The sequence below is a fragment of the Poromitra crassiceps genome (genome assembly GCF_964638095.1).
Source record: "Poromitra crassiceps genome assembly, chromosome: 14".
Classification (NCBI taxonomy): domain Eukaryota; kingdom Metazoa; phylum Chordata; class Actinopteri; order Beryciformes; family Melamphaidae; genus Poromitra; species Poromitra crassiceps.
Window position 1 is genome coordinate 34,175,119 of NC_139633.1, and position 144,179 is coordinate 34,319,297.

General features: G+C 43.5%; 1 protein-coding gene and 1 pseudogene across 2 annotated transcripts in view; both read left to right on the forward strand.

Moving 5' to 3' along the window:
* Positions 1-33,896: 33,896 nt before the first annotated feature.
* LOC310789162 (nephrocystin-1-like) lies at positions 33,897-97,120 on the forward strand (annotated as a pseudogene). The gene is made up of 18 exons: positions 33,897-33,970; positions 34,160-34,220; positions 36,082-36,215; positions 37,321-37,507; positions 43,678-43,779; positions 52,672-52,793; positions 58,927-58,975; positions 59,087-59,174; positions 71,879-71,973; positions 73,082-73,210; positions 74,447-74,521; positions 75,361-75,471; positions 75,618-75,700; positions 77,712-77,788; positions 83,135-83,234; positions 95,366-95,546; positions 96,324-96,368; positions 96,844-97,120. The product of its transcript is annotated as a nephrocystin-1-like (transcript).
* A 43,247-nt stretch (positions 97,121-140,367) lies between these two features.
* LOC310788760 (NACHT, LRR and PYD domains-containing protein 3-like) overlaps positions 140,368-144,179 on the forward strand; it is a 193,137-nt gene continuing 189,325 nt past the window's right edge. The window contains exon 1 of the mRNA XM_083650328.1: positions 140,368-140,475. Within this exon, the coding sequence (XP_083506454.1) occupies positions 140,469-140,475 (7 nt within the window). The 5' untranslated portion in view covers positions 140,368-140,468. The remainder of the gene's footprint in view (positions 140,476-144,179) is intronic.

Below are 144,179 nucleotides of genomic sequence, written 5' to 3' on the forward strand. Positions count from 1 at the left end.
CCCAACTGACTTCTGATATATCTCCTCACATGGAAGACATGTTCCACTGTGGGCCTCCCCCCAGACAAAGCTTGAGAAAAGGTGCCCCCCCCCCCAGACAAAGCTTGGGAAAAGGTGCCCCCCCCCCCCCCCCCCCTCGCTCAGTTCCTGGATGTCTATGAGATCATGATGATATTATTTGATCCCATAGACACACAACAATTGAGCCAATATGGCCTCATATCATATTGCTGTTTGACATATTTCAGACTACAGCAAATAGCAAATAGCATAAAACAGGTGTGTCTGTCTGAAGGCATTTATTTGTTTCTGACTCTGGGAAAATGGGATAAAACACAAAAATTCCCCAAATTCTGTTTTGGTCTTCTGCTCTGTTTTGCTGTATTGGTGTGGACAGCTGGAGCTTTTTGTCATAACCTCAACCTGTGCATGGCAGTTGCTGTTTCATTTGTATTGAGCATGTGTCAGGAAACTAGGGCTGCACGATATTGGAAAAAACTGACATTGCGATATTTCCCGCCCCTGCGATATATATTGCGATATGAAAAAATAGAGATTTTCACCAGATTACCAGAATAGCTCCTTTTTAAAGAAAATAATACTTCTAGAATGATTGGGGTGAATTTGTAGAAGAGTCGATCTGATTTTGGAGGGGAAATTAGGTATTTTAATGTTTCTCAACCACTGGGCTGTTTGCCTACTGGTAGGCCTCAGAGCGCCATCTATCAGGGTTCATACACATTTTGACCAATGGATTTCCATGACTTACATACATGAAAAAGTGAGTGTGTTATGACATTCTACTTTAAAATGTCACTAGCCTACATTTCACTTAGTGTGTACTGCAGCTTTTAAAGCCAGGGAAAGACAACATGTATGCTGTATCACCATATTACCATATCCAACATCTATGACCATATATAGTCTCATATCACAATATTGATATACAATTGATATATTGCCCACCCCTATTATTGAGTGCCAGAATCTACCTCCCCATGATGCTATTTGCAGAAAAACATTAGATTTCATTGATTATAATCACTGCTTTCAACTTCTTTTGTTCTTCTAACGTTTCAATAAATCAACAATGAAACACCCCTGCCACTTTACACACTTGGTCTGACCCCCCGGAAACCCCCTCCAGAAACTACCAAGTGGTGCACTCCGCATCTCTGGAGTTCCGGTTTTGGAGCGCACCGCAGTACAGAGAGACGACGATTGACAGGCAGCATCACTGGTGACAAACAATTCATTTGTGAAAAGTAATAAATATACATTTAATTGCCCAGATATGTCTCTTGTCTTTTTATTTTGACTGAAATGTTTTGTGTAAATGAGTCACTATGTATGATTAACTCTACTGTAACTGCTGTCATCTGAATGATGCATCATCAGAGCCTGAGGGGGAGAGAGAGCTGCGGTGATACACGGACAACTTCTCAGTAATAATCACTTTAGCCTTCGTGTCATTATATTATGTTGCTGTCTTAGGGCTGTCCCAAACGATTATTTTCTTATCGATTCGACTAACGATTATTTTTTCGATTAGTCGATTAATCTAGCGATTATTTTCTATTTAATTTTTTTATTATATAACAATAAATTTACCCAAAACAAATAAATAAACAAAAACTTCTCAATTTCAGTATTTTATTTAACCATCTCATTCTCGTTTGGGGAAAAACTCTTCCACACTGCTTTGCTTCCTGAAAAGAGAGAGAGATAAATAATAATATAATACTGTAGGGAGGGACATATTTACAATTAGTCTAAGTCTAATTTCCATGTCTGTTATTATGATATGATCATATGAATTATTATTATTATTAATATGAATCTTATTATTATATAATAGATAGTGCCTGCCTATTTGTCAGTTGCCTGCTCTCATCACGAAAATACTGGACCACCTGACACATAGATTAAATTGATCATCATCATGATTCATCACTGTATGTATGAACCCTTTCCCTAAACTGAGGAGGATCAGTATTTTTATAGAACATGGATTTATTTAATCACTGGAGTAATGTGCATTGTGCAGCTAACTCAGCCAAATGTATGTTTGCATCAGTGTGGGGGTAAGGAAATAAATAATACAAACGATTTACAGACTAACAGTCACAGACTGTAACAATGGTCTGTAACGTTAGTTTTGATCTCATCTTACATGGCCGTGAACCCAAACAGAAGAATGTAAAAAGCCGAATAGCACTGTTAAATGATGCACGCAGTAAATTAACGTGAGCAGCAACAGACTAAGAATGGTCTGTAACGTTAGTTTAATCAATTTTCTACATGTTAGCCGTGAAAGCAAACGGAAATATGTACGTTAACGTTAAACGGCCAAATAACACCGTTAAATGGTGTAATGTTATGTTCGCTGCGGTGCAGAAATGACTACTTTTTCCGGCCATCGCTGCCATCTTTTTTGTTTTGTGACGTTTCGACGCACGTAGCGTGCGTCGACGTAATTACGTAGTCGACGTCATCGATTACGTTGACTCGCTGGGACAGCCCTATGCTGTCTTGCTTGTTGGTGTTTCAAGAGTAAATATCTCCACTCCACAGACATGTTGAGTTACAGCAGCCAGCCTGCTGTAAGCTAGTGCGCTGCAACCTGTGGACACGTCCGCCTCCACAATCACATCGTTTACAGACGGGCTACTGTCAGCAACGCAACATAAGCACAAATAATTCAATTGAGCTCTCTGTGCATGTTTGTTGTGTTGAAGCTAAGCACTAAATGAGTGAGTACAGTAGTGGGGCGTCTCTCTCCTTTGAGAGAGACTGCATTTCACTCAGTAGGCTCCTCCCCTAAAGTGAGAGTTTATCAAGCAACATGACGAGTTCATTTGCTTTTAACATCACACGTCCTGCGATGTGACTGTTGCACATGCGCACATCGCCATGACGATGTGTAAACGATATATCGTGCAGCCCTACAGGAAACTACGAGCCTAACTGTCTGATGTGTTTTCTAAAAAAAAAATGTTTATTTTCCAAAAGTCATCAAAGTTATTAAAGTTTGTGAAGATCATCCTGCTGAACCCAAATTGACGTTCCATAAACTTTTGATAACCACAGACCTTGTTTTATCCATATAAGTGAAATCCCCATTCTAAAAGCCCATTCACTTTTCCCCTGATGAACAGGGCCGGATTAACAGTGTGATGCCCCCTGCCCCCCCCCCCCCCCCCCCCCATAGAGACACTGCATGAAATAGGCCACGCCCATCACGGGGGAAAACTCTCCATTCACTTCCACACACCAGTGTCCTTTTCCTTGAATTAAACATAGCTAAAAGCTGTTGTGTGGTGGGGCTGCGCACACAACAAATGTAAAGAATCGCCTATTAAAGTTGTTTTGTACTCCTGAGCAAAGCAAGGAAGCCATTGAGAATTGGCGAGAAGAAAAATGTGGATCTAGCTGTCAAGGAAGTAAGTTGGAGTGTTCATCTTCCGTATATAAGATCTTTGTGTGTAACACGTGACATAGGAGAACGCCAGGATTGGGGGAGGAGTTTCAAGAAGCAGAAAGTCAGCAGACAAACGTGATCAGCTCACGTCTTGTTCGCAGTTCAAATGAATGAAGTAAACGCACACAACGTCTCATTCTTTGACACTAGCCAGTTCCTCCTAGATATCTGCAAAACTATCTGTATCTGACGAGAGTTCCCTTGTTCGCCCGGTTAGCCACGGTTTGTTTTGCTAGAAGTTGGCACGATAGTTGGTCCTTTGTGTTCTCCCCCGTGTTGGGTGTGATTTCTGAATGATGACGCGTTCCACAGTGTCTCTATACCGACACATAAACAGTGCAAATGACTATGACAATAAATAGCAGAGATGTTGTTTAAAGTAGAGCCTCATAAGGTTGTCAAAAGTATCGATAGTATCGATAAAATCAATACTAAAATTTTTAAACGGATGCAATACTCATTTGCAGCAGGTATCGATAATATCGATACGTATCAATACTAAAATTTTGAAATGGATACAATACTCATTTGCAACAGTATGGTTACCAGCAGTGCTTTCTCTTAATGACAAATCAAACATACTACTGATTCCCCCCCTATCATTGGTGGGTATCTGTTGCTTCAACAAGCTCAAAGTGTTCTGATAGGATGATGACTAGAGCAGGGGTAATCTGCAGTGTGTTCTGATAGGATGATGACTAGAGCAGGGGTAATCTGCAGTGTGTTCTGATAGGATGATGACTAGAGCAGGGGTAATCTGCAGTGTGTTCTGATAGGATGATGACTAGAGCAGGGGTAATCTGCAGTGTGTTCTGATAGGATGATGACTAGAGCAGGGGTAATCTGCAGTGTGTTCTGATAGGATGATGACTAGAGCAGGGGTAATCTGCAGTGTGTTCTGATAGGATGATGACTAGAGCAGGGGTAATCTGCAGTGTAAGTGCAACATTTTTTATGAGTTTTATCAGGCCTTGATTATGGAGAAGCGTACATCTGTCTGTCCATCTGTCTTTGTTTATTTTATATGATGTGTTGTCATCCCTCCCCCCCCCCCCCCCTCCGTGGTATCGAAAATGGCATTGAGTATCGATATTCACCTGGGTATCGGTATCGAAGTAGAAATTCTAGTATTGTGACATCTCTAGAGCCTCAACACACATCCCACACATTGAAGACACAATGTAGACGACCTCTAAAACACCTTGACACTATAGACATGAGCCACATTCCATATGGTTACACAGAAACAGATACTGTCTCAAATCTGAATGCAAGTCACATCCCAGACACATTTAAACACATCATGTTCAATAATATCACTATTTGAAAGAAGCATGGCAGGGGGAACTTTGTATTGATCTATCTGACATGATATGGGAAAAGAGTTTGTCTGTGGTACAACTATGCTCAGTTAAGAGTAGACACCAGCTCATTCAATTTAAAGTCGTTCATCGCCTTCACTATTCTAAGCATAAGTTGCACAAGTTCTTCCCCTCTGTCTCACCACTGTGTGACAGGTGTCAGGTGTCAGAGGGCACTCTGTCTCATGCCTTCTGGTTCTGCCCTTCACTGACGGGATTCTGGGCCAAAATATTTGACTGGTACTCTAAAGGCCTACATAAATAACCCTTCAGCCGGAGGCAGAACTCACCATCTTCAGCTGCTTGGAGAACTCTCTGGGCTTCCCCACAGCTGTGCAACAGTCTCTGACACTGGGGACAACTGTTGCCAAAAAACGTATCCTGAAAGAGTGGAAGTCCCCCTCTCCGCCTCCTTTCCAACTGTGGTTGATGGACATGATCTCGGTCATAAGGATGGAGAGGCTCAGATCCCTGAGAAACAACTCACTTTATACGTTTCTAACTATTTGGGACCCGTTTCTGGCCTACCTGGACGAGGTTGGAGGTGGTGGGTAACTTACCCAGGTGAGTGGGACCGTTTCTGGCCTACCTGGACGAGGTTGGAGGTGGTGGGTAACTTGCCCAGGTGAGTGGGACCCGTTTCTGGCCTACCTGGACGAGGTTGGAGGTGGTGGGTAACTTGCCCAGGTGAGTGGGACCGTTTCTGGCCTACCTGGACGAGGTTGGAGCCTGAGGTGGTGGGTAACTTGCCCAGGTGAGTGGGACCGTTTCTGGCCTACCTGGACGAGGTTGGAGGTGGTGGGTAACTTGCCCAGGTGAGTGTGACCCCACACACAACATTCCTTACAGGCACATAAGCACCCTATATGGACGCTGTCACCACATTATTGTCGATATGTTTTTTTTTTTTTTTTCTTTCCTTTCCTTTCCTGTGTCTGAGCTTGTTCGTTTGTTTTGTTTGTATTTTGTAAAAATTGAAATTGAAAAAATAAAATACTAACAAAAATAATAATAATATCACTATTTCCATCAGAAATGTGCCAAAGGCCTCTATGAGGACTGAATGCCAAACCAGGGACTTGGACTTGAGACTTATACTTAGGTCACACACACAGTGACTTGAGACTTGACTTGTTCTCAAAGACTTGAGACTTGTTAACAAGTTTTTTTTTTTTTTTTTGGTGTATTAAAAGTATGAAGGACAAGCTGCTGAATGTCATTCCCTCCTCCCTCATTATCATGCGTAACCTTAAACATCTAGTGCGCACAGCCTAGACACCGCACTGTCAGAGACAGAGGAACAAAAGTGGGCCCAGCAGATTAATAGGCCAGAGGGCAACAAGTTGAGCACCTATTGTCAATTCAAGAATGTTATTGAAAGCGAGCCATATGTACAAAAGATCCTATAGACAGTACAGAAGCGCTTTAGCCAAATTTAGATGTGGAGTAGCTCCTTTAGCCATAGAAACTGGTAGATATACAAATACCCCAGCTGATAGTCGTTTCTGTACTCTTTGTAACAATGGTTCTATTGAATCAGAAGTCCATGCACTTATTCATTGTGAACTTTATGTGGACATTCGTTCAGAACTGTTTAGCTCTCAAACTACATTGAACATTTTAATGATCTAGATCAGTGATCCTCACTATTTCTTTGATGAGAGCCGCACTGGCAGGACAAAGTCAATAGGAGAGCCACTTTTACCGCAAAACACCAAAAGCCACCCCAACCAAGCACATCTGCCTATACCATTTTTTTGTGTTTTATTGTTTTATACACACACACACACACACACACACACACACACACACACACACACACACACCAGTTTCCCCTAGAAAATCTTTCAGGCCTGGAGGGATTTCGAAACGTACCCCGACAGCAACGGTGGCGGCCCTTGCTGGTGACGCTAAACTTTTAGCTAACCTGTTCACATCTATGTTCGCAATGGCATCCCAAGTATCATCATACTATTATGGGATGCGATGCGAACAGTTGTATTATGGGATGTGCGTTTCCCAGGCAACGACACACGTTGACACGTTTTGGAACAGCGCTGCACGCTGGCACAATACTCCTAATATAAAAGCAAAATGCTTATTGTTTTGAATGATTTGGCATCTTCTATTACTGCCAACACCAGTGTTGTTGTATTGTAATAATATGCCATAAAGGTTTATTGAAATTTTGGGGAGAGCAGGGGGGGGGGGGAATCAAAAAAAAAAAAAAATTGCAATTTCTTAGAGCCGCCAACTAAAGCTTCGAGAGCCGCCAGCGTCCCGCGAGCCGCGCAATGAGGAACTAGGATCTAGATCAGGGATGTCAGAGATATGGCCCACGGGCCGGATCAGGCCCGCGGGCCGGATCACCGCGAGATGTTTTGGAATATAATTTTATTTTTTTTATTTTTTTGTAATTATTATTATTATTATTATTAAATTCGCACCCCATTATCATGAACTACGTGTGGCTAATAAGCAAGCTAAGAGTTCATTCATAAGTTAATTAACCTGCACTACAAGGAAGTATGTCAGTAGGTCATCAGGTGTAAACAAAGCCGCCATAGTTATAACCTGCATTCTTTCAAATGTAGTTAATGGACAACAGATATTCATTGTGTGTATGAATAGGAAAGATGCTTTCTATGGCACATATGATGTGCTATTTGTTGCACTTATTTCTTACTTTTTTGTATTTACATTTTTTGTTGTGTCAGCCTGTGTGGTACATAGGAGTGCAACTTATTTCTTACTTGAAAATCTTGTCAATATGTTGCATCTTGCACTTTGTTGCAGTTCTCTGCTTTATGCACTTTGTTATTGATGGGTATCTGTGACGCAGGCGTTCTTGAATGATTCCAAATAATAAATCCACGTGTAGCCTAAATATCCATGTGTTGAGTCGAATTGATTTTAGTTAAAAAAGAAAATCCGGCCCCCAAGAGGTCTCAGTTGAACAAATCCGGCCCTCTACCTAATATGAGTCTGACACCCCTGATCTAGATCAAGGTTTCTCAACTGGTGGGTCGCGACCCAAAGGTGGGTCGCGGGGCCGTTTTGATTGGGTCGCGGACATTGGCCAAAAAAAAAAAAAAAAAAAAAAAAATCATATTTCATTTGAGTTAAATTCAGATTATTGAAACTGGATTAGCCTGACCAGTTTTACTTGTTTAACAAGCTGAAGCATATGCTCTGCCTGTAATTCAAGAGAAGTCTGCCTTTTCATTTCATATTTAATTTTAGTTCAATTCAGATGATTAAAACTGGATTACTTTACTTTACTTTACTTTATTTCATTTGGCAGACGCCTTTCTCCAAAGCGACGTACATACAGAAAATAACAACCATAAAATCATGTAACATACATAGTGGAAACAGAGATAAGGGAAAAAGATAAATACAATAAAAGCCAACAAACAAATAAACAGACAGTTGAAGGTACGTGGGCAGCATGTTAAGGGTGATGGAAAGGGAAGGTTAGGGGGAGGTGAAATGGAGGGAAAAGAGATGGGTTTTTAACCGATTGCGGAAGATGGGGAGAGATTCGGATGTCCTGACTAGGGGGGGGAGCTCGTTCCACCATTTGGGGGCGAGACAGGAAAAGAGGCGAGATTGAGAGCGGCCCCTAAGCCCGCGAAGCAAGGGGGGGGCGAGACGGCTTGCGCTAGTGGAGGGGCGGAGGGAGCGGTGGGAGGGTTGGAACGTGACCAAGGTTTGAAGGTATTGGGGGGCAGTTGAGTGGACAGCTCTGAATGTGAGGACAAGGGTTTTGAATTTGATGCGTGACAGGATGGGGAGCCAGTGGAGGTCACGGAGGAGGGGGGTGACGTGAGAGAATTTGGGTTGGTTGAAAACAAGGCGGGCAGCAGAATTCTGGATGAGTTGAAGGGGTTGGATTGCAGAGGAGGGGAGACCGGCTAGGAGAACATTACAATAATCAAGTCTAGATAAAACCATGGCCTGGACTAAAATTTGGGTTGCTTCGGAGGTTAAAAAAGGGCGGATCTTTCTAATGTTAAAGAGGGAGAATCTACAGGAACGTGCCAGTGCTGTAATGTGGGCAGAGAAAGATAGTTGACTGTCGATGGTGATTCCGAGATTTTTGGCAGATTGGGAGGGGAGGACGGTGGTGTTGTCGATGGATAGGGACAGATCGGATAGGGGGGAGTCGTTGCAGGGGAAGAAGAGGAGTTCGGTTTTGTCGGGGTTGAGTTTGAGATGGTGAGACGACATCCAGTTGCTAATATCTTTGAGGCAGGCAGAGATACGGGAAGAGATATTAGAGTCGGAGGGGGGGAAGGAGAGATAGAGTTGTGTGTCGTCAGCGTAGGAGTGATAGGAGAACCCGTGAGAGGAAATGACGTGACCCAGAGATCTCATGTAGAGAAGGAAGAGGAAAGGACCTAAGACAGAACCCTGGGGAACACCCGTGGTGAGAGTGCAGGGGTCCGAAAGAGTTCCTCTCCAGAGGACCTGAAAAGAGCGAGTAGATAGGTAGGAGGAAAACCATGAAAGTGCAGAGCCGGTGATACCAAGGTCGGATAGGGTGGAAAGTAGAATTTGGTGGTTGATGGTGTCAAAAGCAGCAGACAGATCGAGAAGTATGAGAACGGAGGAGAGTGATGAAGCTTTGGCGGAGTGAAGGGCGGAGGTGACAGAAAGAAGAGCTGTTTCAGTGGAATGTGCAGGTTTGAAACCAGATTGAAGGGGGTCAGAGAGGTTGTGAAGGGAGAGATAGGAGGATAATTGACCAGATACTGTGCGTTCGAGTGATTTGGAGATGAAGGAAAGGAGGGAGATGGGGCGGTAGTTGTTGATGGCGGAGGGGTCGAGGGACGGTTTCTTGAGGAGTGGTTTGATTATGGCTGTTTTTAGGGCAGAGGGGAAAATACCAGAGGAGAGGGAGGAGTTGATGAGGGAGGTGAGATAGGGAGCAATGTCAGGGGAGATGGACTGAAGGAGGGGTGAGGGGATGGGATCGAGGGGGCAGGAGGTGGCACGGGCTGAGAGAATGATTTTGAGGAGATCATCTGAGGAGAGGGGAGAGAAGAATGACATGGAGGCAGGAGGTTGTGAAGAAGAGGAGGTGAGAGAAGGGGTGAGGAGGGATGGTGAGGGAAATGATGAGCTAATGGCAGCGACCTTATTGATGAAGAAGGAGGAGAAATCGTTGGCAGAAAGGGAAGAGGGAGGGGGCGGAGGAGGCGGATTGAGGAGGGACGTGAATGTCTGGAAGAGTTTGCGGGGATTAGAAGCAGAGGATTGAATAGTGGAAATGTAGAAGGAGGATTTGGCAGAAGAAATGGAGGAGGTGAAGTTGGAGAGGGAGAGGTGATAAGCGGCGAGGTCATTGGGGTTGTGAGATTTTTTCCATGTTCTTTCTGAGGTGCGGAGTCGGGAGCGGTTGGTGCGGAGAGGTTCGGTGAGCCAGGGTGCAGGGGGAGAGGGGCGGGCAGGTTTGGTAGAGAGTGGGCAGAGGGAGTCAAGGGCAGAGGAGAGAGAGGAGATGAGGGTGAGTGAGGCTTCATCAGGGGATAGGAGAGAGAATTGATCGGCGGGGGGGAGGAGGGAGAGGGTGGCGGAGGATAGGGATGAGGGTGAGAGAGATTTGAGGTTGCGCCGGGAGGAAATGGGGAGAGAAGGGGGAGGGTGAGAGGTGGGAGGGGAGATTGGGAGGGAGAAGGAAATGAAGAAGTGATCGGAAACATGGAGAGGGGTGACTGAGAGGTTGGAGATGCAGCAGGAACGGGTGAAGATGAGGTCAAGGAGGTTACCGGCTTTATGGGTGGGAGGGGAGGAAGATAGTGACAGATCTAAAGATGAAAAGAAGTTGAGAAAGGGGGTAGAGAGAAGAGTTAAGTGTGGGATGTTAAAATCTCCCATGAGGGTCAGTGGGGTGTCTTCAGGAAAGAGGGAGAGGAGGGTGTGTAGATCTTCAAGGAATGTGCAGAGGGGTCCAGGTGGGCGGTAGATGATGATTATGATAAGTTTGATGGGAAGGATAATAGTGACGGAGTGGGATTCGAAGGAGGAAATAGAAAGGTGGGAAAGAGGTGAGACAGAATAAGACCAGGTGGAGGAGATAAGAATTAGCATGGCCCCAGTTTAATAAAAAGTTATGACCAGTTTAACTAAAAAGCATATAGCCTGCCTGTGATTCAAGAAAAGTCTGCCTTTTTATTTCATATTAGTTAAATTCAGACTATTGAAACTGGATTAGCATGACCAGGTTAACTTGTTTTATTATTATTATTATTATTATTATTATTATTATTATTATTATTATTATTATTATTATTATTATTATTATTATTATTATTATTATTATTATTATTATTAACTTGTTTAAAAACATATAGGCCTGTAATCATTGATAGTACATAGAATGGATGAAGCCAGCGTGACGTCACCCATTGGGTTTTGATAGCAGAAAATGAGGCTTGAATCTCCCGCTTCCTGCTCATCGTTGATTGGTTGAATGGATTAACTTTACACGGAAGTACGGGGAGAGAGGGCTGTTAAACACTAGTAGAAGAAGAAGAAGGAGGAGGGGGCGGCTGCCCCTAGCGGCTGCCGGGGGAGTTTCCGAATTTGTCTCACAGGCTTGAACGACTGCCATCTTGTTGTTCGCTTCTGTTTGCTAGCTTGCTCGCTGGCTGGCTGGTTGCAGTGGTGAAATGGTCCAGGACAACAAATATAATAACTTTTAGTCCGAAGGTATGGGCGAGTAGGAGTCCAGCCAGCCGACCACCGTCTTGTCCGGGGCCTGGCCAAGAGACCATGGTGTGGTGTGATCCTGGTGCATTGTGCCTGGTGTGAGTCTCCAGCCTGCTAGCTGCTGCTAAGCCTCCACAAGGTAAACTGCTATTATACTTATCTCTGGGCAAACTCTAAAATTGATAACTGAGGTGGATTTGGTCGCGCACTTGGTGCTCTGCTATGTTGGACTCGTTGGACTGTTTGAGTGATGCTCATGTTTGTAAGCTAACGCTAGCTCGATTAGCATCGTGTGCTAACGTGTGAGCACCGTTATAGCCTACTTTAACTGAAATTTGGTGGCGTTATGTTATAGTAATTAAATATAACACGGTGTCGTTTGTTTCTTCAAGGGATGGCCGTCGGAGTACCATGGTGGAGCAGGAACAGCACAACAGAACAGAGGCACATTGTCCCTTGGTCAAATTATTTGTGAAAATGAATGCTACGTTTTGATTCCCATGTGCATATTACTGTGAGAATATTGCTGATCATCAGTTGTTCAACCTAAGATATTGCAATAACATAAGCTAAATGCTGACAGATTTGAGACTTTTGATAGATTTACTTTGAGCCATTTGGTATGTATCTGCCAGTGTGTTTTTGTCAATAAACATTGCCAACAAAGAACCTTGTTGTGTAGGCTATGTGCTAAGTAAATCATGTACCCGAATGTACCCCAAATCTCATAGAACGAGCCCATTATAGTTGTCTGGTCAGAGCAGGCAGGTTGTTAATAAGATGTGATATAAAGATATTTGATGTCGAGTGAACCAGCTTCGACCAAATGACAGGAAGAAGAATGAAGATGGAGAACCAACCGACTGCTTCAAATCAACAAATGATTTATATTTATTGAAATATGGTTATCTGTAACAATTCGACATAAACAAAGGCTACACCATGCAACATATATTTTGATATCATTCAAACTTAAAGAATGGTTAATTTTCCACCATGGTAGGCTGTACTGCTGTGAAATGGTTACCTATATTTGTATCAAGTGTTGCTTGGTAGATTATCTATATATGCCTAATTTACCAGTAGACATATTCGTGCAAGACCTTAGGCTATGTTGAGTTATATCGATCTGATAAAGTATGTTTTAAAATAAGGATAACAAATTGCTGAGCTTGGCGGATGCCTCAAGACAAGTATGTATCATTTTTAAATGTCCAATACCATACAGAAAAGCAAATTGAACAAACGACCAACAGCATTCAAGTCTGCAAAAACTTGTGATGTTATGTCCCGTTAATAGGGTGACCAGATGTCCCGCATTGTGCGGGACTGCACAGCATTTTCAAGATTTTTCAAGCGTCCCGCAAATTGAGACGTTGTCCCGCATTTTGATCGTCTGGCTCCAGTTTTCAAATGCGCGTTTCTAAAGTGGCTTATGAAGGCTGTATGTGGTCTGTGGAGAAAGCAGGGAGGGAAAGCTGTCATGACGGGGCGGGCTATGTCTGATGTCACATGTCAATCAAACTGGAGCGGGTACACGAGGTCCTGGGATCAAATCAAATGCAGGCAACCGGTTAGGGTACGCCCACACACCACCACAACAAAAGAACAGCGAGTCGATTTGACGCTGCGCGCGGAATATGAAAGATGGAAAGAGAAAGGGAAGAAACGGCGACTAGTACAGCGAAGAAAAGGAGATGCAGCTTCAATAAGGACTGGACCACTATTTATCCATGGGTGAAACCTGTTCAAGGCGATTGTCAGAGAGTGTTTTGCGACGTTTGCCGGAGTGATTTTTCAGTTGGTCACGGAGGTGAATACGATGTCAAACGACACAAGCAATGCGAGACGCACAAAAAACGTGTTGCTCAAAAGGAGGCTTCCCAGGCAATGGATACGTTCCTACTGAAACCCAAACAGGATTCCAACACAGATAAGGTAACGGCAGCTGAAATAACTACCGTTTACCACACTGTGCAACACTGCCAGTCATACAGGTCAGAAGACTGTGGCAGTAAGCTAACAGCTGTCATTTTTCCAGACTCTGACATTGCAAAAAAAATGTCATGTGGACGTACAAAATCAGCGTCCATAGTTACAGATGTGCTTGCACCTGCCTCTGTGGAGAGTTGTTTGGGAGAATTAAAAACACCATTGGTACAACTTCCAAGTGACAAAAAAGCCCACACACCATTTTTTTCTGTGGCTTCAGATGCTTCTAATCACGGCACTACGAAACTCTTCCCACTGTCTCTGAGATATTGGACACCAGAGTTGGGTTTGAAAAGCAAGATCCTTGACTTTTATGAGGATAGCGATGAGTCATCTGCCACCATTCACCGCCAGATTACAAGCAAGTTAGAAGAAAATGGCCTACAACTGGACATGATTTCATCATACACTGCTGATAATTAGGGATGCACCGATCGATCGGCACGTGACCGGAAATGGCCGATTTTCACGTGATCGGCCTCGATCGGTGATCTGTTCCGGTCACTCTAAATAGCCGATTCTGTGAGCCGATTTTCACATGACGTGCGCGCACCCCAAAGCACCGAGACAGGCACCCAGCCACCACACCACACATGCCAGCATACCTTCCTCGTTGTGGATTTTTTTCACCGTCAGTGAAGTAGACAAAGCTCGCAGTTTGTCACACATGCAAGTCGAAAATAAGCCGTGGAGACAGAGATGCGGCCGAGTCCCGCTCGGCTGGAGTCCAGTCAGAGCGGCTCGCTTCACCTCACTGGCCCCTCTCTCTCTGCTCTCTCTCCCCGGGAAGCGGTGCTCCAGCAACCCGCCACCGCGCACAGCCGGCTTGGCGAGGTGAACGCGAGCATTGTGTCCAGTATGATAACCATTCCCCGACCTGCTTTTCCATTCCACATCAGCGCTGCTGCCTCAGCCTGTCAAGTCATGTTGTAACGTGACGTGGATACAGGAGAGACTATTTGTTTCGTAATGCAAATAGAACGACATGAGAACGACGGACATAATAATAAAAATGCATCGGACTCACAAGTGTGCAACGTTTTCTGTGCGTGACGATATTTTTTCGGATGGCAGATAAAAATACGCATACCAAACTTCGGACTGTGTGTGTAAACTCCGCCTGATATTCAGACTGAAGATCGTTACTGTAACTCATAAACTCATTTCCCCTCTACTCAAGAGGACTGGTCTGGAGCCAGTCTATAAACTCCTTGTCCATGGATCATTTTGATGTTCTGTTGCACCTGTTTTCTTTTGGAAAAGTAAATGCATGATAGCTGTGGGATATAGGCTATTGGATTTAATTTAATTTTTGTATTCATTGTATTTGCACAAAAAAGCTCTGTCCAGTAGCCTAACCTGGAACACTTTTATTTTGAGTGTTTGAGTGAGAAGGTCCTACTTCATGCAAATGATAAGAATTGTTTATTTGTTTATTTGGATCCCCATTAGATGTAAGAATTGTTCTATGAATCTTAATTTTTAAACAAAGTTACAAAAACGTTTGTGTAAGCTGTCAATTGTTGTTTTTAGAAAAAAAAATCGGAATCGGCAAAAATCGGTATCGGCAAGTCAGACTATTCAAAAATCGGAAATCGGAATCGGCCAAGAAAATGGCAATCGGTGCATCCCTACTGATAATGCAAGTGTAAACTATGGAAAAAATAATTCTGTTTTCCAGAAGCTAAAGGCAGACAACAATGGCATCATTAAGGCAAATTGCATGGCACACATTATTCACAACTGTGCAAAACATGCTGGAGACAGGTTGAACATTGACATTGAGTCTGTAGTGAACAAAATATTTAGTCACTTTTCAGTGTCTGCAAAACGTACAGAAGAATTGAAAGCAGTGTTTGCCTTTGTGGAAGAAGATTATCAGGCTGTACGGAGACATGTACCCACAAGATGGTTGAGTCTGTGGCCTGCTGTCAAGAGGCTACATGAAAGCTGGACAGCTATCAAGAGCTACTTCTTGTCACTGGGAGAGGACCAGTGCCCAAAGGTTCTATGGCAGCTTTTTAAAAATGATCAGCATGGTGATGGGCAACCCCTTGAGCTACAGGTCTACTTGGCCTTCCTCAATAATGTGCTGAAGATCTTCCATGAGGATGTGCTGCGGTTGGAGGGAGATGATGGGACCGTCTGTGAGCTATATGACATCATGTTCAGTCTCAAAACAAAGCTCCAACAGCGACAGGTGGATTCCTTCTTTGGAATGGAGACCAGTGCTATCCTCCAACAGTTTCCAGACCAAAAGGCAGCAACAATCAAACAAGATCTTTCCACCTTCTACAAGGCTGCACTCAACTACCTTGAAAAGTGGTATGATTTCACAGACAACAACTACCATAAGAATGTTAGAAGCTTGGCACTGAAGAACAGGTTCACATTCTCCCAGCTCAATGATGCAGTGGAGGTCCTACAGATAAGGGGGAAACTGGACATGGATGAACTGTATGATGAGTACTGTGTGACTCTGCCACGCCAGCAGGAAATTGTGGAAAAAAGAGCTCCTGTTGCTGAGAAATGGTCAATCTTGCTTAAAGGCACAAAGACACCAAACCTGACTGCTGTCGCATCCTTTCTCTTCAGCATCCCCATCACTAATGCTTCTGTAGAGAGAGTGTTTTCCCTCATGACTGCAGCGTGGACCGATCAGAGGAACCGTTGTTCTGTGGAGCTGATCAAGAGTGAAATTCAAGTCAAGACCAACTTTGAGTACAGTTGTAAGGAATTCTACACCTATGCAATCAAGCAGAAGGCCTTATTGGAAGCTGCACGCTCAAGCAAAAAGTATAAAGTCAAGAAGAACATCTAAGGTAAGATAAACGCATCGTTTAAAAAATATCACATATCATATTGTGGTCACTGGGCCAGTGTGGTGCTAGATAATACAGTGGTGCAATTCTTGTGTTTGACTGCTAGGTGCTTTCCATGCTGCTGGAAGTGCAATGCCTGTGTGGGCCTACCTGCTGCAGTTGTTGCTGTGATGGACAACATTTAAAAGACTTGTGATGGACAACACTTAAACATTTTCAGCCAGGTGCTTGTGCATAGCCTGTGTTGCTCTGATGGAGAAAACTGAAAAGATTGATTATTTTATTTATTAAGTTTTTGTCCCCTCCTGACCAGTTTTGATTTGTATTTCTGGTTTTATTTGATCTATTATTTTATTTTTTGCCTAATTTTAAGAGAATTTGCAGTTGGATTTGGTTTAGGAGGATGCATGCCTGCTGCTTTGGTTAAGTTTAGTTTTCTTTATTAAGATATAAAATTTGCACTAGTGCACTGTCACTTGACTTGCTTGTGTACATTTAGACTTGAGACTACTAGAAATGTGTGCCTCAAGACATGAGACTGACACTGACTTGGGGCTGCACCAAGTTGACTTGGCCACACTACTGTGAAACCTCCAGACCTCATTGTGAGCTCCTCATTGGATTTAATTCATGTTTTCACAATCAAATCCTACCCTCTGTACTACCACTAGATGGCATTGTCCATTCAGGAAATACTGATTTTCAATTCTGTTGTAGTAGTTAGTCTATCTATGCGATTCTGAGCTGTGCTGTGCTCTTATTGTAGCCAATGTTTTGTTCACATGTTTAGCCTGACACATGTAGCCTACATATTGTACTTGAATATGGTTCAGTATTGTTGAACTAGAAAAGTTGGAATAACTTTAATGTTATGGTGTTTGGAGGCACATAATGCCATTTGTTGTTGCTGTCTGTTTGAGAAAGTACAGGCAGGACAAACCCTTTTGAAAGCACTTTAAGTAATACTTGAAAGAACAGTTCTAAGCCTTGACTGTTCTGTTTTATTGTAGGCTACACAGTTTAGTCAGGTCAGGTGTGTAGAAGCACTGTGAAACTTAAGCTTCATGCTTACTGTGTTTATGGAATGTAAAGTTGCATTTAAATAAAATACATTTGTTAAGTTGTTATTTGCATAGTCTATATTATGTGCTACTGAATCAACCTGAGGGCAAAGTATAGAGATGTTATGAGCTAAGGGCAGAACAGAAACGTTTATTTTTTTTAAGTTAGAGACATTTATATCAACATTTTAGACTACATTGATGCATTGGTAACGCGTCCCACATTGTCCCACACAAACATACTCTTTGTCCCACATTTGGCTAGTTGGGATCTGGTCACCCTACCCGTTAACATATAACCTTATGACGCTTACTGTATAACATGGACAGACCATTTAACGTTAGGCTACTTTACATACCGTTAGATAACGTTAAATGGTCCGCCATGTTATGAGCGTCACGTTACATGTATGCCATCTATACAGTTACGTGTGTCTACTAACATTATTAAAATATCATAAAGTAGCGCTATTTTCTGATAATTTGCTAAAGTATGACTTGCTATCTGCTAGCCATACTAGCCTTGTTTTGCTAGGTTTTCTTATTCGTGTACTTTCCGCAGACTAGATGCCTTTGCGGCACATTGCTGCCTCTAACGGGCGGAGGTATTACTGTTTCCCAATATCCGAAGTATATCGCCTATTTTCCTCGAAATGGGGCTATAATTAAAAAAACTGGAGCCTTGAGAGCATGAAAAATACTTGAAATTGTTTTTTCAGACCATAAACTCATTTGTAAAGTGTTTATTTAAGACAGAGACCGAGAGAGAAGTTGGCTCGTTTCACATAGAGTTGAATGGACGTTCAGGGATGATGTTACACAAGCTGCGCCCCCCACTGGCCATTTGAGAGTATGGCAACTTCCGCATAGGACTCAAAAAGAGACTGCCTGTAATGGCCACTGCCTGTAATTCAAGTCTGCCTTATTTAAATTGGTTTTTAGCCATAGTTGCACTTCTGTTGCACTTTTTTGTTCATTTGAGGTTTATAACAGTGCATGAAGGCATTGTGTATTAAATTAATGTGCTATTTTTTGTCTAATAAATTTGAGTGGTTTAAAAAAAAATCTGAAATTTGGGTCGCGACTTCATGACAAGGAAAATAGTGGGTCCTGAGGCTACACCAGTTGAGAACCACTGATCTAGATGATATAAACAAGTTGTGTGTAATTGTAGCTGGTAAACAAAGCTGTGCCAAAGCTGCCATCTCATCCTGAACAGGAGACAGTCTTTTCTGTGTGTTTAAAACATGTGCTTTCTCTTTTTGTTATCCTTCTGTGTATGATGATGACTGTGTGTGTGTGTGTGTGTGTGTGTGTGTGTGTGTGTGTGTGTGTGTGTGTGTGTGTGTGTGTGTGTGGCTGTGTGTGTGTGTGTGTGTGTGTGTGTGTGTGTGTGTGTGTGTGTGTGTAGCTGTGTGTGTGTGTGTGTGTGTGTGTGTGTGTGTGTGTGTGTGTGTGTGTGTGTGTGTGTGTGTGTGTGTGTGTGTGTGCATACTCACACACACACACACACACAGCTAGCACCTTCCAATAGTGGCAGTTCTGCAGTGCTTTTATTGATTTGATTGATTATATGATTTTATTCATTTTATTTTCTTATATTTTTATTCTCTTATTAGTTTTTACTACTTTATTGAGTTGCTGTACTTGCCAGCGCTTTTCCCCTTTGGTTATTATTTGACCTAAATGGGGCAACATTGATTGATTGAATCCTCCTTATAGTGTAGATCAGCCATCCTCAAAGTCCGGACTCCGGTCCACACCCGGACCCAGACACCGTCCTGTCCGGACCCAGACACCGTCCTATCTGGACCGAGCCCTCTAACCTACAAATCATTGAATATTTACATTTTCACAGAGCGTTTCTATTTTAACCGGCACAGGCTTTTCTAGCCTTTACGCTACTGGGTCATCTGCCAGGAAGCTCACAGACCCATGCATGTGCTGTAAATCATCACACGTGATTACATTACATTACATTACGTTACATTACATTACATTACATTACATTACATTACATTACGTCATTTAGCAGACGCTTTTATCCAAAGCGACTTACTATAACACATTTTTGTCAGCAATAGAGCAATCAACTACTGTATGTAACACAGTCTATGACAACTACAACATCAACTACAACTAAATGGGGTAACATTGATTGATTGAATCCTCCTTATAGTGTATATCAGCCATCCTCAAAGTCCGGACTCCGGACGTGATGCTACTCAACCAATCAACAAGTGAATTGATTCTGCCTGTTGCTTGCCTAGGCTGTGCTGCTGCTGCTGCTGTGAGAGAGTGACACACGGACGGAGGAGAGGCGAGACTCAGAGAAATGCCAGAGATAGAAGTAATTTCACATGGCGTGCTCAAAAGAAACGAGTAGACCACGAAAACAAAGCTTTAGTTTGAATCCAGAGCAGACTCATGTTCATTCATTGTTCTCACGAGCAGTTCAAAACCACTATGTCTCATGTGAAGTGTGATGCGATCCTGACCAGCTGTCTATGGAAGCACCACACATGAGCAAACACACACACAAATCCAGACTGAGGGCACACACACATTCACTGCCCAACAGCATGTGAACGATCGATAGATAGAAAGACAGACAGGCAGGCAGACAGACAGACAGACAGACAGACAGATAGGCAGACAGACAGACAGACAGGCAGACAGACAGACAGACAGACAGACAGACAGGCAGACAGACAGACAGACAGACAGACAGGCAGGCAGACAGACAGACAGACAGACAGACACAGACAGACAGACAGACAGACAGACAGACAGACAGACAGACAGACAGACAGACAGAGAGACAGAGAGACAGACAGGCAGACAGACAGACAGACAGACAGACAGACAGACAGACACAGACAGACAGACAGACAGGCAGACAGACAGACAGACAGACAGACAGACAGGCAGACAGGCAGACAGACAGACAGACAGGCAGGCAGACAGACAGACAGACAGACAGACAGACAGACAGACAGACAGACACAGACAGACAGACAGACAGACAGACAGACAGACAGACAGACAGACAGACAGACAGACAGAGAGACAGAGAGACAGACAGGCAGACAGACAGACAGACAGACAGACAGGCAGACAGGCAGACAGACAGACAGACAGGCAGGCAGACAGACAGACAGACAGACAGGCAGACAGGCAGACAGACAGACAGACAGACAGACAGACAGACAGACAGACAGGCAGACAGACAGACAGACAGGCAGGCAGACAGACAGACAGACAGGCAGACAGACAGACAGACAGGCAGACAGACAGACAGACAGACAGACAGACAGGCAGACAGGCAGACAGACAGACAGACAGGCAGGCAGACAGACAGACAGACAGACAGACAGACAGACACAGACAGACAGACAGACAGACAGACAGAGAGACAGACAGACAGACAGACAGACAGACAGACAGGCAGACAGACAGACAGGCAGACAGGCAGACAGACAGACAGACAGGCAGGCAGACAGACAGACAGACAGACAGACAGACAGACACAGACAGACAGACAGACAGACAGACAGACAGACAGACAGACAGACAGACAGACAGAGAGACAGAGAGACAGACAGGCAGACAGACAGACAGACAGACAGGGTGGGAGCTCACTTCTATGGGCCTGTATCCACCTAGCGTCTTTTCATCAGCTCCGGCATCTATTTTCAATTGTTTCCAATGGGGGGAGAGTGTATGTGAGCGCACACGGACGTCTAGAGAAAGTGCGCTGCGTCCAGCGTCTTATTTTCACAGCGCTCTGGTGTTTTTGTGCGCCCGACTCCCAGCGCTCCCAGCGCTTCCAGCTGAAATTATTTTAACTTTTCAGAAAGACGCTGGTGTTGGGTGCTCCTTTTCTGGCAACTATAAATATGAAAAAACTATCGCAACAGAGACAGAAAGGCTCAATTGTGGGAGCAGATTGGCTAGACACTTAATATTTCTGGTGAGTGTTGAGCTAAATCACTGTATGTGTGTTGTTTGCTAATGTTAGCTGTCAGCTATCAAGCTACTACCGCACTGAGCTGACGTTAGTTTCAGACTGCTTCCTTGTTATATTGTGCGCCGAGATCAGCGTTCCCCAGCGCACTCCCAGCGTTTAACGTCGGAAAAAGACGCTAGGTGGACACAGGCCCTTAGTTCAATGGCACTGAATCATAACACAAGCTACGTTACGATGTTCTGGACCTTCGCTTGAGGATATTTTCTCTATGTGGACCTCTTTGAATTTTAATTGAGTGCCCCTGGTGTATGTTATGTACACTACAGTGTTATGTACACTACAGTGTACTGGTGTATGTTATGTACACTACTACAGCATTAACTGGAACTACTGTATGCCAGCGGCTGGGAACGATTTTGTGGGTTTCACCATTTTACTGGTTACTATTTTATTTTCCTAATTCAGGAATGTTGAGTTATACAATTGTGCAATAGAGCTTGTGCAATCATGCCGAACAGGTTGTCTCTTCTGTGGAATTGTGCAATGTGGAATGTCCCTGTCTGTCTCTGTTATTGACGTTGTTTGTAACGCCGGGTTGTGGCTATGTGCACTTTAATGCCCAAGACAATAAAGTATATCTCATCTCATCTCATCTCATATTTAGAGGAATATCTCATTTTAAATTAACATTAGGATTATACTGTTGTGTACAAAGCCCCACCTTCCCCCATCACCCTGGGTGACTCCCCAGTCAACACTGTGGAGTCCTTCCACTTCCTGGGGACCATCATCAGCCAGGACCTAAAATGGGAGCTGAACATCAGAGCTCTCACCAAGAAGGCACAGCAGAGGATGTACTTTGTGCAGCAGCTGAAGAAATTAAAAGTGCCAAAGGCCACGATGGTGCACTTCTACACCTCCATCGTTATGTCCATCCTCACCTCCTCCATCACTGTCTGGTATGCTGCTGCCACTCTCAAAGACACTAACAGACTTCAGCGCTGTGCTGAGAAGATAATCGGATGCAACCTGCCATCCCTCCAGGACCTGCATGCAGCCAGGACACTGAAGCGGTCTCGCAAGATCATGGCTGACCCCTCCCACCCTGGCCACAAACTCTTTAAGACACTCCCCCACGGCAAGAGACTGAGGTCTGCCAAGACCAGAACCACCCGCCACAAGACCAGCTTCTTCCCAACCGCCATCAGCCCCACCAACAAGGCCCGGAAACCCCTTACACCAAGGACCTCACTAACAACCCTCCCCCCCCCACACACACACACACACACATACACACACACACACACACACACACACACACACACACACACACACACACACACACACACACACACACACACACACACACACACACACACACACACACACACACTCACTACCTCCTCCTAAACTCAACTGAACCCCCCCCCCCATAAAACTGGAACTCATATCTAATTTAATGCCTGTTTAACTGGGACTGTAAATTCATGTAAATTCCCTGCACATTGAATGCCTATTTAACTTAGCCTGTAAATGTAGGGCTCTATCGTTGCAGCGGCGCAGTTTCTAGGCCGAGCGCCAGCCGCAGCGCAAAGCAGTGGGCGTGGAAAGGCGCACTTGATATCTTGGTATCGGCGCTAAACTCAGCCTCAACCATTATAACCACGCCTTTTAAGCGTAAAATTATGCATTGTCCGCTCATTGGAGAATTGCAGGGAAGAGACACACGCTTGCCTTTTAAGCTCCAATTCCTGGACAAATCCGGTAAAACCAGACAAAGCCAAGGGCTCCGCCGCCCCCCCCTCCCTTCATCCGGTCTGTCTATCTCCATATATAGGCTATTATTCCATATTATTATGCTTCTCAAACCAATCTAACTGCAGTTAAAATACTGCAAGCATGTAAATACGCTACACTATAGCAAGACCAAAGTGAAAATAATTTCTAAATGCATCTGATAGAAAAAAATATTGCCTATGGCTGGATGTCATGAGATTAGATGAAAGTTTGGCCAGAATGATATCGTTTTATCTCTCCTCCCCCACTGCACGATGCAACATCCTCTGAATGACACCTATCACTTTTACTGGATCTGATAACTTAATTCTATTTAATTTACAGGATTTTATTATTGAGTAATAGTATTTTATTTGGCCTATATATGCGTCCCCCCCACCCCCTGCCCACAGGCTCTGACAAATATGTTCATTCTCAATAAAATCTTCAGTAATCAATCAGAGGGGCTTTAAAAGCCAGATTGGCAGCAGCTGGCGCAGTGTGATCAATATGGCAGACCAAAACCGATCCACTAAATTCACAGCTGAGGAGAAGATGGTGCTGGCGAATCAGGTGATATATCTGTCCACCATTCATTTTGAATAGCTACAAAACAACTCTTTACTTAAGTTGTTTATTCATCTATCCATTCAGGTTCAAATGTACCATCGCGCACTGTTTGGGGAGGAGAATTACCCCGCCGACGCCCCGCGCCCAGTCCTGGACGGCCTGAGTGAGCCGCCCCAGGTGGCCGTCTATGCGCTGCGCTTGTTCAGCACCTCGGACAGCTCCGCTGCCACAGACGGGGGAAACATTTGGAAATAATTATAACTTTCTATGCTTTGCACACAGAAAAAATAAATACAACAGACAATTCTGTAATGAATAGCTGTAATGAAGAGTGGGGTTTGAAGAAGCGCTACACAACAGTTTATCCAGTTTCTCTCTCTCTTTCTTTCTCTCTCCCTTTCTCTCACATTAAACGATATACATGCCTATAATGTCAATTATCTGAATGAAATAATAATACATATTAATTAGGAATATTAGTAATATTAGTAGCCTAGCTAATTTCGGGGGGGGGGGGGGGGTAATAAAACGTAGAGCTATATTACACATAAATGGGGATTATTATGATAGCCTAAACTAAATTTATGAAACTGCATTACAGCTTCACCCAAAGCCTGAGAAGGGTTGCAATCTTATATTCTATTGTATTCTAAAGTATTTTTTTCTATATATTGTATTCTCCATTCACTTTCCTGTCCCCGGTGCACAGAATCCTGCTTTAGGCCTGCTTTTCAAAAGCGCAAAGCGCTAAAAGTAGGCCAGGTCGGAAGATGGCTGGAAGATAGTAGTACGCCGGTATTTAGCGCCGACACGCCCACTTCGGCGCATTCAGGGACTCCGCCACGCCCATTCGGCGTAAAGCGCATTTGGCAGCCTAAAGCCTATTGCTATTTTCCTGAAACAGGCGCAAGGCACGTTTTTTTGCGGTTAAGGCCCGTAATAGCGCCGATGGCCTGTGGGAGAATAGGGCCCGTAATGTACATTCAATGTAAACTCTATTTAACTCCGACTGTAAATTCATGTAAATCCACTGCCTATTTAATGTCTATTTAACTCAGTCTGTAAATCTCATGTAAATTCAACGTAAATTCATATTTATCATCCACAGAACACTTCACCACTCATGTACATATTGTATATATTTACTCCATTTGATTGCACTTGCAACTTTGTGATTGTCTTTAGTTATCTTCCTACTTCTTATCTCTGTATATTGATGTGACCACTACGCTGCATACAGACACTAAGACAAATTCCTCGTATGTAACTTGCATACTGTGGCAATAAAAGTGATTCTGATTCTGATAGTATTTTCTCCTTTTCTCATTCACTTTCATGTCACCACCTTCTCTCCCTTTAGGTCATGTTACACTACAACAGACAGCAACACAGGCAGAAACACTGAGCTTATTATTATATTTTATTATCTTATTATTATAAACCAAACATCAAAAATAACATCTCCACCCTCTTTGCTTTGCTCATAACCCTTAAATATCGCAGTATAAAACATATAAAACACATTGTAATATGTTTTTATTGAGACTGCAATTCCAATACAAAACAGCAGAGGGTGCTGCCCTGCCAGCTGTCGTACTGAATGCAGCATGCAACAACACAGACCAACACAAGCCTGCAAACTGCGCGACCACTTCAAAGAATGACAGCAGCCTGCAGCCAGCATCACATTTCTGCTCAGAAATAATGATAAATAACCATGCCAAGAAATTATTATAAATAAATATCAGCCTTACCTTTAGAAGATCTTCTTTCTTGACTTTGTGCTTGCGAAATTGTTAATTAAATCCTCAAAGTCTATTCCCATGACTAGTTGGGAGTCAGTAGCCATCAGGGAGAGCGCAGACAGTCGTTTCTGATTCATAGTCATCCTGAGTTCATTCTTCACTCTTTTGAGTTGATAAGATCTCTCCCCCGGCTGCTCCTGCTGCTTGTCTAGCCTTCCATGATCCCCTTCGCCTGCCAGACCCGCCTTGTTGCCCTCCTCCTCGGCCTCGCTCACGCTGTTGCCCCGCCGGTCGCTCTCCTCCTCCAGGTGCGTCTGCCGGGGGCCGCGATGCAACTTCCCCCCGCTTGCTGCTGCCTCCTCCTCGCTGTTAGCTCCAGTCTCACTCCCCGAGTCCGACTCCGACAAGTGCCTGGCCTGTCGGCTGCTGCCCTCGGCCTCTCGTGTCTGGTGGTTCCCGCTTGCTGCTGTAGTGTGACCTCCGGTGTCGGTGTCGCTCTCGTTCCCGCCAGTGTGCCAGCAGGAATTTCTGACTTCCGGTCAGGACTTTTCAGGATAAAAGCTGTCATTAAAAATCGATAAAATACACAAATTGAAGTGATGTCACACAGATTGAATAAATACCCATGCAAACTGCACTCTAAATCAAATATATGTAACATTCACTCTTGTTGATATTTGGGGGAAAAAAACACATTTTACAGCCTACGGCCACACAGAGTCCAAACAGAAAAATGAGCCCATTTTGAAATATTGTTCAGAAATTCAAATTTTAATGCGTTGGGGAAAATTAACTGCAATCATGTACATCAGTAGTCCCTCTATCATGCCTAACTAGTGTAAACCAAATAGGTGTAGAATTAACTCTTGTTGATATTTGAAAAAAAAAACATTTGACAGCCTACGGCCATACAGAGTCCGACCAGTAAAATGAGACCATTTTGAAATATTGTTCAAAAATTAAAATGTTGATGTGTTGGGGAACTCTCAGTGCAGCCATGTACACCAGTAGTCCCTCTATCATGCGAGGGATACTACTGCCTCGCGCCTACCGCCCCTCCGTGATGGAACAGATGCATGATGGCCCTGTGGGTGGCCACTTCGGGGTGGAGAGACCCTGGCACACCTTAAAACCAGGTACTTTTGGTACAACATGAAGGACGATGTCAACTTGTGGTGCCACACCTGCACCAGTTGTGCGGCAAAAGCTTGCCCTAAGCAAACCCCCCAAGCTGCTATGGGCACTGTGTGAGTCTGCGCTCCTATGGAGAGGATCACAGTCCACCTGATGGGACCCTTAAACAAGACAGAGAGACACAACCGCTTCGTACTAGTGGTCAGGCCCGATTTTAGCCTGCTACATTAGGGTGGGCTGGTAGGGGACAACTTTGGCAGTAGGTTGCCAGAGGTTGTGGGTTCGGGGATGGGGATTAAGTTGCATTATAGTCAAATTTATAAAGAATGAGTTGAAGCAGGGTGTAGAAGCCATTTCCAGAGTTAAGTGTAATTGGGGACACCAAATTGTTCCAGTAGGTGTCACCATTATGTTTTGGGTCACCAAACTGTAAGCAGGAACTTTCATTCAGGTGACAGGCCAATGTTTACAAGACTATAATTATCAAAACTATTCGCAAACTAACTATGTAGGCTACAAACTAACTATTTACAAAACTATTGCTATATTTCCAAGACTTTTAGTCTCATTCAAACTCAAAATGAAAAGTGACAAAGAAAATAACTTTGAAAGCAGATTGACTTACCCTAAAAATAAATAAAAATCCTTCATCCAGTTTAAAATAATCAACTTCATAGCATTTATTTTCATTGGATGAGCTTATTTCTCAAATCAAATTAAAGACTAATCCAGTGAGACAACAAACTATACTTGCCATTTAGCCTTCAAAACTATTATATTTACCCTGCCCAATTAAAAAACATAGCTCTTTGGTGTGATGATAAGTATGTGGCAAGATGGAAAGAGATTGAGACTGAATGCAGGGGGATCCCAATACAAGCAATGAGTGGAGATCATAAGCTCACATTATCTCATCAGAATTATCTGAGTCCCTTTACATTGTTTACTCTGTGTACTTGGTTTGATGTCATAAAAGACAGATTGTAAGCCAAACTGCATGACTTCCAGATTCAAATCCTGGGCTGATAGAGGTATTACTGCCTATTGTAATATATTGGAGGGAGATACATTAGAGAGCTTTCAAACACTAAGTAAAAAATATGACTTGGAGAAGGACAATTTTTTTGGATACTTGCAGGCACGACACTATTTATTGAAAGAAATTAAGATTGGGGAAATAACTCGGGAACCCAGTGGTCTAATACAATTAATGGTAATGGCATACAAAAGTAATTCTAAATCAATAGTCTCAAAATTGTACCAGGGCATTCTAATGGGAAGGGGGAAATACTACAAATGATATAAAAAAAAGATGGGAAAAAGAACTAAACGATACAATAACTGAACGTGAATGGGAGAATATGTGTGAAACAGTCTTTTCTACTTCCTGCTCCTTGCAGTGGCGTGAATTTAGTTGGAAGAACCTTATAAGGTTTTTTATTACACCTAAAATGAAACCATATATGTCACCAGTAAACCCTACATGCTGGAGAAACTGTGGGTCTGATGAGGCAAACCATTTCCACATCTTCTGGGGTTGCCCAAAGTTAAAGCCGTTTTGGGAGAGTGTCTGGGAAACCATTAACCAAATTCTTGGCTGGCAAGTCACACTAACATGTAAATCACTGTATATGGGTGATATACCAGAACATATATCAGGAAATTATAAATACCTTCTTAAAATTGTAACTGTGGCTGCAAAGAAAGCGATCACTCGTAGATGGTTGCAGGCCGCTTCTCCCACAGTAGAAAATTGGCTTGAAATCATTAGAGAAATTCATGAAATGGAGAGACTGACCTTTCTGTATCAGTATTACCTGTTATATACAAGGCTGCTATCAGTATTACCTGTTATATACAAGGCTGCTATCAGTATTACCTGTTATATACAAGGCTGTATCAGTATTACCTGTTATATACAAGGCTGCTATCAGTATTACCTGTTATATACAAGGCTGCTATCAGTATTACCTGTTATATACAAGGCTGGTATCTGTATTACCTGTTATATACAAGGCTGCTATCAGTATTACCTGTTATATACAAGGCTGTATCAGTATTACCTTGTTATATACAAGGCTGTATCAGTATTACCTGTTATATACAAGGCTGCTATCAGTATTACCTGTTATATACAAGGCTGCTATCAGTATTACCTGTTATATACAAGGCTGTATCAGTATTACCTGTTATATACAAGGCTGCTATCAGTATTACCTGTTATATACAAGGCTGCTATCAGTATTACCTGTTATATACAAGGCTGGTATCTGTATTACCTGTTATATACAAGGCTGCTATCAGTATTACCTGTTATATACAAGGCTGTATCAGTATTACCTTGTTATATACAAGGCTGTATCAGTATTACCTGTTATATACAAGGCTGCTATCAGTATTACCTGTTATATACAAGGCTGTATCAGTATTACCTTGTTATATACAAGGCTGTATCAGTATTACCTGTTATATACAAGGCTGCTATCAGTATTACCTGTTATATACAAGGCTGTATCAGTATTACCTGTTATATACAAGGCTGTATCAGTATTACCTAGGGGTGTCACAATATATCGTCCCACGAAATTTCGCGATAGTAAAACGTCACGATATGTATCGTTGAGATGAAATCTCATATCGCAAAAAAAAAAAATATATATTTTTTTTTTTTTTTTTTTTTTTCAAAAAATAGACTAAGAAACGTCTTTGTTTGTTGAAATTCAATGTGTGGAAAGTAGTTCAGTTGAACAAGTCTCTGAAGAGAAACATGAGAAGTTATACAGGAGAGAAACCATTCAATTGAGTTTCTGGCAAAACTGTTTACTTGACAGGAAAAACTGAAGATGCATAAAAAATAGATTAAGAAAAGTCTTGTTGTTTGAGTTTGAAGAAAAACTGAAGATGCATAATGAGAATTTATACTGCTGAGAAACCTTTTAGTTCAAAGTAAATCTAAGTGACGGTGTAACTCATTCTATTTCAAGATAAGCCTTATCTCCAATCTCATGTTTTTTCTAGTTGTTATTGTAATAACAATTTCCCACAACAGCATGTTTTGTATTTGTGCATTTCAAATAAAATACTACTTTTCCAGTCATATATTGTCATTATTCAAGTTTAAAGAAATATTGTTAAAATCGTATCGTATCGTATCGTTATCGTGAACCCAGTATCGTGATACGTATCGTATCGTGAACTGAGTGTATCGTGACACCCCTAGTATTACCTGTTATATACAAGGCTGTATCAGTATTACCTGTTATATACAAGGCTGTATCAGTATTACCTGTTATATACAAGGCTGTATCAGTATTACCTGTTATATACAAGGCTGGTATCAGTATTACCTGTTATATACAAGGCTGGTATCAGTATTACCTGTTATATACAAGGCTGTATCAGTATTACCTGTTATATACAAGGCTGTATCAGTATTACCTGTTATATACAAGGCTGGTATCTGTATTACCTGTTATATACAAGGCTGTATCAGTATTACCTGTTATATACAAGGCTGTATCAGTATTACCTGTTATATGCAAGGCTGTATCAGTATTACCTGTTATATACAAGGCTGTATCAGTATTACCTGTTATATACAAGGCTGTATCAGTATTACCTGTTATATACAAGGCTGTATCAGTATTACCTTGTTATATACAAGGCTGTATCAGTATTACCTGTTATATACAAGGCTGTATCAGTATTACCTGTTATATACAAGGCTGTATCAGTATTACCTTGTTATATACAAGGCTGTATCAGTATTACCTGTTATATACAAGGCTGCTATCAGTATTACCTGTTATATACAAGGCTGTATGAGTATTATCTGTTATATACAAGGCTCTATCAGTATTACCTGTTATATACAAGGCTGTATCAGTATTACCTTGTTATATACAAGGCTGTATCAGTATTACCTGTTATATACAAGGCTGTATGAGTAGTACCTGTTATATACAAGGCTGTATCAGTATTACCTTGTTATATACAAGGCTGTATGAGTAGTACCTGTTATATACAAGGCTGTATCAGTATTACCTGTTATATACAAGGCTGTATGAGTAGTACCTGTTATATACAAGGCTGTATCAGTATTACCTGTTATATACAAGGCTGTATGAGTAGTACCTGTTATATACAAGGCTGTATCAGTATTACCTGTTATATACAAGGCTGTATGAGTATTACCTGTTATATACAAGGCTCTATCAGTATTACCTGTTATATACACGCACACACACCCACACCCACACACACACACACACACACACACACACACACACACACACACAGTCTATATATATATATATATATATATATATATGTATATATATATATATATATATATATGTATATATAGAGGACCTCTTCCATCCATCCATCCATCTATCTATCTATCTATCTATCTATCTATCTATCTATCTATCTATCTATCTATCTATCTATCTATCTATCATCTATCTATCTATCTATCTATCTATCTATCTATCTATCTATCTATCTATCTATCATCTATCTATCTATCTATCTATCTATCTATCTATCTATCTATCTATCTATCTATCTATCTATCTATCTATCTATCTATGACAGAAAGGCGTAATCCAACGACGTTGCCACTTGGGTGGACATAACCTCGCGTCACCAGGCTCTTCTCGGGGAGAAAAGGGTGGACTTGCAACCATGCAACTAAATTACCATAAAGTGTGAAGCTGTTACAATACAGTAGGTGGCGGTAATGCAACAATTACGAATGCCAACCGCCATAAAATACCAGGAGGAGCAAAGAGCATGGAAGGAAAGAGAGGAAACTCCGGCCATTTTTGGAAACAGAATGCGCCTCGCAGTGGTCAGCTGCGGTAGCGCGGGCCCCTATAATCAGCCTCTCTAAACAGTAACTCAACGGGAGAACACTCTAAATTTCGTGGATTCACATCTTTTCTGGGCGTACTGTAAATCTTGATTGAAGTGGTGTAGTGCAGGGATGTAAAACAACAACCATATTGTGGAAACTAAGCAAAATTTTTCGTTTTTTTCTTTTAGTTTTTTCAAGATAAATAGTAAATGCAAAGGACCCGAGGTTAAAACCACAGCAACACACTTCTGACGGAGTGGACGACAGCCGCATTAGCTATTTATCTTGAAAAAACTAAACAAAGAAAACGAAACATTTTGCTTAGTTTCCACAATATGGTTGTTGTTTTACATCCCTGCACTACACCACTTCAGTCAAGATTTGCAGTACGCCCAGAAAAGATGTGAATCCACGAAATTTAGAGTGTTCTCCCGTTGAGTTACTGTTTAGAGAGGCTGATTATAGGGGCCCGCGCTACCGCAGCTGACCACTGCGAGCCTGTGCGAGGTTCTTTTGGCGCTGTCACGCTTCCAAAAATAAAAAATGGCGGAGGCTGCTGGGCGCTGATGTTGCAATGGGGCAATATGGAGCTTTCAGTTCTTTCCATAAAAGTTCTTTGGGAGGAGGAGAAGAAGGAGAAGAAGAAGAAGAAGAAGAAGAAGAAGAAGAAGAAGAAGAAGAAGAAGAAGAAGAAGAAGAAGAAGAAGAAGAAGAAGAAGAAGAAGAAGACGGTTGCCCAGCGACCAATGGCAGGACGTCTGCATGTTTGCTAACGCTAGCTAGTGCTGTCAGATGGAGTAGCAGCATCTGCAGAGCTGCACATGTGGGCTGTAACGAAAAGGACCTTTGCAACTTGTCCTGAGAGACACGGACGACATCAAACGACAGGTTTGAATGTAGCCTCAACGCGAGACTCATCAGAATGACTGATGAGTGTCTCGTTGAGGCTAGGTTGAATGTAGCCTGGTATCCAGCTCCATATGAATCACAGTTGTCAGCAGCACCTACTCTTCATTCAGCACTTTCATTGGGGCTGGTTACCAGGCTAGGCTGAATGCAGTCGCTTGAGTCTTGATCTACGAGCTGTGCTGTGTGTGAGTTCCTTTGTACCACGCTTCTGTATTTCACTGTGATGTTCTGTCGACACCAGGAAATGAAAGGTACCATGTAACGTTACAGGCGGCTGAACTGAAACAAAGTTTGTGTAGTAGATCCTGTCATCACGCGTACCAGATAGGAGAGGTACTATGCATACAAGTATCCAGATAGAACAGCAAGTCAAGTCAGAGCAATTCAACAGCCCAGTATCATTCAATTCAATATAAGAAAGAAAACTCAATTTCTTAGACTTTTAAAAGTAAAAAAAAAAAAAAAAGGATCAAAACACAAGTGCTATGTATATAAGAAGAATTTAAATTCAATCGTCTGCGGGAACAAATCAAATCACTTTGAATCAAAGTCATTTACACAACCAAGATATTTTCTCAAGACTAGAATCATCAAAGTCGAGTCCCGAGTCACCAGAAACCTAGCCCCAGAAGTGACCCTACTACTGTACTCTGTATATTATATTTAATATACTCGTGCACATAGCGTTCCAATAGGCAATAAAGGGGAAAGGCTGACGCTCTCCTGTCTCAGACGTCCGATTGCAGATCCAAAGATATGATAGTCCTCCTACGGAAGCCAGTAATTTAGCCCACCTGGGCAGACTTTTCCAGCCCATAATTGTTACTACTTGGCCAATAAGTATGTAACATACAACATAAAATTAACTGTAATATCTTCATTTAATGTAGAATGCAAAGGACATGTAACTGCCTTGTTACACTCGCATTCCAGGAATATTGTTATTTACTGCGGCTCTTACTGTGGCTGGTTGGATGCTCCAAGCCAGCAAGCAGCACTCTGCCTTGGCTTGGAAACGGCTATCCGCCCGGAGGCACCCTCCCGGGCCTCTGCTCCGAGGCTCGCGCAGTGAGCCAGCCAGCGTCTACGCACTCCACAGCGCTGTATTTACATCATATTGTGTTTGTACACAGACTTATTGAAACGTGACCGGTAGCTTTCAGATTTGTCCGGTAAAATACATAATTTTGCGGTGCGGAGCGGTGCCGGCTTGTTCTGCCCCAAATCGAGTGGGATCCATAATGTGGATCCCACTCGATTTGGGGGCAGAACAAGCCCTACGCAGCATTTAAGCACCAGGATGGGCCAACGTCATCTCCAGTCCCTCCCACTTTCCAATGGTCAAATCAAACTCCTCCACAGGCTATGTCCCGCCTCTCTAGCCTGTTTCAGTGGGAATACGTCACACAGACCCTCTCAGACCCATTTCAGCTTGTCTTTAAACTGTGTGTACTAGTCATTTGACCCGAATGGCCACCTCTGCTCTGGGCTGTTTCTCTAACCCAGGTTGACAGTCTGCTGCAGGATGTGCAGAAGAGTCGGTGTGGAGCCACTGAAGAGGCGTTTCACAGGTAAACAGACAGACAGGCAGACAGACAGACAGACAGACAGACAGGCAGACAGACAGACAGACAGACAGACAGGCAGACAGACAGACAGACAGACAGGCAGACAGACAGACAGACAGGCAGACAGACAATGTGTCCACTTAACAAACAGAACATGTGATGTCCATGACAATGTGTCCACTTAACAAACAGGTGTCGAGAATTGCAGACCTCGGCTCAGAAGATGATGGGAACACTGAAGAAGCTGACCAAGGTTAGTGCCATACTGTCATACTTTTAGATTACACTTAAAGGACGTCACCGGAGAAAAAAACGCTGATTTATTTGCACATGATCTCACACATATCTGAAAACTGAATTAAAATCAACTCTCAATAACTGTCAAACTAAATGAATTAAAATCAACTCTCAATAACTGTCAAACTAAATGAATTCAAATCAAGTCTCAATAACTGTCAAACTAAATGAATGCAAATCAACTCTCAATAACTGTCAAACTAAATGAACGCCTGCAAATTGTTTACAGTTTTGGGATATGTGTGAGATCATGTGCAAAACAAATCAGTGTTGTTCTCCTTTTTTCTAAGATTATTTTGGGGGGTATTTTGTCTTGATCAGATAGGACAGTAGGCAGACAGGAAAGGTGGGGAGAGAGAGAGGATGACATGTGGCAAACGACCACGGGTTGGATTTGAACCCGGGTCGGACACGTGAAGAACAGCCTTTGTGGTGCGCGTTCTACCAGGTGAGCCACCAGGACGCCCAGAAGTTCTCCTTGAAGCCTAAATAAGCTGTAAAGAGTTCAGCAGTAGAATGAGCCTCAAGTTCTGCATCACAAAAATGACAAACAACTAATATGACCTGTTTTCTTTGGTCTTTTCCAGACAGTTTGATGTAACCCTACTATATTCTGTTGTGTCTGATCAAAGCTGACTCTTAACACATTCAGTGCCAGCGACGCCATATGGCGTCATTAGAAATTTACCGTAGAGTGCCAGCGACGCCAAATGGCGTCAATAACTCGAAATTGTTTTTTTGACGGGGGGGTGTCCATCTCAGCTTCTTACATCCCCTCTTACAATATGAGAGCTATTGAATGTGTCTAACCTATTTTACAGAACCCTTAGGTGGCAACAGCGCACTCCAGATGAGAGAACGTGGAGTGAAACACACAGAAGAAGTCATTGGGGAAAAGGAAATCGCATCGCATCCGTCCGTATGCAGCTGCTTCATTGAAGCATAACGTTTAGCTGTGCCCCTGCAGCAGCCAATCTGCTATCACAATTGAGCACCTCCGTGTCGCTGCAACAGCCCATTCGCATGATCAGCCGTGGATTTGTTATTATTCTCAACTTGAAGCATGGGAGCTGGTACACGCGGCTGTAAAAAAGCTGGATCTAGCGGACTTTTTCAGTGCTGAGCACAGGCAGAGAAAACAGCAGAGCAGAGCAGAGCAGAGAGACACTCCTCCCACAACGGGGGGGGGGGGGGAGGAGGAGGGGGGGAGGTGGGGCACGCAGAGCAGCACACAGCACTGACCCAGACAGACCCAGACAGCAGGACAGGGTTGGCAAACGCAAGCCAGAATATCCGATGCCCACCAGCAGCAAATAAAGATCAGCAAGAAGCTGCAACCAGCAGCGCACGCAGGGGCCAGCGCTGCTGGTTACAGCTAAAAATATTATTCTTCCAAACAAAATTCCCTGGACTTCACTGTTTTATTGAAGGAAATTATTTTTGAGGTGTGACTACATCAGAAAATTAGCTTCAGAGTCAGTGATGTGTTTGAAATGTTTAATTTCACAAAAGGGCCATTATCTCAGCTTATAGAAAAAAACTGCTCTTTTTTGTTAAATCAAGCTATCTTCTCCGGCTGATAACTAAAGAACGGAAAATGGGATCAATAAACTTTTTTTTGCAGGTGATAGAAGAGAGTCTCATCGTTATTTGTGCGTGTTCAGTGTTTACATAGTAATTATTAAAGAAATTATATGACTGTTTTAAAATGCATTGCGGCCTATGTGGCACAGTACAGCACCTTTTGCCCAAGGGCCGTGGCACTCAAAGTGTTAACCTAAACTGAAACAATAACCTGCTGTCTGTGTTGCCGTCAGGCCGATGAGCCGGCTCCGGTGGGGAACTACGAGCAGAGGAAGCAGGAGGAGGAGAGACGACTGCAGGGCCTCATGGAGCATCTCCACAGCCTCTCTCTGGAGCTTTCACCTCCAGGACCCAGCGCTGCTGCACGGTAGGGGTGGGCCATATGGCCCTGAAATAATATCACCGTATTTCAGGGTATTTCTGCCATAACCATATTCTTGACGATATGACAAAATATGTTATTATTAGTTTCAAGAACATGCAACAAAATAAGTGTGTTGTATTCAGCTTATGTTCAGACGCGGGAGTGGGCCAAATTATTCCGGGTTGTTTTAACACTTCCGGTGGTCACGGCGCCAAATATAAAAGAACGTCTAATAAGAGAGTTGTTTTTGTAGCGGACAGTGCAGGGGGTAAAACAAAGAACGTAGCCTACTACTTTGAGCTCGGTACACAGCAAGCAAGCAGAGTATCCACTGTTAGCCAGGTCAGATAACGTTATCGTCGAAAATGACGAGCACTTTCTTGTAAAACATACCTGGACTCCAACAAAGAAAGCTTCAGATGGTTTTCTCTCCTCCGAGCGCAGCTCGAGCCACTTACGTCTATAAGACCTGCAGACGTTAACGTAATTCCCTGGAATGCGAGAATTAACGAGCCAGTTACATGGCATTGCATTCTTAGACATTGCCGTTTGCTTTTATTTGGTATGTTACATACAATTGGCTAAATTATTAGTTAATTCAGAGTTAGATGATATTGGAGCAGCCAGCCTTTTTCTTTTTTCTTTTTGCCGGAAGTCGTCACACGACCACACAACCGGGTCAAATGGGCGTGGCTACATAAGGTGAATATGTCAGCAGAAACGTAACGTAACAGTTTGCCTTCAAATATGCTTTAAGTATTACCATGGTTTGTTGAAGGAGGAGTTTCACCGGCAGGACGTAGCGCGTGGGAGGATTACGTTATCCTCCTCCTGGAATAGGCTCCCCGAACCGACCAGTGGAGGCACTAGTGCAGCGACCAGGACTCATATCCTGAATCCGGCTTCCCACTCGCAGACACGGCCAATTGTGCCTGTATGTACGCCCGACCAAACTGGAGGTAACACAGGGGCTCGAACCTGCGACCCTTGTGTTGCTATACGAGGAATCTACCGGTGTACTAGCCGGACGCTCGTCTGGTTAATTAACATTGCAAAGTCGTGTTAGACGGTGTGGCTCTTTTTCCACATGCTTTGTTTTGATCCACAGTCACACCTCCAAGGAAGACAGCGAGGAAGATGACGACGATGACGAAGATGACAGTGACGATGATGACAATGACGTCAATGATGAAGATGAGAAGAGAGCAGTGAAGCCGCCTTCTCAGTCTGACCCTCGTATCTACACAGCACTCAGCGACTTCAGAGGAGAACAGGAAGGAGATCTTTCTGTTCAGGTGAGTTACTTCCTGATAAATAAATGATCACATTCATACAAACAATATTAGGATTTAGTCTTCAATGACATGAACTCATCGGTAACATCTAATAATCATCTACAGAGTATTTGTCACATTTCAACAGCTTATTAGTTGTAGTTGACATTCAACAATTCAACTGTTCAACAGATTTAGAGTTCTCACCGGGCTTGAAAATTCAAACCCCACCCGACCCGACCCGAGTAAGTTGAAGCCCGAGCCCGTCGTGCTGAGTCGGGTCCCGTTGGGCTGAAACTCTAAGCAGATTATCTATAGAGTCTATGTGACAATTTATGTACATACATGTTACACGAGGTGCAGGTGTGTGGAACACGTTATGAACATACATGTTACACTAGGTGCAGGTGTGTGGAACAGGTTATGAACATACATGTTACACTAGGTGCAGGTGTGTGGAACAGGTTATGAACATACATGTTACACTAGGTGCAGGTGTGTGGAACAGGTTATGAACATACATGTTACACTAGGTGCAGGTGTGTGGAACAGGTTATGTACATACATGTTACACTAGGTGCAGGTGTGTGGAACAGGTTATGAACATACATGTTACACTAGGTGCAGGTGTGTGGAACAGGTTATGAACATACATGTTACACTAGGTGCAGGTGTGTGGAACAGGTTATGAACATACATGTTACACTAGGTTCAGGTGTGTGGAACAGGTTATGAACATACATGTTACACTAGGTGCAGGTGTGTGGAACAGGTTATGAACATACATGTTATACTAGGTGCAGGTGTGTGGAACAGGTTATGAACATACATGTTACACTAGGTTCAGGTGTGTGAAACAGGTTATGAACATACATGTTACACTAGGTGCAGGTGTGTGGAACAGGTTATGAACATACATGTTACACTAGGTGCAGGTGTGTGGAACAGGTTATGAACATACATGTTACACTAGGTGCAGGTGTGTGGAACAGGTTATGAACATACATGTTACACTAGGTTCAGGTGTGTGAAACAGGTTATGAACATACATGTTACACTAGGTGCAGGTGTGTGGAACAGGTTATGAACATACATGTTACACTAGGTGCAGGTGTGTGGAACAGGTTATGAACATACATGTTACACTGGGTGCAGGTGTGTGGAACAGGTTATGAACATACATGTTACACTAGGTGCAGGTGTGTGGAACAGGTTATGAACATACATGTTACACTAGGTGCAGGTGTGTGGAACAGGTTATGAACATACATGTTACACTAGGTGCAGGTGTGTGGAACAGGTTATGAACATACATGTTACACTAGGTGCAGGTGTGTGGAACAGGTTATGAACATACATGTTACACTAGGTGCAGGTGTGTGGAACAGGTTATGAACATACATGTTACACTAGGTTCAGGTGTGTGGAACAGGTTATGAACATACATGTTACACTAGGTGCAGGTGTGTGGTACAGGTTATGAACATACATGTTACACTAGGTGCAGGTGTGTGGAACAGGTTATGAACATACATGTTACACTAGGTGCAGGTGTGTGGAACAGGTTATGAACATACATGTTACACTAGGTTCAGGTGTGTGGAACAGGTTATGAACATACATGTTACACTAGGTGCAGGTGTGTGGAACAGGTTATGAACATACATGTTACACTAGGTGCAGGTGTGTGGTACAGGTTATGAACATACATGTTACACTAGGTGCAGGTGTGTGGAACAGGTTATGAACATACATGTTACACTAGGTGCAGGTGTGTGGAACAGGTTATGAACATACATGTTACACTAGGTGCAGGTGTGTGGAACAGGTTATGAACATACATGTTACACTAGGTGCAGGTGTCTGGAACAGGTTATGAACATACATGTTACACTAGGTGCAGGTGTGTGGAACAGGTTATGAACATACATGTTACACTAGGTGCAGGTGTGTGGAACAGGTTATGAACATACATGTTACACTAGGTGCAGGTGTGTGGAACAGGTTATGAACATACATGTTACACTAGGTGCAGGTGTGTGGTACAGGTTATGAACATACATGTTACACGAGGTGCAGGTGTGTGGAACAGGTTATGAACATACATGTTACACTAGGTGCAGGTGTGTGGAACAGGTTATGAACATACATGTTACACTAGGTGCAGGTGTGTGGAACAGGTTATGAACATACATGTTACACTAGGTGCAGGTGTGTGGAACAGGTTATGAACATACATGTTACACGAGGTTCAGGTGTGTGGAACAGGTTATGAACATACATGTTACACTAGGTGCAGGTGTGTGGAACAGGTTATGAACATACATGTTACACTAGGTGCAGGTGTGTGGAACAGGTTATGAACATACATGTTACACTAGGTGCAGGTGTGTGGAACAGGTTATGAACATACATGTTACACTAGGTGCAGGTGTGTGGAACAGGTTATGAACATACATGTTACACTAGGTGCAGGTGTGTGGAACAGGTTATGAACATACATGTTACACTAGGTGCAGGTGTGTGGAACAGGTTATGAACATACATGTTACACTAGGTGCAGGTGTGTGGAACAGGTTATGAACATACATGTTACACTAGGTGCAGGTGTGTGGAACAGGTTATGAACATACATGTTACACTAGGTGCAGGTGTGTGGAACAGGTTATGAACATACATGTTACACTAGGTGCAGGTGTGTGGAACAGGAAGAAACAGAATCTGTTTGTTAAATGTAAACTAATAAGCTTTTCATACAAAACCTACAGACAAAGACAAACAGCTGAATTGTTGAATCTCAACTAGGGCTGCACAATTAATTGTATTTTCATCGTCATCGCAATATGAACATGCGCAATAAACACATCGCAAAGACTGCCTGAAACGCAATGAATAACAAAAGTAGTTTTATTTACATGTGTCATGCATTCCCACTCAGCATCGGATCATTTTGTCTTGTGTTGTAAATCCAGCGTACACCTTTCCCTTGCAACAGTGCGCTCCGCCCCTCTGCCAAAGCCCAAACACGCTGTGTGTAGTTTCAGCTAGAGTCAGTGTGTATTTCATTTCTTTATTCAGTGGGCATAGGCTATGTTTGGGGTCTACGTTAGCATTATTAAAGCAGAAAGACATAGGAACTGTATAGCTAAAGTCGTATCGTCATCGCTATATTGAACAATGTTATCGCACATCGCAGATTTTCCTCATATCGTGCAGGCCCAATCTCAACTAATAAACTGTTACTATACTCTGTAGACTCTGTGTAGGTGGACTATCCAAATAAAGTGTTACCATCTCGCTAATATTTTAATACTAAGGCCCCTTTCACTATTTCTATAAAATGGCTTCTTATAACCAGGTCTAACAATTGTTTTTCCATCTTCTCGAATAATCATGAAAAAGAGGTTTTCTGTAAAAAATAAATAAAAGAGACAAAAAGGCACTCTTCAATGTGTTTGCATGACTGCAAAATAAAAAATAAAAAATGCTTATTTGTTAAGCGGAACTCATGGTCGGGTGTCAAGCTGTCACGCTGCAGCTGCCGAACCTGCCGGCGTGCAGCTCCCCGAAAAAGTAATATAATATAATATAATATAATATAATATAATGTAATGTAATGTAATGTAATGTAATATAATGTGATATAATATGATTATAATATAATATAATATAATATAATATAATAAAATATAATATAATATAATATAATGTAATATGATATAATATGATATAATATAATATAATATAATATAATATAATATAATATAATATAATATGATATAATATATTATAAAACGGCTCTCTCAAATCAAGCAATCTGATTGGTTCACAGCCATTGTATAATTCCAGTAACCGAGTTCAATAACCCATGGCCATGGGTTATTGGTTGCCATGGCAACTCTCTTACTAAGAGAGTAATAAAAGGCTTACCTCAAATGACAACGTAGGAAAAAAAAATGGCGGAGACAGCTGTCAGATCCTTGTGAATCGATCTTCGCTTATAACTTTACTAATACTTCGCAGAAAATAATGTTTTGTACAAGAATAGATGCGGGCTAATGTCTTCTTTGCAAAAGAAAGGCTGTTAACCCCGCATTTAACCCCGCATTTAACCCCGTAACGTTAGTTGGTGTTGGCTTTGCAGAAAGCATTCAGCTTCTCAAGCGCTGAGAATGCAGCGCTGCGGCTGGAGCTGCCTGTCGGGGATTCCAGAAAGCTCTCAGCTACTCAGCAAGCGCCAGGATTGGCCAATGTCAACTTCAGTCTCCAGAACGATCCAATCAAATCACCCGCATGTTCTTGCGGTCCCGCCTTACAGTAGTGTTTCAACTGACTCTATCAGAATGACATGCCAGTCGGAGTCGGACTTATAGTATTATTATTATTATTATATTATCATACTTGGAAACCGTTTTATAAAAGCAATATAGCACTCGAGCTGCGTGTGTTGTGGAATATATCCCCCTGCTCAGCAGTTATCCCACTCGGCCTGCGGCCTCGTGGGATAACAGCTGATCAGGGGGATATATTCTTCACAACACACTGGCTCTCATGCTATATTGCTTAAATATAATATAACATAATATAATATAATTTAATGTAATGTCGATGGGGAGATAACAGGAGCGAGGGAAAGCTATGACCAAGTATATACACTACATTCTCTCCTTTGGCTAACTACTCATTGAAATCCTAGTGAATTCACACCATTGACTAATTTTGCTGGGGACTCCCCTGGACCCCCTCATCAAGCTGACATTGGAGCATGTATGTCTAGCTGCCGCCGTGCTGTCCTAAAGTTTCTCACTTGATCAATTGAACAGAGGACATTTTCTTTCATCTTGGCCTTTTTATTTGGTCTTAAAAATGTTGTCCATCATCTTGACTTCAACCAGCAGAGGGCGCTCGCGCCCTTCAAACAGTGTTTCCACAGTTCTAGTCCTAGTAGAATCATTCTGAAATCTAGGCTGATACAGAGTGAGTGAGCTAAAGAGAGAGTGGTGCCAACTGATGTCCAAAATGCTTGATAGACACGTGACTCACATAGCTATTAGTGTGTGTGGGGGAACAGTTCCAGGAAGTACGCTTGAATGCATCAAATAAAGCTGATAATATACAATTGTAATCTTTAAACATCTTTAAACCCTTTCAAAGTACCTCACAAACGGCCCATTCTGCTGCAACTCAAGTTCAAGTTCAAGTTCAAGTTCAAGTTCAAGTTTATTAGTGTCCCAAAGGGCAAATTGAGTTGCAGCATATAGACATACAAATAAGAACATTGACAAGAAACAACACAAGTAGCATGTTAAATGTTACATGCCTATAGTTAAAATAAATAAAAGGCTAAATAAACATCTACACTCTACTCTACTCTACACTGCTGCTTAATCCAGAAACTTACTTCCAGGAACTAAGGCGAGGTCAAACAAATACAACAAATCAACTGGTCCATTGGAGTGAATGGAGATGACACAACTCTTATATCTCTATGGCTCTGGGCTGATAGGACTCACGCAAGGCAACTACACACCTTTATTTTCAGCCACTGTTTGGTGTGTGGTGAAGATCAGCCCCTAGACCAGTGGTTCCCAACCTTGGGGTCACGACCCCAATTGATGATGTCACTGATGATGATACTTATGATATTACCAATGTAGTGAAATTCTGGGGTCCCTAGATTTTTGTGACTTTGTGAATCAAAAAAGGTTGGTAATCCATTTATACAAGTCAGATATTCATTCTGAAAGCTTTCCTGTCCATCAAACAGGCTGATGGAATTTCTCAATGTAACAAGGTTCATAAATAAGCAGGAGAAATGCAGAAAGTTAAGTGATTAGAATAGAACAGTTGTGCATTCTGTAAGTCAAAGGAGCAACTTTGACTTGCAGGGCCCGGACACACCATACGCCGAAGCTATGCTGAAGCAATGCTGAAGCTACGCAGCGTGGAGGCAGTTTCATTTCAGCGTCCTTGTTAAGAGGCGAGACCGATCACACCAGCACGCGGGCTGCAGCGATAAGTTTCAGCTTCTGTTCTATTTTTCAAGCGTGCAGCACCCGAGCTGCCAGGCACGAAGTCAATGATTTGGCGCGGGATTGCGAGAATTGTGCATATTTTTGTCACATCCCGCAGATTTGTAAGTTATAATGTGGGAGAAGTCACACAAACTGGTTTGTTGCCCTGTGTTTCAGAGGGGCGCGGTGCTGAGGATCATCAGGAAGACGGCAGATGGATGGTGGCTGGCGCAGGACACTAAAGGCAACAGAGGAGTCGTCCCTAAAACCTACCTGAAGGTACACAACCAGTCAACCAGCCATTTTGTGTCTCAAGATGACACTGATGACACCAGTTTATTTAATTGATTTTCACTCCTATTACACTGCCCAGTCACTTGAAGTCATGCTATTACACTGCCCAGTCACTTCTAGTCATACTATTACACTGCCCAGTCACTTATAGTCATACTATTACACTGCCCAGTCACTTCTAGTTAGGGCTGCACGATATATCGTTTACACATCGACATTGCGATGTGCGCATGCGCGATAGTCACATCGCAGGACGTGCGATGTCAAAAGCAAATTAACTCGTCATGTTGCTTGATAAACTCTCACTTTAGGGGTAGCCTACTGAGTGAAATGCAGGCTCTCTCAAAGGAGAGAGACGCCCCGCTACTGTACTCACTCATTTAGTGCTTAGCTTCAACACAACAAACATGCACAGAGACCTAAATTGAATTATCTTTTGCTTATGTTGCGTTGCTGACAGTAGCCCGTCTGTAAAACGATGTGGTTGTGGAGGCGGACTTGTCCAGTTTGCAGCGCACTCGCATACAGCAGGCTGGCTGCTGTAACTCAACATGTCCGTGGAGTGGAGATATTTACTCTTGAAACACCAAAAAGCAAGACCGCAACTTCTAATGACACGAAGGCTGATTACTGAGAAGTTGTCCGTGTTATCACTGTGGCTGTCTCTCCCCTTCAAGTCTCTGATGTTGCATCACATGATAGCAGTAACGTTACGGTAGAGTTAATCATACATAGCGACTTATTTACACAAAACATGTCAGTGAAAATAAAAAGAGAAGAGACATATCTGGGCAATTAAATGTATATTTATTACTTTTCACGAATGAATTGTTTGTCACCGGTCGGCTGCATGTGAATCCTCGTCTCTCTGTACTGCCAGCCTTGCGCTCAAAAACCGGAACTCCGCAGATGCGGAGTGTACCACTTGGTCGTTTCTGGAGGGGGTTTCCGGGGGGTCAGACCAAGTGTGTAAAGTGGCAGGGGTGTTTCATTGTTGATTTATTGAAACGTTAGAAGAACGAAAGAAGTTGAAAGCAGTGATTATAATCAATGAAATCTAATGTTTTTCTGCAAATAGCATCATTGGGAGGTAGATTCTGGCACTCAATATTAGGGGTGGGCAATATATCAATTGTATATCAATATTGTGATATGAGACTATATGGTCTTAGATGTTGGATATGGTAATATGGTGATACAGCATACATGTTGTCTTTCCCTGGTTTTAAAGGCTGCATTACACTAAGTGAAGTGTAGGCTAGTGACATTTTAAAGTAGAATGTCATAACTTACTCACTTTTTCATGTATGTAGCCTAAGTCATGGAAATCCATTGGTCAAAATGTGTATGCACCCTGATAGATGACGCTCTGAGGCCTACAGTATAGGCGACAGCCCAGTGGTTGAGAAACATTAAAATACCTAATTTCCCCTCCAAAATCAGATGGACTCCTCTACAAAATCATCCCAATCATTCTAGAAGTATTCTTTTCTTTAAAATAGAGCTATTCTGGTAATCTGGTGAAAATCTGTATTTTTTCATATCGCAATATATATCGCAGGGGCAGGGAATATCGCAATGTCAGTTTTTTCCAATATCGTGCAGCCCTACTTCTAGTCATACTAATACACTGCCCAGTCACTTCTAGTCATACTATTACACTGCCCAGTCACTTATAGTCATACTATTACACTGCTCAGTCACTTATAGTCATACTATTACACTGCCCAGTCACTTCACTTATAGTCATACTATTACACTGCCCAGTCACTTATAGTCATACTATTACACTGCCCAGTCACTTCACTTATAGTCATACTATTACACTGCCCAGTCACTTATAGTCATACTATCACACTGCCCAGTCACTTATAGTCATACTATTACACTGCTCAGTCACTTCACTTATAGTCATACTATTACACTGCCCAGTCACTTCTAGTCATACTAATACACTGCCTAGTCACTTATAGTCATACTATTACACTGCCCAGTCACTTCACTTATAGTCATACTATTACACTGCCCAGTCACTTATAGTCATACTATTACACTGCCCAGTCACTTCACTTATAGTCATACTATTACACTGCCCAGTCACTTATAGTCATACTATTACACTGCCCAGTCACTTATAGTCATACTATTACACTGCCCAGTCACTTCACTTATAGTCATACTATTACACTGCCCAGTCACTTATAGTCATACTATTACACTGCCCAGTCACTTATAGTCATACTATTACACTGCCCAGTCACTTATAGTCATACTATTACACTGCCCAGTCACTTCACTTATAGTCATACTATTATACTGCCCAGTCACTTATAGTCATACTATTACACTGCCCAGTCACTTATAGTCATACTATTACACTGCCCAGTCACTTCACTTATAGTCATACTATTACACTGCCCAGTCACTTCTAGTCATACTATTACACTGCCCAGTCACTTCTAGTCATACTAATACACTGCCCAGTCACTTCTAGTCATACTATTACACTGCCCAGTCACTTATAGTCATGCTATTACACTGCCCAGTCACTTATAGTCATGCTATTACACTGCCCAGTCACTTATAGTCATACTATTACACTGCCCAGTCACTTATAGTCATACTATTACACTGCCCAGTCACTTCTAGTCATACTAATACACTGCCCAGTCACTTCTAGTCATACTATTACACTGCCCAGTCACTTATAGTCATACTATTACACTGCTCAGTCACTTATAGTCATACTATTACACTGCCCAGTCACTTCACTTATAGTCATACTATTACACTGCCCATTCACTTATAGTCATGCTATTACACTGCCCAGTCACTTCTAGTCATACTATTACACTGCCCAGTCACTTCTAGTCATACTATTACACTGTCCAGTCACTTATAGTCATGCTATTACACTGCCCAGTCACTTCTAGTCATACTATTACACTGCCCAGTCACTTATAGTCATGCTATTACACTGCCCAGTCACTTATAGTCATACTATTACACTGCCCAGTCACTTATAGTCATACTATTACACTGCCCAGTCACTTAGTCATACTATTACACTGCCCAGTCACTTCTAGTCATACTATTACACTGCCCAGTCACTTATAGTCATACTATTACACTGCCCAGTCACTTATAGTCATACTATTACACTGCCCAGTCACTTATAGTCATACTATTACACTGCCCAGTCACTTATAGTCATACTATTACACTGCCCAGTCACTTATAGTCATACTATTACACTGCCCAGTCACTTATAGTCATGCTATTACACTGCCCAGTCACTTATAGTCATGCTATTACACTGCCCAGTCACTTCTAGTCATACTATTACACTGCCCAGTCACTTATAGTCATGCTATTACACTGCCCAGTCACTTATAGTCATACTATTACACTGCCCAGTCACTTATAGTCATACTATTACACTGCCCAGTCACTTAGTCATACTATTACACTGCCCAGTCACTTCTAGTCATACTATTACACTGCCCAGTCACTTATAGTCATACTATTACACTGCCCAGTCACTTATAGTCATACTATTACACTGCCCAGTCACTTAGTCATACTATTACACTGCCCAGTCACTTCTAGTCATACTATTACACTGCCCAGTCACTTATAGTCATGCTATTACACTGCCCAGTCACTTATAGTCATACTATTACACTGCCCAGTCACTTATAGTCATGCTATTACACTGCCCAGTCACTTATAGTCATGCTATTACACTGCCCAGTCACTTATAGTCATACTATTACACTGCCCAGTCACTTATAGTCATGCTATTACACTGCCCAGTCACTTATAGTCATACTATTACACTGCCCAGTCACTTATAGTCATGCTATTACACTGCCCAGTCACTTATAGTCATACTATTACACTGCCCAGTCACTTAGTCATACTATTACACTGCCCAGTCACTTCTAGTCATACTATTACACTGCCCAGTCACTTCTAGTCATACTATTACACTGCCCAGTCACTTATAGTCATACTATTACACTGCCCAGTCACTTAGTCATACTATTACACTGCCCAGTCACTTCTAGTCATACTATTACACTGCCCAGTCACTTATAGTCATGCTATTACACTGCCCAGTCACTTATAGTCATACTATGACACTGCCCAGTCACTTATAGTCATACTATTACACTGCCCAGTCACATCTAGTCATACTATTACACTGCCCAGTCACTTCTAGTCATACTATTACACTGCCCAGTCACTTATAGTCATACTATTACACTGCCCAGTCACTTATAGTCATGCTATTACACTGCCCAGTCACTTATAGTCATACTATTACATTGCCCAGTCACTTATAGTCATAATATTACACTGCCCAGTCACTTATAGTCATGCTATTACACTGCCCAGTCACTTATAGTCATAATATTACACTGCCCAGTCACTTATAGTCATAATATTACACTGCCCAGTCACTTCACTTATAGTCATACTATTACACTGCCCAGTCACTTATAGTCTTCTTCTTTTCGTTTCTTTGAAGCATGGTGTTATATGACAGTTTCCCATTTCTTTACACAGTTCTTTGCGTGTTTATTAAACTCTGCAAGGTCTTCTGAGCTGCAAGGGTTGGGCAGCAGAGGGCAGACAAGGCAGTGCTCCATAGTGTGGTCTGCTTCTCCACATTCACAGGTGGTTGGGCCAGTCATGTAGCCCCATCTGGCCAGAGCAGCTTTAGATCGTCCCGTTCTTGTTCTTAGGCGGTTGAGTGTCTTCCACTGAGACCAAGGTGCTTCTGAGCCAGGGGGGAGGTTTTCAGTGGGGGGGATTCCCATGTCAGTTTGAGGGGGGTTATTCTCTAGCTTTTCTGTCCAGAGCTGGAGTCTGGTTTCTTCTCGGGATGTTATTAGTGGCTGGACATGGCTGAGAAAGCTTCTTCTTGACTTCAGTCGTTGGGCCGGGGCTTGACGTCCGTAGAGGAGGTGGCGTTCATCACTAGTGGCTTTTGTCATCTCAACTCTGCTGGTAACTTCCCGTCTGGTGTCAGCGGGGGCAATGCCAGCGAGGAGGTGCAGGTGGTTTGTATTGGTGGGTTTCAAGCAACCAGTGATCAAACGGCAGGTGTTGTTCAATGCTGGGTCAAGTTTCTTGGCATGGGTTGATCTCTCCCAGACAGGGCATGCATACTCTGCAGAGGAATAGCACAGAGCCAGTTATAGCCACTTATAGTCATACTATCACACTGCCCAGTCACTTCACTTCTAGTCATACTATCACACTGCCCAGTCACTTCACTTCTAGTCATACTATTACACTGCCCAGTCACTTCTAATCATACTATCACACTGCCCAGTCACTTCACTTCTAGTCATACTATCACACTGCCCAGTCACTTCACTTCTAGTCATACTATCACACTGCCCAGTCACTTCACTTATAGTCATACTATTACACTGCCCAGTCACTTCTAGTCATACTATTACACTGCCCAGTCACTTATAGTCATACTATTACACTGCTCAGTCACTTCACTTATAGTCATACTATTACACTGCTTAGTCACTTATAGTCATACTATTACACTGCCCAGTCACTTCTAGTCATACTATTACACTGCCCAGTCACTTCTAGTCATACTATTACACTGCCCAGTCACTTATAGTCATACTATTACACTGCCCAGTCACTTCTAGTCATACTATTTCAATTTCAATTTCAATTTCAATTTGTTTATTTGTTCGATAGGGGACAGGTGTACATTAACACATTGAATGCCAGCCATGTTTTCATTCCTGTAGGTAAGTTGTGCCAGGGGTGTTTTTGACGATTCTGGCTCATTTTAGAACAGCCGAGGATTCTTTTCTGTTAAGAATTCATGAACACCAATCATCTAAAAATAACTAATAGAATGTGTGCTTTCTCTGTCTAAAAGAGTTAGTTTGCAGAGTTAGTAGTTATGTAGATATTAGCCGTTGAGTACAGCATGGTTTCAGCGTCTGGAAATTTATTCAGAGATAAATGGCTTTTTGTGAAACAGTCACTTTAACCATTCATTTTTGGCATCAGTAAGACCGTCAGACATTCTAAACAATAGTTTTGAACAGTAATTTCCTCCATAACAACAGGAAACACCCCTCTCATTCAAACTCCTCCCTCCGTGTGTCTTCTCCTCCTTCCTCCTGGCTGTACAGCGGGCGTGTCAGAATCGCTTTTGCTGCTGCCTGCCTGTGTGCCTGCCTGCCTGCTTGCCTGCGTGCGGACGCTCCTTGTGCGAGTCAAGATGGGCCGGGGAATGCGTGGGCGATGGGCAGATGTTGATTCTGGCCTTTCTGAGGTGTTTCAAAGTGTGTTTCACCTATGATCTATTTTGCAAATCGCTCTCCGCTCTCTGTGTGCTGCTGCCGGTGCGCGGCCGCTCTCAGGCAAGACAAGTCTTGAATGGATTACTGTAAAATCGCCACGCCATTTCCTTGAACGGCTTGCTCCCGCCGCAGTTTTTTCTTTGATTTCGGTCGTCTGGGGGAGCACTGTCAACACTTAGTGGGTCGGTAAAATAGATTATACACATTATCTTGCTCCAATAGTGATCTCGAAGATGTAAAAGTTGTTGATTGATGTCCCACCGTCAAAAAAAAAAAATGTTTATGTAAGACGAGTAAACTCGGCTCTGGCACTTAAGCGTTGGATTATGTAAGACGAATTATTTCGGCTATGGCACTTAAGGTGTTAATGAACATTTCAGAAAAATGTAAATGCACGACAATTACAGTCACAGGACTGGTTTCCATTGTTAGTCCCCCTGCCAGATGATACAGGCTTAGAATCCTGGTAGGGGTAAAAAGTAACATAGTGCAACAAAATAAATTTGAAATGTAAACATAATACAAAGTGCAAGTATGCCCAGTCACTTATAGTCATACTATTACACTGCCCAGTCACTTATAGTCATCACACAGCCAGCAAATGTGGCCTCCAGTAAAACATGTATAGGTGTGTCATCCATTTAACATCTGCAAAATTCCAAAATCCACCTTGACAGTTTGTCCTGCTTCACACTCACACATCTCCATTTAGAAGCTCTCCAGCACAGCCTCAGCCTGGTGAAGAGCACCTGGATAGCAGAGTGTTCCCCAACTAAGATTTGCCCATCTGGTCTCGGGTTTGAACCAGCAACCTTTCAGGAACAAGCCTGTGTCTCTAGTTTCTAGGTTTCCACCACCACCACCATCCATTTGCCAAATACAGTATACACACTTTAGGACATAATGATAATGTTGCATTTTAAAGTACTTAAAGAGGTGACTGGTGAGTAACCATCAGCGCAACTCAAACTTCAGACTGAGGTTTTACCTTAACGACATCAGTGTATTGTAAAATGCTTAGATCAGCCATTGCCAACCTGTGGCCCTGGGCCCACTTCTGTGAATGTGGGCTGAGAACACATTATTTGGTCAGGTCAAGTTTATTTGTATAGCCCTAATTCACAAGCATGTGTCAGAGGGCTTCACAGAAAATATGTCTAGCTAATTATAGCTGACACAACAGCAGCAAATTACAGTAGTAATAATAACACATTGAACAATCATGGAGAAATATAGAATAGCATGGGTGCCATGCTTTAGGGTAGAATGGGTGCTATGCTTTACAATAGTGGGGGAGGAGGGATCAGGAAAGGGAGGATGTGGGGAGGGAGAGCAGGGAGAATGTGAGAGAGGAGAGAGCAGGAAAGTGATGAGGTGGGGAGGGAATGGGAAATGTTGGGGAGGAGAGGAGGTGGGGAACGGGGAAAGAGAAAGAGAACGGGTGCCATGCTTTAGAATAGAATGGATGCCATGCTTTAGAGTAGTGGGGGAGGAGAGTTCAGGAAGGGGAGGAGGTGGGGAGGGAGAGCAGGGGGAGTATATGAGAGCGTATGTGTAGAGAACAGGGAAAGGAGGGGATGCCATACTTTAGAGTAGAATGAGTGCCATGCTTTAGAGTGTGAGAGAGAAGAGAGCAGGAAAAGGGGGGAGCAAATCAGAAAATCTGACTACTCTAGCCATACTGTTTACAGTTGAATGTGGGCTGAGAACACATTATTTGGCCCCCATACTGTTTACAGTTGAATGTGGGCTGAGAACACATTATCTGGCCTCCATACTGTTTACAGTTGAATGTGGGCTGAGAACACATTATTTGGCCTCCATACTGTTTACAGTTGAATGTGGGCTGAGAACACATTATTTGGCCCCCATACTGTTTACAGTTGAATGTGGGCTGAGGACACATTATCTGGCCTCCATACTGTTTACAGTTGAATGTGGGCTGAGAACACATTATCTGGCCTCCATACTGTTTACAGTTGAATGTGGGCTGAGAACACATTATCTGGCCTCCATACTGTTTACAGTTGAATGTGGGCTGAGAACACATTATTTGCCCTCCATACTGTTTACAGTTGAATGTGGGCTGAGAACACATTATCTGGCCTCCATACTGTTTACAGTTGAATGTGGGCTGAGAACACATTATTTGGCCCCCATACTGTTTACAGTTTAATGTGGGCTGAGGACACATTATCTGGCCTCCATACTGTTTACAGTTGAATGTGGGCTGAGAACACATTATCTGGCCTCCATACTGTTTACAGTTGAATGTGGGCTGAGAACACATTATCTGGCCTCCATACTGTTTACAGTTGAATGTGGGCTGAGAACACATGATTTGGCCTCCATACTGTTTACAGTTGAATGTGGGCTGAGAACACATTATCTGGCCTCCATACTGTTTACAGTTGAATGTGGGCTAAGAACATTTTTGAGATTTTCAAGTGGGCCATGAGTGGGAAAAGGTTGTGAACCGCTGGCTTAGATGATTAAAACCGTTCACTGTACCAAAACATTTCAGAGTGGTTCTGGTGTCAACGATGATGAAGATGAAGATGATGATGATAATGATGATGAGGAGTCAGACGAGGAAGAGGAGGAGCAGGATGGTGAAGACATGGCCGAGGACCAAGACAAACGGAGGTGAGGTTCTCCGTTTTAAAAACTGGAATCTGCTGAGATTTGGTTTTACTGTGTTGTTTCCAGAGGTTCTTAGACCAGTTTTGTCCTTCAGATTATTCTGAGTGATGCGGTCAAATTAAAGGATCCCAGAACTATATTAGTTATAAAAAATACAGCACCAACACGAGGGTCGCAGGTTCGCGCCCCGTGTTGCCTTGGTCGGATGTCCATACATGCACAATTGGCCGTGTCTGCGGGTGGGAAGCCGGATATGGGTACGTGTCCTGGTTGCTGCAGTAGCGCCTCCTTTGGTCGTTGGGGTGGAATTAGGGGTGGGCGATTCAAGATTCAAGATTTTTATTGTCACTCCATGGTACAAGTATCACGTGTGAAATTCTTGTGCTGTGGACTCCGTTTACGACATAGTACAAATAGGCAACAAGCAATGAGCAATAGGCAATAAGAAATAGGCATCAATAAGCAATACTAAGCAGCAATAGGCAATAAGGCAGAATAGCGATAAGACAAGTCAGTGGCATATTCATTGCACATAGGTGCACATGTCATGTGCATACGTTAGACGTGTTCAGACATTTTAAATTCGACGTATTTGACATACAGTGCAAATAGCATGTACCTTATTAAACATACAATTAAACATTAGGCATTGTGCATACGTTAGACGTGTTCAGACATTTTAAATTCGACGTATTTGACATACAGGTGCAAATAGCTTATAACTTGTTAAACATACAATTAAACATTAGGCATACATAATGCCTAATATATGATATGGCAAAAATATCATACCACAATTTTTTCAGGCAGGATCACGATCCACGATTTTATCACGATTATTTTTCATATTTTTAAGACTATTTTGCAAGTTACTGAACAGTACAAGTACAACCAAACTAATTTCAGGGTTCATACGGCCATGAGAAACCTAGACAAGTCATGGGAATTTAAAATTCAATTTGTTTTATAAATATTTTCATGTCGTTCATTTACGCTGAGTTTCCAATAATTCATGTGCTAAAAAATAATGTTCACAAGCATGCAAACACTCTATCTATCTCTTGGTTCACTGTTATTTTTACAGTAGGGTTGGGCGATGGGACGAATATATTGGCTATCTGCAATTGAGTTGCGTGATTGTCATTTGTCAATTGTCAATTTGCTAATTTAATGGAGAGAGAGAGAGTGGGGAAAGAGCAGAGACATGCGGCTCAGCAGACACACACACTAGGGCTGCACGATATGAGGAAAAGCTGCGATGTGCGATAACACTGTTCAATGTTGTGATGACGATATGACCTGCGATAAATTAAAAAATGCTATAAACAAAAATATTAATGGGTAGGGGTGCTCCGATCCGGCTAAGCCACGATCCGATCCGATTCCGATTCCTGGGGTCACGATCCAAATCCAGAATCGATTCTCGATTCCAACGATTCTCGATTCCAGAATCTAGAATCCATTATGATTACGAATTCTCAATTATGTAGTTTTATATTGCAATAACACACAAAGGTAAATCTAAGACAAAAAATGACAAATGTATTAATGCTGAACTTCAAATTCAACTTCTGAAGTATTACAGTGAGGGCCTAAATTCATTTTGCAATATGAGTGTGTTAATTTAAGCATACGTATCAGTAAGTGGCACGGGATTCTCAAAGCCTGTGTTGAGGGTCATACGAACAAAAATGCACTCTTGAAGTTAAAAAAAATCCAAAACCAACAAGTTCATTATTTACATTTTTACTTCATGAAGAACAGTCATTTCTTACACATGAGATTACTTTTAGCCTTTTAGTCATAACGATTATTGAAAGATATTCCATATTCCAGACTGAAATGTTATAACAGAAGTGGATTATTGGCAAGAATGACATGAACATTTGGACACTTATTCAGCCGGTATCTTGCATGTTGCGTTCAGTGTTTTTTTTTGCGATAACACGTGACTTTTGCGATGTGTTCATCGCGCATTTTCATATCGCGATGACGATGAAAATACGATTAATCGTGCAGCCCTAACACACACACGCACGCACGCACGCACGCGCACACACACACACACACACACACACACACACACACACACACACACACACACACACACACACACACACACACACACACACACAGCTGATACAGCCAGCAGTATCAGTATAAACTTAGACTTGACCTAATTTAATAATATGGCATCAGCCGACCCAGTAGCTCAGATATAAAATCAAATAGCTGGTGAATAAACTTAGTCCTGAACTGCTGAGCGGGCTATCTCAAGCCAGCAGTATCAGTATAAACTTAGACTTGACCTAATTTAATAATATGGCATCAGCCGATCCAGTAGCTCAGATAGATTTTAGCTGGTGAATAAACCTAGTCCTGAACTGCTGAGCGGGCTATCACAAGCCAGCAGTATCAGTCTAAACTTAGACCTAGACTACCTAGACCTGAATTAGCAGTATAATATTAGTCATCCTAAATAATCCTAATAAATTTTGATTTGACCCAATTTTATTGTTGTCTATAGAGTTAGTTCCACCTCTGCGCAGATTCCCCCGCTCTCTTCTCTCTCTCCCCCTCAGGTGTCCTTCATTGGCCTGACGTACACCCCACCGCTGCAGCCCTAGGTCCGGCCGTCATCGCCCTAGCCACCTGTCGTCACTCTAGGCCATCTACCCACTACTCCTTCTACTGTCTGACTCCCCGGGCTCATCACCGTCACCGACCCCTATCCTCATCATCCTGGTCACCTGCTTGCCTAAGGGAAGGGGGGGGGCGCCCCCCCAGCCCCCCGCCCCCGCCGCCTCATCATCACCTCCAACTCCTATCCTCCCCTCCTCTTAATCATCACCTCCGACTCCTATCCTCCCCTCCCCTCCTCTTAACCCATGTCACCAACGCGGACTCATGGATTCCTCAGATCATCCTCATGGAACTCCCAATCTTGTTACCCCTTTTTTCACCTAGCTAATTAACTAGTATTCTCTAAACCTACGAACACTTAAAGACTGCATTTTCTACTTCTTTTTGGACTCTACTTTTTAGATTTTCAACTCCCTTCCCTGATCTTAGGATAATTTAAAAATTACATTTTTATATCCCTTCTGTTGGACTCTTTTTTACATTTTCAATTTTCTGTTCTCTTGTAAATTTTATTTCCATAATAAACCATTCACAGAGTTTCATTATCGGAAACTCTGTGCATGGTTTAGCCCGGCATCTCTCGGCCTGTCTCGGAGGGGAGTCCCCAGATGGGGGTCCGCTGCTGTGGCCTGGGTGGGCCCGTCCCCCGCGTGGCCTGCTCTCACGCTCTCAGTCACTATGCTGGTGGCTGGGGGCTGGGGGGGCGGGTCGCGTGGGGGCTGGGTCCGCCCGGGCCGCAGCAATGGGCCCCTAGCACAACGACCTCACAAGGTTCCTCCTCAGCCAAATCACTGGGGCAATCCATGTGGCGATCCATGTGTGGATTGCCACCATATGGTGGAAAGGTTTTCTTGCGTTCACTGGGGGTGAGGGGGTGCCGCTGTGTCCCGGCCTGGCCTTCCCTCCCACGCCTTATGTGGGCGGGGGCCGGGTCGGGGGGCATCGGTGCTCTTCATCACTGGTCGAGGGCTGCCGGTTGGTTTAGAACAGCTTAGGTAGGCGATAGATTAGCTACAGCCTAAGGCTGACCTGTTAGTGTTCAGGCTAAAATCAGACTAGAGCAGGGTAGGATAGGCCAGATTAGGCTGTAGATTAGCTAGATACTATGTCCCAGTTAGCTCTGGTTAATGCTTAGAGTAGTCAGTTGTCTGATCTTCTCCCCCCTCCCCCTCTCTCTTTCCCCCTTCCCCCGCTTCTTCCCTTCTTCCCCCTTCTTGTTCTCCTCTCTTTCCATGCTCTTTCCTCCCCCACATCCCACCGCCCCCCCCTCCCTTCTCCTGCTCTCTCCTCCTTCTCCCCCCCTCTGCTCCTTCTCCTCTTCTCCCCTATTTTCCTGAATCCCTGCCACTTCCTGCTCTCCCTTCTCTCACATTCCCCCTGCTCTCCTACCCCTGCACCCTCCCACCTCTCCTTCTCTGCCTCTCTCCTCCTCTCTGTCCTCCCCCCTCTCTCACATTCCCCCTGCTCTCCTTCCCCTGCACCCTCCCACCTCTCCTTCTCTGTTCTCTCCTCCTCCACATTTCCCATTTTCTCCCCACCCTCGCCCTAATCCGGGCCCGTATCCTACTCCCTCCCTCCACCCTAGACCCTACCTCTACTCTACCTCCCCTGTACCCTTCCACCTCTCCTTCTCTGTTCTCTCCTCCTCTCTGTCCTCTCCCCTCTCTCACATTCCCATTGCTCTCCTTCCCCTGCGCCCTCCCACTTCCCCTTCTCTGTTCTCTCCTCCTCTCTGCCCTCTCCTCCCTCTCACATTCCCCCTGCTCTCCCTCCCCTGCACCCTTCCACCTCTCCTTCTCTGTTCTCTCCTCCTCCACATTTCCCATTTCTCCCCACCCTCGCCCTAATCCGGGCCCGTATCCTACTCCCTCCCCTCCCCCAACCCTAGACCCTACCCCTACCCTGGCTCTCCCTCCCCTGCACCCTCATCTCTCCTCCTCTGTTCTCTCCTCCTCCACATTTCCTATTTTCTCCCCACCTCCCCCCTCTCCTCCCTCCTCCCTCTCCCTCCCTCCTCCACTCTCCTGCTTTCTTCAAATGTTCAAATGTTATCTTTATTCTGTATATTCTTGTTACTGTGTGTTAGCTAGAATCAGCTAGACATACTTTATGTGAAGCCCTCTGAGACATGCTTGTGAATTAGGGCTATATAAATAAAAAAAAGAAAGAAAGAAAGAAAGAAAAAAAAAGCGTTGAGCAGTGTGAGAGAGGCAGGGGGGAAGGAAAGAGAAGGTGGAGCAGAAACGCGCTCTCCTGAGAATACGAGGCAGCAGGATGAGGGCAGATTAGGAGCAATGCGTCCTCGCATTTTCAATAACTGACAAAGTCCGACTGAAGCAAATTAAACTCAAACTATCACAAAGAGCAGCAGAGATTCAGACTCTTTTTGCGCGATGAGTTCCGCTCTATCTGCCTGTTTGTCTCTCTGCCAGTGCCCGCATGTTTAGTGTGCGTGTGTGTGTGGCATGTCATTTTTAACACTGTTCATAACGAGGAGAGCAGAGCGTGTGTTTAGGCTATCGTCCGGCTCCGTCCCCAAATTAATTTTCATCGTCCCTGATGCTATTTTTTACGTCCCCGGGATGACGGGAGGTCCTTTGTGTCAAGGCAAGCCCTGGTTAAGAGAGTGTGTGTGTGTGTGTGTGTGTGTGTGTGTGTGTGTGTGTGTGTGTGTGTGTGTGTGTGTGTGTGTGTGTGTGTGTGTGTGTGTGTGTGTGTGTGTGTGTGTGTGTGTGTGTGTGTGTGTGTGTGTGTGCGTGCGTGCGTGCGTGTGTCTCTCTCAAACTAACTGCCCCTCCATGTTGTCTCCATGCTGCTGCACTTTGCAAAGTGAAAAGGGGGAGGGGAGGAAAACTTTGGAAGCGTCTTTCAGACATAGAAATGCAACTGATAGAATGTGCACTGCATGTAGCGCCATTCTAACGATCTGTCTGGAAAGGCAGATCGTGGAGCCATTCTGATCGTGAGCGATCTAAGATCTTCATATCGCCCACCCCTAATACACATAAGAAACACACAGGATCTACTGTCGTGCCCCATGTTGCCTTGGTCGGATGTCCATACATGCACAATTGGCCGTGTCTGCGGGTGGGAAGCGGGATATGGGTACGTGTCCTGGTTGCTGCACTAGCGCCTCCTTTGGTCGTTGGGGTGGAATAGCATGATCCCACCATTTGCTACATCCTGCCGGTGAAACGCCTCGCTGTCCGGTGAAAAGAAGCAGCTAGCGACTGCACATGTATCAGAGGAAGCATGTGCTAGTCTACAACTTGCCCCAGATCAGCAGAGGGGGTGCAGCAACGACAGGGACAACTTAGACAGGTGGAATTGGCCGAGTACAACTGGGGAGAAAACTGGGGGGAAACAAAAACGACGACGACGACAAGTGATCAAAAGACGGAATTAATTTAGATTGAAATTGATGATGATGTTGTTTTAATGATGCTTTCTCTGAATAATGTCAGTGTTTCCATTCCTCTCTGCTCTCTAACAGCACTGCTTCCCATTCCAACTGGTCTACTGTCAGGAAGGCTCTGACTGAGGTGAGACTCTCTCCACGCACCAAGTGTTCTGCACTGCATTGAGAATTCTTATTGTTTTCACTGTGTGTGTGTGTGTGTGTGTGCGTGTGTGTGTGTGATTGTGATGGACAGATTGATACGACCGATGTGCTCTCTGCCATGGGGGCGATCCCTTCAGGATTCAGACCATCAACTCTTAATAAACTGCTGGTGGAGGAAGGTTAGTACACACACACACACACACACACACACACACACACACACACACACACACACACACACACACACACACACACACACACACACACACACACACACACACACACACACACACTTAAAGGAGGACTAACCCCTAAAACAATTTTTTTTCAGCTTTCAACTAATGTATATGGCTTTTGAGGTGGTGTGTGAAGGAAAAATCTCTACATTTGAGACTAAACTGTTAGAATTCTACACGGTACACTAGGGCTGTCAATCTCCCTCTATAATCAAATTCGAATTTCAGTGCTTTATACATTTTAATATTCGAATTATATTCGAATATTTTAATTAATTTTTACCGTAAATTCCGGACTATAAGCCGCGGCTTTTTTCCCGTTTTTTGCCCTTTTTTGGCCCCTGCGGCTTATATAACGGTGCGTCTTATCTATGGATTTTTTCCCAAAAAAAAAAAAAATCTCTCTTTTTTAGCACTCTTTCTAACTATAAATCCACTTCTGTTTTAATTTCCTCTCTTGCCCTCTTTTAACAACATAACATAACATAACATAACATAACACAACACAGGTAAGCAGAAAGAAAAAGACGAAAGAAAGAAAGAAGCAATCACCGCCATGAATGAGGAAATGACTCACCTGCTGGAGGCTGGAGATTCACGGCTTGGGCTAAACTTTTACTCCGTGAAACACTATCGATTAAGTCCGACATCGCTCAGAGGTTTGAGCAGCTTGAAAACAAGTTTGAAAACGTGCAGAAGTCCATCCACTCACTCACTAAAGAAAATAATGCAACCGTGAACAGAGTTTCTAAAAAAAGCGCATCAGCGCACTGGAGGACAAAAACAACACAGTGAGTCCGAAAGTGGATAAAATGCAAAAACATCGAAACGCTGCACACGCAGGTTGATGACTTAATCAGCAGGAGTAAAAGAAATAACATTCGCCTGATCAATGTAAAAGAGGGAGCTGAGATTGGTGACATGGACGCTTTCGTGGCAAAATCCTGTGTTACATCCTGGACCTGAAGGAAGGCGAGAAACCACCAGAGGTGGACAGGGCACACCGGGCGCCTCGGCCACGTCCAGACCCCGGCCTGCCACCGAGGGCCATCTTCATCTGCCTACTCCGCTGGCCCGACCGTCAACTCATCCTCCAGGCTGCGGGGAAGAAGCCCCTCACCTGGGAGGGTACGCGCTTTTTCGTCCGGCAGGACCTCTCCGCGTTGGTGCAACAGAAACGCGCAACATACAACAGCATCATCGAGTCAATGGATATCGCTTTGGCGTACTGTACCCAGCGAGACTCGTCATAACCATTGCTGGACAGCGGCGGAACAAGAGCTCAAAGTGAAACTGCCGAATATCTTTTGAGTTGGACTGGTCAATAGTACTGTGAGTAACTAAAATAAAAAAATAAAAAACGGAATTCTCTCTTCTTTAGCACTCTTTCTAACTATAAATCCACTTCTGTTTTAATTTCCTCTCTTGCCCTCTTTTCACCACACCGCGGACACTGTGTGCACTGTAAAAAAAACAAAAAATACCACAATGTGTGATTTTGTCTGGGGATTAGTGACCTGACTTTTGTTTTGTTGAAATGTTAATAAATGGGAGCTTCCCCAAACAGCCATCTCTTTCCCGACAATCCCCTCTGTGCACGAAGCCTTACATATGGTAATTACACATCAAAACACCCGCGGCTTATAGACCGGTGCGGCTTATAGAAGAAAAAAATAGTCTCCTTTGAAGGTGCGGCTTATAGACCGGTGCGTCTTATAGTCCGGAATTTACGGTAATTGAAAAAAAAAAAAAAAAAAAAAAATTGGTCTGAGTGAATTGTTGTTGTTGTCTTCTCTTATGATTCTAAATATAGCTGAATCTTTGGGTTTGACCAAGTAAAACTTTTTCTAAGCATTTTACCAAATGTAGATGGAAAAGTGAATGGTGGATGAATATTCAAAATAATATTAGGCTTATCACAAATAGTCCAGCAATGATGTTTATTTAAGAAAACATGTTCCTTGTACAATGTACATACATTCATTGCATTAGAAAATAGGTCAGCTAACCAGAGCTTAGTTAATATTCATCAGTGATGTATTGGTGCTGTCTGAAATGCTAAAATAAAATAATTGATAATAAAAAAAGACACAGCCTTTGTTTTGTTTGAGCTCCTTATCAATAAACAAATAAGTAAACTTTGCCAAAACAACAATGAGCCATGAAAAAAAAAAATCTGTCACGTATTGCACTTAAGAGCTACATGTTTACATTCAGTATAGCAGCTTCAACAGTCAACTTCAGTTAACAATGAATGAACATACATTTTAAGAGCTACAGGTAGGTTTACATCAGTATAGCAGCTTCAACAGTCAACTTCAGTTAACACTCTTTTCTTCAAGTATGTTGTCAGAACTTGTCACTGTTCTAGTGTTCTAAAAAAAATAAAAAAAAATAAAAAAAATATTCGTTTTTAAAAAATAATAATAATCGAATTTCGTTCATAATTATTAAATTCGAATAATATTCGAATATCAAAATTCGTTTCAACAGCCCTATGGTACACTGTGTCATTTTCAGGCAGTGAGAGTGCCCTCTAGGGCAGTGGTTCCCAACCTACGGTACGCGTACCGTAGATGGTACTTGCGCCCCCTGCTGGTGGTACTTGGAAGGCTCCGTGAAAAAATATATATATATATATAGTTTTTGTGCAAAATCCATGGTGGTCATTAGTAGTAGTTTTCAAACATGTGAAAGTGAAATAATAATAATAATTATTAATATTATTGGCAGTGTTTCTCAAGGTAGGTGGTACTTGCGCCCCCCCCCCTGCTGGTGGTACTTCATCCCTGGAATCCCAATGTTTAAATTATGAAATAAACCCAACTTTAAAAATCAATTGTAAAACATGTTTATCTATCAAAATAATACTACGAATGAAAATAAACTTGTGATCATTGAAATTGAGGTTTATTTTGTTGTCTTGAGATTTAGAAACAAATATTTGTTTCTGACGGACACTATACCTGTTGCGCATGCACAATTACCTGCCCGCCCCGCATGGTTACACAAGTGGTGAACAAAGACGAGGAGGGATGCTAAAGTGGATCAAAACGGGAGGGAATAGTAAAAGAGCTGTAGTAGAGGAGAGCAGCAACGATGAAGCACAAGGAGGTGAAGACAGCAGTCAACCCAGCACAAGTGCAGCTGCTGCAGGTTGCACATAGGCTGCAGGTTGGAATAAATTTGCCTCCTGCGTGAACTGTGCATAGCTGAATAGACTGTATTTTAACGTCGGTCATATGGTGGTACTTGGAGAGCCAACTACTTTCTCGTGTGGTACTTGGTGTAAAAAGGTTGGGAACCACTGCTCTAGGGGTTCAAACCTCCTTTTTTTGGGGCCTCCAAAATGGCAGATTTGATTCAGCGTTACGTCACGGTGAACCCCCCCTTTCCAGATACATCCATCTGCATCTCGCCCCGCCCACCGTGTACGTTCTCCCGCCGGAAGTGTACGTGTACAGACCACAGACCTACTCCTTAAAAAAATAAAAGACTTGATATCTTTCTTTTCAAATCGGCGTAGGTGTTATGATATTCTATGCTTGTGTGCATTAGTGTCTTTACTAAAGACACAGGGGTGGGCAATTATTTTTCATGGGGGGCCACATGAGAAACCCAGATTGTTGCCGGGGGCCGAACAAATATTGTCATGTCGTAACCCATGGATGGGTAACTTTGAGATAGAGAGGGCCACAAAAAATGTCCTCGCGACCAGGTTTTGCTGAGGGCTGAACGGCGCCAGTGCGAAAAATTTGGTGCATTTGAAGCTAGGTTTAGAGGAATAACTCATTTTAAATCAACAGTTGTGATGTCATTATTCAGTCTTAACCACCAATATTTGATCCTTTTCTCACTCACTCCTATGTCACCACCTGCTCTCAGGGCTTGAAATTAACTTTTTTGACCACCTGCCAATATGGCTGCTAGATTTTAAAGTTACCAGCCAATTAGAATTTCCACTAGCTGAAATGTTTTTCTTGAAATAAATCAGAATATGAGTGGGTTCATTTAAGCATAAGTATCAGTAAGTGTCCCGGGATGATCAAAGCCTGTGTTGAGGGTCACACGAACAAAAATGCAGTCTTGAAGCTAAATAAATCCAAAACCATTGAGTTATTTGACTTATTTAAATTTCTACTTCAATGTAGCCTTTTAGTCATAAAGATTATTGAAAGATATTCCATATTCCAGACTGAAATGCTGGAATATGGAAAAAAATGAAAATAACAGAAGTGGAGAATTGGCCAGAATATGACATGAACATTTGGACACTTATTCAGCGGGTATCTTGCATGTTGCGTTCAGGTGTGTGTAAAAAACAATTTTCTTTTTTTTCCTTTTTTTTGCAATTTCATCGCGGGCCACACAGGTGGCGCCCGCGGGCCGCATCCGACCCATGTGTGGTCTTTAGGATGATTGAATGTTTGCATGATTCATGAGCGATGTTGACAGACAATTCCCCCCAACATTGATCACATTCCCGGGGTTGATCTGGCTAGTTAATCGGCTAGCTATGCTACTAGCTAACATTAGCTAGCAACTCGTCCATCCTGTTCCTACCCGCGCTAGTATGAGCTCCATGGTCGGCCTCTGAGACCCAGGACAGCCCCCTCACCCCACCCACCTTCCATGAATCTGCCCAACTGCATACCCACTATTAGCACACCTCCCCAGGCTACACACAGACCCCCGCCCCGCCAGGACCTTGTCCTCCAGGGACCTACGTTACCCACTGGCTGGACCTTGCTGGCCCAGTGGCCCACACTTAAGCACCGCTCCCGGGGTACAGACAGCCAGCCGTCCCCCGGGAGCTATCAAACAAAAAGACTAATGCACACAAGCATAATAGAATATCATATACCTCCAGAACGCTGATTTAAAAAGAAAAATATCCAGGCTTTTATTTTTGAAGGAGTCTAGAAACGTACTCTGGTCTGTACGTGTACACATCCAGCGGGTCTGAGAACGTACACGGTGGGCGGGGCGATGGTGCTCCAGTGCTGCAGATGGATGATACTGCCCCTTTCCCCCACTCATGTGATCATTAGCTAACGCCAGAGCCATATAATAGAAGAGTTGCAACATCTCCATTCACTCCAATGGACCTGTTTTTTTTTGTGAGGATTAAGCAGGGCTGTACGTTTGTGATGTACTTTTAAGAAAGGGTCAGACGTTTAAAGAATCAAATTGTATATTATCAGCTTTATTTTATACATTCAAAAGTAGCGTGAGCCCTTTCCTGGCTAATAGAGCTGGGGCAACGCAAGGCATTGTGGGTAATCATTAGGGGTGCACCGATCGATCGGCAAGCAATCTGTATCGGCCGATTTTGACCTCAAATATGAGATCGGCTGATTGCCGATATTTCGGCTGATTGCCGATATTTTTTTATATAAAAAAAAAAGAGAGAAAAAAAAAAAAAGCCCTATCACTAATGAGGCTTTCCAACGATATAAAATACAATGCCAATTGGTATTATTAAAGGGGAGAAATAATCAACCTAAAATAACGTTTCCAAACTTTCTTTGAGGAGTTTATATATCGGTGATCGGTAATCGGTGATCGGTCGATGATCAGTTGGGCAGATATTTCCCATAGGCGATCGGCGATCGGTGGCAAAAAACGTGATCGGTGCACCCCTAGTAATCATCATCCGCTCTGGTACTGTGGCTAATGCTAGCTGTTAGCTGTGGGCTAACGTTAGTTACATTGCAGTAAAACGCCACTGAATGACCATTTTGATATAACTTGCAACCATTTCGAGTCACGCTGTTTACATACAGCTCACCAGCGTTGGCTAGTTGTTGATATTTATAACGATATGTAGCTCTAATATCACGTTTTTCTCGATGCGGGGAAACCGTCATGGCGCTGTTTCCGGTAAATATTTCCGGTCTGAGCGCAGACAAAGAGTATAGTGAGACAAGAGGTGACACTCTTCTGCTTCTTTCACAGCAGTTTAAAAAGAACTGTCATGTACAGGGCAATTACCTACTGGAACAGACTTCCACAGCATTTAGTTTCAATTACCAGCAGAGTTGGTTTTAAGAAGAGACTGAGAAAAGATGTAATGCAGAAAGAGATAGTTTTAGATTGTGTAGAATTGTTATGTTAGTTTATTGTATTCTGTTATGAGTTGTTTCTGCTTTATTTATTTATTTTCTTTTGACCTATTTTTGTTCAAGTTCAGTTTAGTGTGTTGTTTCTGTGTTGTATTGTTTCTGGTTATTGTTGCTGTATTGATACATTTTCCTTTTCTTCTTTTTTGCTTGATTCTATATGTACTTTATGTCTGATATATTTCATTAAATTTTCTTTTTCTCCTTGTCTAGGATAATTGTTGCTTTTGTTTTTGTTATATGTGTGTGTGTGTGTGTGTGTGTGTGTATGTACTGTATGTATGTATGTACTGTATGGATGTATGTATGTATGGATGTATGTATGTGGATGGATGTATGAATGGATGGATGGATGCATGTATGGATGTATGTATGTGCAGGGCCGATCCTGGCCATTTGGGTGCCCTAAGCGTAATTGTTCTGTGGTGCCCCCCCCCCCCCCCCCCCCCGTAAAACTTTCAATAACTGTCAAACGAAAGACTGCAAAATCATTAATTATGAACGATACTAGTGTATCTCACATTTCATTACATGTGGGAAACAAACAATTGTTAGAATTACTGTACATGTCAGCAAACAAGTGATTGTTAAACTGTACATGCAAGCAGGGGCGGACTGGGATCATAATTCAGGCCGGGCATTAGATACCAAGCAGGCCAGGCCGATACAGGCCGACGTGCGTGCCGGCGTCCGAAGGGCGGCGGCGAAAAATTTGGGCTGTTTGAAGCCCAATTTGGGCCGTTTGAAGCCAGATTTGGGCTGTTTGAAGCCAGATTTGGACCGTCTGAAGCCCGATTTGGGCCAGTTGAAGCCAGATTTGGGCCAGTTGAAGCCAGATTTGGGCCGGTTGAAGCCAGATTTAGGCCGCTTGAAGCCCAATTTGGGCCGTTTGAAGCCCAATTTGGGCCGAGTCCAATTTTACAATGAGATGCACCCTGAATAAAGTAATAAAACCACTAGTAAACCAGTAGGCGGCGCCTGGCCTGCTGTTCAGTGAGTGGCCTGACTGAGGGCACCAAAATTTTTTTTTTTTTTTTTTTTTTTTGGTGCCCTCAGTCACGTGATGCCCTACGCAGTCTGCGTACTCTGCGTAATGGGTTGGAGCGGGCCTGTGTATGTGGATATATGTATGTTTCAATCATGAGAGGCCAGTTGGTAGGATTAGACAAACTTTATTTAGCAATCGGCATGCATGGCAAATACTTTGGCGCTTGACTCCATTGGCCAGTGGCGCTGCTCTTGAGGCAAGAGGAGGGCACCTGCATAGGCTAGGAGATCCCCCCCCCGTGGGGGATCAGGAGTCAAGACTCGTTGGTGGCGGACTGGGGAGGTGGGTGGGGCAAAACAACGCTTCGGAGGACGGCTTCGAGGGAGATGGACTGCCGTGAAGCTGCTGCTGCTATGATCGGCCGGAGAGAGAGAGGTGACGTAGAACCCTTGCTATATATATGAGGATTAACTGACGTCATGTTTGACGTCATAGCAGACGTCATACTAGGACTTTGACTGACCACGTTATGCTAGGACTTGACTGTCGTCAGGGGATGATCGGATTATGCATGAGTGGCCTTCAGCTTGAAATATGGTCTGGAGACCTCACTTCAATCATGAGAGGCCAGTTGGTAGGATTAGACAAACTTTATTTAGCAATCGGCATGCATGGCAAATACTTTGGCGCTTGACTCCATTGGCCAGTGGCGCTGCTCTTGAGGCAAGAGGAGGGCACCTGCATAGGCTAGGAGATCCCCCAAAAGGAAGATGTGATTACCGGAGGTTAATTGAGATCTGCAGGCGCCAGTAGTTGATTGTACTTTTCTGGCCTTCGACCTTTTAGCGACTTACAGCTATTTGCGGCTGGCGCTCCCAACTCGGTCGGGCCTTCGATCTTGATACATTAATGTTTACTTGGTACGTGCTTATCCTGCCTTCGACCTTTTTTGCGACTTACGGCTATTTGCGGCTGGCGCTCCCAACTCGGTCGGGCACCTCGCGATAGCGCTTCCCAGCTTGGCCTACCTGGCCGCCTTGGCGCTTCGCGATTGTACTTTTCCGGCCTTCGACCTTTTTAGCGACTTACAGCTATTTGCGGCTGGCGCTCCCAACTCGGTCGGGCCTTCGATCTTGGTACATTGATGTTTAGCTTGGCGCTTCCCGGCTTGGCCTACTTGGCTGCCTTGGCGCGACTACCCTGACTTTCTCCGGCTCTCTCTTTCTCTATCCCTCCCCCCCAAAAATTGTACTTTTCCGGCCTTCGACCTTTTTAGCGACTTACAGCTATTTGCGGCTGGCGCTCCCAACTCGGTCGGGGACCTCGCGATAGTGCTTCCCAGCTTGGCCTACCTGGCCGCCTTGGCGCCTCGCGATTGTACTTTTCCGGCCTTCGACCTTTTTTGCAACTTACAGCTATTTGCGGCTGGCGCTCCCAACTCGGTCGGGCTTACCTGACTTAAGGCGCTTCCCGGCTTGGCTCTTTCTGGCCGCCATGGCGCCTTACCTGACTTAAGGCGCTTCCCGGCTTGGCTCTTTCTGGCCGCCATGGCGCCTTACCTGACTTAAGGCGCTTCCCGGCTTGGCCTTCCTGGCCGCCATGGCGCCTTACCTGACTTAAGGCGCTTCCCGGCTTGGCCTTCCTGGCCGCCATGGCGCCTTACCTGACTTAAGGTGCTTCCCGGCTTGGCCTTCCTGGCCGCCATGGCGCCTTACCTGACTTAAGGCGCTTCCCGGCTTGGCCTTCCTGGCCGCCATGGCGCCTTACCTGACTTAAGGTGCTTCCCAGCTTGGCCGACTTGGCCGCCTTGGCGCCTCACCATTTTAACTTGGCCTTCTTGGCCCCCTGACTTGGCCTTCTGACTGACCCTGACTTTCTCTGGCTCTCTCTCTTTCCCCCCCCTTCTTGGCCCCCCGACTTGGCCTTCTGACTGACCCTGACTTTCTCTGGCTCTCTCTCTTTCCCCCAAAAAATAACCGGGAGATTTACTGCGCCTTACTGGGCGCCGTGCTTTTCGGGGAGCCACCACCGAGACATTATTTGGCACGGACGTCCAGGACACTGTTCGTTGCCATGCTTGCCGATGAAGGGAGGAGGGTCCTTTGGGCCGCCGGTATGGCCACCCGCTCCGGGCGGATGTAGCTGGAGAATGCTGATGAAGACCAGCGGCCCGTTTGCTGGAGGGAGGCGGAGGACACTCCTTGCACGGCGGCTGAGGTGCGGTTCCGATCCTGAAGGAGTGGCTGGAGAAGTTCTTCGTCGGGAGGTTGCACTTCTGGAGCGTCCGCTTGAGGTGCAGGACGAACCAGGATCTTGTCATGTGGTGACGAGCGGCTTGGAGAAGCGCTGAAGCTGGGGTGCCGTAGCCTCTCGGGCACTCTGGGCAGACTGAAAGGTCCATGGGGCGAACGGTTCATTCTGGCGGCAACAGCTGAAATGTAGTGCTTAATGCATGAGATATAAAGAAACTGGTTAATAAACAAGTGAGAGAAAGCGATGGTTTCACCGCCTTGCAAGTGCACCATGGACTGCTAGTTGCAACTCGCAGTGATATGTTATGGTTGGCCACATGTAGCGATGGGGTTCGCAGCCTCTTGTTACCTGACTAGCGTGACACTGTATCAATTATTTTAGCTTTGGTATTGTTTATGGTTAAGAAGGGGCAAAGCCGTCTCTACTTTCTGAGACGGCTGAGGTCCTTCAACGTCTGCCGGACCATGCTGAGGATGTTCTATGAGTCGGTAGTGGCTAGTGCCTTCCTGTATGCTATTGTGTGCTGGGGCAGCAGGCTGAAGGCAGCGGATGCCAACGACTCAGCAACTGATCCATAAGGCCAGGGACATTGTGGGGCTGGATCTGGGCTCTCTGACTGCGGTGTCAGAGAAGAGAACGTTGTCCAGGCTACGTTCCACCATGAACGATGACTCGCACCCACTCCACGGCGTGCTAGTCGAACACAGGAGTACGTTCAGTGAGAGACTGATTCCGCCTAGATGCAGTACGGAGAGGCCCGGGGAATCATTCCTGCCTGTGGCCATTGGTCTATTTAATGCCTCTCTTAAAAGAGCACCTCGGAGACGCTCAGTCTCCCTGAGACTGAGCCAGCCGATAGGTTAACTGTGCCTGGCTGAGCCACGTGTAACGTATAGGGCAAGCCGACTTAATATGGTCCAGGGTGCAATAATGATAATTGACACGGAATGTATACTTGCCTGACGTATTTTGTATTTTTGCTACTTACATTCCACTTATTTTTGCTTCTAGCGCATTTACTAGTTATTCTATGCTATGTTGTGTTTTTTCTGCTTATTGCTTACTACTGCATTTGCATTGCATTTACTACTGTTTATTTTATTTTAAGCTGTGTGTTCTGTGAGCGAGCTACTGTAACTTGTCCCAATTTCCCCTCGGGGATCATTAAAGTAATTCTGATTCTGCTTCTGAAGAAATGCCAGAGGCATTTTACTTTGAAATTCGTTGAGCACAGGAAGTGGTGTATTAAGACCGGGTAGCTTGACACGGAAAAGACGTCAGCATTTCCCTGGGCCGTCTGGGTTCGGTCTGAAAATTGTGCAGTAACACTCATTCTAGCTGATGCTCAGACAAGCTCCATGGGCCAGGGGTGTTAGAATGGCCCCTTGCGTGGTTATTATTATTATTATTATTATTATTATTATTATTAAGTTGTGACTCCCGCTGGCCATTTGCCAGAAAGCGATTTCCGCCAGCGTTGCCAGACGTACGATAATTATCGTATGTGTACGATAATTTCGACCTCTGTACGATGTACGATCAATGATCAATACGATAGTTTCACTCCAAAAACGATAATTTTGACCCTCTGGTACGATAATTCAACATTTGCCATCTGGCAACACTGATTTCCGCTTAGGCGTCGGAAATGGCAGGCTGAGATGCCCACTGGGTAGAATGGTCAGATCACAGGCCGAATGACTAGTCAGTCAGCCTCGCTTTATTTAGTCAAAGCACGAGGGACACCTACGGTACATGTGGTGTTTTCAGAGCAATGTAAGACAGTATTTCTGTTTGGTGAGGCGGGCCGTTGCGGGCGGACGGAGTATTAAATAGATGAATACGTCTGAATTTTACTGGACTGGTAGATTGCCCGTTTAAATACTGAAGTAATGATACTTTCCTCATGGGTCCATTCGCGTCCGCGGGTGGCTGGTCCTCCGGGGTATGCTCGGTGTGCTGTGGTCGTCAACCCCGTCCTTGGTAGAGCCTGGGGACGCGATGATCGCGGTGCGGAAGCCTGAATGCTTGGACGCCTGGACATGCTGCTTGCTGAACGAAAATGTTGGTCACTGATTGTCAGTCTGAAGGTCTGTTGTTGACTTGGGGCGGACTCCTGGCTGGAGGGAAATGGCCGCTTTGCTTGAGCCGATTTGCTCCGTTAATGGAGATAGCAAGGAAAGATTGACGACGTGCAAGACAGCGTAGAACATGGCGTCTCGCGGCGGCCCCTCGCAGTGGAGCGCCCCGCGTTGGCAGCCTGCGGCCCGGCCGTCTCGGAAGGCCAATGCGCTCCGTGCCGACCCGGAACAGGGTATCTGAGCTGTCGTCGCTGCCCATGGACTGTTCTGGCTCTGGATCCGACATACCAGGAGTGGGGAGCGTTGAGCAAAACAACGCTTCGGAGGACGGCTTCGAGGGAGATGGACTGCCGTGAAGCTGCTGCTGCTATGATCGGCCGGAGAGAGAGAGGTGACGTAGAACCCTTGCTATATATATGAGGATTAACTGACGTCATGTTTGACGTCATACTAGGACTTTGACTGACCACGTTATGCTAGGACTTGACTGTCGTCAGGGGATGATCGGATTATGCATGAGTGGCCTTCAGCTTGAAATATGGTCTGGAGACCTCACATGTATGTATGTATGTATGTATGTATGTATGTATTGAGTACTTTATTGGTGTACTTTTTTTTTTACTTTTTAATTACTGTAACTGATGTGTTTGACCACAGGAAGAATAGTGGCTGCTGAGGCAGTGACTAATGGGGATCTGAAATAAACAATAAACAATAAGTGCGCCTGCAGTCAATTTGCATTGGAACAAACTAGCAGGTGGAATCTGCTGCCTTTTTTCTTTCTTTTTATCAAGCAGCATGCCGTTAACTGGTCAAATGTAGTTGATGTTATATAGGGTTGTCACAATACTAGAATTTCAACTTCCATATCAATACCCAAGAACATATCGATACTTGATACCATTTTCGATACCACAGCGAAAAAATTACAACACATTAAGAGGCATTTCTTTTTTTATTATTACAACATGAGAATCTTTTTTTTTTATGATTTTGTGCAAAATAAACCTTGCTGTAAAAGACCATTTTTAATTGAGAGAAGGGATGAGGAAGCGCTGCGTGGGTCCTTGGTCAAATCACTGAAACAGGTGCTCTTTGGTGTGGGTGCAGAGAAGCATGAGTAAAAGTTCAAGTGGGATCCTTGACCATCAGAGACCATCATTTGTTTTGTTTTACTAACTGATATAAACATTTCTTCTGTAGGGCTGACGTACAGAGGAAGTCATTACCTTCAGCCTGAGCTCAGCCAATCACAGCTCTCCTTTAGAGACCTCTTCCTGGACCCAGACACTGGCAAGGTGAGACAGTGTGTTTGTCTGTATGTGTGGATCTCAGAGTCTCTCAGTCTGACGACTAATACGAGTCTGGGCCAGACGACCGGTATGTCGGTTGTCCGAACCAAGACTTCCTCTGAGAGAATAGGCCTTTTTCACAGCAGCCCTTTTGTGTCTAAAAGGCAGGACGTAACACAGGTGCACCAAGACTTCCTCTGAGAGAATTGAGTTGGAGTTGATTGATCGATACTTTTTGTAGGTGTTTTAGGTCCAGACGTCATTGTGGCTCATCTCTATAAACAGATAACTGCATTTGAGACATTGTCAGACTGGAAACAACGATGGAAGTGGAAGTGTTGGTGCAGACGTCCGCTCTACATCGGAAAGCTAAAAGTATCAGCTGTCTGTCTCAGAGTCTTATTAGTCATCAGCCTGAGAGAATTGGTATTTGTTTGTCTGTGTGTTTTAATGGACCAGGGCAAAGCCTCTTAGCCTGGTAAACCAGCCGGTCACGTCAACTCACATTTCAGAGAACGGGGAAACCATCTTTTCCGCCGAGAAACCCCGCTGATGTAAACTCCTGTACTTGTTTAATTGTTGTTATTGAGTCTATTTCAGCAATAACTGCACTTTATGGCTGCTTAAACTCGATGAATGTTGACATTACTACTCGAGGTGGACAGGCACGGAGGCAGCCATTACTGTTTTTTCAGCAGCGTTCCTGATTGGCCAGTTACGATATCAACTACGAGGCTGGTCGCTGATTGGCTCGTACGCTTTGCAGTTTCTGCAGAAAGCCCTCGCAGGGCTTGAGGCCAGACGGTCTGGTAGAACGAAATGTAATGTGAGTTCAGTTTACCAGGCTAAAAGCCTCTAGTCATTAATTAATGCTTCTGTTTCCTCTCCTCTTCTGTCCTCTCCACTCCTCTCAACTCTCCTCTCTCCTCACCCCTCTCCTCTCCTTTCCTCTCTTCTCCTCCTATCCCCTCCTCCCCTCTCCTCTCTTCACTTCTCATCTCCTATCTTCCCTTCTCCTCTCCTCCTCTCTCCTCTCCTCTCTTCCCTTCTCCTCTCCTCTCCTCTCCTCTGTTCTCCTCTCTTCCTTTCTCTCCTCCTCTCTCCTCTCCTGTAGGTTCATTCTCGTCAGGTCAGGACGAGTGTTTGTTTCACCCTGTGGAGCTGCAGGAGGATTCCCACTCCTGGTGTTGGAGTTCAGGTCCTCAGCAGACACATTCGCCTCTGTGCCTTCGATGGAACTCAGGTGGGGCTTAAGTGTGTATTCTGCTAGACATAATAATAATCATAATAATAATAATCATCATCATCATCATCATCATCATAATAATAATTAATTTAATTTATAAAGCACTTTTCAGTGACCCAAAGACGCTGACACAGTATGAGTACATAGAAAACAAGATAACAACAGGCAACAGATACAAGTAACAATTAACACATCGATCAGGGATCTATGGAAACAGAGGGGAGGGAGGGAGAGTGTGGGAGGGACAGGGGCCAGACGGAAGAGAGGGAGGTGGGGAAAAAGAATGACATAATAATAATAATTAATTTAATTTATGACAGTACACTGAATATCTTTGGGTTGTGGACTAGCAATATACAAATTATTATTACTATTAGTGCTGTCAAATGACAGCAAATTAATTTATTACAATGTTGATCATCAATTACTTACTCATTTATCAAGGAAAAATACCAAACATTTCCTGGTTACAGCTTCACAAATGAAAAGATTTTCATATTATAAAATTAATACTTTGGTTTTTGGTCAGTCTAAGTAACATATTTGAATAGTCACTTTTGGGCTCTTTTGTGATGTTCTTTTTTTTTTAAAGATTTTGTAGACTAAATGTTTAATTGAAACAGTAATTAATTGATAATAATCATTAGTCGTAGGCCTACATTTTTATTATGGCTCCGCCAGCGTTAGCCGAGCCAGAGGCATTATGGTTTCATGTTGCCCGTCCGTACGTCCCTCCGATGTTCCTTAACACGATATCTCAGGAACGCCTTGACGGAATTTCATCAAATTTGGCTCAAACGTCCACTTTGAATCAAGGATGAACTGATTACCTTTTGGTGGTCAAAGGTTGAAGTTGAAGGTCACTGTCTCTGTCACGAATGCCATTTTTGAGCTTGTTAACGCGATATCTCAGGAAGGCCTTGAATGAATTTCATCACATTTGCCTCAAACGTCACTTTGACTCAAGGATGAACTGATTACATATTGGTCCTCAAAGGTCAAGGTCACTGTGAACTCACGAACGCCATTTTCGAGCTCGTTAACGCCATATCTCAGTAACGCCTTGACGGAATTTCTTCACATTTGACTCAAAAGTCCAAGTCTGGACAGACATGGATGTCGACTGCTCACTTGTTTGGCGGAGGCATATATCTGCGGTGCGGTCATTCTAGTTCTAGCTGATGTTGTTTGGACGTTCTGTCTGATAGTGAAGGGACTGTGTTTGTGTTGCAGGTGTTGAGTAACATCCACACGGTGAGGGCGACCTACAGCTCCAAGAGCCCCAAGACCTGGAGCTTCTCTCCCAGGGTATGAAGAGGCAGGAGTCCACACAAATGCTTCTTCTTTGTTATCTTTTTTTTTTTTAAGAAGAAGAAAAGCAACAGACATCGCAATGACAGACACAAAGAATCATATAATCCCACCTAGGAGCAAATCAAAATAAATAAAAAGAAGTTCATCCCTCCCTCCCACCCATGTGGCGTCCAATGCCCTCCCCTCCCGCCCCACGTTAGTTCTATATAACAGTACAATAATCATCGATGTATGATTAATTAGGGATGCACAGGGAAACTTCCCTGCCGATACGACGGAACAATGATGCCCCAATTACGCCCACATGTTCCATGGTTGACTAGCTATTCAATGCCAGTAATCCCCGGTGTGAGGGTGTGCACGCCAGCGTGACTTACTTAACCTAAGTTGAAGCACAACTTAGGTTCACACAAAATCAGGCAAGACACGCGCCAATTCCGCACCAGGAGAAACCCGATGCTCCCCCCGAAATCAGGCAGAAAAACTAAATTAATACAAAAATAAATAAAAAGATGTGGGATACATCGGTATCGGCAGTCGGGCATGAGAGCAGGAAGGCATCGGCAAATTGGATGTCGACAGAAAATCCCACACTGCAATAAAACCAAAATCATTGAAGTACAAAGTATTACCAAACCTGAGGATGTTCTAGCCAGCAGCTGTTTAGCAACAGAAGCCCTTCTGTTGACCACACGATCATCTCAGTCCACGCTGCTCTCTTCCTTTACCTCAGGTGACAGAGACTGCACTCAAACCCAATATAATAATAATATGTTTGTGTGTGCGCTCGTGTGTGTGTGTGTGTGTGTGTGTGCGTGTGTGTGTGTGTCCAGATGACCGGTGTCCTTCCCACCCTCCTAGATGGAGACTGTTTTCTGCGCTGCAGCTCTAACTCGCCTGACCTGGGAATCCTCTTTGAACTCGGAGTTACCTTTATACGGAATGTAAGGCTTACACACACACACACACACACACACACACACACACACACACACACACACAGGCGCGCACACAGAAAAGCTGAATTTGTCCATCTGATTTGTGTGTGTATGTGAAGCGCTGGTGTGTGATGAACTGTGTGTGTTTTTAGTCGACAGGAGAGAGAGGAGACCTGAGCTGTGGCTGGGCCTTCCTCAAACTGACCGACGACACCGGAAATCCACTCCCCGCTAGGTACACACACGCACACACACACGCACACACACACGCACACGCACACGCACACATTTGAAATATTTATTTATGTCCACATAAATACAAGTATGCAAAGGACATAAACTGTAATAGTGCAGTCAAATGCTGGGAGTCAGTCAGTTACATGAGTGCCCAGATGGCAACCACAATAATGCATACACATAAGAAACACACAGGATGATAACATGGCAGGTTGATATATACAGTTATACTGTAATGCAAGATAGCGGTCAGTATCCACTTCATGGGTACAAAAAGCAGCGCCTCCTCCATATTGAGCGGCTGCCAATAATAGCAGAACAATATCTCGCTAACTGCTTGGCCCTTCTCTTTGGGAGACCAGCCATCTGAAAGCCTCTCATAACCAGCTTATGGACATGACCTAGGCTACCAATTATGAAAACTACAAGTTTACACCTGTAGCCCAGCTGTGAAATGGTCTGTTCTAGCTGTTGAGACACACACACACACACACACGCACGCACGCACGCACGCACGCACACACACACACACACACACACACACACACACACACACACACACACACACACACACACACACACACACACACACACACACACAAACACATGCACCATATTTGTTCATTTATATATTTTACTTGATTATTGTTGGTTGCATTTAATACACCCTCTTTGCATTGCTCTAAATTATATAATCTTTTTTTCTTTGCTGTATCCTATTTCTATTTGGTGCTGCACTGACCCTGTTGACACAGTAAAGTTGCATCTGATCTGATCTGATCTACTCTGTGTGTATATGACCTATGATCTGATCTGATCTACTCTGTGTGTATATAAAGGTAAAGTCCCACTGATTGTCACACACCTGAGTGTGTGAAATTTGTTCTCCGCATTTGACCCATCCCCTGGGGGAGCGGTGAGCGGCAGCAGTGCCGCGCTCGGGAATATGACCTATGATCTGATCTGATCTACTCTGTGTGTATATCACCTATGATCAAGACCCCCCCCCCCCCCTATTTTTTGTATCCCATTTTTATCCCCCATTAGTGCTAATTTTAATTTATTTATCCTGGTTGCTGCTCCACCCTCTGCCGATCTGGGGAGAGCCGAAACTGGCTCCATGCTTCCTCCGAGACATGGGCAGTTAGCCAGCCGCTTCTTTTCACCTGACAGGGGATCCTTCACCGGTAGGACATAGCACGTGGGATGATCACGCTATTCCAACCAGTTCCCCTCCCTCCCTCCGAACAGGGGCCCCGAATGATCAGAGGAGGCACCACTTCAGCGACCTGGATATTGCATGTTTTGGTGAGGGGTTCCTATATGAAGGAAACCCCCAGGGGGCACGGCGTGAACATGCAAACTCCACACAGAAAGGCCCTTTTGACAACCCCACCCGGGCGGTGGGCACTCGAGGACATGCAGACAGGCACGCACTCCTTCAGTGCTCACAGCGTCCCAGGTGGGAATCGAACCCAGGATGTTCTAGCTGTGAGGTGACAGCGCTACCCCTGCTCTACCGTGCCGCCCTTATGATCTGATCTGATCTACTGTGTGTGTAGGACCTATGATCTGATCTACTCTCTGTGTGTAGGACCTATGATCGGATCTGATCTACTCTCTGTGTGTAGGACCTATGATCTGATCTGATCTACTCTGTGTGTGTAGGACCTATGATCTGATCTGATCTGATCTACTCTGTGTGTAGGACCTATGATCTGATCTGATCTACTCTGTGTGTGTAGGACCTATGATCTGATCTGATCTACTCTGTGTGTGTGTAGGACCTATGATCTGATCTACTCTCTGTGTGTGTGTAGGACCTATGATCTGATCTACTCTCTGTGTGTGTGTAGGACCTATGATCTGATTTACTCTCTGAGTGTAGGACCTATGATCTGATCTGATCTACTCTCTGTGTGTAGGACCTATGATCTGATCTGATCTACTCTCTGTGTGTAGGACCTATGATCTGATCTGATCTGATCTGATCTACTCTCTGTGTGTAGGACCTATGAGCTGCCAGTGAATGGTGGCACTCCCTATGAGAAAGACGTAGCGATGGAGGCTTCAGTAACCAGAGGAGGTAAGAAGGAGCAGCAGAGCTCATCATTCTTTAGTTTAGTTTATTGGACAGTTGATACAATACATGACAAATTAAGTTACACATCATAAAAATGTAGTTGTAATTGTGTGGTACTTATACACAAACATTATCATCATTACCTACAAGTACAATAATGCACATACTTTGTTGTGAGCAGTTTCATGTAGGAACTTTTTTTTTTTCATGTAGGAACTATAGCTAGCAGCTAGCAGGTGTAGTACATACATACATAGTTCCTCCATGAAACTGCTCATAACAAGGTCTGTGGATTATCTTGAGTAACCGGGTCATGATTTCTGGAAAGAGACATTGCTGTTGAGTTTCAAATGTATTTCTTTGGCACTTTGAGCAGCACAAGCCGAGTGCCATCCAGTTCCATTGTATTGAAGAGAAGGCAGAAACTCTGCAGCCGATATCTCCAAAACTCAAGCAACTAACACAAAATGATATAGATGGATAAATATCACTACAGGAGAGAGGGAATATGTGTTTTGGATTTTAGGGTGAGCTGTTGCTTTAATGCACTGAAGATGAATCATCACAGACTCCACCAATAGTATGAAATGGTAACTCTTCCCATCTCCTAAATGGGCGTGGTCATCCGGATGTGTTGTGACTGACCTAAATATCCAGGCTTTTATTATTATTATTATTCCCCCCCCCCCCCCCCCTATTTTTTGTATCCCATTTTTATCCCCCATTAGTGCTAATTTTAATTTATTTATCCTGGTTGCTGCTCCACCCTCTGCCGATCTGGGGAGAGCCGAAACTGGCTCCATGCTTCCTCCGAGACATGGGCAGTTAGCCAGCCGCTTCTTTTCACCTGACAGGGGATCCTTCACCGGTAGGACATAGCACGTGGGATGATCACGCTATTCCAACCAGTTCCCCTCCCTCCCTCCGAACAGGGGCCCCGAATGATCAGAGGAGGCACCACTTCAGCGACCTGGATATTGCATGTTTTGGTGAGGGGTTCCTATATGAAGGAAACCCCCAGGGGGCACGGCGTGAACATGCAAACTCCACACAGAAAGGCCCTTTTGACAACCCCACCCGGGCGGTGGGCACTCGAGGACATGCAGACAGGCACGCACTCCTTCAGTGCTCACAGCGTCCCAGGTGGGAATCGAACCCAGGATGTTCTAGCTGTGAGGTGACAGCGCTACCCCTGCTCTACCGTGCCGCCCTTATGATCTGATCTGATCTACTGTGTGTGTAGGACCTATGATCTGATCTACTCTCTGTGTGTAGGACCTATGATCGGATCTGATCTACTCTCTGTGTGTAGGACCTATGATCTGATCTGATCTACTCTGTGTGTGTAGGACCTATGATCTGATCTGATCTGATCTACTCTGTGTGTAGGACCTATGATCTGATCTGATCTACTCTGTGTGTGTAGGACCTATGATCTCATCTGATCTACTCTGTGTGTGTGTAGGACCTATGATCTGATCTACTCTCTGTGTGTGTGTAGGACCTATGATCTGATCTACTCTCTGTGTGTGTGTGTAGGACCTATGATCTGATTTACTCTCTGAGTGTAGGACCTATGATCTGATCTGATCTACTCTGTGTGTGTAGGACCTATGATCTGATCTGATCTACTCTCTGTGTGTAGGACCTATGATCTAATCTGATCTACTCTCTGTGTGTAGGACCTATGATCTGATCTGATCTGATCTGATCTACTCTCTGTGTGTAGGACCTATGAGCTGCCAGTGAATGGTGGCACTCCCTATGAGAAAGACGTAGCGATGGAGGCTTCAGTAACCAGAGGAGGTAAGAAGGAGCAGCAGAGCTCATCATTCTTTAGTTTAGTTTATTGGACAGTTGATACAATACATGACAAATTAAGTTACACATCATAAAAATGTAGTTGTAATTGTGTGGTACTTATACACAAACATTATCATCATTACCTACAAGTACAATAATGCACATACTTTGTTGTGAGCAGTTTCATGTAGGAACTTTTTTTTTTTCATGTAGGAACTATAGCTAGCAGCTAGCAGGTGTAGTACATACATACATAGTTCCTCCATGAAACTGCTCATAACAAGGTCTGTGGATTATCTTGAGTAACCGGGTCATGATTTCTGGAAAGAGACATTGCTGTTGAGTTTCAAATGTATTTCTTTGGCACTTTGAGCAGCACAAGCCGAGTGCCATCCAGTTCCATTGTATTGAAGAGAAGGCAGAAACTCTGCAGCCGATATCTCCAAAACTCAAGCAACTAACACAAAATGATATAGATGGATAAATATCACTACAGGAGAGAGGGAATATGTGTTTTGGATTTTAGGGTGAGCTGTTGCTTTAATGCACTGAAGATGAATCATCACAGACTCCACCAATAGTATGAAATGGTAACTCTTCCCATCTCCTAAATGGCCGTGGTCATCCGGATGTGTTGTGACTGACCTAACATGTTGACTTGAGCTAGAGATGAGTTCCCAAAACTGAATAGCACACATACACACAAAACTGAATAGCACACATATAAACACAAAACTGAATAGCACACATATAAACACAAAACTGAATAGCACACATAAACACAAAACTGAATAGCACACATATAAACACAAAACTGAATAGCACACATAAGCACAAAACTGAATAGCATATAAACACAAAACTGAATAGCACACATAAACACAAAACTGAATAGCATATAAACACAAAACTGAATAGCACACATATAAACACAAAACTGAATAGCACACATATAAACACAAAACTGAATAGCACACATAAACAATAGCACACATAAACACAAAACTGAATAGCACATATAAACACAAAACTGAATAGCACACATAAACACAAAACTGAATAGCACACATATAAACAAAACTGAATAGCACACATAAACACAAAACTGAATAGCACATATAAACACAAAACTGAATAGCACATATAAACACAAAACTGAATAGCACACATAAACACAAAACTGAATAGCACACATATAAACACAAAACTGAATAGCACACATATAAACACAAAACTGAATAGCACACATATAAACACAAAACTGAATAGCACACATAAACACAAAACTGAATAGCACACATAAACACAAAACTGAATAGCACACATATAAACACAAAACTGAATAGCACACATATAAACACAAAACTGAATAGCACACATATAAACACAAAACTGAATAGCACACATAAACACAAAACTGAATAGCACACATAAACACAAAACTGAATAGCACACATATAAACACAAAACTGAATAGCACACATAAGCACAAAACTGAATAGCATATAAACACAAAACTGAATAGCACACATAAACACAAAACTGAATAGCATATAAACACAAAACTGAATAGCACACATATAAACACAAAACTGAATAGCACACATATAAACACAAAACTGAATAGCACACATAAACAATAGCACACATAAACACAAAACTGAATAGCACATATAAACACAAAACTGAATAGCACACATAAACACAAAACTGAATAGCACACATATAAACACAAAACTGAATAGCACACATATAAACACAAAACTGAATAGCACACATATAAACACAAAACTGAATAGCACACATAAACAATAGCACACATAAACACAAAACTGAATAGCACATATAAACACAAAACTGAATAGCACACATATAAACACAAAACTGAATAGCACACATATAAACACAAAACTGAATAGCACACATATAAACACAAAACTGAATAGCACACATATAAACACAAAACTGAATAGCACACATAAACACAAAACTGAATAGCACATATAAACACAAAACTGAATAGCACACATATAAACACAAAACTGAATAGCACATATAAACACAAAACTGAATAGCACACATATAAACACAAAACTGAATAGCACACATATAAACACAAAACTGAATAGCACACATATAAACACAAAACTGCCTTCGTCTTAGCTCAATCTAATCGTATCTAAGATACAACTAAGATTCCAACCACAGATTTAGCTAATACATCTGCAAGCTTCACGTGTAGTTTTAGCTAATCACTACCTGCTGACGTTAGCTCTATTGCCAAATCTGTCTGTCTGAAAAATACCATTTTAGTGTCAGAATGCTCAGAAGATACTGTATGTGGCAAACTGGATGTGATATTTACTTTGGGTACTAAGGAGTGAAAGAATCGTAATTTGTGATCACGATCACTTCTCCCATTGACTCCAATAGACTCAGGACCTGCTCGTCTCCTAAAGGGGCGTGGCAGGGGCCAAACCCACGTGACACGTTTGGGGCCGTGGTGGCCTAAAGGTTAGAGAAGCAAGGTTCTGACCGGAAGGTCATCGGTTCAATCCTTCGGACCGGCAGAATAAATCTGGGTGGGGAAAGTGACAAGGCAGCCCTTGCCCCGTTACCACCACCGATGTGCCCTTGAGCAAGGACCTTAACCCCAACTGCTCCAGTGGAGCTGCTCAGTGGCCAGCAGATCAGACTGTGGTTGTACTGGTGAGCTTCCAGGTGTGAAGGTGTGTGTGAATATGAACAGGACGCTCCTGAAAAAGACAGCATGGCTCTCAGTGAGACTCCCCCTGTATAAACGAAAAGTAAACAAAAAGAAGGTTAGCTGTCAGTACATCCAGTAGCCTATAGGGCTGCAGGCTGCAGCTATTGATTATTTTAGTTATCGAGCATTCTACCGATTATTCCAGCGGATAATCGAGTAATCGGATGAGAAATACTTGTAAATTATCTCCAGTATAGTCCTACACATATAAATAAAGGTAAAAAACAAAGAAAAAAACCTAAGTTGCAAGTGCATTTGTGAAATCTTATCTCCTGTCTCCATTTCTCTTCTCCCCTCCTCTCCTGTCCTCTCCTTTCTTCATCTCCTCTCCTGTCCTCTCCTCTCTTCACCTCCTCTCCTGTCCTTTCTCCTCTCCTCCTCTCTCCCCTCCTCCCCTCTCTTCTCCTGTCATCTGCTTCTCTCCTCTACTATCCTCTCCCCTCCTCTCCCCACCTCTCTTCTTCTCTTCTCTCCCCTCTTCTCCTGTCCTCTCCTCCTCTCCCCACCTCTCTTCACCTTCTCTCCTGTCCTTTCTCCTCTCCTCTCCCACCCTCTCTCCTCTCCTCTCTCCTCTTCTCCTGTCCTCTCCTCCTCTCCTCTACTATCCTCTCCCCTCTTCTCCTGTCCTCTCCTCCTCTCCTCTCCTCTCTTCATCTCCTCTCCTCCTCTCCCCACCTCTCTTCATCTCCTCTCCTCCTCTCCTCTATTAATATCTTCTCCCCTCCCCTCCTTTCCTCCTCTCCACTCCACTCCTCTCTTCTCCTCCTCTCCTCTCTCAGCTCCAGCTGGTGTTTTGCAGCAGATGCTGCTGGCCAGGCGGCAGCCCAAGCTGATCGTCAAACTGAAATCAGCCAAAAGTCGGACCAGAACCCAGCTCAGGTGAGAGAACCACTGGAGAGCTTTAACACACCCAGTGGATGATGTGTTCAGCCTTCAAGGAAAGATCCACCCTCACATCCACTTAGGCCCAATCCCAATACACCCCTTGCCCCTATACTTAGCCCTTAACCCTCGTTTGGTGCGTTCACGTGTCCTGGTAGAGTGTCCCCATTCTTGTTGGGACAGAGACATGTCCTGGTAGAGTGTCCTCATATTTGTTGGGACAGAGACGTGTCCTGGTAGAGTGTCCCCAATCTTGTTGGGACAGAGGGCTAGGGTGAAGTGGTAGGACTATATAGCCCACCAAACAGAGCTTCTTCAGAGGTAGGTTATGAGAAATCTCCCAGAATGCCTTGCGAATCATCGGCAAGATGGTGGCTAAGGCTAAAAGAAAAGACAAATGTAAGCATTTTCTTTAATAGTAAAGATTTAAAAAAATATCCTAACCATCCTATTATCTTAGTTTCATGTATTTTCAATGTATTTTCCATCTGCTATTCTCAACCTGTGGGCCGCTACTTAGCTTAGCGCTACAATGGCAGTCTATGGTACTTTTGCCTACTCCCGTTCAGATGCCCAAAATACACATTCCAACAGCGCCAGAAACACTCACATGTACACTCACGTATTCACCACGCCATGAAATAATAATCCAAAATAACGTGAAATGGTAATTTTCGTAGTAAATCCACACCGAGAACTAACAAAGAGTAACTGAACTAACAGAGTATGACCAAAGTTACTTTCTCGTTTGTCATGAGGCACATGTGCTGTGTGCAGTCATCAGCACAGCGCATGCGCCTCATGGCAAACAAGGAAGTAACTTCGGTTACTCTTTGTTCAATTACTCTTTGTTAGTTCTCGGTGTGTGGATTTACTACGAAAATGACCGTTTCACGTAAGTTTGGATTATTATTTCATCGCATGATGAGTACACAAGTCACAACATGTACATGTGAGTGTTCTGGTGCTGTTGGAATGTGGATTTTGGGCGACTGAATTGGAGTAGACAAAAGTACCATAGACTGCCATTGTAGTGCTAAGCTAAGTAGCAGTGAGCAGTGTTTCCCATTCATTAATACATTTATGGCGCACCGCCACAACGCACTGATGAGCGCATCAGAATTTAACCAAGTATTTTCCTCTCGCAAAAGTCCACATTGGCCCGCTGTCTCTCTCTGTCTCTCTCTGTCTCTCTCTCTCTCTCTCTCTCTCTGTCTCTCTCTCTCTCTCTCTCACTCACACACACACACACACACACCCACAGGACAGCGGAGTGATTGAGTGATATCAGGCCAATCAGTATGTCGTTTTCAAAACACGTGATCGATTAAATGCATCGTCATTCGTTGAGATGCACGTGGGGGAGGCGGCCGCATCTACTCAGCAAGTCCGCAACCAGGAAATCACACATCACAGCGAGAAGCGCCGCCGGTCTGCTTCGTCCACCTCGGCGAGTCGGCAGCGGTCGACAGACTGCTTCGACAAAACAGCTTGGGAGTCTGGGGTTAAACAAGGTTAAACATCGCTATCAGGCAGACACCGTTCGTTACAAATCAAAGCAAGTCCGCCTCATGCTTGCTTTGACTGCCTGACCCACGAGCGATGCAACTACTCCATGCATTGTGCTGAGCAACAGCCATACCACACTCACTGTAAAGAGCTGAGCAGCCATACCACACTCACTGTAAAGAGCTGAGCAGCCCTTCATACCACACTCACTGTAAAGAGCTGAGCAGCCTTTCATACCACACTCACTGTAAAGAGCTGAGCAGCCATACCACACTCACTGTAAAGATCTGAGCAGCCATACCACACTCACTGTAAAGATCTGAGCAGCCATACCACACTCACTGTAAAGATCTGAGCAGCCCTTCATACCACACTCACTGTAAAGAGCTGAGCAGCCCTTCATACCACACTCACTGTAAAGATCTGAGCAGCCCTTCATACCACACTCACTGTAAAGAGCTGAGCAGCCATACCACACTCACTGTAAAGAGCTGAGCAGCCCTTCATACCACACTCACTGTAAAGATCTGAGCAGCCCTTCATACCACACTCACTGTAAAGAGCTGAGCAGCCATACCACACTCACTGTAAAGAGCTGAGCAGCCCTTCATACCACACTCACTGTAAAGAGCTGAGCAGCCCTTCATACCACACTCACTGTAAAGAGCTGAGCAGCCATACCACACTCACTGTAAAGAGCTGAGCAGCCATACCACACTCACTGTAAAGAGCTGAGCAGCCATACCACACTCACTGTAAAGAGCTGAGCAGCCATACCACACTCACTGTAAAGAGCTGAGCAGCCATACCACACTCACTGTAAAGATCTGAGCAGCCCTTCATACCACACTCACTGTAAAGAGCTGAGCAGCCCTTCATACCACACTCACTGTAAAGAGCTGAGCAGCCATACCACACTCACTGTAAAGAGCTGAGCAGCCCTTCATACCACACTCACTGTAAAGATCTGAGCAGCCCTTCATACCACACTCACTGTAAAGAGCTGAGCAGCCCTTCATACCACACTCACTGTAAAGAGCTGAGCAGCCATACCACACACACTGTAAAGAGCTGAGCAGCCATACCACACTCACTGTAAAGAGCTGAGCAGCCATTCATACCACACTCACTGTAAAGAGCTGAGCAGCCCTTCATACCACACTCACTGTAAAGAGCTGAGCAGCCATACCACACTCACTGTAAAGAGCTGAGCAGCCATACCACACTCACTGTAAAGAGCTGAGCAGCCATACCACACTCACTGTAAAGAGCTGAGCAGCCATACCACACTCACTGTAAAGAGCTGAGCAGCCATACCACACTCACTGTAAAGAGCTGAGCAGCCATACCACACTCACTGTAAAGAGCTGAGCAGCCATGCCACACTCACTGTAAAGAGCTGAGCAGCCATACCACACTCACTGTAAAGAGCTGAGCAGCCATACCACACTCACTGTAAAGAGCTGAGCAGCCCTTCACCACACTCACTGTAAAGAGCTGAGCAGCCATACCACACTCACTGTAAAGAGCTGAGCAGCCATACCACACTCACTGTAAAGAGCTGAGCAGCCATACCACACTCACTGTAAAGAGCTGAGCAGCCCTTCACCACACTCACTGTAAAGAGCTGAGCAGCCCTTCATACCACACTCACTGTAAAGAGCTGAGCAGCCCTTCACCACACTCACTGTAAAGAGCTGAGCAGCCCTTCATACCACACTCACTGTAAAGAGCTGAGCAGCCCTTCACCACACTCACTGTAAAGATCTGAGCAGCCATACCACACTCACTGTAAAGAGCTGAGCAGCCATACCACACTCACTGTAAAGATCTGAGCAGCCATACCACACTCACTGTAAAGAGCTGAGCAGCCCTTCACCACATATGAAACAACGTTCTCTCTTTTAGAAGAATGGAGTGAACATGCAATGATGCGATCTGAATAAAGAGCCAAAGTCACTCTTCACTCTTCACCCTCTTCAGGCATATGCAGCATACAATTCAATTCAATTTTATTTTATTTGTTCAATAGGGGACAGTGTACATTAATGAACATTTTAGCAAAATGTAAATGCACGACAATTGCAGTCACATGACTGATTGACATTGTTAGTCCCCCTGCCAGAAGGTACAGGCCTTGTGTCCTGATAGGGAAAAAGTGACATGGTGCAAATATACAGGATTAAAATAACATCTTATCTCTAAAGACAAGTGCAGCAAGAGGAAGAGAGCTAGCTAATACACAAGTATACAATCAGAGTAACTATACTCTTAAAAAAGTTTAAGATCTACATATGTAAGGGTTAATGCACGACGAGGTGTACATTATCACTTTTTAAGGGACGACGTGGAGGCGTGAACCGTCCGAGGCGAAGCCGAGGATGGTTTGCCTCTGCGAAGTCCCTTAAAAAGTGATAATGGACACCTCGAAGTGCATTAACCCGCTTATACCATGGTCACTTGCCAACAAAACAATAAGACCAGTCATTTATATTTCCATGTGTAATAAATAAAGCAATCTAAATGGCTAAATGTCTGTAAATCAGTCTTCCACGAAATAAAATAGTCCCTCCCACCTGCACCACCCTCCGTTTTAAAGCCGACTCAAACGTTAACTTTATCACAGGAATGCAGGTTTAACGATGTTTTGCGTTATACATTAAATGAAGACATTACCGTTTGGCTGCTTGCTTTATTTTGTATGATAGATACGTATTGGCCAAGTATATTAACATTTAACACGTTCACTGCCAATGGCGAGTTGACTCGTCAAACACAATCCAACGGTTCACTGCCAATGACGAGTTGAGACGTCAAAAAAAAAAAATTTTTTTTTTGACGGTGCTACGTGGATCAATGCCCCCCACGTCTCCTATAAAAATATTGGAGGTATTGAATGTGTATAATCTATTTTACCGACCAACTAAGTGGCGACAGTGCTCTCCCGACAGAGAGAAAGCCAACCAAAAACAGCCGCGGGAGGAAGCCATTCTCAAGGAAATGGCTTGGCGAAAACGCTTTTGATTTCACACACACACACACACACACACACACACACACACACACACACACACACACACACACACGCGCACACACACACACTCGAGTACCTTTGAGCATAAATAAGACCAGAATCGCAAAAGCTTCATCAAAGCTCTCAACCGACACCCCAAGAAACGAACGAGCCCGTTTTACAGTAATCCAGACTCGCCCGAGAGCGGCCGCGCCGCCAGCAGCAGCAGCACAGACGAGCAGCAGCAGCAGCAGCAGCAGCAGCAGCGTGGAGTACGCCTCAAGATTGGAAGAAGGGGATCGCGAAGGAATTTCTCTCCCGTGTCTAACCCCCCCCCCCCTCGCCTCTCCTCTCCTCTTCCCCGCTCCTGCGATTCCCCTCTCTTTTTTTGGGATCTGTGAGGCAACAGAAACTCGCCTGTGACAAAACACTGCAAAGCCACCAGAGACACACCTAAGGAGGGAGGAGTTTGGAGACACACACACACACACACACACACACACACACACACACACAAACACAATACAGTATAAAAAACATGCAAGGTCCGCACGGCTGCAGACTCGTTTGTGAGAGTGGCCCGGCTCGGCAAATACAGCAGGAGTGACGGCGAGGAGGACCCAGCAAGATCAGGGAGACCCGTTCTGGTTACTCTGCAGAGCATGGAGCTAAAGACAAACTTGTTCAGGAAGATCTCCGCACTACATCAAACGGACAGGTTCGCAAAAGTAAGAATCGCGAATGATCTTACGAAGACTGAGAGAGAGAAAGAGAGGGAGCTGTATGAACAGGCGAAGGAGAAGCAGCGGAAATCAGAGGGGGATTTCACCTATAAAGTCCGTGGCCCCCCCTGGGCAAGACGAGTGGTGAGAATCCCCACGACTCAGTGACTTGATCACAGACCTGTCCACCATAAGCGACAATATGTCAGCAAGTCTCCGCCTCTAGAAAGTATTTTGTGCCTGTATACTAATGCAGACCAACTTCATAACAAAATGCACGAACTCACCGCCCGTTTGAAATTACTCCCACGTATTCATATTATAGGAATCACTGAAGTTAAATCCAAAAATCGGAAACATAATATGAGTCCAACAGAATTTAACTTGGATGATATAGATTGTTACAATATATTTTCAAGGAATATTGACAACGACATAGGGAGAGGCTTATTGCTTTACATCCATAAATCACTAGAAGTTAAAGATGTTACAATATTGTCTGAGTTTCATGAGAGTATCTTTGTGGAGATTAAATGTAATAATCAAGAGTCTTTGATGGTGGGTTTAATCTACAGGTCTCCTAGTGGAACAGAGACTAACAATGACAACCTTGTGGCCCTAATGAAAGAGGTGTCAATCAAAAAGTATGTGCATAAGCTAATTATGGGAGATTTTAATTTGCCAAATATTGACTGGAATATAACTGACGCAGAGGGGGATAGCCAAACATCACTGGACAATCGATTTTTGGACTGTATACAAAACTCACTGCTGTTTCAGCATGTGCTGGAACCAACAAGGTGGAGAGGTGGTGACGTACCACACGTGCTGGATCTTATACTAACAAATGTGGACAATATGATTGATGATATTCAGTATTTAGGCCCTTTAGGTAAAAGTGACCATTGTATTTTGTTGTTTAAGGCAATTTGTTATACAAAAACACTGAGGAATGGATCGGTAAGAAAGAACTATAATAAGGGGAACTTTGAAGGAGCACGCAGAGAGCTGGAATGCTTTGACTGGGCTCATTACCTTTCCAATCACGGTGTTGACATCAAATGGAGACTAATAAAGTCTAAGTTGGGGGAAATTGAAGAAAAGTATGTACCAAACAGTATTAGTAGGTCTCAAATTAGAAAACATAACTTTGCCTTAGATGATATCACAAAAAATAAAATTAAAGAAAAAAATAGCCTTGCAAGGAAGGCTATAAAAAGTAGAAATCCAGAGGTACAGCAGGAATATCGACGAGTTAGAAATGTTGTGAGAATGAGAACTAGGTATTTAAGAAGGAAATATGAATTGGACCTAGTAAGACAATCTAAACTAAAACCAAAGGTCATTTGGAACTACATTAATAGGAGGACAAGAATAAAAACATCAGTAGGAGACTTATACACCAATCAGGAAGACATAAAGTCCCCTAAAACAGATAGTGACTCTGAAAAGGCGGAAATACTGTCAGATTTTTTTAGTAGTGTATTTGTGAACGAACCAGGAGGGCTTGTACCCGAGTTGCCCAGATTGGAAGTTCAAACAACAGAATCTTTCACAATTACTATTGAAGACACGAAAAAGCTTCTACAGAATACTAACATTTATAAATCTCCAGGTCCGGATGCAATTCACCCTAGGATCTTGAAGGAATTGGCTTGTGTGATTGCAGAGCCGTTATCTGAATTATTTAACAAATCTTTGGATGAATCAACTTTGCCGTGTGACTGGAAAGTGGCACAAATTAGTGCAATTTTCAAAAAAGGAAACAAGGCATTAGCAGGAAACTACAGACCAGTTAGTCTGACATCTGTAGTATGTAAAACGATGGAAAAATTAATTAGGACATATATTGTCGATCATATGAAGTCCAATGGACTTTTTAGTAACAAGCAGTATGGATTTTTATCCGGAAGATCAACGACACTTCAACTTCTTACTGTCCTCGATAAGTGGTCGGCAGCCTTGGACAGAGGCCAGCCAGTAGACTGCATATATATGGACTTCCAAAAAGCCTTTGATAAGGTCCCTCATAAAAGATTAATATCAAAACTCAAGTCTTACTGCATAGATGATAGAGTCATTGACTGGATACAGGACTTTTTACGTAATAGGAAACAGCAGGTGATGGTCAATGGGGCCACTTCAGATTGGAAACCAGTGACGTCAGGAGTCCCTCAAGGATCAGTGCTGGGCCCTGTGCTTTTTGTTGTTTATATAAATGATTTACCATGTGTGATACAATCTGATGTATACCTCTTTGCTGACGATACGAAAATATTCCGAATCATAGCTGGGGACTCAGATATAGACCATCTTCAAGCAGATCTACACAGCATGAGTAAATGGTGTGACACCTGGTTACTAAAATTGAATCCAGACAAATGCAAACAGTTACATATTGGGAAATCAAGTGCAGAGGTTTCAAACTACACTGTTGGGGATCTGGGGATCCAACAAGTGGAGGAGGAGAGGGATATAGGAGTTGTAGTTGACAGCTCACTTGAATTTCAAACACATATATTGGAGAAAATAAAAAAAGCTAACTCTATGTTGGCGATCATTAAAAGAACCTTTTTGCATTTAAGTAAGGATTTATTTTTACCCCTGTATAAATCTTTGGTGAGATCTCAGCTGGAATATGCAAGTTCTGTGTGGTTTGATTGATTGATTGATTGATTTTATTTGGTGAATGTCAACATACACAGGGAACAGATACAAGGACAGACAGTCACCGAGGATAAAAACACAAGAAAGCCTCAGGCTTATTTCCATTGCGGTCCTCATGAACATCTAACATAAAGGGCACAGACATGGAACATATGGATATCACCATTAATACTCAAATTAAGGATTATATCACTATTACAATTTTGAAGAGTAATAGAGGCACACTTGGATATTATACAGTACATGAACATTTGTTGTTCTGTGTAAGGAATTTTATAGACATAGAAAACGAGGGGGGGGGGGAGGAGGGGGATTGCGGGGGGGGGGGGGTGTTGCAGGGGGTAGGGGAGTGAGCAGCTCATCACCTACACACGCACGAGGTTATGCTGACTATAGCAGCTCCAAGGGGAAGGTTGTTTGAGGAAAAAGGGGGGGGGGGGGTTCGGGGGTGAGCGTAAGGGTTTTGCAAGGGCTATAGGCCGGACTGTGCTGCTTGAGGGGGGGGGGGGGGGATGGGTGGGATATGTGTGTGAGTCAGTTTGCTTGTCGGCAGGAATGTCCGTATTATTGTCCATGTGAAGCTGTGTAGCCTAAGCAGCCAGATAACGGAGGCCTCCTCGTTGAACGGCCTCGACCAAAGTCTTATCTTGCAGCTGTTGTAGGTGAGAGGTGGCTGGGGGGGGGGGATTAGCTCCTCGTCTCCACAGCTCTTCATAACGGGGATAATTTGTCATGCACCATTCGGCAGTCTCGGGGTCCAAATGAAAAAATCAATGATGGAAAATTTGGTTATCCGAGTGAAAGTATAATCCCAATCTTTCCTCGGGGCTCGTCTCTGCAACATAAATCACTTCAGTCCCGGTTGTGCAACCACTCCAAGATCTCGTCCAGCTTTTTGACCACTTCAGCATGCATAGCTTCCACCTTTGATATGCGCTCAGTGATCGTATTTGTCTGAATGTTCATGCGTTCTATGACCGCATTAGACTGAGAATTCCCAACACGAGCTATCTCGTTTACCATGTTGATGAGAGCTATCTGTGGGCTTTCGTTCTTCCCCATCAGCATGCAAATTTTCCGATAGATTACTACCATGCCAACACCGATTAGCAGATGTCCAGCTATCATGAATCCGAATTGGTAAACATCTTCAACATCTTCTACTGTCAAAATGGCAAGGCAAAGGGTTTGCCACTTTTTCCAACCATCCATAACATACCCCGCTGAGAACGTTCCATCCGGGCATTGTGGCTCGCCCGGTCCAGCATTCTTTGTGGAGATAATCTTATCAATCGCGTTGAGAGACCAGCTTATTAATTCCATAATTCTTCAGGTTTAGGTTCTATGAATAGCCAGCGGAGAGCAGAAGGTTTTTTGCAGGGAGCAAGCTGGGGAGTCAGGAAGCAGGAGAGGGAGGAGATGCGACTTGCTCAGTCCAAGGGCAAGGAGGAATTCTCCTTGTGGTCTCCAAAGTGTGGTCTCCTTATAAAGTGAAATACATAGAAAAAATCGAGAAGGTACAGCGAAGAGCAACCAAATTGATTCCAGGGCTGGATGAGAAATCATACGAAGAGAGGTTAAGATACTTACAATTACCAACTCTAGTATACAGGAGACATAGAGGCGACATGATCGAGGTATACAAACTTGTTCATAAAATATATGATTTCACAGCCGAGCCTATTATCCATTTTTGGAAAAATAAATATGTGTTAAGAGGGAATTCCCTGAAGCTATTTCCAACAAACTGTCGCTCTGAAAGGAGGAAAAACTTTTTTACAGTTCGTGCTGTAAGAGAATGGAATGAACTTCCAGACGAGGTGGTGCAGGCCCCTTCAGTTAACACGTTCAAAAACAGATTAGATAAACATTGGTTAACAAAGGATTTCTTGTATAACTATAGGGCAGGCTGTTGATTCTATTATGAGACCACGTATTTGGCTCTGGTACTTTGTTTTAATGTATGTTATATGTTGTTGTGTTGTATTGTTTTTTAAATGTATATTACAACGTGACTTCTTTTTATTTTTGTACTGAGTGTGAGTCTGGTGTAGAGGACTATAGTCCTGTACCAGAAATTTTCAATAAACTTCAATAAACTATACAGACTTGCCCAAGGGCACCCATAATCACAGGCACGTGAGGTGGTTCTAAAAATCCATTTATCTCAAAACTCTCTGAAAATCTCTGAAACCATGCTGTACTCAACAGCTAATATCTACATAACTACTAACTCTACAAACTAACTCTTTTAGACAGAGAAAGCACACATTCTATTAGTACTTTTGTGAACTTTGTGTTCACAAAGTCCAAGCAGAAAAGAATCCTCGGCTCTTGTAAAATGAGCCAGAATCCTCAAAAAAAACCTCTGGCAGAAGCTAACTACAGTATTGAAAAACGGCTGGCAGTGAATGTGTTAAGAGCGAAGAGTTTCAGGAAGTGAAACAGTGCAGCGGGGGCTCGCACTGCGTGTGCTGTATGTGGTGAAATGCAGCTCGCTCGCTTGCTCGCTCTCTCTCTCTCTCTCTCTCTCTCTCTCTCTCTCTCTCTCTCTCTCTCTCAAAGGGCTCGCCCCCGCTCGTGCACGAGCCGAGGAATCTCCTCTTTGTCGCCGAGAAGAGCCTGGTGACGCGAGGTTAAAAATCTCCGAAACGAAAATCAAAATTGTAAATAAGAGTTATTTTTGATAAACTGAGCACACAGGGGTGATTTAAATACTTACTTTGACCGAGTCAATTTTTTTCTCAACATCCAAAATTGTCATATTAACCCTTAACGGGGGTATAGAGCTCAAACAGCTCTCTTGATACCACTGTGAAACTATGGCGCATTGATATGAACGGTGAACAGACCATTTAGCTAGGTGTCCATTATCACTGTACAATATCACAAAATAATGGGCACCTTGCAGCCAATCAGAATCGAGTATTCACCCAGACCATGGTATAAAGAGATTTAAACAACATATAAAAAGAAAGAAATATACAGCATACTACCCACATACAGTAGCAATACAGTAGAACCATTCTAGTTATTTTCCCCTAACTATGAGTGCAGGTTTGAGTGGACTTCAGCCATCTCTTCATATGACCCTTAAACATGCTCAGCATTGGACATTCCCTAATAGAGGATGGAATTGTGTTCCAGAGTTTGCCACCCTTGACAGACAAAACCGTCTGGCCAAAGGTGGTGCGCCTGTATGGGATGACACAGTTGCCTCTGATTGAGGTTCTGGTGGTTCTGGATGTGGATCCAGATACAGGTCTCTGCTTGATGTACTCATTTAGCAGGGGATGAGCAAGGCCATTTAGAACTTTGTCGATGGTGCACGCATATTTAAAGCTGATGAAGTTGTTGAAGCTTAGGAAGTTGTGTTTAACCAGAATGTTCCAGTAGTGATAGGAACAGGGTTTTTCGTCAAATACTTTCAAGGCTCTCTTATAAAGTGACTCAAGTGGTTTGAGCGTGGAAGTACATGTGAGTGACCAGCTGGTCAAACAGTAATCCAGGTGAGAAAAGATCATTGCGTGTAAGAATGTCTGAAGAAGAATTGCTGAATCTAATGTCTTTGAAATTAAGCAGGTTTGAATTTCACCGAGTTTGCTACCTTTTTGACCTGGTTCTTAAAAGTCAGTGTAGGATCTAGGATCACACCTAGGTATTTAAACTCGGGTACCAATTCCAGTTCAACATCATTCAAATACACATTAGAATGAGTTGTTGTATGAGGACGTTTAGTGAACATCATACACACCGTTTTCTTGGTGTTCAGCAGAAGGCAGGATTTAGAGAGCCATTTCTGTATCTCAGATGCAGTGGATGAGAGGAGGCGAGAGGCCTCCTCGATGTTTTTTGGCAGGGGTGAAAATTACCGCATCATCCGCGTACATCTGGGAGTGCAGATTTAGACAGAAATTTGGTAAATTATTAATAAATAATGACTTGATTCTGATTCTAAATAGATTTGATGTCTAGCAACAAACTGGTGGCGTCTGTCTGACTATTGATGATGAATCAGGATCTCCAAGGGTTGTCCCATTTCATAGGGCTAGATTTCAACCAGTACTCCTCCTAACTGTTCTGGGGGGTTAGTCCAAAAGCCCGGGGCGTAGGGGTACAAGTAAGACATGGGATTGGCCCTTATTACTAGGGCTGGGTTAAAAAAATTGATTCTCAGATTTTAAAGCTGATTCTGATTCTGATGTGTCCCCTGTCAGTGTCCTCCCAGACTCTCTGCTGCACTGTCTGAGCTGCGTCCACCTGCTGGCTCTGCACAGACAGCTGCTGGCTGACACACTGCTGATGGACAGGCCCACCATGCAGAGTGCAGGTAAACAAACGCCAAACAAAACCATCAACAAAGCAGGTAAACAAACTCCAAAAACAACAACAACAAAAATAAACCAACACAAAACCTGCACATTTCTTCTAGCGACTCCAGGAACAGTGCTGCTTTGCTGATGCTGTTATTCTCTCTCTCTCTCTCTCTCTCTCTCTCTCTCTCTCTCTCTCTCTGCTCTCTCTCTCTCTCTCTCTCTCTCTCTCTGCTCTCTCTCTCTCTCTCTCTCTCTCTCTCTGCTCTCTCTCTCTCTCTCTGCTCTCTCTCTCTGCCCTCTCTGCTCTCTCTCTGCCCTTTCTCTCTGCTCTCTCTGCCCTTTCTCTCTGCTCTCTCTCTCTCTCTCTCTCTTGCTCTCTCTCTCTGCCCTCTCGCTCTCTCTCTCTCTCTGCCCTCTCTCTCTCTCTCTGCTCTCTCTCTCTCTCTCTATGCCCTCTCTCTCTCTCTCTGCTCTCTCTCTCTCTGCCCTCTCTCTCTCTCTCTATGCCCTCTCTTCTCTCTCCTTGTTGTTCTACAGAACAACAAGGAACAGCGACGGCCGGTGTTAACTTGCCCCTCCCTGTAGTGTCCAGCAGCACTGTTCAGCACAGCACTCCACATAATAACGTAACGTTGACTTGTTTCATAATCCTTGAAACAGGTGTGATTCCAGACTCGATGAGGAAAACCTTTTGAAAATCTGATATCCATACTCTATATATCCATACACAGTTCAGCTTGTTGACTGGTTATGACTGGCTCACTGATTGGCTGACTTGTTGACTGGTTATATTGATTGACTTTTGGTACTCTGGCTGATGTGGAGTTTTATTGTTTGACTGACCGGTGTTTTCCCTCAGAGCGCCTGGCTGGATGCTGAGAGCAACATGAGCAGAGCACAGGAGGTCAGACTCTGTCTGTGTGTGTGTGTGTGTGTGTGTGTGTGTGTGTGTGTGTGTGTGTGTGTGTGTGTGTGTGTGTGTGTTTGTGCACCTACGCGTGTAATACCTATACTACCCTGTAGATAGTGCTGTAATGCTGCCTGTCCATGTGTGTCTTCTGACCTGCTGGCTTTTCTCTACCAAAATGTTAACATAATTCCATTCTGATCAATCCTTTCTGGGTAACACTTTCATTAATGTTTAGTTAATGTTTAATAATGGTTAATTATGGGTTCGCTAATGCTTATTAATCATTAACTAACCCTTAATTAATGTACTATTATTGCAAGTGTTACCATGTGCGTGTGTATACAGTACATACAGTTATTGCAGAGTACTGACTTTGTGTATGAACCGTTCCTTCCTCCCTGTGTTTAATAACAGTTAATACTGTAAACTTAATCCATTAATTTGTATTATTATTATTGTTTGTTTGCAGAGAGACTTTCTCCATGTGAAACAGGAGTTCATTAAGACCTACATGTCATCAGTCTACTACCTTCTCCACTGCCCCTCGCTGCCGTGCCCCCGCTGGGCGGACCCGCCCTCCGAGGAGCAGCGGGCCAGAGTCATCTAGCACACTGGATGCCCTCAAACACGCCCAGCAAGCCTCCAGCCAATCAGGAACCCCGCAGGTCTTCCTCGAGCCCGCCCATCAGCACCTCGCCTTTGATGTCACAGAGTTGACCTTTGACCTCCTCAGGGTGGCGCGGTAACAGGGTGGGGATGAACACACGCAACATCACTCAGTACATGGTACATTTTGATTGGAGTTCATTATGTTAAAGTAACATTTGACTCAATGTTAAATTAACTGTAGACATATTCTAACATTTTGACATCAATAAATCTAGCCTGACATCGCCAGGCCAATTCGCAAATGCGAATGAGTCTGGAAATTCTCGGTTCAATTTTGATTTCCAGGCCTAGACCAAAATGCAATCAAACACAATTGGATAGACCTACAACCAATCAGAGCAACAAAACGTGTGACATAGCTCACACGCTTCCAACCATCTCTGGCTCTCCTCTGTCAGTCAACGTATCAACGTAACAATATATTTGATAAACGGTTGTGATTGGCCCGACGGTTAAACATGAGCTCGCAGATTCGTCAGGTTCCCAGGCTACAATAAATCACTGCAACATTCATATTCAGACATTTAGAAAACAACGGGGCTTATGGGAAATGTAGTCTTAATGTTCAGAAACACTAGAACTTTACTACTGGTGTGAGAACAATCGTCTCCACCATCACAGTTAACAATGATATATTGATGCTTCAAAATGCTACAGCGGCTGGCCAAACTTTGAGTCCATCTGACACCTCCTACAGCTCTCAGCAAACTAGAAAGCAGGTTATTTTACTACATTGAAGCAGGTCATAGAAAGGCTTTGGACTGGGACCAACACAGATGCAGGATATTAGATTTTATAGTGACGCTATCAGCACATTGTGAAACTGTTATTTATTGCCAAAGCTTGTACTATTTTGTAATAAACATGTTGTCAATAACAGAGGGTGATTTGTTCAAATGTAACTAAAGGTGAGAGATGCATACAAGTCATTCTTTGCAAGTCAAGTCTCAAGTCTCTTATGGATGAGCCTTCTATCATCTGCTGGATGCCATCTGGTCTGCTTAGAACAATGCATAGCTAAAAGTAAGTATTTTATTATCCTCACTCCTTTATCTATTAGAATACAGTATTGATTAGTTGACATTGATTAGTTGAGATAACTGACTTTCGCTCCATCAGCACCGGTGCTTCCCAGGGCGGTGTCCTCTCTCCCTACTTCTTTGGTCTGTACACCAACAGCTGCACCTCCAGTCACCAGTCCGTCAAGCTCCTGAAGTTCGCGGACGATACCACCCTCATAGGGTGGTATCTTGTCCCACCTGAGAACAATGGAAAAAATGTTTCAAACTACTGTAGTTTTATTATTTTTTACTTACCAACTGCCAAAAATGAGCCAATGAGATGCAGCAGTGATACTTGATGCATGTCTCTCTGTATAGAGAGATGCCGGCATCTCTGTCTGTGGAGAGATGGCAGCATCTCACTCTACATGAGACCACTGTGTTTGAAACAGCTGGAGGCCTAACTTACTGTATGGATTTTTAAAGTCAATAACATTCCTTTACTTTATATGTACTGTTTACGGCAGTGGTTCTCAACGTGCGGGTTGGGACCCCACAGGAGGTCACAAGATCATTTGGGAAGTCGTTAGATTATTAATAGGATAGGAAAATAGCAAATTTATTTGAGACACATTTTTTTTTTTTTTCAGATGTTTTTGTAAAATATTGCATAGTTTTCTGCCTCTCTGATAATTACATGAAACAACCTGAAAAGAGGAAATCATTCTTTAGTTGAAGTGTTCACCACTCTGCATATGCAGCCAGTGACGTGCGTTGTCCCGGGCCAAAAAGGTTGAAACGCTGCACTGCTTATGGCACTAGCTTCACTTCTTCTTTTCAGCAAAAAGTATGCTGGCCTACACGGCCCAGACAGAACTGAGAGCTCAGCATGGGTTTTAAGTTACACTCAGAGACATTAAGGACGCCCTAATGTCATGTTTAAGATGTATATCAAATACTCCACTTTGAACAATAATTTGTGTCTGATGGTTTTCTCCACAAAAAAAGGTGAAATGACTTTGCCTCCTTTTCCCTCATTAAAAATTCCAAAGCAACCAATCAGGGTTATCTAGAACATAACTAGCCAATCACAGCATACAAACAATGGCTTTAACTGCTGAATACTGGACAGGGATTGGCTCCAGTGATGTCATGAATCATGCTGGTTGAAAACGGCCTTTTCAGTGAGCTCAGAGAAACGTTCCACTTTCAGCAGATGATTGACTTTAGTCTACTTGACAGCCTACAGAGCCCATGTTGTGAACCAGGAAATGTTGAGTACCCAAAACCTTATGTTAGAAATGTACAGTATGGGTCCCCATCATATAAGAAAAGCTGGATGCTAAACTTGCATATGTTGAGAAATATGCATAATTAGCATTAATTAGCATAATCAACTATATGGACAATATTTCAGCAACTGCTTGGCTGATTTGGAGAATATTGGAGTGGTTTGGGCGGTTATTGAGGATGCTGAATCCATTTCTGGCATTGTCAAAATTCAAAATGGCTGTTTAAGCCAGAAGTGGCCACATCTGAACTCCCGGTGGGGCCGATGATGATGTTTCAGCCAAAAGACGTTTTAGAGGACGCTGAATCGATTGGATTGGACAGATAAATCATTTATTTGAAATAACTGAAATAATTTTATTTTAATTCACAAACCATTGGAGGTAACAAAGGCATCCAACTAGATTAATATGTCTATTGCTAAATAATATGCTCAAAAAAAGAGAAAGGGGAGTATATTAGTGAAAATGTAGGTAGAACAGGTAGAAAACAGGAGTCCTGGAACTTGTTTTAAAGACAAGTATACTAAATGATCAGAGCAGAAAACAACACTGGAAAGCTTTCATCAAGCAAGAGCACCTTGTTCTTCTAATCTGCACTGTTACAAACATCTTCATCATCATTGTTACGAGTCAATGTTTACATGTGTGACCTCAGTTGCTATAGGACCAATCAGTGTGACGTCACTGACACCCAGTATTGCAGAACCCCGCCACAGTTAACTAGTATGAGTTGTGCCAAACAAACGTTAATATCTCAAAAACTATACATCACATCGCTTATATTTTGTCATTCTGAGTGAGAGCAGAATTAGCTCAAGAGTTTGATGTATAATATATGCATGTCGTGTTAAAGTTGTGTGAGCTGTGGCAGTTTTTAAAATGTAAACAGGGTCAGCCGGCTAGAGTCAGACACTCAAAACTCAGGCTCCATAGGGTTCCATTGCCGGTGCCACCCAGTGACGAGGTTTGTTTACCAAAATGCTGCTCGGGTGATCCCTCGTATACACATTGTGTCATGCTGTAACTGTCCTGTACATAAGTTCACTCTGGGTGCAGTATTGTGAATGAGCCACTGTGAGGCGCTAAAGCGATAGGGGAGGATGCATGCTTGCATCATCAGTCTGAGAGGTGTGCCCCCCTTGCTTGTGTTCAGTGTGTTCCTGTCAGTCGAGCCGAGCAGAACGAGGTGTTAACAGCACTGCTAAATAAATAAGCTGTGAGGCTAAAGAGAAGAAAAGTCTCCACAAGTTATTCATCATCATCATCACTTTTATTAACTCATTGAGTGCCAGCCACTTTTGGAGAACGGACGCTCCCAGTGCCAGAGTTTCAGAGCGTTTTCAGTGATTTCTCGAGGCCCACAGAATATTGTGTGATATTACTATGTAAACACTGAACACGCACAAAGAACGATGAGACTCTATTCTATCATCTGCAAAAAAAAGTTTATTGATCCCATTTTCCGTTCTTTAGTTATGAGCCGGAGAAGATAGCTTGATTCATCCAAAAACAACAATTTTTTTCTAGAAGCTGAGATAATTGGCCTTTTGTGAAATTAAACATTTCAAGCACACACTGACTCTGAAGCTAATCTTTTCTAATGTAGTCACACCTCAAAAATAATTTCCTTCAATAAAACAGTTTAGGCCAGGGAATTTTGTTTGGCAGAATAATATTTTTAGCTACAACCAGCAGCGCTGGCCCCTGCGTGCGCTGCTGGTTGCAGCTTCTTGCTGGTCTTGATTTGCTGCTGGTGGGCATCGGATATTCTGGCTTGCGTTTGTCAATCCTGTCCTGCTGCCTGGGTCTGTCTGGGTGTTGCGTGCTGCTCTGCGTGCCCCCCCCCCCCCCCGCCCCGCCCCGCCCCGCCCCGCCCCGCCTCGCCTCAACTGCACACTCCTCCTCCTGTCTGTGGTGGCTCTCTGCTGAGTTTGCTGTGCGCACAGTGAAGGGTGCAGCTTTTTTACAGCGTTCCGCGTGTGTTTGTCACCGGCAACGATGCTTCCAGTTGAGAATAATAACTCCACGGTGTGGATGTGCGGATGTGCTGTCGCAACCGACACAGAGCGGCTCAATTGTGGGAGCAGATTGGCTGCTGCAGGCACAGCTGCAGTAACGTGCTTCAGCATATCGATGCATACGGATGCGATGCGATTTCCGTTTCCATAACGACTTCTTCTTTGTTTTTTCCTTGCCTTTCTGTTATGTGGAGAGCACTGTCGCCACCTAAGGGTTCTGTAAAATAGGTTATAGACCTCCAATAGCTACAATAGTTGTACCAGAGATGTATCAGGGATTGATCCACGTCCCACCGTCAAAAAACGCAATTGACGACAACCGTCGTCATTGGCACTCTACGTCAGTATTTGAATTGACGACAGCTGTCGTCATTGGCATTCAATGAGTTAACAGACACAAGGTCCAGTATAAAAACAGACAATACATCAAATCATTATGACCCAGGGGATCATATGTGTATTTTGTATCCTGATGTGCTGTGTTCTCCCTCCCTGCCTGGTGTGGAGCTCTCCACAGTGTACTCTTGAGTTCTTACTGCAGGTGCGGCTGGTGATTGGTTGGAGACTGATGCGGGCCGGCTTTAAAAAGAGGGCTGTGCCGAGGCCTCCTCACTCTCTCCTTTCCTGCTCCCAACCAGCCTGTGCCACACCAACAGCTAGCTTAGCCACTCCTTTGTTAGCCTAGCTGGTAAATGGGTCATTGTAACCTTGCTCACCTTTGATCTTAAAAGCAGTCCTTATGACTGTATGTAGGGGTGAGAAGCCCTGATTTTTCTTTAGTTGTTTTCTCCTGTGTTTACTATTAGTTCATCAGGTAAGGTGCCTGTTGTTTGTTTGGGGGGGGTTTGTTTGCAGGTAAGATTAGGCCTTTAAAATAGATTGTGTTTATTATTTTGGGTATGCTCACCCTGATGCTCTCTACTGTCATTTCTTCATTAAAACATTGATGTGGACTGCAAACCTCTGTGGCATGGTCATCTTTGGGAGAGGGGAAAGGGGGGAGTCACTTTTTTATGTTATGTTTGGTGTCCCCTAGGCCGGGTATAACAATGACATACACCAATACAATATTAACTCTGTCAAGTCATTTTCTCCGGGTGCAACGTGGGAGAGTTGTGCAATCATCTGCCTTCTTTACCGTCACAATCATCAACCTCATCCTCACTGTCTGCTCTGTCTTCATCTTCTTCTCCAGACTCTATGTTCTATTCCTATGAGTGTGTGAGCAGGTTTCAACATGTACTATGGTGCAGCAGCACAGTAGCTGGTACAGGCCTGCTGTTGTACCTGGTTTTGAACCAGCTGTGAAGCTCCAGCTGATCATTTCCACAACAGCTGGCCCCTTTTCCTCTAATGATGTTCAGCAGAAGTATTATGAATGAATCTCTGGCGCCTACTCTATCCCGAGGCCTGATTCCTCTCATAGCAAACCAAGATCACTCACTGATTGATCATTGCTGCCCTGAATAATCATTATAAATTACTAGCTTCATTTCTTGCAAGCCATCTGAAAAAAACATAACCTATGTTGTAGATGAAGCTCAGCCTGGGTTTTTAAAGAATAGCCATATTTCAAATAATCTGTGTTTGATACTTGACTTATTAGATTACTCTGACATGGTTCAAGATGAGAGCGTTATTATTTTCCTTGATTTTTACAAAGCCTTTGATACCATCGAGCACAACTTCATTTGTCTTTCTTTAGAAAAACTTGGTTTTGGTGATTTATTTTGCAGAAGCATCGGAACATGATATAAAAACAGTAATTTAATTGTCATCCGGAACTTCCCCTGGATTTGACGTAAAGCGCGGGGTCTGGCAAGGTGGCTCAATGTCTTGTGACCTCTTTCTTCTGGCCACTGAACTTTTATCTTGTCACATTAAGAACAGCAGACTGAAAGGCCTCACAATCACTGATAGAGAAACTGTAATTAGCAGCTAGGGGTGCCCAAATTCTTTCCCATGAAGGGCCAAAACTCAATCTGGGTGGAGGGCCGAGGGCCAAAAATAAACATTGTGGAATTACATTAAAATGTATTGTGTTTTATAGAAAATTAACATTCTAAAATAACATTTCAATATAATGATCTACTTTTTATCTGTTTGGTAATTGTAATAATTTGCAATTGGTTATATATATTTAAAAAAACATCTGCATTTGTGGGGAGCTTAAACGTTTAATCAGTAAACACCCAGTTAAAAACAGTTGTATTTTCCACCTTTGTAATCAAGAGAGAAATTTGACTTAATTCACAACTTGAAAAATCCTCAAGGTACTTTGAAAAGTATCTTTTGTAAACAATTTGCCATGACAATTTGCAGGGATGCAATCTCAGGAGTGAACACAGTATCCGCAGCCACATTCAGACACTGTTTCACAAAGTCACCACATGAAAAAGCTCGTCCACCCTTTGCAATCAGTGCAGATATCTGATAACTTGCCCGAGTTGCATTCTGGATAAAAAAAAATGGGGGGGGGGGGGGTCCAAAATCTGTGGCGGGCCAAAACAAACAGAGCAAATTGGTCAGCACTGAGCTAGAGGATGATACGACCCTCTTCCTAAAGGATGCTTCCCACATTCACTGTGCTCTCAATGTTATCACTGTGTTCTCCAAAGCTTCTGGGCTTTCTCTCAACTTCAAATGTGAACTAATGGCTGTAAAGAATTTCAATCTGACATCTGTAATATACCTGTAAAGGATTCGGTCATGTACTTAGCTTACTGTACCTACCTTATTACAGTACTTACCTTATTGTCAACAAGGTTGAACGCTCCAGATGCTCCCCAAACTCCCATTATAGATTTATCTCTCCTGTTTTGTTTCTTTTTTGCTTGTTTTCTTTATTCCTTGTTGCTTTTATCTTTGTATTGTATTATGTTGTTTTTATAATGTTACTTGGTTCATATGTGAAGCACTTTGAACCTCTTTCTCTCTTGCCTCTGAACCTGGGCGGTCGCAAATCCTCCCTCTCCTGCCTGCCTGCACCTTTTTCCCTCTGCCTGCTCACCACGCTGCCGGAGCAAACTTGCATTTGTCTATACGAAATGACAAACATGAATTTATTGGATTTACTGGTCTCTCAACGCAATTCAACTAAACTTTGAGGAAAGCGAGGTCCGGGGAGCCCCCACCCTCTGCCCAGACGGATTTTCGCGCCGGGGTACGGGAAGACAGCAGCGATTGACCCAAGGCTGTGACGTCATGAAAATTGAGATGGGCGGTCAGTGAATTTGAACTGTGAAAAATGGATTATACCTGGATTATATCACGGAAATTTCCACTGATCTGCATAAGGAATGAACTTATGTTGGGATTCCAGAGACTTAAGACAGAGACTTAAGACATAAGACCTGTTCTGTTTGGTCTGTGTGACCTGATAGGAATTCAGGCAACCAAAACATTTTCATCCTAATCTGAACTCGGAGCTGCCAAGGACGCAGCCGAAATTCCTCTCCTGATATCTACGAATGCAACTGCGCTCCTCCACCATCCACCCTCCCCCTGACACCTGTTGGACTCGAGGCCGTCACCATAGCGACTCGCTACAGTGGTAGACGGATCAATAAGCGTGCCTTACCGCAAGCTGTGTAATGACGCGCGGCGGCATTAAAACTAATCGAGGTGTAGTTGCACCGTTGACCACCAGGTGTCATCTGTGAGCATCCTTGAGAGCATCCCGACTGAGAGAAATACTACAGGCGATTAGGCCTGACTGAAGTTCGATAGGGTTGTGTTTTTGCTCTGTTTTTGTTCTTGTACGGAAACACCTTGTTTGTTTTATTCCTATGTTTATTATAGTAACATTTTTATTTGTCTTATATGGCTATTATTAGGAGGGGGGGGTTGATTAAATTTTATGAAGTCGTTGCGGTGCTGTTTGGCTTTCCGGCCCGGCACCGCTGCGAATGCATTCACAAACATACCAGCAATATAGAAAGGCACAAAGCAACGTTAACGTTTCATACAGAATAGATCCTGACCAACAACGTATGTTTTGAATTTAATATCTGGCATAAAACGGGCAGAATTACTGGTTAATGTAGAACGGAATAAGAAACATACGCGGGCAGCTTGTATTCCTGAAGGTGAACGCAAAACTAGGCGTAGCAGTCTGTAAAGAAAGACTGTTATTTATTTTTATTTATTTTAAATTGCACTTTATTTTAAATTGACAGAGATCATTTAATTTTATGCTACAAATATGTGCTATTGCGCATTAGACCCATAGGATTAGTCCTTGCGCCTTGGCCTAGTTTAATTTAGTTTTAAAACTAAATAACTAAAAACTATATAGAGTAGACTATTTATTTCATTTTTATTTAGGCTATTTAGGCCTTTTATTGATGCATATAACAGAGTTTTTCTTCATAGCAGAGATAATTTAATGTTATGCTACTGTGTGTGTGTGTCAGTGTGTGTGTGTGTGTGTGTGTGCGCGCGTGCGTGCATGCGTGTGTGATTCGATTAAATCTTATGACGGATTTCCCTTAGAGTCAGAGTTAAGGTGTCCTTAAAATTGAATCGGCTGCACAAAACACCCTTAAATCTTGTGCTTATGTTTTCCTTAAAAGGTTTAACCTTAAGGAGAAGATTTAATGGCCCAGGCACACCAGCGTGCCGGGGAGCAGCAGCACGGCCGCCCGAAATACTACAGGCGATTAGGCCTGACTGAAGTTCGATACATGCTTAATTCGTTTATTTAAGATAATTGCATAATTCGTTTTGTAGTCTATTTATTTTACACAGCAATATCTACTGGTAAATTTTTACCAGGCTACTTTATTTTTTATTTTGTGTGTGAGAAATGATGAAGGTTTTCCCAATGTGCCTTGGCCTAGTTTAATTTAGTTTTAAAACTCGGATAACTTGTGTTTTGTAGCCTATATAGAGTAGACTATTTATTTCATTTTTATTTAGGCTACACCAGTCACACAAAACCTCTACAATACATTCCCCTCCATTATGGTCAACATTTGATTTGTGGTCTTTGTGTGCGAGACAACGTTTCCTGGATTTGATACATTTTCAGTTTTTAGTATGTTTCTTATTTCGCTCTGCGCATTCCTTTTCATGTCGAGCACGCCAGCGATGAGGGCTGGACTGCTCTCTGGTGAGATGCGACAGTTCAAACACACTGTGGTTCATTAAAGACATCCTGTTGGCTTAGAGAGGGAAACAGATCCCAAGCAGCCTACTGTTGCTCTGGTCTGCCCTCTAAACCCACACTGGCCACACCACATCAGCGCTGGCGCTGGAAATCACAGGACGACCGTGGTCAACCATACACACAATACCATTTCCATTTTGTCATTCTTCTTTCCCGCGCGGCGTTCAATAGCTGCTCGGGTATTGAGTGTTGCTTTCTTTGGAACCGCATAATGCCGGTAAGCTGTGCAGATGGCGTCCTGTGATGTTTTAATGTCACGTCTTTTAGTGGCAGGCCTGCAGCCACAATGATGAAGAGCATACAGTGGTAGACGGATCAATAAGCGTGTCAGAGTCAGAGTTAAGGTGTCCTTAAAATTGAATCGGCTGCACAAAACACCCTTAAATCTTGTGCTTATGTTTTCCTTAAAAGGTTTAACCTTAAGGAGAAGATTTAATGGCCCAGGCACACCAGCGTGCCGGGGAGCAGCAGCACGGCCGCCCGAAATACTACAGGCGATTAGGCCTGACTGAAGTTCGATACATGCTTAATTCGTTTATTTAAGATAATTGCATAATTCGTTTTGTAGTCTATTTATTTTACACAGCAATATCTACTGGTAAATTTTTACCAGGCTACTTTATTTTTTATTTTGTGTGTGAGAAATGATGAAGGTTTTCCCAATGTGCCTTGGCCTAGTTTAATTTAGTTTTAAAACTCGGATAACTTGTGTTTTGTAGCCTATATAGAGTAGACTATTTATTTCATTTTTATTTAGGCTACACCAGTCACACAAAACCTCTACAATACATTCCCCTCCATTATGGTCAACATTTGATTTGTGGTCTTTGTGTGCGAGACAACGTTTCCTGGATTTGATACATTTTCAGTTTTTAGTATGTTTCTTATTTCGCTCTGCGCATTCCTTTTCATGTCGAGCACGCCAGCGATGAGGGCTGGACTGCTCTCTGGTGAGATGCGACAGTTCAAACACACTGTGGTTCATTAAAGACATCCTGTTGGCTTAGAGAGGGAAACAGATCCCAAGCAGCCTACTGTTGCTCTGGTCTGCCCTCTAAACCCACACTGGCCACACCACATCAGCGCTGGCGCTGGAAATCACAGGACGACCGTGGTCAACCATACACACAATACCATTTCCATTTTGTCATTCTTCTTTCCCGCGCGGCGTTCAATAGCTGCTCGGGTATTGAGTGTTGCTTTCTTTGGAACCGCATAATGCCGGTAAGCTGTGCAGATGGCGTCCTGTGATGTTTTAATGTCACGTCTTTTAGTGGCAGGCCTGCAGCCACAATGATGAAGAGCATACAGTGGTAGACGGATCAATAAGCGTGTCAGAGTCAGAGTTAAGGTGTCCTTAAAATTGAATCGGCTGCACAAAACACCCTTAAATCTTGTGCTTATGTTTTCCTTAAAAGGTTTAACCTTAAGGAGAAGATTTAATGGCCCAGGCACACCAGCGTGCCGGGGAGCAGCAGCACGGCCGCCCGAAATACTACAGGCGATTAGGCCTGACTGAAGTTCGATACATGCTTAATTCGTTTATTTAAGATAATTGCATAATTCGTTTTGTAGTCTATTTATTTTACACAGCAATATCTACTGGTAAATTTTTACCAGGCTACTTTATTTTTTATTTTGTGTGTGAGAAATGATGAAGGTTTTCCCAATGTGCCTTGGCCTAGTTTAATTTAGTTTTAAAACTCGGATAACTTGTGTTTTGTAGCCTATATAGAGTAGACTATTTATTTCATTTTTATTTAGGCTACTAAATATAGTAATAAGAGACTATAGTATAATACTAAATAGGCCTAATAAAGGAGATTATTGATGCATATAACAGAGTTTCTTCATTGCATATAGCTGTTATAATTTTCCCCACTAACCTCATCTAAAATACTATAATACTAATAAAAATCTGACTGAAGACGTTTGTTTATTCATGTGATTAAAACATTTTCAATGATAGCCACAATAGGGCCTTGTGAAAAGACACAGAATACAGTAGGCTACAAGAAGCACACACACACAGAGTCTAAATGCAAACACGTTTATTTTAAGAAAATGTTGAAAATAATGAAATTGCAGTGTATAAATTGTAATAACACGTCAAGTCAAAAAAGTCAAAATATGTCCTACAAAAAAGGCTAAAAAAAATGCTGTGAAGTGAAAAAACAACAAGAAATGTTTCAGTTCTCAGCCATACTCATACTGCTAGTCTAGAGGGGGAACAAATAAAATGAGCTGAATTGCCGTGGTGTTCGCAACAGTTCATTAATGCGGTTTATCACAGACTTCTCGTCGGCAAGAGTCATGGTGGGATACTGCTCAGCCGTGGTGTCTATAATGAAGCGTCGCAGGTTCTCCGGAAGCGCCCATTTTCCTCTGGAGCCATCCCAATTGGTCGTCATACCCCAGGCCCGATATTGTTCCTCTGTGATGACCAAACGGAACAGCAAAGCCCCATATCTGTCGACGCGTCCTTGACTTTTCGTGCGGAGGAATTCCTCGTGCCGTGGCGTCAACGCAGGGACAGCTCGCAGCTCTGCGTGTTGCCTGTGAAGGCCCAGGAGAGACTGCTGAGGGAGGCTGGCTGATGCTGACCTGGCGGGGGGTAGAGCTGGTGTAGATGCCGCCCTAGCGGGAGCAGCTGACCTGGCGGGGGGTAGAGCTGGTGTAGATGCCGCCCTAGCGGGAGCAGGTGTGTCTGGGGTCTGTCGGTCCCCCGACCGAAGAGACGCGTTCTCCTCGCGCAGCGCATCGAAGTTTCTCCTCATCTGGCTCATCTCTCCATCGAAGCTTCTCCTCATCTGGCTCATCTCCTCAGTCAGCCTGTGCAGCCGCGCATTGCTGTTCGCTTCCGCCTTCATCTCGGCGGCCCTGTTCTGCTGCATCAGAGCATCGACCTGCTTCTGCGTGGCTTCTCGCATGCTCTCCATCTCTGCATTGTGAGTAGCAGTGGCTTCGGCTAACTGCGCAGCGGCCCTTTGTCTAGCCGTCCTCAGCTCCTCAGTTCTCCGTCTCAGTGTCGACGCGTCGCCGTCACCGTCACCTCCTGCTGCTGCTGCCGGCGGTACAGTATAGGCCAGTTCTGAGATAGCCATGAGAGCGGCACCCTACAATATGGAACAGAAAAGCCACGAAATTAATTTTAAGATTTAACATTCCAGTGGCTGCGTACGCAGCGGAGAAGGCACTAGAGAGAGACGTGATAAGATCCATTTTCTATAATATATATATAATATTTCTATAATATAATAATATGAAAACCGTCTATATACTGTAGGCTATATAACTTGTACATACCGCTTTTTTCGGCACCATGCGTTTTTTCGAAGGTGGTGCTCGCTTGGCTGGTGGTGGTGGTGGTGGTGGTGCTGGCTTGGCTGGAGGAGCGGGGGGAGCTCGCTTGGCTGAAGGAGGTCTGTTCTCCAAGCCTCGAGCTGCACGCTTCTTCTTGTTCTGAGGGGTTAGGGAGGCATTGCGCGATGGGCGAAGCACGGCTCGGCGTTGTCTGTAGAAGTCGGTGGTCTCCATCATTAATGGGATTGGCCGTCAACCTGTGCTATTTATGCCCCTACAAGGAGGCGTGGTTAACCGGAGGCGTGGTTAACCGAGCATCCTCTCACCTCATGCAGGTCCGCAAAGAATGTTTATAGAATAGTGTTTAACAGTAGGATATTGTTCTGACTCTCACATCATGGGGAAACTGAAGCAACACACCAGTGAATCGATCAGACAGATGGCACGTAAGGGCTGCAGCACTAGGGAAATAGCCAGCTATCTGCAATATGCTGGTGTTCAGGCCACACTCGACACTATCCGACGACACTGCAGGAAACCGCCAGCTTTTAAACAGAGCCGCACACCCTACAAACTTAAAAGGTTTGCTTTTGATTGTAGCCCACTGAAATTGCAAATATATAACAAAAGAAAGAAATTGACCACACGTTTCATTGATGTAAACCATTAAATGACTTTTCTTTAATTTCAGCTCAGTTCATGATGCCATCGACAAAATCCTGGTCGACAACAAAGGAGAGCGTAATCCGACGGAGATCCAAAGTGAGCTTGCCAATACTCACAATGTGCGTATTGGTACCACATCGATAAAGACGGCTATGAAGACATTGAAATGGAAACATGGCGAAGTTCGGTAAGCATATTAGCATAGGCTATTAAGAAATTATTATTAGTAAGGTAATATTATTATCAAAATTATATATATTATAATATAATAATTATTACAATAATTATATTATTATTAATGTCTTCCTGTTTCAGACTTGTCCCAATGATACGAGAGGCAAACAAACTTCTGCGCGTGCAACAAGCCCAAGCCTGGATCGACTCTGGGGAAAAGTTTGATGACGTCATCTTTACAGATGAAAGCACGGTGGCTATGGAATCATACGCCAAGAGATGCTACAATAAGCCAGGTCTTTTGATCCCCAAGCCTGCTCCGAAACATCCGTTGAAACTGCATGTTTGGGGTGGCATCAGTCGTCAAGGACCTGGGCCACTGCTGATTTTTGAAGGTAGGTGCTTGCAAATATATGCCTGCAAATATGGCACAATGTCAATGCATGTCACATGTTGCATGATCACATCTAATGTTCTAAATTAACTGTGTATTATAGGGATTATGGATCGGATCTTCTATGAAGAAGAGATTATTCGAAAACTGGCTGCACCCTATGTGAAACGTAGATTTTCTGTGACGGGACATCGCTTCTTTCAAGGTAAAAATACATGTATACTGTACCTGTAGATATATCAATAAATTAGTTATTGAATCTATAGTAGCCTGTACTAAAGTATTTTGGTGACTTTCCAACAGATAATGACCCGAAGCACACGGCGGCTCGCCTGTGTATTGCTGAACAGGGTCTGAACTGGGTGAAGACACCAGCAGAGTGAGTTTTATTATTATTATTGTTTTATTTTTTGAGTGAGTTTTATTATTATTATTGTTTTATTTTTTTATTTTTTTTATTTATGTTATTATTGTTATTAATTTGTTGACTGTCATTGATATCATAGGTCGCCCGATTTAAACCCCATTGAGTTGGTGTGGCATGAAATGAAGGTCTACATTCGACGGAAGTGCAAGCCGAAGACAAAGGACGCCTTGATGCAGGCTATCCACGAGTTTTGGACCACAAAACTCACGCGAGAAACCTGCAACCGATACATCGACCACCTCGACACAGTTCTGCCCTTGGTGGTTGAACTCGGCGGGGAAGCAACAGGAAGATAGGTAAGGTAAAAACACTACATGTATACCTGTAGATATATCAATAAATTAGTTATTGAATCTATAGTAGCCTATACTAAAGTATTTTGTTGACTTTCCAACAGATAATGACCCGAAGCACACGGCGGCTCGCCTGTGTATTGCTGGAAAGGGTCTGAACTGGGTGAAGCCGAAGACAAAGGACGCCTGCACTCCAAGCCTGCACTCCCCCCCCCCCCCCCGGTTTCACAGACAAAGCAGAGTGTACCTGTTTTATTATAAACAGTTTTGGACCACAAAAGTTGTGTTTTTTAAAGTTGTTAATTTGCTTTTCATAAAACAATATCACTGATTATATTGTAAAACTTACAATAAACGTGTTCGCATTGAGACTGTGTGTCAAGCCAATATTTGTACACTACACTTTAGTAAAACACTCATCATAATTATAGGCCTACATATATATATAGCCTGATGTTATATGCCTGTGTGTGCCAGTGTGTGTGTGTATAAATATGTTTTATTATAAACAAAATAAATAACTCCCATAGCCTACACCTTAATCAAGGGGAGAGACATAAATATTCTGCCTTAAAATGTTTAAATAAGGCTGACTGACTCACCTGCTATAATAATAATAATAATAAAAAACATTCTTTTTAGCTGGCTATAAATCGCGCGCACACACACACACTCTGTTGCACTGTTGAAAAAACAGCCTGCACTCCCCCCCCCCCCCCCCCGGTTTCACAGACAAAGCAGAGTGTACCTTTCCACCCCCATCGCAAGCCACATGCACTTAATCTCAAAGAACAGTGATTACAGTAGCTACAGTGTAATCACTAGACACTTGGGATGCAATGTTTCACCCCTGATTACAATCCAGTGGGCAGTCACGGGCGGGGCACGTGCAAAAATGTGAGACAATGGACTTTGATTGCACAGGTTTCAGGTTTCGATCTGTGTTTTTCAAGGTGCTATATAAATCCACAACATTATAAAAGGAATCCATTCTGATTAGAGAAATATAGCCTACGGTAAAACATTTAAAACACAAGTAACCATACATACAGGGGAGATTTTCAAGTGTTCCCCAATTTTAAACACTAAAGGGTGCATGAAAGAAAGGAAAAAGGGAAAAACACAAGAGGAACAGTGGACACAAGTATCTCCTTTTGCCTGATGCGGCTGGATCTGCCAGTGTTTTGTCATTAAGAAGGTGTTAAGAAGGCTCCAGACCCTTCTTACAAAACCTTCTTAACGAAAGATCATCTTAGCGCTAAGAAGCTTTTGGGAAACGCAGCCTTCTTAACGGAGGATAATTGGAAGATAATTTTAGGCTAAGAAGCAATCGGGAAACGCGTTGGCTTCGTTGGCTTCTTACGGGAGCCTTAAGAAGGGTCAAAGAAGCTTCTTAGCGCTAAGAAGCTTTTGGGAAACGCATGCCTTCGTAAAGAAGCAATTGGGAAACGCGTTTGCTTCTTAAGGGGGCCTTAAGAAGGGTTGAATTAGCTTCTTAGCGCAAAGAAGCTTTTGGGAAACCCAGCCAATGACCCGAAGCACACGGCGGCTCGCCTGTGTATTGCTGGAGAGGGTCTGAACTGGGTGAAGCCCGAAGACAAAGGACGCCTTGATGCAGACTATCCACGAGTTTTGGACCACAAAAGTTGTGTTTTTTAAAGTTGTTAATTTGCTTTTCATAAAACAATATCACTGATTATATTGTAAAACTTACAATAAACGTGTTCGCATTGAGACTCTGCTGTGTGTCAAGCCAATATTTGTACACTACACTTTAGTAAAACACTCATCATAATTATAGGCCTACATATATATATAGCCTGATGTTATATGCCTGTGTGTGCCAGTGTGTGTGTGTATAAATATGTTTTATTATAAACAAAATAAATAACTCCCATAGCCTACACCTTAATCAAGGGGAGAGACATAAATATTCTGCCTTAAAATGTTTAAATAAGGCTGACTGACTCACCTGCTATAATAATAATAATAATAATAATAATAATAAAAAAACATTATTTTTAGCTGGCTATAAATCGCGCGCACACACACACACTCTATTGCACTGTTGAAAAAACACACACACTCTGTTGCACTGTTGAAAAAACAGCCTGCACTCCCCCCCCCCCCCCCCCGGTTTCACAGACAAAGCAGAGTGTACCTTTCCACCCCCATCGCAAGCCACATGCACTTAATCTCAAAGAACAGTGATTACAGTAGCTACAGTGTAATCACTAGACACTTGGGATGCAATGTTTCACCCCTGATTACAATCCAGTGGGCAGTCACGGGCGGGGCACGTGCAAAAATGTGAGACAATGGACTTTGATTGCACAGGTTTCAGGTTTCGATCTGTGTTTTTCAAGGTGCTATATAAATCCACAACATTATAAAAGGAATCCATTCTGATTAGAGAAATATAGCCTATATATATAGATCGGTGTTTTTCATGTGTGTGTGTGTGTGTGTGTGTGCGTGTGCGCGATTTATAGCCAGCTAAAACAACAGTTAAAAACAACAACAAATAAATAGACAAATAAATACATTTATTTACTGTAGTCACACACACACACACACATGCATTTTGGGATAGTCGGACCATGAAAAAAGACACTCATGGAACTGACTGAAGACTAATTAACTGGTCTTCAATAAATACATGAGCCTACTGGCTCATAACATTTCTCTCTCTGTCTGTCTCTCTCTGATCACCGCTGTGCTGTGTCAGTGTGTGTGTGCGCTGTGCGCTGCATATACTGTACTGTAGGTAGTTGTGCGCTGCCGCCCCCTAGTGTCCCACTTTGATACCACATACTAACGGCAAACAGAAGTAACGCCGCGTTGCGGTAAAACACGCTTATAGATCCGTCTACCACTGTATGTTTCGCTCACCATCCGGGAAGACGACTCGCCCTATCAGGCTCACTAGCACACACAAGGACAATTGGACATTCACAGACTCTCAAACTCACACACACACACACACCCCACCTCCCACCCCCCACCCCCCCACCCCCCATGCCGCCTTGTTCCAGCCTGGCCCTGCAATCTTTCCTCCACGCTTCATACTCACCCCCCCCTCCTTCCCTCGTTCTCATCTGGATGGGGCCATATAGATGGAGGCTGCTATGAGCGATATGCATAGCCCCCAGTTCCTGTGTGAACGAGCTTCTCCCCCCCAGCCCCCCACTGCTAAACCCCCGCAATCCCTCTCCCTCCCCCACCTAGTTTGTTTGCAACGGATGTTAATTCCTTACATGTAACAACAAATGTTATGTATTGTATAATATTCAAGCGTGCCATTATTCCTTTCAATCTAGAAATAATGTAAATAGTCTTAATTCGAGTATTGAATGGTGATTCCCATTCGTGTGTGTTTATGTCTCTAAATGTTGTACGTTGAGGACCGCAATGGAAATAAGCCGCAAGGCTTTATTGTGTTTTCATCCTCGGTGAACTGTCTGTTTCCCTGTATCTGTGTTGACTTTTTCACCAAAATAAATCAATCAATCAATCAATCAATCAAACCTTGTGTTTTAAAAGGTGCTATATAAATAAAGCCTTACTTACCATTATTGATAAAAGTAGACTTGAGTGCCCACAGCCCGGGTGGGGTCGTCAAAAAGGGCCTTTCTGTGTGGAGTTTGCATGTTCTCTCCATGCCCCCCTGGGGGTTTCCTTCATATAGGAACCCTTCACCAAAACATGCAATATCCAGGTCGCTGAAGTGGTGCCTCCTCTGGTCGTTCGGGGCGCCTGTTCGGAGGGAGGGGAACTGGTTGGAATAGCATGATCCTCCCACGTGCTATGTCCTACCGGTGAAGCTTCCCCTGTCAGGTGAAAAGAAGCGGCTGGTTACTGCCCATGTGTCGGAGGAAGCATGGAGCCAGTTTCGGCTCTCCCCGGATCGGCAGAGGGTGAAGCAGCAACCAGGATAAATAAATTAAAATTATAATAGGGGATAAAAATGGGTTAAAAAATCGGGAAAAATATATATTTAAAAAAAGTAGAAAGAAAAGCTCAACTCATGACTTCAGAGAGATTTTCAAAGGGAGAAAGAACTGGTGGAAGGTATAGAGTCACATACACTGCCTTGTCAATTAATCTAGACAACAAGACAAGTATGATTGACCAGATGCTTTTTAACTTCCTTTGGAAGAATCGGACTCACTACATCAGAAAATGTATTCATATGAACATGGTGGTCTCAACTTCTTAGACTTTAACACTCTAAATAACACATTCAAAATGAATTGGCTGGAAAAAGAAAACTTCATTATGGAATTTCATCCCTCACTCAATCTTCTCTCGCTTTGGTGCTCTTGATTTTCTCCTAAATTGTCATTATAATTTTGATCAAATTCCAGTGAAACTGTCTGCCTTTCACAGACAAGCATCGATGCTTAGGTCAATGATTTTCAAACATAATTTTTCTTTGGGTACCTGCTGGAGTGAGATTTTGATGGCATGAGTCATACGTGCACTTAATCACGTGTACGTGTCTCAATTCACCATCAGGCTTAAAACAAGTACGCTACTATACCGCTTCGTGCACACACACACACACACACACACACACACACACACACACACACACACACACACACACACACACACACACACACACACACACACACACACACACACACACCATCATGTCATTAAAAATGTTGACATGGTTGCTGTTCGAACTACCTGTATGTTGTTACAGTAACATCATGTTTTATGTTTTGTATGGTACAAGCTGTATTTTCTCTCTGTGTACAATGTGCTTTGTATGTTACAGGCTGTATTTTCTCTCTGTGTACAATGTGCTTTGGCAACACTGTTATTCGTCATACCAATAAAGCCTTTTTTAATTGAATTGAATTGACAACTAAAGCTAAGTTCACACTAGGCGCTCCGAGCGCTTGGCGAGCTGATTTTGTTGCTCGGGGACAAACCCCTCCTGATCACAGGCAAATCATGTTGTCTCAATGCTCGCTTGTTAAGTGTGAACTGTGCAAAGACACAAGCAGGGAGCTCCACAAGTACTCACTGATGAGCCCATCATAGCCCAGCCTGCCAACAGCACCAGCCTTACCACACACGCACGCACGCACGCACGCACGCACGCACGCACGCACGCACGCACGCACGCACGCACACACACACACACACACACACACACACACACACACGCACGCACGCACGCACGCACACACGCACGCACACACACACACACACACACACACACACCCTGCATGCAAGAAAAATAAAACTGATTAGAAATGGGAGAAACCATAGCATGAGTGGGTCAAGTCAAAGAGGATCCCACAGCGGGACCACTGAGCCCGGGCAAGTGGTCTGTCCTCCCAAGAGGGTCTTGGACCACAGGTTGGGGACCACTGCTCTAGAAGAATGATTATAAACTTTTTACATGTTTGAAGCCAAAGTCTCCTAAAATATCACATTTAACTTGATAAAAGTCTATTAGTGAAATGTGGTCATATTCAGCCAGCTACACACGACACAACCAAATAGTCAAAACACAGCAAATATACAAACACACAGAGACAGATTATGATACAGAGGTTCTCTGAGGACACCCCACACACACACGTACGTATGCACGCACACATGCACACAGACACACACAGACACACACACACACACACACACACACACCTCCCGTGCTGACACAAAGCACATTTCTGGACAGGTACAGGCATGTACACACACACACACACACACACACACACACACACACACACACAGACATACCTCCCGTGCTGACACAAAGCACATTTTTGGACAGGTACAGGCACGTACACACACACACACACACACACACACACACACACACACACACACACACACACACACAAACACACACACACACACACACACACACACACACACACACACACACACACACACAGCCTGCTACATTAGGGTGGGCTGGTAGGGGGCAACTTTGGCAGTAGGTTTGCCGGAGGTTGTGGGTTCTGGGATGGGGATTAAGTTGCATTATATTCTAATTTGTGGTCTGTCCTCCCAAGAGGGTCTTGGACCACAGGTTGGGAACCACTGCTCTAGAAGAATGACTATTAAGCTTTTTACATGTTTGAAGCCAAAGTCTCCTAAAATAGCATCACATTTAACTTGACAAAAGTCTATTAGTGAAATGTGGTCATATTCACCCAGCTACACACGACACAACCAAATAGACAAAACACAGCAAATATACAAACACAGAGACAGATTATGATACAGAGGTTATCTGAGGACACCCCCCACCCCTCCCCACACACACACGTACGTATGCACGCACACACACACACGCGCACACATGCACACAGACAGACACACACACACACACACACACACACCTCCCGTGCTGACACAAAGCACATTTCTGGAGAGGTACAGGCATGGACACACACACACACCTCCCGTGCTGACACAAAGCACATTTTTGGACAGGTACAGGCACGTACACACACACACACACACACACACACACACACACTTTCCCTTCCTTCCAGGCCTGATTTTAGCCTGCTACATTAGGGTGGGCTGGTAGGGGCCATCTTTGGCAGTAGGTTGCCAGAGGTTGTGGGTTCAGGGATGGGGATTAAGTTGCATTATATTCTAATGAGTTAAGTGTAATGGGTACACCGAATTGTTCCAGTAGGAGTCAGCCACCTACTTGTGACAGGTTGACAGATATGGGAAGATGTCATAATGTCTATGTTTACTATGGGGGACCAACAACTTATTTTATTTACCTTATTGCACTGACAGATAATTTTATAATTTTACTAGTTTCAAATATTTGGGTTTTCAGGATGATATAACTTGTCGCAGAACATCAATTTTGGTTTATTCGGTAAAAGTGGAACTGTATTCCTTGTGGTTTTCTTCATTGTTCATGATTTTTTGGAAAGCATTCCCTATAGAGTCTATACCCAGCAAACATCGTCTTGACCGCGACGTCACCAGACGATAGAATTGTGGTTTGGCATCTAACATCTAAGTCTGACTTTCTCTCCACGTTCCTCCAAAGTAACGTTTAGACTGTCACTTCAAAACAAAAAATATTGATCTCATATTGCTTTGAAAACACCACATGTAGGTGTCTTTTGTGTTTTTGTTGAATAAAATGACATTTGATTGACAATTTACCTGTTGTGTGATCAGATAGTCACAGTGTGACATGCACTCCACGTGCAATGACGACTTTTATTGAACGCCCTTTTCTTTTTTTAATATGAAAACACGTTTATGTCATATAAGTGCAAGTGTCTCTTGCTATGGGCTTGTATTTATCACAAACTTCCTGAATCCTGTGGTGTATTGTCCCATTTCTCTTGCCGTAACTCAGTGTTGTGGGTTTTGGATGTGCTATGCTGTCTGCTAAAATGGTCAAGTCAGGTTGGTTACATTATCGTAAATGATATAAATATACCTGTCTCATCGCTGGTTGAAATCAGCGAGGCAGCTACCCTAGCGATGCAACTTCCAGTAGGGACCGTCATGTCAAAATGCTAAGTTCTCAATGTTAAGTATCTCTATATATGACCAAATCCGTAGTATTTCTAACTAATTCCTTGGCCTAATGGATAAGACACAGGACTCCAAAGCGAGGGCCGCAGTGTTGAATCCCCGACCCTATTTTTTTTCTTTCGATGTAGCAAAAATCGTTGAATCTGGAGGTACAGTAGGCTATATGCAATGCTGCTGCATGCACACTGTGCAGTTTTGTATCTGAATATCTGAATATAGCCGCTGTGAGAGCGGCATATTTCAAGGTTGTGGGGAAGTAGACGAATTACGTCGCTACGATTTCCATTTCGGATATACTTTTAGACCCTGACTAGATGTAGTGGTTTGACGTGCAGCAGACGGTCGTTATACGTGAAAATGTTTGTTGGGTAGTGAATGCTGCTAATAACTTGTGTTTACTTTTGCTACTAAACCAACATCAGGACATCCAAGCAAGTTCTGACAGAGAGCAATGCCATTGGACCGCATTGGACAAATATTTGCATATCCCCCAGCATGCATTGTTCCTTCCAAACTTTTGACAAGAAAGTAACCACATTAAATAAGTGGTGGGTGGAAATAATAATTATCCTATTCTGAGTTAAACATGCAGTTTTGGAACATTCAATAAAGACAAATAAAAAATAGACTATGGGTGTATTCACACCTGTAGGTCGTTTGCTTTGTTCCGATTCAGGTACTTAATTGATACAATTGTTGCATTTGTGCCTTGGTTCGTTTGTGTTCACACAGCCACAAATGAAACGGTCCAAATAGTATTGTCAAACTTCCTGGATTGGCCAGCAGAGACTCTGATAGGCTAATAGCCTCTGGGTGGACAAAATAATTCCCTAAACGAACCAATTACGAAGCAGGAGGTCTTGGAGGCTCTGCAGGCCCTGCAGTCGGGAAAGGCCCCGGGCCCTGATGGCCTTAGCTGTGAGTTTTACAAAGAATTTAAATCAGAACTTATGGATCCTTTTTTGGAGATGATAAATGAATCATTTGATAGAGGCTCTCTGCCTAGATCCCTCACTGAAGCCAATATTAGCTTGATACTTAAGAAGGGTAAGCCGGCCGATGAGTGCCCATCATATCGCCCTATTAGCCTTTTGAATGTTGATTTCAAGATACTATCTAAAGTGTTAGCACAGCGCCTTGATAAGGTTCTCCCATTCATTATTAACTCATTCACCGCCAATGACGTCTTTGACGTGTTATCAGCAATGGCCTTCCCCGCCAAGGACGTGTTTGACGTGTTTTTGTTTTTATTGGTGCAGCGCCTGCAGCAAACACTTGCCCAGCCTGTCACACAGACACAGGTCCCTGCCTTCAAAGGGTAGCCGACAGCACGCGATCAAACACATACCGCAGCTGTTGTTTTGAAATTGAGCAGAGGGAAAGCAGAGAACGGGTAACGCTTCCTTGTGCAGACAGGAGAAACGCAATTGAAACGCCGAGCTGGAGTCGCCTTCCTCTGTGCCAGCCAGGAGAAAACGGGAGAAAGTAATCAAGAGATGTGTTTGATCATCGGAGGAATGAGGAAATGATCGATCAGTTTGCGAGGGCGGTGAGGACGTGTTGAATAGCCGAGGGGAAAACGGGAACGATCATAGATATGACAGGGAGACATGGACGAGGACGGTGTACCAGAACAAATCAAAATAAACACAGGAACAGCTAGGCAGCAGCGGGCAGAAGGCACTCACAGCAGCCCGCTGTCCTTCTCAAGAGCTCTTGAGTTGGTTCATGAAATCGCTGGGCTGCTCGCCCTCCAGTGTTGCTCCTGGCCAATCCCAGCGCCACAGGGCGTGGTTATTGCTTATCCTATGTTGGGTTAGAAATCTAAAAGGGGGATCGTGTGTGTGTGTGTGTGTGTGTGTGTGTGTGTGTGTGTGTGTGTGTGTGTGTGTGTGTCTGTCTGTCTGTCTGTCTGTCTGTCTGTCTGTCGGTGTGTCTGTCTGTCTGTCTGTCTGTCTGTCTGTCTGCACACTCACACCGAGTAAACTGTATTGTTGAATGTAAAAAAAAAGCACTTCATGTGTGTATATATATATATATATATATATATATTTTTTGTCATTTGTGTCCTAACGAATAATATTTACATGTCTGATGTCAATACAGTTCAAAATAAAAGAATTGAGAGTGAGTTATGCCTGAGATTGTGCCCTTTTACAAAAATGCTTTTTTCTCCCTTTTCTCTTCCCAGACAGGCTTTTTTGGTGAACATGGGGTGTATAAAAAGGGTTATAAGTAGAGTACAGAACATGCTAAAAGCTAACTTTCTTTTTGGGGGTGAAAGTAGAGACTTAGATCTTCATTTCGAGGTATTGGACATCACTGTAGTCCTAGTACAGAATTTACTGTGGGTCTTGAAAGATGACCAAACATTATGGAAATACTTGGCCTGTGCCAAAAATGCCAGTCAGATATTGGCAGTGAATGAGTTAATACTGATCAGACAGGTTTTGTTTTGGGTAGGAACTCCTGTAATAACATGAGAAGGCTGTTAAACATAATTCAGTTATCTCAACAGCAAAAACTGGACAGTGTGGTCATAAGTTTAGATGCAGAGAAGGCCTTCGACAGAGTCGAATGGCCTTTTCTCTTCTCTGCACTAAGTACTTTTGGGATTGGAGACACATTTTGTGATTGGGTTAAGTTGTTATATAATAGGCCACTTGCCGCTGTTCTGATTAATGGTCAGCGCCAGGGGCGGTTTTAGCATCAGAGCTTTGGGTGGGCTCAGCCCACCCAAAGGTCATGGACCACTGAACCCCTAGGGGGGTCCGGGGGCATGCCCCCCCGGAAGAAAATTTTGTACAGTTTCAAGTAAAAATGGATCAAACTGGCGCACTTTGAGATCAAAATGAAGAGACTAGATCTATGAAGAACTACACACATCAATATCTTCTTTACCGTTCTGTGGTTTTACAGCAATGAAAAAATAATTGTTTCCCTATATATACTATATATATTCTGCATACAGGTTACTATATGGTAGAATTATGCTTGCATAAATAATACCAAAATCACTTCAGGGGAGTTTCAAGTAAAGTAACATTTTGCTTTGTAGGCAAAACAAAAGTAAAATTAAATCAAAAGGGAACTTCCTAACTTATTGGCTGGAATAATATTCCGACAAGATAATAATATACTGTAAGCACTAAAGCAGGAGTTTGCAGTCAACTAGTTGAAATTAATATGTGGCAGTATTTGTGGGGGTCAAAATCTATGTAGGGTGTACCACCACAAATAGATCAGTGTATGGGAAACACTGACTATTAAATTGTGTGACTAGAAAGACACCAATAAATCTGAGAAAATGTACTTTAATTTTGAACAACAGCACTACAACGGTGGCATTACAAATGGTATTATGAAATTATTGTGTGAAAAAACAAGAATGCCACTTTTTTCATGAACTTTAAGCAGAAAATTAAAAAATAGTTTTAAAGCAAAAATAAATAATAAATAAAGATAATTTTAACATTGGCTCAACCAGCCCATCTTACTGACCACCAGGGGTCCTGGTCCTTAATCCCTTTTTATTACTCCCATGCCACTGGTACTGTACACAAACAAGGCTGTTTAAATATCTGCCTTGCACTCCCTTAGAGCAGGGGTGTCAGACTCATATTAGGTAGAGGGCCGGATTTGTTCAACTGAGACCTCATGGGGGCCGGATTTCTTTTTTACTAAAATCAATTCGACTCATTTACCCATTTACTTCACAAAAGAAATACTGCTCTTTCCATTTCTATTGAAACTGCCTGCATTCCGTGTCAACCTTTCTCTTTTTCGACAGCATCTTGTTCAGGGGCGGACTGGGATCATAATTCAGGCCGGGCATTAGAAACCAAGCAGGCCAGGCCGATACGGGCCGACGCGCGTACCGGCGTCAGAAAAATTTGAGCCATTTAAAGCTCAATTTGGGCAGTTTGAAGCCAGATGTGGGCCGTTTGAAGCCCAATTTGGGTCGTTTAAAGCCAGATTTGGGCCATTTGAAGCCCGATTTGGGCCGTTTGAAGCCCAATTTGGGCCAAGTCCAATTTTACAATGAGATGCACCCACTTTAATCCTGAATAAAGTAATAAAACCACTAGTAAACCAGTAGGCGGCGCCTGGCCTGCTGTTCAGTGAGTGGCCTGACTGCGGGCACAATTTTTTTTTTTTTTTTTTTTTTGCAGGCCAGGCCAGGCCACCGGGCATTTGCCCGACGTGCCCGATTATGCAGTCCGCGCCTGATCTTGTTGATTCTTTTGTTTTTTGGTAGGTAGCTGAATGCGCGATTCAATTCCAGCGTGGCATCATGGCGGCTTTGTTTACACCTGATGACCTACTGGCATACTTCCTTGTAGTGCAGGTTAATTAACTTATGAATGAACTCTTAGCTTGCTTATTAGCCACACGTAGTTCATGATAATGGGGTGCGAATTTAATAATAATAATAATATATATATATATATTTTTTAATATTCCAAAACATCTCGCGGGCCGGATGAAACCTGCCCGTGGGCCGGATCCGGCCCGCGGGCCGTATCTCTGACATCCCTGCCTTAGAGGGAAATAACAAGCCTGTAAGAAATTTTATTGAGATACTGAACTAACATCACAGCAAGACATAAGTGATGCCATGCACGCATGTTAAGCTATCGTCATCATCACATCAGACAGGCTGTGTAAAGCAGCCACTTGCGATTCTGAAGGGCTTAATTTCATTCAGATAACAAGGGACCCGTTTGAAAATGTTTGTCACTTATGCCCATATGTTTCTCAAAAAACATCACATCCATTTACACCCGCTTACTGCGAGCTAGCATGACATGGCTGGCTGGTGCCATGGTAGCCTACCTACCTTCCTCCAGTCCACCAGTTTGTCTGGCAGGCACAGCGACAAGTTCTTTTGTTTAGCCTACGACAACGTTACGTGCTAATTTGCATATCAATATGCGCTAATTAAGTAACTACTAACGACTCTGACTGCTCAATGCTCACCTCAGTTTCATTGATCATGAGTGGGGAGAACGATTGTGTGGACTGTGGAGGACCACTTCGCTGCTGTACTGTGTGTGTGACCTGTGTGAAGTGATGTGGGATTAGGCAGATAGATGGAGGAGGGAGCGCTTGCGCAGCCGCGGTTCTAGAAACTTTTCGGGTGGGCTGAACCCCCCTAAATTTTTGTCTCAGCCCACCCTAAGAACATAGAGGGGGGGGGGGACATGCACACAGCGCATTGAGTGTAGTCAGAAACTGCTACTAATGACCACCATGGATTTGGAGAGGGATAAAAAAAAAAAAAAAAAAAAAAAAAAAAAAAAAGGTTTTTTGCCTCTATTTTTTTGGGTGGGCTGAGACTATTTTTGGGTGGGCTAAAGCCCACCCAAAAACGGCCTAGAACCGCCCCTGGTCAGCGCTCCTCCTACTTCCCCCTGGGTAGGGGGACTAGGCAGGGGTGCCCAATGTCCCCCCTGCTGTTTGCGATTGTTATTGAGCCCCTTGCGGAAGCTATAAGGAGCAGCCTAGCTATTACCGGAATTTCTGTTGGTGGAAAAGATCATAAAATAGCCCTATATGCCGATGACGTTTTACTTTTTCTAACTAATCCACAGACATCTGTACCAGCTGTTTTGGAGGTAATAAATCAATTCAGTGAATTCTCGGGCTATAAAATTAATTTTTTTAAATCTGAAGCCATGCCATTAAACAATCATCATCCTATCCCATCTCCATTTAAACTGTCACCCAAAGGTTTTACTTACCTGGGGATTTCGATCACCCCATCACTAGAAGCAATGTACAAGGCTAATTTTGAACCCCTTTTAAAGCGTATTAGGGACGATCTAGACAGGTGGATATCTTTACCACTCTCTCTGCTGGGTAGGATCGCCTTACTTAAAATGAATATTTTACCGCGGCTTCTGTATTATTTTCAAATGGTCCCTATTCTACTCAACAATAAAACAATCAAAAGGGTTAATGGCTGGTTCAGTACGTTTATTTGGAATAAAAAGAAACCGCGATTGAAAATGGCTAAGTTACAGATGTCGGTGGAGAAGGGAGGATTAGGGGCTCCAAATATTAGACTTTATCAATTGGCTGTGCAGCTTCGGTATATGGCTGACTGGATTAATAATGATCCAGAATCAGTTTGGCTGGATCTGGAATCGTTTAATGCAGGTAATACTCTGGCAAGTCTTTTATTTGCTTTAGACCCAAAGAAAATTAAAATTAAGAGGGCCATGGAGAATAACATCATCATCAGAACTAGTCTGCAAGCCTGGCAGGCGATAAGAAAGTTAGAGGGCCGCTCAAAAACACTTTCCTCCCTGGCTCCCATACAAGGTAATATTGACTTTGCTCCAGGGTCAGACGGGGGATTTAATCTCTGGATGGATATGGGGATTGTAACTTTAGGTCACCTATTTGAGAAAGGAGTGATGCTTACATTTGAACAAATCCGACAGAAGTATGGTCTTCCTGTAAATCAATTCTTCAGATATTTGCAGATTCGCAGCTTTATCCAAGATCAAAACAGTCACCTGTTTGATTGTCAGACCTCAAAGATAGAATGCTTACTCCTTAAAAGAAGCAGGAAATCATTTCTTCGTCAGGGATATGTGGAGCTTCACATTGCTAGTACTATGTCCTCTGAATATTTGCGACACATATGGAATAATGATTTCAATCTCACAATAGATGAAAGAACATGGTCAGACATATGGCAGTTTGCGAAAGAAATTTCCATATGTAATAGAAGCAGAGAAAGTCAGTTTAGGATATTGCATCGTTTACAAATTACCCCCCAACTTAGACACAAGATGAATCCAAATCTGACAGAAATGTGCTCAAAATGCCATGTGGAGGTGGGAAGCTATAGACATTGTGTGTGGGCATGTGTTCATATTGAGGAGTACTGGGGTAAAATTGTTGATAAACTTAACTTGATTTTCAATGTTCATCTAGATGCTGAACCTCAGTCTTTACTCCTTGGTGTACCTAGCCCTCACATCAAAGGCTCTTATCAAAGAAGGCTGTTCAATATTCTTACTTTTGCTGCCCGAAAGAACATATTGTTCAAATGGATTGATAATGTGCCACCCACGATTGCAGGATGGCATAAATTGATATTTGAGTTCATTCCAATGGAATACTTAACATATAGACTTAAATGTAAAACGGGCGATTTTTTTCAGATTTGGACAGCCTTCTTTAAATATGCTGGTGAAAGACTTACAAGTACTATATTAAAAGGAATGGCAGACTGTAACACTGAAAATTGCCTAAGAGATGTTTTTGGGCCGTAAGATGATACCATTTGAAATGTATTTGTCTTGAAATGTACAGAATGGGAGTGTGGATGTACAGTATATGTGCATGTGCAGTGTACATGTATTGATACAAGTGTATGTATATAATGTATGTATGTGTGTATGTATGTATACACATATATATGTACTTCTTTTTTTTTCTTTTTCTCTCCCCCCCCCCCCCTCCTCAGAGGTTTAGCTGTCCCATTACTGTTTACTGTTTACTGTTGATGATAATGGACTGAGTACCCCTGTATATATATCATGTCTTAAGGATCTAATTGAGATATTTTCTATTCTTTGGCCATTGTGTGTGTTGTCTATATTGTTTGTGTTTCTGTTTAAAAATCATAATAAATATATATTATAAAAAATAAAAAATAAAAGATTCCCAGAGATTTTCCTATATGATTATAAAAATGTGTTTTGTTAGACCTACATTTTAGGCTATGTCGGGCGTCCGCCGTGCGAGGAGAGAGAGAGAGAGAGAGAGAGAGAGAGAGAGAGAGAGAAAGAAAGAAAGAGGGAGGGATCGGGAGAGAGAGAGAGGGATAAAGTTCTTTATTTATTTATTAATGTATGCTATGTAGCCTATGTAAGCCTATGTATTTATTTAGCCTATTTAGGCTATTGGGAATTTGGAGATAGAAGATCAAAGACCCTCGCAAATTCTGCTATTAGGCTACTATCACGGAGATGAGGATTAGCCGAGAGACATAGGCTATATGAACACCTGTCCTGTCAGGAATAAAATATTAATAAATAATTTAATAATAACGGACATTTCGAGGAAGACATGCAATCAGTCTGATTGTCTGATTGAACCAGACAATCTTATCACAAAGAAGGCTGGCTCTGATTACCACGATTTGTTTTCATTTATTGAATGGAGACCCGAGAGAGGGAGAGAGAGGGCTGCGGCGTTGCTGCGCAGCACACCGCACACAGGCAAAATCCTAGAGATTCAACACATTAACGTTGCTTCCCATGGTCAGAGGTAAGTTGATTGAGTTCAAACTGCTGATGTGATGATCCAAAAATCCCCCAAAGTTTATCGATGCAAGTCACAAGTCGCCAAAACAGGATCTGAAAGATGTTGTTTTTAAACGATAAAAATGTTCGTTCTTCAGGCCATTACGCACAGCGCAGCTGACTACGGCAGCTGATTTATCCAAAAATGCGCACCGTTTACTGCTGTTGTGGCGGATCGAGGTCGGCTCACGTTCTCACCACAAACGAACCGCACCAGAGTTCGTTTGGAAGCGGACCGAGACCACCCTTTCTTGGCGATCTCGGTCCGCTTGTTTTGTCCCGCATCCGAGTGCGATTGCTGTGTTCACACTCCCCCAAACTAACCGCACCAAGGGGGAAAATGCTCTCCGTTTCGGAACAACTGCTCCAAACGAGATAGGTGTGAATACACCCTATGACTCGACACCCTAAGTGATACACACATGTTATGAGAGTGGTATATATACCCATCACACCAATATCCATTTCAGTGTAGAATGGTTAGTTCCTTGCTCTGCTCTCCCCTAAAGCTTCTGGCATACTCTTCGCGCACGCGCTGGAGGCGGGGCTCAGAGGAGGGCGCGCGCACTCTGCGCGGGCCAAAACAGAACATACTCAGTGCGCAGCTCCAGGCTCCAGGCAGTCTGAATGAAATTGAATGTAACGTTCCCAATTCTATGTATTAAATTATAAAAAACGACCCCTCCACATTTGGGAAGGCTAAGCCACACAACTTGTTCGTTATAATCGAACAGCATGCTTTGAAGGCGACTTTACGACGGTGAGGACTCAATCACAGCAGATATCCGCTGATAGCCTACCACGGAGATCTCACAGGCACAGGCAGCAAAACCGACGCGCTGATAGAAAAATCTCCATGGACGCGCCGCGCTGCGCTCAGGCCTCGCCCCCCGACACGCCCCGTGCGATGTCGTCATAATCGCCGTGCGCCCTATGCGCTTGGCTGGGCGCGAAGAGTATGCCAGAAGCTTAAGAGTGCAATCAACAAACAATCATGTCCAACTCTGTATCACCCCAGGCAGAGTCAGTGCCCACCCAATCAGAAGTTAGAGTCGCTACTGGTATTTTCTGTGCAATTTTTCCATTGGCTGGGGGTGAAAATAAACATATTTTCCTAACTTTGATTGGGTGGGCAAGACTCATGTCTGGGTGGGCATTGCCCACCTCTTTCCATGGCTATAATCGGCCTCGCTTCCTTCTCCCTATTTCAAGCACCATCATGTCATTAAAAATGTTGACATAGTTGTTGTTTGAACTACCTGTATGTTGTTACAGTAACATCAGGTTTTATGTTTTGTATGTTACAAGCTGTATTTTCTCTCTGTGTACAATGTGCTTTGTATGTTACAAGCTGTATTTTCTCTCTGTGTACAATGTGCTTGTATGTTACAAGCTGTATTTTCTCTCTGTGTACAATGTGCTTTGGCAATACTGTTATTCGTCATACCAATAAAGCCTCTTTGAATTCAATTGAATTGACAACTAAAGCTAAGTTCACACTAGGCGCTCCGAGCGCTTGGCGAGCTGATTTTGTTGCTCGGGGAAAAAACCGCTCCTCCCCTCCCTCAGTGCTTCAGCACTTGAGGGAGACGGACGCTTTTCTGCTCGCTCTCTCCACCCCTCCTCTCCTGCACCTTTCCCTCTGCCTGCAACACCACCCTAGCCCGAGCAAACTTGCATTCGTCTATTCGAAATGACAAACATGGATTTATTGGATTTATTAAGCTGGTCTCTCAACGCAAATCAACTAAACTTTGAGGAATGCGAGGTCCGGGGAACCCCCACCCTCTGCCTAGACAAATCTTTCGCCGCGGGGTACGGGAAGACAACAGCGATTGACCCAAGGCTGTGATGTCATGAAAATTGAGATGGGCGGTCAGTGAATTTGAACTGTGAAAAATGGATTATACCTGGATTATATCATGGAAATTTCCACTGATCTGCATAAGAAATGAACTAATGTTGGATTCCAGACACTTGACACCTGTTCTGTTTGGTCTGTGTGACCTGAAAGGAATTCAGGCAACCAAAACATTTTCATTCTAATCTGGACTCGGAGCTGCCAAGGACGCAGCAGCAATTCCTCCCCTGATATTTTCGTATGCAACTACGCTCATCTATTCACCCCCCCGCCCTGACATCTGACACCTGAACTTTGGACTGAATAGATAGAGGCCATATCCGCAGCAACGCTGTGTTCAGACGGAGGAGGCTCAGACATACACACACACACACTCATGGACCCTAAGGACTCATAGGCCAATCACACATGGTCACGCACGCACTCCCCCAGCACCACCCCGTCCTCCACCATCCCCCACCACGTCCGACCGTCTCCATCAGCCCCTGCTGCCCTACCTACCCCCCCCCCCCCTTTTTTCCTTTCTAACCCAGCCGTCAGTATTGGAGTAGTTTCGGACTGTAATCCCTGTACTTTTTTCAACAAATGGATTGTACCTGTATAATATTGAAGTGTGCCTTGTTACTCGTTCAAAACAGTAATAATGTTTCATGTTTCATGTTGCAAATCGGAGTATATTTAGAAACCATTACTGCCGGCTGCATGTATGTATGTATGTATGTATTGTTTGTGTGTAATTGTATTGTATGTAGGTATGTCCACGTATGTCCTGTTTGTTTTGGGGACTACGGATGGAAATTAGCCTCGTGCCATGTGCGACGTGTTCGAGCCTCGTGCTAAATCCGGCAATTTTTACATTCTGATTATGTTTTTTGTGTCCATTAATTTTGCACTGTCCCGTCTAAATAAACAAATCAAATCAAATGATCACAGGCAAATCATGTTGTCTCAATGCTCGCTTGTTAAGTGTGAACTGTGCAAAGACACAAGCGGGGAGCTCCCCAAGTACTCGCTGATGAGCCCATCATAGCAGAGAGTTCCACAAGAGCCGGTCGTCGGACATTTCACCGTCTGGCGCCTCTCTCGATCCGACTAGGAATTTATTGATTCGATTTTTGAGGAGTTGACATGTATCGTCTTTTTTTTTCCCCTTTGATGTCCTAATGTAAAGCAGCTGTGAACAGGGCCCGAAATTAGAGCCAGCCACCCGCCAATGGCGGCCATATTTTAGCTTTGGCGAGTTAGATTTGGCATCTTTCCGCCACGTGGCGGGTCGCAAAATAGTCATCATGTAATATTAAAACTGTGTGTAGCCGCCTGTGTCCACCTAGCGTATTTTTCCAACTGTCAAACGCTGGGAAGCGCTGATCCCAGCGCACAATATACAATTGTGCGCTGCCAGGTGTGAGTGGGAGAGAAAGGTGTGTAGCCCAAGTTGTGCGCTGTGCACTGAGACTGTCGCAGTTATTACTTTTAGCTGCGTTGTTTTTTTTGCAACAATTTAAGCTCAAGATTGACTTGACATGTATTGATAAGATTGACTTGACATGTATTGATTAATACATACATTAATACAATTTTCCCAATTTTATTTGCAAGTGTATGTATTGACATTTAAGGGCCACTTTTATCTCTCTTCAGACACTGCCACAATAATATATATATAATAAATTTTCATTTAAGTAAAGCAATTTTGCGTCTTATTTGTAAAATTAAATATCAACTGCAAATGAGTGAATAATGATATAGACATCAGCAGGTGGTGGTGATGTGGAGGTGTGTCAGAAAATATTAGTTTTTTACCTATATGGCTACATCTGGGCAAGAGCAGTGCCACTCACTCAGCAAATTGATGGTTAAGACTGAAAAACAGTCTAATCTTAATGTAAATGGTCCTCTAATCTGGTTTCAAGGGGTCAAAAATTTTGCCCATTGGGCGCTGGCATTGTCCCGCCACATCTACTGGCTGCTCTGGTAAGATATCTGGCTGGTCAGAAGTTTGGGGAACTCTCTGATCATAGCCCAGCCTGCCAACAGCACCAGCATTACACCCTGCATGCAAGAAACATAAACCTGATTAGAAATGGGAGAAACCATAGCATGAGTGGGTCAAGTCAAAGAGGATCCCACAGCAGGACCACTGAGCCCGGGCAAGTGGTCTCTCCTCCCAAGAGGGTCTTGGACCACAGGTTGGGAACCACTGCTCTAGAAGAATGATTATAAACTTTTTACATGTTTGAAGCCAAAGTCTCCTAAAATAGCATCACATTTAATTTGATAAAAGTCTATTTGAGAGTGAAATGTGGTCATATTCTCCCAGCTACACACGACACAACCAAAAAGACAAAACACAGCAAATATACAAACACACAGAGACAGATTATGATACAGAGGTTATCTGAGGACACCCCCCCCCCTCCCCACACACACACGTACGTATGCACGCACACACACACACACACACACACACACACACACGCGCACACACACCTCCCGTGCTGACACAAAGCACATTTTTGGACAGGTACAGGCACGTACACACACACACAAACTCTCTCGTAACGGACAAGCCCGTCTTTTATTGTCACACGAACACCACAATACATGCATGTGGCCACAACACACTCATGCTGACGGTGGCCGGTGAAAAGTGTCCTCTGCATTTAACCCATCCAGGCATGTCCTTTCCTCCAAGAGGCAGGCCAGGAGCAGTGGTCGCTTTCTCGTACATCGCCCGGGGACCAACTTCGGATGTTGTCGTCACTGGTCGGATGACGATGACGATCTGATCTTCTGCATGTTTTTAGTGGGGGGGTTATATACGGAGGAACCCCCTGGGGGGTACGGGGAGAACATGCAAACTCCACACAGAGAGAAAGGCCCTTACGACGAGATAACCCACCTGGGCAGTAGGCACTGAAGATATGGGGGGGAACACAACCACAGCGCTCACAGTGTCCCAGGCGAGAATCGAACTCAGGACCTTCTAACTGTGAGGCGACAGCGCTACCGACTGCGCCACCGTACCCCACGTACACACACACACACACACCTCCCTTTGCTGACACAAAGCACATTTTTGGACAGGTACAGGCATGTACACACACACACACACACACACACACACACACACACACACACACACACACACACACACACACACACACACACACACACACACACACACACACACACACACACACACACACACACACACACACACACACTTTCCCTTCCTTCCAGGCCTGATTTTAGCCTGCTACATTAGGGTGGGCTGGTAGGGGCCATCTTTGGCAGTAGGTTGCCAGAGGTTGTGGGTTCAGGGATGGGGATTAAGTTGCATTATATTCTAATGAGTTAAGTGTAATGGGTACACCGAATTGTTCCAGTAGGAGTCAGCCACCTATTTGTGACAGGTTGACAGATATGGGAAGATGTCATAATGTCTATGTTTACTATGGGGGACCAACAACTTATTTTATTTACCTTATTGCACTGACAGATAATTTTATAATTTTACTACCGGTAGTTTCAAATATTTGGGTTTTCAGTCGCAGAACATCAACTTTGGTTTATTTGGTAAAAGTGGAACTGTATTCCTTGTGGTTTTCTTCATTGTTCATGATTTTTTGGAAAGCATTCACTATAGAGTCTATAGTGAATGCTGCTATTTACTTGTGTTTACTTTTGCTACTAAACCAACATCAGGACATCCAAGCAAGTTCTGACAGAGAGCAATGCCATTGGACCGCATTGGACAAATATTTGCATATCCCCCACACACACACCATCATGTCATTAAAAATGTTGACATGGTTGCTGTTCGAACTACCTGTATGTTGTTACAGTAACATCATGTTTTATGTTTTGTATGTTAGAAGCTGTATTTTCTCTCTGTGTACAATGTGCTTTGTATGTTACAGGCTGTATTTTCTCTCTGTGTACAATGTGCTTTGGCAACACTGTTATTCGTCATACCAATAAAGCCTTTTTTAATTGAATTGAATTGACAACTAAAGCTAAGTTCACACTAGGCGCTCCGAGCGCTTGGCGAGCTGATTTTGTTGCTCGGGGACAAACCCCTCCTGATCAAAGGCAAATCATGTTGTCTCAATGCTTGCTTATTAAGTGTGAACTGTGCAAAGACACAAGCGAGGAGCTCCCCAAGTACTCGCTGATGAGCCCATCATAGCCCAGCCTGCCAACAGCACCAGCCTTACCACACACACACGCACGCGCACACACACACACACACACACACACACACACACAAACACACACACACACACACACACACACACACACACACACACACACACACACACACACACACACACACACACACACACACACACACCCTGCATGCAAGAAACATAAAACTGATTAGAAATGGGAGAAACCATAGCATGAGTGGGTCAAGTCAAAGTGATCCCACAGCAGGACCACTGAGCCCGGGCAAGTGGTCTGTCCTCCCAAGAGGGTCTTGGACCACAGGTTGGGAACCACTGCTCTAGAAGAATGATTATAAACTTTTTACATGTTTGAAGCCAAAGTCTCATAAAATAGCATCACATTCTATCTTTATCCATTGATAAAAGTATATTAGTGAAATGTGGTCATATTCACCCAGCTACACACGACACAACCAAATAGTCAAAACACAGCAAATATACAAACACACAGAGACAGATTATGATACAGAGGTTCTCTGAGGACAAAGCCGTACTCCTTCCCCCACCACACACAAACACACGCGTGTGCGCGCGCGCACGCACGCACGCACGCACGCACGAACACACACACACACACACACACACACACACACACCTCCCGGAAATTTTTTGACAGGTACAGGCACGCACACAGAGAGGCAACTACACACTATCACCTGAATCTCCACTCTACATCCATACATACATTATGGTTATTAAAATGATCTTGAATGTTTATATCTTGTTGCCACTCGTTTCTGTGCTCGAAGAGGAAGTGTGACTTAGAGCTGTTTAGTTGCACCATGTTCACAGGAAACAGGAAACCGGTGCTGATGACCAAATGGAGCTTTGTGAAACTTTGTGGTTTCCTGTGTTGAGCACATGATGCTTCACTTCAGATGAGACCAGACTTATGGCCTCTATAGTGAACAGGCAGAAGGCCTGACAGCTTGGAGCAGATTGACTGAAGCTTGACCCACTGTTAAAACACACCGAGGCAACAAAACAACAAGAGTTTATCAACACCCTCCTCTTACAAAGTCCAAGGCCCATTTGTCCCTAAGGATTAAATTCCCTCTTGTGAAAGTACAGTGTTCACTTTGATTCACTTCTGTCTAGATTGTATCCCATAGTAAAATAACAGAAGTGAAAGTGCATTCAGGCTATCTGCAAAGCCAAGGTCAGCTAATTCTGTGGATCTAATACAAGAACGTTTTGGAAGACAGTGAAAAACAGAGAGGAGAGGAGAGTGAACCCCATCTGTCAGTTACCTCATTCCCTTGTTATTTTGTTATTTTACATGTTTTACACACTTAACAGACACTACAACATTATGACAGCACAAACAAAAGAAAACACAAAAACTAGAAACAAAATCTTGATCTTGGTAGGATCCCTTCAACATTAATAACTATTGTCCCACTCCTCACTAGAGGTCTTCACGGGTCCAAAATGACCCTGATGGACCTGTGAAATTTGTGCCCGGACCCGGATTGGACCCATCTATTATTAGAAAGCTGAGACCCGGACCCATATAGAAGCGAGCATACCGGACCCGTACAGAACCGATAAAATACCGGGGCTTGAGTGGTGCCGATGTCAAAGTTGCTTGCTAATTGCTATTACAAGTTGTATAAATGGAACTTTAGTGCATCTTTCTTACCTAACGTTAATGTTAATGTAGCATTCTCTCCTGGCTGCTGCTGCCAGACAGTGCCTGACCGTGACGTCATGCATCATCCATTCAATGATCCTTGCCAAGAAAGTTTATAATAAAAATAAATCCATGTTTTCTGTAATTCTTCTTATTGATTGAAAAGCCATGGTTAACATTAATCCACTCATCATTTGCTGTCACAGATCACATAAATGATGCATTCCCTTGTTTTCAGCTTTGAAGTTGTTGCCATGTAGCATAATAACAGACACAATAACTTGACTGTTTGTCATTTTGAACTATGAACTACTAGTGGACCCGTGGGAGTTAGACCCCTCTGGTCTGGAACACAGTGGTCTCCAAAACCTCCAGGACTCAAATTCATCATCAATCACTGATGATATATCACTTATCTATAATAACAAGGGCAAATCTGGCCCAGGACCATGTACGTCATGTGGCAACCATGGGCTTGCCTGGGTTGTGTCTAGATGTGGTACAGCCACAGATGGAATGACACAACATCGTGGCAATCGTTATTCCATTCTATTTGTGTTACTTCTTGTCAGAGATGGGAAAAGTACTGACATTCTGTACTTGAGTAGAAGTACAGTTACTTGTGTAAAAAACTACTCTGGTAAAAGTAGAAGTACTGATTCAATTATTTTACTCAAGTAAAAGTAAAAAAGTACAGGCTCTGAAATGTACCCAACGAGTAAAAGTAAAAGTATTTTTACCGTATCTTTCTGAATGACAACCTCACATCATAGAATATAATTTGAGGATAAAAGATCCTCTACAAATGTTTTACACATCTTAAAACTCTACTTTAAATAGTGTGCTATGGTTTTTCCACACAAAAAAACCCATTAAAATCATATCTAGTCCTCCCTCATTAATATTTCCATGATATATGAATGTGCAAATAGTTAGACAAGTTTAACTGCTGGATACAAGGTGTCCCTTACAAAGTGCAGAATCACAATACTCGAGACTGATATGATACTGATACCTAATGGATAAGGAACTGAATGTCCACAGGTTGATCACATTCACAAATTCAAGGTTTATTATTAAGACAGAACTGTCTCTGGTGTTAGAACAACACCATATTCCATATTAGCTGAATGTTGACAGTGCACAAACTGAATGTATGTGTTAGAACAACACCATAAGGGGCCATGCGGTTATTTAAAAAAGAACGCTTGGAAAAGCCAGATTATTGGCAACTCTGGAAGCAGCGAGATGAAAATCCTCCTCTCCTGGGAGAAGACTCGAGGTGGGAGGAGTGAAGAGGAGCAGGGCACTTTTCCTGTTAAACTTTCCTCAGCTTTCAGCGCCCAGAGCTCTGCGCTAAAAAAAACACCACCAGCTTTTAAACGCGATGAAATGCTTCTTGAAAGAGATGCGCGCTAAGCGCGTACTTATAGAAAATGAATTGCAAAAAGAGGAGCGCTAATAAGTGCTGGCTGTCTGCATGGCTCCTAATGTCTGCGTGTGTCTCCCCTCAGAGAAAATCTGTGTTTCTCTTCTTTGTCCACGCCCCGGAGGAGTGCCAAGTCATACTATAGACCAATTATACGCCTACGTCACAATGACAACAAACAGCGTCAGATGCGCAAGACGGAGGCAGAAAGACAGACTCCGCGCAGCCCTGTCAAGTAGTTTTCCAGTGGTCCGAAAACTATTCGAGCAAGACATGTCTTCGTGTTGTACAGTGGGATGCCAGAATCGGAAAACTATTGTAGCAGAGTATTTGGGTCCGCCTATTCACACTTGGTTAATAAAATAATAAACGATAGAGCCAGGCTGTAACGTTATAACCAGCTTCACCTTTATTGTCCCCACATATCTTGTTCTACGGCAACCGGAGGGAACATACACAGCCTCGCACACACGCAATAGAACACAACACAACACTGAACAGTCTGTTACACTATCAACAAAGCTTTACCGAATCCCGTCAACTCATACTGCTTTTAATGCTAACCGTAGGTGTCTTTGGTTGCAAGCCCAAAGAGGAAATCGTTAAAAATGCCCGACTTTGCAGTGCTCGCTCATTTCATATCAGGTATGCTGTAGTAGGCTGCTAGTGACAGCCACATCGCTCGGTTAGTTAACAACCAAGTAACGTTAAATCAAATGTCATTATTGAGTTGAACTGATTGGAACGAGGACATCATTAAAAATGCCCGAAATGTAGTGCTCTTCATAATCAGGTAAGCTGCCTGAAACTGAAGGCTGCTCAGCCACATCACTCGGTTAGAACGCGCAAGTAACGTTACATAATGTCATTATTGAGTTGTGTGCATTATCAACATAACAATATATCTTTGCAAGTTACAGAATAATTATCTACGCTATCCCCAGTTATAAAGGAATGCACGATATATGTATTGCTGGCCACTCTAGGCTTGGCGAATTGACAGCGCCAGTGCGTATGGTATGGGTCTGTAAGACGTATCCCATTAACCAACGTTAATTTCGATGCATAACATTGCTTATCACTAGGCGATAAGCTGTGGTAGTAAGCTGAGAACTGCATTTTAAAACGAAAATCTAACTGTGTGTCGCAGATGAGCACAGAGCAGTCCTGACAGCGGCGTCTTTCACACAGCTCTGTCTGTGTCAATGAGCGGCTCCGGGCTTTTTGCCTACACGATGCGCGCGCAGCTCCATGTTGACAAGCTGTATAAGGGGTCTATTGGCGGAGCTGGAATGAGCTTTTATCAGCAGCGCTGGGAAACTCGTCTATTACTTCTGCTCCGTTCTCCCGTTTCTACTCGTTTTTAAATTACATTATCGTGCATTTAAACAAAAGTAACGAACCTGTTTTGAAAATGTACACAAGTAAAAGTACAGATACTGTAACGAGTAAAAGTAAAAAGTCGTCAGAAAATTAAATACTCAATTAAAGTACAGATACTCGAAAAATCTACTTAAGTACAGTAACGAAGTATTTGTACTTCGTTACTTCCCATCTCTGCTTCTTGTATAGTGTCATTATGAAAGCAAAAGTATAACACGGTGAGTTAAAGAACACATCCCCCTCAATATTGTGTTTGTGTGTGTGTGTGTCTGTGTGCGCATGTGTGTGTGTGTCCTTTTTATGGATCAGCCAAAACATTTTTAATGCAAAGTCATATTCTTCCAAACTTAGTGCTGTAGTCTAACCAGCAGGAGGCCATTGATGTGTGACGTGATTTTGGTGAAGCTACAATGTACGACAGTGAAGTTATAGAATATTTTTGTAGTCTGTGTCGCACTTTGTAGACGTTCCCTCAGCACTTGGCTCACAGTCGGCTGCACATAGACCAATGATATTTGTCCAGCTTGTCCAGGAGTAGAGGACGTTCAGGTGAAAATGAGGTTTTAGCTTGTGGTCTACCTTAACCTGGTTTGCCAGATGGGGGCGGTATTGAGAGAATCCAGCTTGCTTGCAAGGTTAGGTCTACCTTACTAAGGTGGGAAAGAGGCATGGTTTGTGTTCATTACAAACGCCTTGCTTCTGAGCTCTTGATCTGAAGTGTGAATCTGTCAATGTATTTCCAACTTTAGCGAATGTGAGCGGAGCTGTGTGTTTTTCAAAGGGAAGGCAGACGAGAGAGTTGCATAATTGTCACAAACAATCTTGTCATTCAGGCAGTTACAGCACTGAAAATGTTTTGCACACAAAAAAAGTCTGTATTTTTTGTCCGTATTTTTTGTCAAAAATGGTCGCACGTTTAAAAATAAATACGACCTTATTACCCGTTTACACACTGACCATGAAACTTTTGTCCGTCATAAAAGTTTTCGGAACAGTTTCGATTTTCTGTCTTTTTTTCCGTATGAGTCAAAAGGCGTTTGCGAGCTGTTTGACCCTTCTGTGTCTGTGTTTGGAGGGAGGAGAGAGACAGCGGCCGAGCGGGACTCCAGTCTGAGCAGAGAGGCAGCAGCTCGCTCACTGGCCCCTCTCTGCTCTCTCTTCCCGCGGGGAGCGGTGCTGCTCGCCCACCCTGCCCGCTGTGCGGGCTTGACATTACAATTGCTCGAGTGACCATCATTGATCACATCATGGAGTGCTCGAGTGACATCACTGATGATGTCATAGACATTGTGACATCATTACTGACCAAAATCATCACAATTCTCATAATGTGGGACCAAAATTGCAGACAGACAGACAGACGCCACTTTGGCTATTTGATGTATGATGATGGGAGTATAAGTAATCAGTTGTGTATATACTGTAAATAAAGGAGAAAAAAGAAAAAAAAGAAAGAATTTGGGTGTGTCCCGGAGGCTTGGAGACCACGGGGAGGTGTAACTCCCACGGGTCCTCTAGTGTATAGAATGGGTGATGTCACCTCACCAGTGATGTCACTCGAGAACTCAATGATGATGTGTCAGTGAGTGATGTCAACAGTGATGATGTCCCCATCTGATGTCATCATTGCTCGAGTGACATCACATCATCATTATGTAATTAGGATAATCATCATTAGGTAATTAGGGAAATTAATCTGCCCTAATTACCTAATTAAGAAATCTGGCTCCATTAGGTCACCCGCAGGGGTGCTCTTTACACTTCCTGAAAGTTTCAGCCCAATCGCAGGTAGAAAGGCATGGCTGTGGCCGAACAAAATTCTGCTCTGTGTTTTGGGGAATTTTTGACGATGTTGATCAATTCTCGAGTGATCAAAATGGCTAAATCTAATTCTGGCACCAGATCTGTGCAACACATGGGATCAACCCCAGCATTTAATATGAGATCATAGACTTTATATGACATCATAGACTTTCAGCACCTCAAAGCTCACTGACTCCAGAGTCTCTGCGTGTTGTGGCATGTGGACACACATCAATCATATCAGTGTCAAGGCAGGTCTTTAGTATTTGGCCTTTGCCCATTATGGGCGTGGTTAGAGAATGTTGTTGTGCATCATCTACTGTAACTGCCACGTCCCCTGTTCACTTCCTCTTTTGTGCATCTTAAAGCTGTAGGCGATCTGACAACAGGCACAGACTGACTGAAAACTCTGTCCATGTTCTCTTCATTAAAACCAGGTCAGATGTCCATCCCATCTCTATAGACCTCTAGAGAATGCCAGGTAAGATCTGTGCAATTAATGATTTAAGTGTATAATGTTGCTGTTCTTATTATATGTTTTTCCTATTGCGTTTATGGGAGGGAAAACCATTACAAACTAATTCTAAGTTGCAAAATTCTCTGCCTTAAAATAAAAATAAAATAAAAGGACCCACTGACTGCCCCCCTGCAGCTACCGTGGCCAGACAGCAGATTTTGAGACATTAATGTGCAGGCAATCAAATGCATTTGCACTGTAAAAGTTTTTTTTATACCTAGAATAATATGTGTGAAACTTAGAATGATCTTTTAATTGTTTTCTCTCATAAGTGCTTCAAGCTAAGTTTGAAGAAGCTAAAGACTCAAACCAATGATGCGGTGCCCTTTACAGGGAGCTTGACCGTGTTTTGAATTATTTTATTTTAGACAAGGGATTGCATATACAAGGAAACTGACTTAGTGTGGTTGGTGCACAAGTTACATAGCGCCACTGTCTCGTGGAAACGTCATTTGAACTGTAAAATGTTTTTTTTATACCTAGAATAATATGTCTGAAACTGCGGTGGTGGTCGGATCACCTGCCCTTTACAGGGAGCTTGAGCCTGTTTTGAATTTTAATTATTTTATTTTGGACAAGGGATGTTTGCACATACAAGTTGCACAAGGTGCATAAGTTACATGCATAAGTTACATAGTGTCGCTGTCTGGTGGAAACATCATATCTGCAAAAAAGCTATTTTTGATTTTAACATAGTTTAATAATAGCAACATTAATAACCAGTAATATAACATCTGTCGCTGGGCCAAAATACCTGAAACTTTCACAGGTTATTTTGGGGTACCTACTCAATCTTAAATCCATTTATGAAAATGAACAATCAAAAATGGAAAGAAGGAGCTGTTAGGAATTTAAATTACAAGATTTAAAGGTCCCATTCCGTGCAAAAGCTGTTTTTACTTGTAAATGCATATATACTGCTGTCAGCCCTCCCTGTAATGAGTGGTCACAAGCTCAGAACTGCCACAGTTGGATTTGTCCCTATCCAGCTTCCCCCTGCAGTCTCCTCCAAGCCACACCCCCAAACGCTTTGTTTGCCCAGAGGGGAATTGGGACGTCACGAGCTTCCTCACGCATACTGCGCGGGTCTCTCTCACACAAGCTACCTGCACCATTTTGTCTATAGCCACAAAATTAACACTTCTAGCTGGAGCGACGCCAACTGTACGTGATCCAGCAACTGCAGAGGTGCATTCGGTAAGTCTAGGCATTTTGAGATGTCCTCTTTAGCGTAGTAACCGTTAAGTTAACGATAACTCGCAACCTAGCGTGCTGGTCCACAGACGCTAATCTGATTGGCCGCTGGGAGCCTGGGGCGGGCTCTCCCTCAGCGGCCAATGGGAACTGTTAGTTCTGAATATATTATAGAAACAGACCGTTCTTGGGAAGCGACGAGATGAGGAAGTGAGAACTCCGTCACAACAAACGGGGTTGCTATATTTTCGACAAATTAATCCAGAATCATGTTTTATGGACCAGGGACACACGTTTTTAAGAGGTTACAGCTGCATGAATTGGGACCTTTAATGGGAAGTAATTGTACCTGTGTACTGCAAAGAGTTTAACAAACAGAGTACATCTTCAAAAAAGTGATACGGGCAACTTGCCGGTAAATTCCTAACAGCTCCTTCTTTCCATTTTTGATATTCTACTGTGCTTGCTGAGCTGTTTTGACACACTGTTTTTCCTGAAAATAAACAATTACATTAAAATCAAATATATACTTTTTAAAAGGCTGAATTTGGAGATACAAGGTCACCGCCGGACAGCGACAACAGGTTACATAAGGAACATGATAAGTTAGAAGAAATATACAGACAGATATAAAGATATCAACAGTATTAACAACCAAGTGTGGCAAACCAGCAGGTTATATAAAAAACGCACCTTTTCAGGCTCCACCTGGCCCCTTGTTGAACTAATATATTTCTCTCTCAAACAACCCCCCAACAACTTACCACTCTATTCCTTCAAAAGTTGTAGCTGTCATAGATTATGTTGCATAGTTGATTTCTCTATTGTTGACAAAATGTGTTATTGTACAGTAAGTCGCTTTGGATAAAAGCGTCTGCTAAATTACGTAATGTAATGTAATGTAATAATGTTATATTTTGGCTGATTAACTGACAGCTTTGTTTGTTTGTTTGCGGGTCATGTGGGTCAGTTCAGGGCCGTGAGCAGGTCACAATGGAATCTGGTGTTGGGTCAGTTCAGGACCGTGAGCAGGTCACACTGGAATCTGATGTTGGGTCAGTTCAGGACCGTGAGCAGGTCACACTGGAATCTGATGTTGGGTCAGTTCAGGACCGTGAGCAGGTCACACTGGAATCTGATGTTGGGTCAGTTCAGGACCGTGAGCAGGTCACACTGGAATCTGGTGTTGGGTCAGTTCAGGACCGTGAGCAGGTCACACTGGAATCTGATGTTGGGTCAGTTCAGGACCGTGAGCAGGTCACACTGGAATCTGATGTTGGGTCAGTTCAGGACCGTGAGCAGGTCACACTGGAATCTGATGTTGGGCCAGTTCAGGACCGTGAGCAGGTCACAATGGAATCTGGTGTTGGGTCAGTTCAGGACCGTGAGCAGGTCACACTGGAATCTGATGTTGGGTCAGTTCAGGACCGTAAGCAGGTCACACTGGAATCTGATGTTGGACAGAAAGAGAGAGAAAAACACGGAGGCAGCAGATATACACAGAGAGGGGGAGACAAGGAGAGGGAGAGAGAGAGAGAAAGAGAGAGAGGGCAAAGACAAAAAGAGGGGGAGACAGAGAGAGGGGACAGAGACAGAGAGAGATAGCTGGGGAGACAGAGAGAGATAGCATTCATTCTTGTATTATTCATTCATTCATTCATTTGTCTTGTAGTATAGTACGTTTTCTAATTCATGTTTAGCTTTTCATGTCTAAACGCTTGCTTTGGCAATATGTACAGTACAGTGTTACGTCATGCCAATAAAGCCAGTTGAATTGAATTGAATTGATAGCTGGGAAGACAGAGAGAAGGGCAGAGAGAGAGGGGGGAGAGACAGAGAGAGAGGGGGCAGAGAGAGAGAGAGAGAGAGAGAGAGAGGGGACAGATAGAGAGAGTGGGCAGAGAGATAGAGGGGGAGAGACAGAGAGAGGGGGACAGAGAGAGAGGGGGCAGAGAGAGAGGGGCAGAGAGAGAGGGGGGAGAGACAGAGAGAGAGGGTCAGAGAGAGAGAGAGAGGGGGCAGAGAGATAGAGGGGGAGAGACAGAGAGAGGGGGGCAGAGAGAGGGGGACAGAGAGAGAGGAGGCAGAGTGAGAGAGAGAAACGGGGAGGGGCAGAGACACGCAGAGAGGGGGAGACAGGGAGAGGGAAAGAAAGAGAAAGAGAGAGGGGGCAAAGACAAAGAGAGAGGGAGATGGAGAGAAAGACAGAGAGAGAGGGGGGACAGAGAGAGAGATTGGGAGACAGAGAGGGGGGACAGAGAGAGAGATTGGGAGACAGAGAGGGGGGACAGAGAGAGGAGGAGACAGAGAGGGAGAGGGGAGAGACAGAGAGAGAGAGAGACACTGGGGCATGTAAACAAAAACCAACAAGAACAAACAGGTATGCTGGCAGGTAGGCCCTGAAGGGAAATGACAGTTAGGGGAGCGCCTGAGCTGCTCCTTGAACTTAGATAATACCTCCAAAGAATGTTGTA